This window comes from Streptopelia decaocto (genome assembly GCF_964273445.1).
Source record: "Streptopelia decaocto genome assembly, chromosome: Z".
In the NCBI taxonomy this organism is placed as follows: Eukaryota; Metazoa; Chordata; class Aves; order Columbiformes; family Columbidae; genus Streptopelia; species Streptopelia decaocto.
Window position 1 is genome coordinate 50,485,656 of NC_138657.1, and position 119,038 is coordinate 50,604,693.

Here is a 119,038-nt window from a genome sequence, read left to right on the forward strand (position 1 = left end):
TAATGGCTTGCTGATTTCTAGGAAAACTGATCAGAAATCCAAGCTGTAATCCATTGATTTTTTTTTTTTTTGTTGGTTTGGATCAAACTGAAAGTGCTCCTGTATTAGATAAACATACTTTCAACATACTCAGACTGAGCTTCAAAAGAAAAGCTAAATCTGAACTCAGACACTTTGAAAATGGCTTGGAGGTTTCATAGTATCCACTTAATGGAAATTTGCCTGGTACAGACGTTAATGAAAGAAAGCCAAAATATTCTCAACATCAACGTAAAAAGCTCAGATGTCATTACTTTGGTTCAATTTAACAATTTCCACATTGACATTTTCAAGCTTTTATCCTTGATGTATTTCAGATTTCATGATTTTGTCTAATCAAAGAATGGTTTTCACTTCTGGAGACCAGTAGTGTTTGTTTATATATTGAATGTCTCAATGCTAGAGCTGTAGTTTGATAAAAATGTAAAAAAAAAAAAAAAAAGAAAAAAGAAAAAAAATCATAAAACAGAAAAAAAATCACAAAAAAAATAAAGAAAGAAAAAAAAAAAACACAACCAAAAATAAAATACCACCATAAAGAAGCAAAACCTAAACAGTTCTGAGGTCATGCTATCTCATAAGATAAAACTGTAAGATACTTTTGTGGAGATTATGGGGATTAAAACAGATTCATTCAGTTTTGCACCAAAACTGAAGTGCTGGCTGGCTCATAAGGGCTCAGTTGACTATATTAAATATTTAAAAACATTTATGGGGATGATTTTAAATATGTAGAGAATTAAGTATCCAATTCTGTAAAGGGCTAGACAGAATCAGCTACAAATTTAATAGTAGGTTCAGACCACTTATGAATTGTACAAAGAACTCAAGCAGAAAAAGAGCATAAAGTGAACTTCAGATACATTTAAAAGGAATTTAAAAACTAAGACAACCTTACTTCAGGATGTTCATTTATTATATTGCAGAAACTTTACTGCAGAATTTGGAGTTTCCAAAGCTTCGCAGGGCATTACTTCAGGAGATACTGTATTCATGTTTGGCCATTAAAAATGTAAAACATCATGGAAAAAAAGTATTTTTAATCACTGTTCTAGCAAGCACCAGCCTATCTCATAAAAAGTTTTAAGCCCTGTGAGTTTTTCAGCTCTGTTTCTCAATGCAGAGATATGGGGAGTGAGTAATTCTGTCATCACTTGCCTGATTTTATCCTCCAAACTACGAGAGATTCTTAGCTACTATACAAATGTGTTTATTTGTGTGTTTGTTTTTTAGGTTCAAAGAAGCATGGGAAGCTGGGTAGGAAGAATTGCAACTTAAAGGTGACTATTTGAACGTTGTTTTGTTCCTAGTAGGGTTAATCAAACAGAAACAAACAAGCAAACAAACAAAACATGATCCTAAACCTTTCAGACCCTCATGCCTGGTAGTTAACAGACATAATGTAAAGTAACATCTTGATGGGGCACCAGCTTTTTGTTCTCATTTGAACAGCAACTGTAGATGATTTCTGCAAGCAAATAGATGTTTCTACCCCCTCCCGGCCCCACCCCCCCCAAGAAAAAAAAAAAAAAAAAAGGCAGAAATTTATATATAGAGCAAGTGGGAAAAGCGATATGTTGTGCTCTGAAAAGCAAATAAAAATAAGAGCTATCTGTTAGATCACTGACTTGTGCCGTTGCATTATCTTACAGTGCTCTTCTGTTCAGTGGTAGTCCAGAGCACTCAGCGTCTTGCAGAAAAGGATTTATATTTGAGTCCTATAATGCAAATAGCACCTAAGCATGTGCTTACAGATATTTTGACTTCCCTGCTGAAAACAGATAAGTTTACTCATATGTTTTTAATGAAACATGTCTAAATACTCTCCTGAATGGGCATGAAATAAATATCAATTACTTCAAGATTTTATTGGATTTTTACAAAAATACACCAGAGTTGGATTTCTGCGGAACCTACACCTTTTTTGTTTTTCCAAATAATTATTTCTTGTGTAAATCACTGTGTTGTGTCAGATTCCCAAGCACAATTTCAGTTATAGTATTGCTTTTTATCCAGAGCCTTCACAACAGATTTGGCAGCATACAAAAGCAATTCAGTGAAAACCTGTGATTTCATAGTGTTTTTTTCTCGAGTACAACATTTGGGATTCTGTTACAATATAGCACGTGTAAAACTAACACTGACAAGCTAAAATACATCCTCGGGTTGGATTAAAGAGAATCAAGTTCTTGTCTGCACTTCCTGAATGCTGAGTGAGTTTCTGTTCATGTATCAACAGAACAACCATACATTTGGTTCTATTATGAATACAGGATGTGTTTGCACACAGTAAACTGAAGCAGTAAGTGTAGTAGTATCTTTAAATTTAGTGATCATGTGCCTGCCATTTCAGAATTTCTGAAGCACTTGGCATCTCTTTTTTTGTAGTCTGGTAAATAAACACAAGTTTTTTTTGTTGTTTTTGTTTGTTTGTTTGGTTGGTTGATTGGTTTTTTTGTCCAAACCTGAGCGTGTTGGAAGTCATATTTAAAAATTCTGACTAGTTCTGATTTATTTTCAGTGTGAAATTAAATTTCATATATTCAGAGAATTATTCCTTTCAGAAAGACACTATCTCCTTTACAAACCTGCAGCTGTAGACACCAAATATGATATTTTTAATATAATTTCATTGTCTTCCCATGAAAGAAAGCTGCATTGGGAATAATGTAATAATTACAGAACATTAGATACTAGAAATTTACAAGCAATGATGTGTGTATTTTTTATTTTGGTAGCATCATCTCTCCTTTTAACTACTATTTATTATTTGTATGGTGCCATTACATTATGTGATGCTGTCTTATAGCTGACAAAATGATGTGATTTCAGATGAATAAGTAGATGGAAGTCCAAAAGTAAGTCCTCATTGCTTTTGAGAGTCATCAACTGCTTTTTTTTTTTTTTTTTTTTTTTTTTATACATTACAATTACAGCACTCTCCTGTTCTGTCCAAGTCCTTTCCGTGGATAAGATTCCAGAAAATAAAAGATTCTGGAACTGCATGAAGCCTTTTAAAAATATTTTGGTTTGAAGTTTTGAAGTATATTTAAAGTTTTTATATCATCAAGTCAATCTGAAAAACTGCATAATCCACCCAATAGATGTACAGTATGTTGAAGGGGTCCTCTGTTGTAATAAAAATAATAATGACATTGTAATTAGAAAGGTAACAGCTTGTCTGCATTTTTTAAACTTCATAAAATTGCATCTTTTTTACTGCAAAGGACCAATTAAGTCATGCATGTAGCTGTATTCTTGTGATATCAACTGTAAAGACTACATGGTGTTTAAATGAAAATAACAGGCACACATTTAAAAAGAAGATGAAGAAATGTAAATATATTTGATTAATAAAACATTTCTATTACCATATCCTAAGCCTTTGTTTTGTGTTAAGATTATGTATGGAATTTTGTGCATGCTGTGCAGAAAACCAAATATGCTTAAATGCATGTATGTTGAAGGCAGCCTCAAATAATCACAGTGCCTTGCTGTGGTTTTCCTTATGAGCTTCTAAAAGGGATTTGCAGCTTGGATGTTGCAAACTGACTTTCAGTGAGAAGAGACTGAGATCAAGTTCAGTTTTCCTGGTGATGGAGTTCCAATACTCCCATTAATGTAATGCTGAGGGCATAGCTCAGTCATATGCTCAAGTAACTTGTCAACCATGTTTTGGAATTTGTTTGTATAGGTTTATGATGCAAACTGTGTCATAGTGTAACCAAATTTCTTTATTCTGCCTACTGTTATACTGTGTGGGTTTTTTATGGTTGATGGCCTGAATCTTGTTTAGTTACCTGAATCCTGATTTACAAGGATCACCATCTAGTGGCCTAAGAATTTCAAAACTGCAGTTGATGTGACATCTGGGCTCATTTTAAAAAACTAATTCCAAAACCAAAGCTAAAAACATTAATCATGCTCTGCTGCAAGGGTCTTTCAGTGCCTTTTTTAACATTATTTCACGACCACTGTGTATCTCAAAGAGCATTGATAGGTTCATAAAGTCACTCCTTGTTCCACTTGAAAAAAATACTACTTGAGTATGAGAAAAATATGTCAGTTTCTGTCATTTTTCATGTTATGTGATCTTTTACATAAGCACCAGAACCACCATGGTAGAATAATTGTGCAAAACTACTGTACTTGAGAAAATACTCAGGTAAATTGGCCAGCAGACTGCCTGCTGCTTTGCAAGTATTAATAGCAGGGATAGTCAATCATTCAATGCAAGCTTCTATACATCCCAGGAAAATTCTTTATAACAAGAAATAGTATTGAGTCATGCTGTAAGAGGTTATATCACCAAACCCATATAATCTTTCATGAGCTAATGTGACACAAATGTTTAAAGGGGGTGGCAGGTGGAGAAGTCCTTTGGCTGATGGCCCAAGCTATGATAGAAGAGTACTGGGGTCCACCTTCTTGCAACTCTTTGGGTGCATGATTTAGAAAGGGTGAACTCAGGTCTGCTAATATTTTTCTTTTAATGCATTTACTGCACTTTTATAGCTGGCCTGAGGGCTAGGAGTTTGCTGCCTTGTTACTTTTGTCCCTGTTTGTGTTCACTGAGATCCAGAGAAGAATCAATCCAATATTAAAGTACAAGAGACCAGCAGAGCAAGACAACATCGATTTTACTGTTTGGTTGTTGGGTTTTTTTTATTCAATAAAGTGGACATTTGCTCCCAAACAAATATATAGAGATCGGCAGTGACCAAGTCAATACACACACTACTTAGGTAGTTTCCTTGGCACCACTGAGCATCTGCTAGTTAAAACAAGTCCAGTGACTTCTTAACACGACAAACCCAAGCTATACTTGAACTGATGACACACAGATGTTGAAGCTCCACTCTGACCTCCATGTGTTGAACATTGATTCTCCCAACCTCAGACTCACTTCTTTTCCTACTTGCTAAAGGACAGTCACCAAAACATTTAGACAGCAAATGTGGTCAATCTCATCTTCCACAATTGCAGGAGATTTGATAGCCGTCTGGACTAGACTGGCAGGGTGCTTAATGTACCCTGTTGTCTGATGAAAAGGCTATATACACAAGCCAACGTACAACAATAAGTAGGTGCCTAATAATAAGATCTGTACAAGCCAGTGCATTGGATAGGAGTTTTATCTTTCTCCTTAACACTTCCTGGTAGCCATCCCGAGACAGAACGCTGACCAGCTATTCAAGAAATAGCTACAGGTAGCTTCTTTGCTCTAAATCTGGATATTTTTCATAGGCATGAAACCAACCAAGACCACAGACAGCTGGACACAGCCACAGGTTGTTTCCCATCCACGTAAATAAGGCCATCAATAAACTAATTCTGTAGAAGACCTAGACATCCAAGTATGACTGGAATTAGTCCAAGGACAGGAGGAGGAGAAAGCAACTTATAGTCTCTCATAAAAGGGATCAAAATCTTTGCACTCAATTCAGTAGGTCTCACCCTTGAAGGCTACATCAACAGATCCTTTTTCTTTTTTTTCAATTTTTATGTTTATTACAGATAACATAACTTGAGAGGCACCCACTGTCTTGGAAAGCCATATTAGGAATCCTATGCCTTTGTAGCCATGGCTGGATCACTCTAGCTTTCTTCCAAATGTTTTCTCCTTGACCAATCACAGCAGATGAATCTTAGCAGTAGTTCCACGTGGATTTAAAGTTTTTCCAGTCTTTATTCTTCTCCCCCTCCCATCCTGGCTCCCTTCATTTCCATCTATTATGCTTCTATTTTTCTCTTCCCCTCTGACATTACTGCATCCATCATTCTCTTCATCTCTAGAGTTTCTACAAATAAGCTTGCAAATGACTAAAGAAAAACTTATATTTGTTTATATTGGCAAAATAAGTCACAGAAATACTTTTTTTTCTATAATCTCAGCCTCAATAGAATGAGTCAGAGTATAATAATCATGCAGAGCCTTCAACCTATTTTTTTTTCTTTTTTTTAGGGAGCCAAAAACATTTTAGCCTGCAGTACACACACTACTAGTGATCAAATATTCTTCTGGAAGCTATTTAGCATTTTCTTTTCATTAGTCTTTTATCTGGGGAAAAAGCATAAAAGGTAATTAGATAGCCAGTAAATTAAAATTTTTGTATAAGCAATACTTTCTATCAAGTAAAAAAACAAGAGCACAATTAAATGCATGCACTGATCCATGATTGTAATGTCTGCATGCTTGTCTGAGTCTTTCTTCACTTTCTCTTCAAAGCATAAAAAGCCAATTTCTTCTGCTTACACATAGGATCTTCAAGAATGGGGATAACATGTTGCTGTGATACTGCACCATAGTTCTACACAATGAAATACGACAGTAGCGTCTGATCAGTCAGTGATAAGAACCCTGTGTAACTCCCATCTCAGTTTTTGAAATTGCTTATGTGATGAAGATATATGTTCCATGAATAGGAAGGCAGATACAACTGAAAACAGCATCTGATTCTTTACCATTGGGTTGTTTAACTTGTTTTGATTTAATTAGCTAATGACAGAAAGGAGTCTGCACTGCTCTTTAATGGGAGGTAAGCAGATCTGGGAAGTTTAAGCTCTGAAGGAAATTCAGAAGCATGTTGTATCTGCCTTCTGTCTTACTAGTTTTTCTTTGCTCTATGCTCATGGTAGAGCTCCTAGAAGAAGATCTTCTTCCAAGTACATATTTAAAAAAAAAATTGTTCCGATTATTTTTCATTTTTCCCTCCCAGAATTTACTCTCTAGAAAAGTAGAGAGCTTGCTTCAAAGTGTCTCCACAAAATGGACTGTTTTGTGCATGATTCTTCTTCTTCAAGAGCTCCTTTTCATCCAAAAGTGTTTTGGGAGATGCTTGCTGTCTAAGTCTAATTATTATAGCAAACAATTATGAACATTTATACACTACAAATCATGGTTTTCCATAGTGTCTAACGTTTGTTGTTTGTTTTTTTTTTTCCTGTTTAATCTTCTTAGTAACACTGTTAATTTTTACGTTATAGTTATACATTTTACTGTGGTTGCAAAGATCATCTATCTCTTTTAGGTCTTGCATGCTCACATGGTCTTAATTCATGCCAAGTCAAGACCTAATGAAGGTAATGCATTGTGCAGTTTATCATGTATTAGCAAGTCATACTGTAGATCGTGGAAGAATGTCAAGCCACATGTAGCTTTTCTCTTCCCTTGCTTTGGTTTGCCAGTAGCTGTCTGTTTTAGGATTTTCCTGTGTTGAATAAGGTAGTGGGCTAACTCCCTTTCTGCTGGCAGCCTAAGTACAAGGGCTCTCTGCCCACAAAATCCCATTGCAGACTCACAGCTGCTTGAATATGCTTCTAGATTGCCTTCAAATGTAAAACTTCCCAGATTGGCTTCCATCCCAGTAAAGGTTTACCATTACTGAATCCACAGATTTCAGAAATTGCAGAAGAGAAAAGGGATCTAAATCACTATTTACATATGGTTAATCATCACTTCTTTGTGCTGTAATTTGATTTGTAGCCTTCTCACCTTTGAATGTGTCGTTAGCAGCACAGGTAATACCACAAGAACCAATAAAAATTACCAGGTTGCATTAGGATAAAAGCCGCAATAAAATAACACACCAAATATATGTTAGTGTAGTAAAGCCATTAAAAATTATCATTTATTTGTGTTAGGGCAAAGCAGAGGTGTCATTATAATTGACATTTTTTTAAATCCCTGCAGCTTTTACATACATAGTAAATTAATTGTCTGTCAACATACCTTGGAGTGATGGCTTCATTTATTTTTTTTGGGGGGGGGGGGGGGATGGGCGGACCAAAATACTCAACCTATTCAGCCTACTTAGAAAGGCTGAGACAATGCAATCTATCCCCAAATCTGTCACAACTGTAGCTGTAGTCATTTAAAATAACCAATCCAATCATCCAGCTCTTGATTGTTTGATGTTCTTTCTGGCTTTACACTTTTGATTAAGAGGCTCAGCAAAGAGGTGAAGTTGCAAAATAGCAAGGGGTTCTTTGACCTAAAGAACCTGAAGTCAGCAGGTCACTTATAGTGACTGTGATTTATTGAACAATAAACATAGCCTCACCAAACCCTTTTCTTTCCTCACTGGCCTATTTTTGCAGGCATCATATTCTTGTTCAAAGGATACATGCAGGGAACTTTCAGAAAGATTATTCAATCTCAATATCAAATAAAATTTGTCTGTGATCCTGCCTAACCATAGTAATGCATTTTAATAAAGTGATTCTCAAAATTGGGATAACTAATAATAACAATCCATGCTACTACTGATTTTTAGCATACTCTACTAAAACAAAGAAAAACACTGAATCTCATTTCATTAAAATGCAAAACTTCAGTGATGAATCTTTTCTGGAGAGAACCACATGAAATTTTGATCAGAGAATAAAGAACACTTTCCTTACATAAGATTTCGTTACTGAGGTCTTGTGCACAGTACAAGAACAAGAATTTCTAACGAGGGAAGATAAGCATGCCTCTTCAAGCTAATATATATATATATTTTTTAATGACAGCATAAAAAGGAAAATAAATGAAAGAAAAAAGCAATAGGAAAAAAATACTGATTGCATGGAAAAAAATGGGTTTACTACTTTATTTCTGGGAAATGTATATGATTTACAATGATTTTAGGAGATGGCTTTGAAGCACAAGTAAATTAATCACACTTTACTGAAGATCTAGGCCAGATTTAAGCAATAAAAACCTGTTATGATTTTTATACTATTTTTGTCTAAAACAATTTTCTCAATAAGTACCTCCTGCAGCATACAGTCTTGCTGATCTATGTAACTCATGGATGACAAGTACAAGCTCTCTTCCCTGTATAGGTACAGGTACACACGGAGGCATTCACTCTCATTCTCTCTCTCCCTAATCTTTATAAATTCTTTCTTTTCAAAAGATCCAAACTTTTTCTAAGTGAAAAGAAAATGGAAAAGCAAGGGAAGAAGGGGATAATGTTAAGAGTTCTTTAAAACAAGGAGGAAAATTTCCACCAGGAAATCTTACTGTCTAACTTTAATAAGCTTCACCAGAAGAAAATGTACATAGTTTTTTCATTAAAATTACTTTTCAGATAAGTGCTTCATTTGTCTCTGAGTTCAACATACTGCATTTCGCCTTGCATTAAATCAAGGTAATCTTCCACATGATAGATCACCTGGCTTGTGTTCTAACACACAGTAGTACTTGGGACTTTTTGACAGTCTTTACCCTACGTTTAAAATTAAATGCTCCGTAAAGGAATGAAAAATAGGCTTATTCTAACCAAAACCTTTCTTAGGGAGACAGATGACTGCTATTCTGCTCTGAGAGCTTCCATCCAGCACATGCTGCCTCAGAGAGGGTGATTGCACCCTCGCTTCTCTGCTGCCCTGCTCCAGGGACTCTGCAAGCTCTCAGTAAGCTCTGATTCCTAATGGGGTGCCAAGCTGGCTAGATTATTACCTAAATGTGAAAATAGCTGAGCAATCAAAAGTCAAGGAAGAAAAAGCCCACATATTGCATTCTACCCCAAATTTAGCCATGTTTGAAATGGACTTGTATATATAGTTTAACAAAGAACGTCTTTAAATACCAACTATCTAACTAATACAATTACTTTTTCAGCAAGTAACTACAAGGTTTGGAAGCTCAAGCTTTCTGTTTATTTGTTTGCCTGCAACTGTATTTTAAATTAATGCAAGCTGATGCAGAAAGCTGGTAAGCCAGGGGCTGGCTCAAATATTTGTTCAGAGGCTGTTTGTTTTCTGTGCCCACCCATGTCACTACAGATCTGCAGTGTCTGAGGAAACTTACCCACCCCCAGCTCTAAGACCACTTGTGTGACATAATTTATGTTTGTAATACTCTTCCACGGTACCCTTGTGTTTCCAAATGCTTAGTGCTGCTATGAGTAAATGATTTCTTTCCACTGCACCTCAAAATGCCAGAAGGCAGGAGAAATTTAAACACAACTAAGATCAACATTGTGAGTTTACTTGGCCTCCACATCAAGCAACACAGTCATAAATTTCTTAGGCTTCTTATTTGAGAATTTAAAAGGCCCTGTAGATTTGGCAAGTTTATGTAACAATGCTTCTTCTATATGGCTTATAAATGTTGGAAATCCCAGGAGCTGCACTTTGTATTGTATTTGATCAGAAGGTCACTGTGTGACCAAGCAGTTTCCCATTCATGTGTTGCTTCACTGTTGACTGCTGCAATGGTGGCAACCAAAAGCAGCAAGGAAGCATTTCAGTTACCAATCTGCTTCTTTCAGATATTATTTCTGCTTAGTAGAAATAGTCTCTCTGCTTAGATGTCAGATCTTTTTGTCCTTGGACTTACTTTCATTTTTTGCCCCTACTGGATACACACATGGAGCCTTATGACTGACCTTGCAATACTTAAAAATCCAGTACCCCATTAGAACACGGACACTGCCATTGGCAGGAGGCAACTGGGCATGATTTCTAGTGGGGTCTCCTGGTGTGTTGAGGTTTATGAAAGGCTCATGTCACATTCATGTTGATTTCACAGTCAGCCTTTGCCTGTGTCAGTGCAGCTCTCAGTCATCCAAACACTGATAGTTAACTTCCTAGTCACCAAACTACAAATCAATGCAATCTGTATGGCTGCATATCATATAACACAATGTTGTTCCGTGGTGTCTATGGTAACAGGCAGCCTTCAGATGGCCAAGAAATAACACTGTTTTAATTCTGTCAAAGACACCTTTATTATAGTAAGTCCATGCAAACTCCTTTACATCAATTGGATTATGTTTTCATCCTTAAAAAACATACTGTGGTTGAAGTTAGTGAAGCGTGTTTCCCAAGTTCTGTATTATGCAATACGGAAAGTATTTCTCAAAGGATCCACTATTGTTTGCTGTGAGTGACTTAGCCCCCTAAGGAAAGATAATGCCAGGCATTAAGACAGTATGAAGAGTTCTTCAGCAGTACCATAAATAAATATAAAGAGAGTAATGATTCTGCCCCCCTCCAGAAGACAAAGAGGAAATGTGTTCTAAATATAGGTTGAACATTTTATTTTTACTATTAGAAGCTCATAACTGCCTTAGATAATGCTATCTCAATTTCTGCTGGCCTACTCCTGTAAGGAGTGGGATCCTGCTGTTATTGGGCCAGGATCAGGTTGTTACCTAGCAAACACAGAAGTTTTAAAAAATAACTGAAATCCCTGGTATCTTTCCTTTCCTTAATCCCCTGCACATTTACTGAGATAAAAGAGAACTCTGAGCCATAGAGATACTTCTTGCAATCACATCCCCAAACTTCCCAAGGTCTATGTGCAATGAAAAGGTTCAAACAACAGATACAGAAAAGAACAAAGAATGTCCAACAGCATCCATTCATTTCTTTCACCCCAATGGCGTTGACCTCACTCTCAGCTTCATGAGTCATCATTTAGGATCTCGATAATATACTGCAATAAGCATGAGATATACCACAAAATCAATGAAAACAAAAGCAAATTCAGAGCTAAGATCAGGGCCTTAAAGTCACTAATGTTTGAAAATGATGGAGTGAGAATTATTACATAGATTCCTATCAGCCTCAACTGTTCATGGTATAACTTGCCCAAGTGCAGTATGCACAGATTCTTTATTGTACAGGAATAAAGATACAGTTTCTGCTGAACCACCTGGCCTCCTTAGCACTTAAAGATAAACTGCAAATCAATTATGAAAATAGAATTTAGTCCATATTTATGGGCTGAATGTCCCTACTAGCCAGGCTCTAGGGGACATTCAGAACAGAAATATATTTCAGCTGCTCCTTTAAATAATTCGTTTTACTCTGTGAAATCCACTTGACAATTCTTGGTTCCCTGCAGATATTTCTGAATACATCATCCTGTGGTACTGCAAATACAATGAACTGCAGGGTAATGCTGGTGGCACTTAGATGTCTCATACTCATGAAAAGTATGTTCAAGAAATGCAGTTTCATTATGGAAAAGGAGGCGCACACCCTCTGTATTGGATGCTCCTACTTGTCATTCTGTGAGGGCAGTCTGGAAAGACATTTGGACCTTATTGCCTCTTTATATTTATATTTCAGATAACCTTAACAACATTAAGAAGCTACTTGCCATGAAAATCACACTTAAGGAGTGTTTGCCTTTCTCTCTATTAGAGCAAACTGGTGATCAAAATAGGCAAGTCTTGGATGTGTTATTAGAAATGGAAAATCACCAGCTGTGAGGCCAAGGAATGGTATAACTGTGTTATTTGTCCCAACAGTGTTATTTGTCCTTGCCAGGAAAGCTGTTCTCAAATAACCCCACTCCCTAATAAGGTCATTAAGGCTTATATTCACTAAGGAAGACAGAAGCAAAGGAATTAATTGAGAAGACAGTCTCCCTATTTTTGTAGCATTTTACTATTTCTTCTGCTTACTCTCATTTCCTGCCCAAACTGCATAAAGCACATTCAAACACCATCAGCAGTGTGAAAGACTGTCAGTCACTCTCCCCTTCTCCTGTTCCCAGGGTCCAGCTGGTGATCTGCTCACGGAAAAAAAAACATGGCAGCAAGGAGGGGAAGGAGAGCTGGTGACGGTGTGAATGCGAGTGTTTGTTTCAGAAGTAATAAGAAACAGATATAGAGGTGGAAAAAGTTTGGAGAACACCACTGAAAAGTGTAGGCAATGGGCTGGAATAAAGCTCTTCTGTATGCAAAAAGAATGAGAAAGGTGTACCATTAGGGAAATTATTTTAAAGATAACGCGACAGAAGAAAATAATTTAACACCCAATTCAAATCTTCCATTAACTTTCTAGAGTTTAAAATAGTCCTTCAGGCTGTGTCAGGGAGACGTGCCCTGTACAGCACATGCCACAATTTTAGCCCCTTTCCTCATCTGGACCAGGGATGTGCCTGGACTACATTACACTTCAGGGTTAGGTGAATTGCCGCTGCAGACACCTGGTGTGGGAGCTGGCTAGTGCCACGGGTCCCTCAGGTTGGGCTGATGCTTATCATTGCAACCATCTTGGTTTTTTTTCCCCTATAATGCCAGATGACGAAATATATTAAGAACAACTAATTCCAAATGGAAAGTAATATAAAACCAGTACTCCAATAAGCAAACTCCTTTTCCTTTCTTTTTAATCATCTGGATGCCAGCTTTGTTACAGAAACTAACTGGATCCTTAAAGCTGTTGTTCTTCAAGTAATAAAGGAGAAAACAGGGAAAAACAGAAAAGTAAGCTGAATTGAACGGTTATTGAGGGTCATAGGGCAACAAGAACTTTTGCCACCCATTGTTTTTTCCCTTGCGGGCCCTCTTATAGGAATAAAGTAATTCCCATTGACTTTGTATAGTTTTTATACCTTCTCAGAGTTATACAGCTGTGCTTGTCTGTTGATAACAAAACTACATTTCCTGATTTGGGGCCTTTAGACTATCTTATTGAAAGCTACGCACAAGCTTCACAAAATTGCCTGATAAGCCCAACAGCAACATTAGGTTGGTTCACAATGCTGCAGGACTCTGGGGTATGCTTGGATTTACATCCTACTTTAAGATCTCTATCCAATTTTTTGAGATTATTAGGGGATTTTCATAAGGGAAAACATGCTTTTTGGCAAAACTACAACACAACTTATCCTTTTGCCTTCATTAAAGTTAGTTTTCATATAAACTTGTTTGTTACAGAAACTAAGGAAATAAACTAGAGAAAAATACCTTTTGAATATTTTCTTCCAAGTTTTGAGGAAAAAAAAAGAAAAGATAAAAGGGAGTGGAAACAAATTATAATCAATATGTTTCATTTTGTACTGCAGAAAGGAAAAATGACTTAGACTCTGCTAAGAGACTATGCATAACCTTAAGCAATACCAGATGTGGTACAGAGAGAAGTATTAACTACTACTCACAGTTTGGAGTTTCTTTCAAGGCAGCTAAGAACAGGTAAATTTGATGGGTGAAAGTGTTATGCCAGAAGAAGCCAGTTAATGAAGCAGAGTCAGACCTGTTAAAAAACAGCTATGAAACAGGGCTCACACAATTTGTAAAACATCACATTGTTCTTCAGAATGATGATTCTGAACAAGAGAAATATAGATGCTTTTTTTCACAGCTTTTCTAATTTTTGACCTAGAGGGACCTTTCTGAGGACGTGACAGCGGTCGCACAAACCACGCAGAATGAGGGTGAGCTGTTTTGTAACCCACCCATTTGTCAGGCAGTATCCAGAAGGCAGAGCCTGCAAACTCCACAAGGGACAGGAAAGCAGGGAGAAAGCACCCACCACAACCAGAGTCCCTGGGGGACTGCTTACAACCCCTCTTTCTGAGCAGGTACTGTAGGAGCCCACCTGAAGTGCTGCTGCATGCCTGTGGTGCCTGAGCGATCTAGAGGCAACCAAGCTAGAAGCATCTGCAAGCTCTTTGAATGTTGTGTTAAGTGTGGGTTGGTTTTTGTTTTGTTTTGTTTGTTTTTTACATTTTGTTATCTGACTATGTTGCCATACTATTGCTACAGTTTTGTTTTGGAGACTATTCATGTATGCCTACATATTTTGATGAACTGGGAAGTGCTACTGGAGTGCAAATGCCAAATACACCCTCTATTGTGTTGCGCTATTCACATGTCATGCAGTAGTCTTTAATTCTCACCTCAGATGAAAATCAGCTGAGATGGTGGTTAGCAGCTGCTTTCGCACCATCACCAGCTCTCCTTCCCCTCCTTGCTGCCATGTTTTTTCTGTCTGAAGCACAGGCTATCGTAAAAATAAATAGCCACCGAAATCTTCTCTTGTGCCTAGTTTGTACAGAGAGGTGCTGGAGAGCTGTCTAAATTCTAGTGAGTTTTATCCAGGCAAAATAAAACATCAACAACAACCAAAAAACCCCCAATCAACCCCTTACTTAAATGACAGACTTCTCTGGACAAGCTTTCCCATTTTCACTAGTTCTAGATTGTGTTATGAATACTACAAAAAAAAACAGACTCCAGGGAACTATACTTCACAGACAGGCAGACAGGCTAAATGAGGTAAGGTTTTTGCCAGCTGTAATTTTTCTGATCTGTGATCTGTGCAGTATATTCTAAAAAGCCAAAAATATCCACATACTCTCACAGGATAGGTCAGAACTAGATGGAAGGCCAAGAAAACTCCACAAGTTTCAACTTCAGAGCTGGTCGCTGAGATAAGGGAGCTCAAGTTTATTAGAGCTCCAGCTTGACATGCGGTTTCTTCGAAGCCCCTGTCTGCAGCTCTCTCATCTTTTCTCCCGTCTCGTCTACCATGAGCCACTAAAGACTCCCTCTGTTTTTAACAAATGATGACCAAGCTCAATAAAGCCCCTAACAGCTGGTGGGCATGGGAAGCTGTGTGAAACTACATGATAATTAAAAACTAGAGTAAGTCAAACATGGCTGGAGAACAGCTTTTAAAATATGCTGTATGACTTTCATAGTCATTGAACACAACTGCTCCAATCCTAGGGCTTGACTCAACCTTAATGGAAGTGTGGATTCAGAGAGTTACACCAAGGATGGACTTGGCTGTACATGCAAAGTCTTTTAAAAGCTCCCCTAATATTTCCTCTGTAATTTAAAATATGCACCCTAGTGCATTTTAATACTGTTGTAGTAGGTCAGCAGCCCAGCAAAACACATGGAATTCCACTAAATGTAATGAATTGGAGTCATCATTCCCTATATATATATATTTGTGACAGGTCTGTATTTGTGTGGTCCTGTTCATAGTCGGGGGAAAGTACTAAATAATTCCTGTGTATTCACATAACTTCACTGTCACCAGAATTTGTTTATCTGTTGACCACTCCCAGCCAGCTTAGACTGTATTTCTTTCAAAAGGTTCATTTGCTATCTTCCATCTCACACATATATTTGAGAAGTGGTTGTTTTGAATCATGACACTAAAACTGTTATCATCCCCCTACTTCTTTATGGTTTTATTTAAAGAAAAATAGGAATCTCTATACGGAAAATCATATCTAAATGGTATTCAAGATATTCAGCCTGAATCCTGTGGTCCTCATTCAATCTTTATCCTGGCACAGCTCTTACTGAGGTCAATGGGCATATAGCCTGAATAAAGACTAAAAGGTGTGAGATGGGGCCCACTGGGCAAAATTAATAGAGATGGACAATTTAGTTTGGATAGACTAGCAATGAAATAAAATCTGTGCTCAGAATGTAGACCAAGATGAAGCTGGTCCTTCACATTCAGCTGTGGGTGTACCTTTTGTGAATATTCGTATTCACAGTTTGGGACCCTCCTTCCTGGCCTCAAGCATGTGTGAATTCCTATAGCCATCCTTTCTTCCTGCCAAGGTGGCCCCATTGCAGGAGAAGGCTTCCTCCCCACAGTAGCTCAGTTCAGCAGACAGGCAATTCTGACATGAACAAGGCAGCTCTCACTGCAGAACCTGGGGCTGGTCTTCTGCCTGAGAAAATGTTGGAGTTTTAAAAAAAAATTTTGTAAAGACCCCCTAAAAAAACAACCATCTAGACTTCTGGTAAAGAGTTATTGAATGACACATCTCTTCTCATTGCTGCTTCTGCTTTTCTTCCTTCCATCTGCTCACACAGCTCTGCTGTGGCCCAAGAGATGTCACCTCCAAGGCCCTGTCCAAAGGTCTGTCCATGACACTGAAGTCTGCTACCTAGAGCAGAAAATTAACTTTCTTCTAGGCTGCAGAGAGGGAGAGAGCCTTTCCCTCCACAGCCATGGCAGAGGACAGTTGCCGTGAAGCATGGCGAGCCCATGACAATGTGAGCTTTCAGGAGTGTTTTTCTGGCTAAAGCAGCATATATACGCTGCTTTGCCCTTCATGCTTGTTTTTAGTGTATTCAAGAGGACATGTATCTGCCCACACATGCTTATCTTAGCTTTGAAATGAACGGCTGAACCCTGAAACCTTTGTTTGCATGTGCACTCACCTTTGCACCCAGGAGCGGAGGTGAGACTGCAATGTGCTTCTGCTGACAGCAGGACCGCCCACAACAGCAAGATTTCTTCACAAAAACTAGGAAGTTTGGACGAAATTTTGTTGCTGTGAGAAGTCCATCTGTATTTTGGGAGCAAAAATGTTTATACAGGCCATAGAAAAAGCATCAGACCCACAAGTATTTAGAAAAATGGAATCTACTACGGGCTGACTTTTGCATTTTTGCTAAATGTTAGAGTACTCTTTGTCTGTGTGCTCTGTAGTAACAAAGAAAACTGCCTCTGCTAATTTTCATCTTCTCCCAGTGGAGCAAAAGGACAGCAGATCATTTATATAATTTCCAGTTGGAAAACTTCATTTAAAAGTCTGGTTTTGTGGTTGAGTGACTGGAAAACATTCATTAATATTTTTGAGGGTATTGGAGACAAGTACCATAAATTTGATTTTCAGATATTATAGATCTTTGGTGATAAAATTTAAAAATAAATAATCAAGCATCTCCTCCAGATTATTTAAACTGTGAAGGCAAATGTACCTGCCATATATTAACACTGTCAGCCACCTAGGCATTACAGTGGATTTTTAATGTGTTTCATCAAAACAGTTAAAGGCACTTTTTAAAATATATGGGCCACTAAATAAAAAAACATAGGACGTAATCTTCAAGGCACACTGATTAATGCAAAATTGACTTGAACAAATGCAGCTTATGGCCATAGTCCAGGAAGCTCTCTTGGTGTTAAAGAGTTTCATATAATAGTTTTCCATTTTCAAAATCACATCAATTTTTACTTACAATGTTTTGAAAACAGGTACCACGACTTTCAATCAACTGCCTAGCAATAATTTTATATCTCTTTCTATTAAATTGTAAAAGTTTGAGTCATGGGAAGAGGACAATGCTGTAGAGAGCTGATTTCCTGACTGCTATCACCCCCAGAGCTATCAGTCACTGTCCAGTATTGCCTGTGCAGAGATAGAGATCAACTGGACCAAATTATTAATTAAGAACAAGTTATGTGATGAGTTTCTCTCTTTTTTTAATTTTTATTTTTATTGTTTTTTGTTCATGGACCAATACTGGTGTATGCAGAAAACTTCTTGACAGATAGGCCTAAAATATTTACATAAGCAAAACTCAGAGTAGCATTTTTGCAGGAAATACCCATGATGTCAACTGGTGTTAACAGTATTTAACAGTAATCAAATCATGTGAGATGCTCTCTGCCTTACCTATGCAGCACTAGTTTGAGGAAAACATCTGTATTTGTCTTCTATAATTATTTCCCATATTAATCTTTGAACATCTGTAATTAGTAGCAGACACCTCACCACCAGGCATAACACAAGCAGATATAAACACTGGTTTTCTACCCACAATAAAGATTTTAATTGCAAAGAGCTTAGCCAGCATACCAATGTAGGGAAAACATAGCGAAGTATTTCCTGAATAATACTTTCATGTAATAAGACAGTCACAATGTACGCATCCTGTGGTCAGTGCTGGGTGGCAAGCCTGAGCAATGAAATCACCAGCACTTCTGCAGGCTGCAACGTGAGGCAAGGTGGGCTCAGCCAGGAGTGGCAATCAGCTTCTGTTTTCCACCTGGAAATAAAAATTAATTGAAATGGGAAATTATGGCACCTGCTCTGTGTTGGCTGGAGCCTGGCAGAAGCACCTTGTGATATTGGCTCACATGCTTCACAGAAAGGATGTTTTTCTTCTTGCAAAGCCAGCAAGAAGATCATTCACTATATGCATTACTCAAGATGCTCTTTCCAGAGGCCTTGAAAATGCTGGAGGAGATTGAAGTGCAATTTTTCTCCCCACCCAATCTCTCATGTTATTCCTCTCCTTTGGAGGAAACAGAGTCCTGATGAAGACATCCCTCTCACAGCTTCTAGGAGGTCACAGCTGCCTGGTGACCTGCTGGTAGAAATTCGAGATAGGCAACATGGAAGTGTTATTTGAGGCACCTCACCCATAAGTGGATCAAAAAGCATTAAAGCTCTCATGAAAGCATTCACCACATACAAAGAAAAGAAAAACAGGAAATGAAAAGAGAAGCAGAGAGAATAAAAGTTCAGACAAAGTTTTCTGAGTTCCAGCATCAATATTCTTTTTATAAGACAAAAAGGTTTGAGTCATTTTTTTTTATGAAAAGAAAAGCCTTTTTTATTGACTGATGAAAGCTTTATGTTAGCTGTATGATCTGGTCTATAATTTCTAAATTGTTCCTGAACTTCTCCCACTGAAGAGTCTCTGTTGGTAGCCTGGGGAACTCACAGAGTCTCACAATGTCACAGCTGCTGCCACCCCTCTGAAAGAGTGATAAGGGGCACAAGCATGGCTGTGTCTTGCTCATTCAACCTGTCCCAAACACACCGTGTAGGAGAAGACATGGACAGCATGATGTCCATCAGGGCCTTTGACAAGCGAGAATGATCTTCCATTTGTGGTAAATTCAATCACTGCAAGGCTGTTGTAGAGTTTGGTCCTCCAGTAGTCTGTTTTCCATGCAAGGAAACAGGCTCCTGTTTTCCTCATGTTTCCCACATGAGGAAAGTTGGACATGCTAGAGACAGGGCAGGTGGACTCTTCTAAAATGAGGTTTGCAATGGGGATTAGAATAGGCCAACACTTTCCACGATGAAAGCAACATATATGCAGTTGGGGCTAATCAGAGCCATTCTCTTGTGAAATACAGGCTGTGGCTATTTAAGCATTTTTAATAATGAAACTGGGTACTTTAAAACTTATGGAAAGTCATCATATGCCAGCAGCATGCATGCTGGGAGTATAGCAGCCTGCAGGGTTCCCATGTCTGAGGGCCAGGAAAGCTTTAAAACCTAAACTTTAAGTCTATCGTTAAAGATTTGCCCTCACTGGGTCAGGCCTTTCAAAAAACATTCAGTAAGGAGACTTTCTAGTCACAGTGATTCACAGCTGCCTCTGAAGGCCACTGCAATAAACTGGAAGAACAATCTCGCACACCACAGCCAAAGTAGTGGGTGGGAACTTAGGGTCACCCCATCAAAAGCCGCTTCTCAGCTGTGCTGGATCATAAAAGCTGGATGCTGAAGTTGGTGCAAAAGCTACAAAGTTCCTCCTTGCACAAAATAAGTGTTTTAGATCCTTCCACCATTGTGATATATGAATGGTTCCAAAGAAATGACATAGAGGCTTCTGCATGGCTTTGGCAAAGCGTGAAGGGGGGAAGAGAAGATAGAGAGGATATATTTTCCTACGTTGTCCATGAATAAGTCTCCAGTCTGTAGGTAACCATTAGGATGTTTTTGTGCACATGTGGTGTGAGAACGAAGGTGTCTTTCCTCACAATGAAAAGTTATTGCTTTTTAGTGTTGGCACAGTGATAGAAGTGTCTTCCAATTTACGCTGGTGTTGTAAACTCTTTTTTTCTGTTGATTTCTGAGTTCTTCCAGGCTTGGCACTTGTGAAAATCTGGTAATGTTACACATACTCTGTCCATTACTTTATAAGAGGATGTTAATGAGTGAATGCAACATGATAACTATGACAGAGGACCTCTGTGGGCTGTTGCCAGCTCAAACACCAGTCGGTCCAGATCAAATAAGTTGTTCTGTAGCATCTTGAACTATATGATGCACTTAGGAAAAAAAAAAAAAAAAAAAAGAAAAAGACACATTTCTTTACAGAAAGGAGTTTACAAAGGGTGTGAGATTTCTGGGAGCCCTCAGGGCCCCCTGTGGCAGGGCTGGTGCCAGGGCACTGAAGTGCAATCCAGCACAGATGTGAACAGAAACTTCACGGTGATGGTCTGTTTGGCCCCTGAGGCTGTAACACTGAGGGATGCTGCTTGCCTTGTCCATCTCCACCAAGCAGCACAGCAGCTGGCTAGTGCTGCAGAAAAACGTCAGGGCTGCCTTGCTGCCTTGCTGCCTTCCTGCTGTGTATGCACAGCACCAGCCTCTTAGAGTTGCTTTTGACTCCTCCCAGCTCAGTGAAGTTAGCAGTTGTCAACTAGTCGAGAGATTAGTTTTTTCCCAAGGTTTTTATTACCTTTCACCCTATAAACCAGTTTTCATTTCAATGTAAGGCTAGAAGCATGGATTAAAGACTCTTTTGGTGCAGCTTGATAAATGCCTGGGATGGTTCTTACATTCAAGACAGCAGTCTTGAAGCTTTCTCCAAACTTGGCTTGGCCTGCCACTGAGATACCCTTATGTTCATTATTTCAATGGGGAAAAATGAGCTGGAAGTAGACGAACTTATATAATGTGGTTTTTTTTCCCCTCCCCTGCCCCCATTCTGCTCAAACCTTACATTCTTTTGTGTTGTTCAAGTTCCCCAGTGCTTTATATGAGGATTCAGAAGACTGGTTCTCTGGAAACAATTGTTATGTCAGCCGACATTAACACAGCAAGCACTTTAACTATTTTTCCAACATATCCATCAAGTGTAATGGCCAAAACATTAATTCTCATTATGCTTCAACAAAGTTTCTCATTTTCCTCTAATTCTGTCACCAGACTGCCTCCATGCAAGACTGTTTCACAAATATATCAAGTCATTTAACTGAAAGGACTTTAGGAAGCTTTATTTTTGGTGACTTTGTGCCTATATGTTTGTGAATTTTCTAGGATATGTATGACACAAATTTGAGCCCCTCCTATCCTAAGTGAACGAAAACCATGTATGCTTTAAATCAGACAAAAAAATGTAAAATTATATATTGCCGTTACTATCTTTGAAACTAGGCATAACTGCCTAGGATCATCAGCAAATACACAAAAGAAAATAGAGATGAACTCAGCTGCTGGAATCTGGATCAAGACTTTGTTGCTGCCTATAAGCATAGAGTTGTGTGGGCTATCCCTGAAGATTCATCAGCCAGTTTCAGAAATCTCAGTTCTGAATATTTCCCTTTGGACGAAGGATGACACTGTTCAAGGACATTGAACAAGAACATTGCTCAAGAAAGTGCATAGGAAAAATAGATGGAGAATTTATATATATATAATTACTATATATATAATTACTATATATATATAGTACTATATACATATAGTACTATATATATATAAAAATATATAGTAATTATTAAACAGTTATAGATATGTATCATTTCATACTCATAATGGGCAAGTCTAATGTTTTAAAGTTCCAATATTCAGAGCACTGACAGTGTTGTAACTGGGCTGGTCTAAGACCATAGTGCATAAGAAAACCTATCCAGTATATAAATAATGATTGTCCACTATAAGATATCACAGTTTCAGATTAGTTAGAAGCTAAAAAATACCAATAATATCTCAGATATTATTATAACAATTGATAAATGTCCCCATTTTAGAATTACAACACAGTAAATTTATTAAGTAGAGTCTGTGCTTAGTTTTGAAGTGAACTATGAAGCCCCATTCAACTCACCAAATTACATTTTAGTCTTCAAATATCACCCCAAAAATGTGTGTAGCTACAGCTGAAGGAAGTAAGATGTTGGTTGTGCCTCTTGAGAGAAGAATCACACCAGATTAACTCCCATGTCCTTTCTGGGTGTGCTGAAGATTTATAAAATAAATTCCCACCAGCATTAATAGAGGTTAGTGTAGGTAATTGACCTTGTAAATCAAGAATAGACCCTATAATGTATAATATTTTGAGGTATTTATCACTTTGCTGAGGCAGACAGTGTTTGAGCATGTAAATCGTTATAATGGTAACAGTAATTCTACATCCCTGTGCCTGCACAGCAGTGAGAGTCCCCCATGGAGGCAGGGAGGGTTTTGTCCCCGCACCGCCCCAGGTGGCCCCAGTACTGTGCAGGTTGAGGGCTGGGAAGCACCTACTTGTGGTCCACAGAGACCAGCACAAATAGGACAAAGCAGTATGCCAAACTGCATCACCTTTTTCGTTACTTCTTCAAGTGCACACATGATTTACTAATGCTTTTTGATCTGCTTGTTATTTTCTCTAGATTTCTTCCCAGCTCCACTGGATTTTTTTCCCTAAAGAGAAGGTATATTTAGGTTATTCTCAGTTCAATCCCATATCATGATAGAAAAACAACATAAGACATGGCTGAATATATATTCAGAAAATTTCAAAACATTTGAAGTGGGATAAAGTAAATAATCCTGAGGCAAACGGCATGTTAAAGTCTCCAATGCTGCTAATATATTCCAGAAATGTACAATGACTTAAAGAATACATTGCAACCTTCAGATAATTGTTAATGCATGTAAGTGTTTTTCAGGAAAACAGACATGTTGTGTTATCTGCAAAAAGCCCTCTTGAGTATAAGTCCGTATCTCCAGGTATTTCTTTTAAAGGAGAGTAGTTTAGTAAAAATAACAAAGCTAGAAATGAAGAACATTAACTTTCACTTTGCCCAGCTACATGCTAGTACTCTTGCTGTAATTATAACACAGAGGTCATTCCAAAGGAATTACCAGCCTTCAAATGATATGAGACAATTTTTCTCCAGGGAGTCAGACAAATTTGTAAGACAAATACAGTTGAAATTTCAGACATCAATCTCTTTTTTACCATAGCATGGGAACAAGGGAGCTGTGAAATGTAATTTTACCCTAAGGCCCAACAAATGATCGCATTAAAATGATTAAAAAAAAAAAAAAAGAATTTACATCTATTATATCTTAGAAGCAAATGTAGTGTTAGATTTTTCTAAGGCTTCCTGTGAATAATAGTATTTAACAGAATCTGTAAAAAACACTTTACAGATGCTCATGCTGTTCACGAGCCCACAGGCATTCCAGCTGGGCAGTCACCAAGAGCAGCCCCAGTGCGATGGCGTGGGCTTTGGGTGCCATGCCAGAAGCAGTGTGGTACTGGGGGGCAGATCGGCGCTGGGGATCAGCTTGGTGCCGGGGATCATATCAGTGCCAGGGATCATATCAGTGTCAGGGATCAGCTGGTGTTGGGGATCAGCTCAGTGCCAGGAACTGGCTCCCACTCCCCCTGCATCCTGCGGAGCCGGAGTCGGACCCTGCTGCACCACCTCCCAGCTGCACCTCATCTCTTCTTGCAGCAGCTCTGTACAGGAGGCAATTCCCAAAGTGGCTGTGTTTAATGTACCCCAGTAGTCCCCAAACTGGAGGAAGCTGAGCCCGTTTCATGCGTCCCTGTCTCAGGATGCTGTGATGGATGGGAGCCTTGCTTCCTTCCCAGGTCCTGACGGCTGTAAGTGAAAAGTTTAAAGGAAAAATCTTCCACATATCTCAAAAGTACCCTGAAAGGCTTTCAGTGATCTCTCCTCGGTGACTGTGAACCACGAGGGCATCTGTTAATCGTATGTGTCATCTGAGGGTGTAGGAGAAATGATAAAACCTGAAAAGGTAGTAGCTGTGAACCCAATGCTTTCTACGCTTCTATTCATCAGCTTTACATCATCTCCCATTGAGTCAGTTTGACCATAAACCTGCACAGCTCAAGGCTATCCAGCAGAGAAACTTGTGATTGGTAGGACCCATCCTCAAAACTGGTTGTCCCCTTACATGGGACTAGTGTGCCCAGTCACAACAGTACAAATATTCATGCGCAGAAAGCAGCAAACCCTCCTGCTCCTACACACATGGAGTCAACCTATCTTCCACATTTACACAGCGCCAGGTGTGCTAGCATTGATTTGAGTGGACTGCTAATGAGACCTGAGCAGGCTTTAGCCCAGTGTGTGTGCTGTAGTCAAAGTGGTAGAGTGGAAAATGTATATTAAGTAACTGCTCTTTGGCTAGGGCTTGATTTACAGAAACAGTCTCATTCTTCAGATAAGTGCATTTCTCCAACTGCTGTTACTCAAGCAAACAGGCTCCTTAGAAATCTTTATAGCCTATACATTGCAATGTGACCTTGCACAACTTGGCAAGGCGAACCTGCATGTTTTTATTGTATTTAAATAGTACCATTAGTTTTATTCATATGTGGAAGTTATACTTGAGCTTCAGCATCATTCTTGTGTTGCACATGCGTTGTGTCCATGTATGCCCATATAGGCACAGGGCTTCTGTGGAGCAGAAGAAGGAAGGGCTGTGTGAATGTGTGAGGAGAGTACATACGTTGCACCCATTTTTTCCAAGGATGGACCCCTGTCCCTGTGACACCTACTGTCAACAGCTACCTGAATGCTCTCATTAGGTAGAGTCTCTGCAAATACTTATGTTTACCTACTGACTTCCACTGATTGTACAAGAATGCTTCCCAAATGGAAGCTGACAAATTAATGAGAAATGCAAACACACCCTAATTTAAATTAGTGTGAAGCAGAACAGTACCTGTCCAATTAATGAGGATGATTGACTGTGGAGAGCTGTGCTGAGCTTCTGTGGTATTTCAGGTGGGGAAAGTAGTCAAAATGTCATGTTTCTATTTACCAGACCAAATAATCTAATTCTACATTGCAACAGTTTTCTAAGGTAAAGTAGCTTCCCAAAAGATATAATGAATTGTTAGGAAAAAATAGAAAAGTGGCATGATGAGTGATAGGCATCTCAAACTTGCCACGTGATGTCTCACCAACAAACACTTTGTCCACCTTATTGTGGGAACACTTTGAGTGCCACAGCAAGTTCCCAGAGTAAAAAAAGTTATGAGTCCCCTATGCTACATAGTTTCCTAAGTTAGCTTTAAACTAACACACTGTTGTATTATTAGACAGGCAAAAATTGAGTAACACAGGCCAGTAAAATAAAACAGAAATGCATAGACGTATTTTGTACATATATATATATATATATATCTCTTTTGTTTTACTTACATTACTCTTACCCCATGTGACACAGGTGGGAAATCTCTCGTCATTTGCCTCCTGTCTGCATTTTATTTTAAGGGCACAGGAAGTCCCTTTTGCTGAATTTGGTGCCAGCACACTCAGCAGCCTCAGGACTGAGAGCAAAGTGGTGGCCTCTTGGCTGAAGAAATGACAAAATGAAAAGATAATGTTGCTGTATGGCAGGGACAGAACACATGGAGGCACCTGAGGGAGGTGTCACTTGAGGTCCAGAGATTATAAACCAAAATTGTGTCAAGATTCCTGTGTATTAAAATCAAAGCTAAACTAACTAAACCCCCATCTCACCAGGTTTTATTGTCCATGACAAATAAATTGCAGATTTTAAATAAAAAACTGTGTCATGTCTCTTCACTGCCCTGATTGGGAAGGACACCTTCCTACAAATATGGAGGAAGTCTTTTCTGTTTACTTTTTCCACCGCTATCCAATTTAAGAGAATCTTAAATTATATATCTATCATTTCAGTTGCATTTAACCAATTTTTTTTTATTAACATTGCACATTCTCAGTTTTTTCCACCACCTTTTACTCTATTCATATGAAATACTCATTTGCCATGAGACTGACTTGGCAGGGGGTGGAGGGGAATTACCTAAAAGCTCTGGAAATGTCAGTCTTACAATAGTCAGAGCCATGTATGTCCATAAAGACTCCAGGATTCAATAGAAAGCAAAAAGTTTAAAGGAACTGATTTTATTTTTTTCTGATAGAAAAAGAGGAAAAACTGCAAAGAGCCATTGAAAGGCTGTTTTCACTGTAAATCAGTAAAAACAGATTTAATAACTGCTGTACTTGGATCAAGAGCATATCTAACCCATAGTCAACCCAACAGTTTAATTTTCAAAACTTGGCTTCCAGTGTTGAAAGCAGGAGGTGAAGCCAAGATACATCACCAGTAAAATGCTGGAGCTCAAACCCAGTGTAGAATTACAGAGCCCAGAAGGTTTACGGAAGTGTTCAGTGAAAATTGTTTGCAAATGAGTTTAGAAAATGTTTCTGCCTCTTGCTGGCTTCTTGAGGATCTGGCCCTGTCAGAATAGCTGAAGAACTCTCCTTCTGTCATCCTGAGATGGAGGATCTGGATGTGAGTTAGGCAGGATGCTTAGTGCTCAAACTGACATGCTCAAATTAAGTTTGAGAATCTTTCTGGAAGAAGTGATTTAGCCAAGGCAAGTGTTCTCCAGCCAAAGAGGCTACTAGGCCCCATTTAGGCATAGCTGGATGAAATGTGAAGCGCTCCAATACACAAAAATGAGATTGCATGATCTAATGGTCCCTTCTAGACTCAAATATTCCACCAAAACTGGTGTATTTATTGCTCTTGTTTGTTTGTTTATCAGACCCACTGTTAAGTGGAATGGTTCTATAAGGAATAGGAGTAAACTATGAACACAGGATTTTTCTCTGAGGAAGCAGATTTATATTTGATTTCTCAGCTTTGTTCTTGTGTCTGCTATCTATTCAAAAGAATTTCATGGGGCCTGCAGGAACTGTGCTAATCAATGGGCAAAAATCTATGCTTTAGAACAGCTTTGTTGTCCCTGCACCCAGTGCAGACATCACTTACATCAGGCCTTGCACAGGGGTGGTTTCGGCACTACCCCTGTTTCAGGAAAGCCCTGGAAGAAGGTTGCTATTGTTAAATGTATAGTCCCTGTTCGTTTCAGAGCAGAACAGAAATACATATACGTGGCAGGATAAGCAGCTCCTGGAGGTTACAGGGAAACTCCCATCTTTCTCACGGGTAGGCCTTAATATCTTCAAGGCTAATTTCTGTTCCCATGCCCTCCGTCAGGGAGTCCACGCACCCACTGTAGTGCCCCACAGTATGGTCCATGGACGACACGTCAGGCGTCCTGGGAGGAGTACAGAGGTGCTGCTCACCTCTGCAGGGAGGAAATTCGTGCAGCCACAGCTCAATTGGAATTGCAGCTGGCCAGTAGTGTCCGGGACAAGAACAAAGGCTTTTGAAAATATGTTAACGGCAAAAGGCAAACTAGAAATAACCTTTGCCCGTTACTCAGTTAGCATGGTCACCTTATTAACAGGGACACAGACAAAGCCAAAAATGTTTAATGCTTTCTTTGCCTCGGCCTTCAACACCAAAGATGGACTTGGGGACCCCATAGCCCTGAGTTAGAGAACCATGGCTGTGAGAACGATTGACTCGCAATCAATCCGGAACTTGCACAGGATTCACTACTCCAGCTAGAGGTCTGCAAGTTGATGGGGCCTGATGGGGTTCTTCCAAGGGCGCACCAACGCACACAGTGCGGGGAATAACAGGAGGAGTTAGAAACCTGTGCTCGGGCAGGAGATTATGATCCGGTGGCATTTACAGATCCAGGGTGGGACAGCTCACATGACTGCAGTGTGGTCATGGATGGCTATGCCCTTGTCAGGAAAGGCACGCCAGCAAAGCGAGGTGGTGGAGTTGCTCTTTAAGTGAGAGAGCAACTACAATGTATTGAGCAGTGTCCAGGGGCAGATGAGGAGCGAGCTGAGAGTCTGTGGGTGAGAATCAAGGGGCAGGCTGGCGGGGGTGATACTGTTGTGGGTGTGGGTCTACAGGCCACCAGATCAGGATGAGGAAGTTGACGAGGCATCCTATAGGCAGACGAGAGCAGCCTCTGAATTACAGGCCCTGGTCGTCGTGGGGGATTTTAACTACCCTGATGTTTGCTGGAAGCCAGTCAGCCACAGTCCAGGAGTGCCTTGAGAATAACTTTCTGATGCCAATGGTGGAGGAGCCGACTAGGAGAGGAGTGCTGCTGGATCTCATCCTCACTAACAAGGAGGGTCTGGTTGAAGCGGTAAAGGTTGAGGGCTGCCTTGGCTGCAGCAACCGTGAGATGGTGGAGTTCTGGATCTCATGTGGCAGGAGCAGAATAGCAAGCAGAATCGCAATTCTGGACTTCAGTAGGGCCAACTTTGGCCTTTTCAGGCAATTGCTAGGGGAAATCCCCTGGGCAAGGGTACTTAAAGGTAAAGGGGCCCAAGATAGTTCGTTAGTATACAGGGACTGCTTCTTCCAAGCTCAAGATCAGAGCATCCTGACACGTAGGAAGTCAAGGAAGGGAGCCGGGAGACCGGCTTGGTTAAACTGGGAACTGCTGGGCAAACTCAAGTGGAAGAGGAGGTTTTAGAGATCATGGAAAGAGGGGCTGGCCACTTGGGAAAAATAAAAGGCTGTTGTCAGAGGATGTAGGGAGGCAGCTAGGAAAGCTAAGGCGTCCTTAGAATTATAAACCTCAGGAGAGGGATCAAGGGCAACAGAAAGAGCTTCTTCAAGCACATGGCAGATAAAACTGACACTAGAGGCAATGTAGGCCCACTGATGACTGAGGTGGGTGCCCTGGTGACAGAAGATACAGAGAAGTCAGAGCTACTGAATGCCTTCTTTGTCTCTGCTTACACTGCCGGAGGCTGTCGTGAGAAGCCCCGTACCCCTGAGGCCCCAGAGGAAGTCAGGACAACGGAGGAGTTTGCCTCAGTTGATGAGGACTGGGTTAGGGAGCAATTAACCAATCTGGACACCCATAAATCCTTAGGTCCTGATGGGATGCACCTGCGGGTGCTGAGGGAGCTGGCTGAAGTCGTTGCTAGGCCATTCTCCATCATCTTTGCTGCATCGTGGGAAACGGGAGAGGTGCCTGAGGACTGGAGGAAAGCGAATGTCACTCCAGTCTTCAAAAAGAGCAAGAAGGAGGACCTGGGTAACTATAGACCGGTCAGCCTCACCTCCATCCCTGGAAAGGTGATAGGACAACTTATCCATCTCAAGGAATATCAAGGAGAAGAGGGTCATCGGGGGCAGTCAACATGGCTTCACCAAGGGGAAGTCATGCTTAACTCGCCTCATCGCCTCTTATGAGGGCATAACCAGGTGAATACATGGTGGTAAAGCAGTGGATGTGGTCTATCTTGATTTCAGTAAAGCATCTGACACAGTCTCCCACAGCACCCTCGCAGCTAAACTGAGGAACTGCAGTCTGGATGATCGGGTAGTGAGGTGGACTGTGAACTGGCTGAAGGAAAGAAGCCAGAGAGTTGTGGTCAATGGGGCAGAATCTAGTTGGAGGCCTGTATGTAGTGGAGTGCCTCAAGCGCCAGTACTGGGACCAGTACAGTTCAATATATTAATCAATGACTTGGATGAGGGAAGAGAGTGCACTGCCAGCAAGTTTGCTGATGACACCAAGGTGGGAGGAGTAGCTGACATGCCAGAAGGCTGTGCTGCCATCCAGCAAGACCTGGACAGGCTGGAGAGTTGGGTGGAGAAAAATACGAAATGTAACAAGGGCAAGTGTGGAGTCTTGAATCTGGGCAAGAACAACCCCAGGTTCCAGTAGAAGTTGGGGAACAACCTGTTAGAGAGCAGAGTAGGGGAAAGGGACTTGGGAATCCTGGTGGACAGCAGGATGACCATGAGCCAGCACTGTGCCCCTGTGGCCAGGAAGGCCAATGACATCCTGGGGTGTATTAGAAGCGGGGTGGTTAGTAGATCGAGAGAGGTTCTCCTCCCCCTCTACTCTGCCCTGGTGAGGCCGCATCTGGAATATTGTGTCCGGTTCTGGGCCCCTCAGTTCCAGAAGGACAGGAAACTGCTGGAGAGAGTCCAGCACAGAACCACGAAGATGATGAAGGGAGTGGAGCATCTCCCTTATGAGGAACGGCTGAGGCAGCTGGGTCTCTTTAGCTTGGAGAAGAGGAGACTGAGGGGTGACCTCATTAATGTTTATAAATATATAAAGGGTGAGTGTCACGAGGATGGAGCCAGGCTCTTCTCAGTGACAGCCAATGATAAGACAAGGGGCAATGGGTACAAACTGGAACACAAGAGGTTCCACTTAAATGTGAGAAGAAACTCCTTCATGGTGAGGCTCACAGAACAGAGGCTGCCCAAGGAGATTGTGGCTCCTCCTTCTCTGCAGACATTCAAAGCCCACCTGGACACATTCCTGTGTAACCTCATCTGGGTGTTCCTGCTCTGGCAGGGGGATTGGACTAGATGATCTTTTGAGGTCCCTTCCAATCCCCAACATTCTGTGATTCTGTGATTCTGTGCTTTTGTGCACAGCATTACCCCTTCAACGAAATAAACGTTAAGTAAATGCTCAATATTTCCATGACCAAGGCCTGTATTTCTTGCAGTGCCATATGTCTGATGGTTGAATTAAGGCAATCTGTTAACCTCTCTTTCTTGTGTCTCTGTTTCCTTAGCTGTGCTAGCAGCTGAGCAGGTGAGGCAGGCAGGCGGAGACCTGGCTTGCAGCAGGCAGGGTGGCCGTGCCCAGTGCCCAGCAGATGAGACTGGGCCTGGCCGCGGGGGGCTGCAGGGACCAGCACGCAGGGCAACACCCTCTCCCTACACCCCAACGAACCTGCCCGAGCACATGGAGGTGTAGATTGAAAAGGCTTTATTGGGGGGAGCGGTCAAAAGGGCAGCGGCCCCTCGCTGACCACAGTGAGGATCCTTCCCACTGCATACGCCACGTTGTAGTAGGTCTCCTCACGCAGCATGTGCAACAGGAGGCGGTAGAGCAGCTCGGTGTCGCAGCAGGAGGCGTAGAGCACTGCAGCCGCCAGAAAGAAGAGGACAACCAGCTCCGGGATGACGAAGAGCACGCAGAGCATCCTGTGGGGCAGAAGAGACATGGGAGACCGGGCAGGGTGGACGCCTCGCAAGCCCTTCTAGATATGGGATAGAGGGAACCCTTCTAGGAGCTCCACAGGCCACCTCCCCGGCCATTTCTCCTTGCTCCCCTGGGCAGGCTGGGACACGAGACTCCGCAAGTCTGGGAAAACATCCCGGCCCAGGGAAAAGTGACGCTGAGCACTTCTCAGCTGCAAAGGCAACAGCCGGCCAGCAGCTTGCCAGCAGCCTGGTTTGTGAGCCCCACCGGTTGGAGCAGGCGTACAGCCCATCATGCCAGCCTCTGCCCAGGAGCGGGCCCCAGGACACAGGGGACCCAGTGGGGACACTCACTGCAGCCAGTAAAGGAAACCGCGTCTCCTCGCCAGCAAGTCCCTCTCCTGCAGGCAACACAGAGCAAGGACACTTGTCAAGCACTGCCGCACGGTCGGGACAGACGGAGTTACACGGTGCCCCCGACCTCCGCCTTGGGCAGGAGCGTAGCCCGTGGTGGCTGTGACCTCCATGGACCCCTCTCCCCAGGGAGACCCACGCTGGCTGGGGGGCAGGGGCTGGCACACGCTCTCCTGCTTACCATCTGTTCTTCCACCACCTCTGGCAGCGCAGTCTCTGGTGTCTCGGCCTCCTTCGTCTTCTGCAGATAGCTGGGGGCAACAGGGCTTGGTTGGACGACTCACAGACCTCCACTGCCACGCAGGGGTTCCCGTTCCAAACATACGCCACCCCAGGCAGGGATTGGGCTCCCCTGTCACACCCCCACTCCATTGCCTGGCACCATCCCTGCAGGTGCTGCAGAGACACCCTGGAGACCCGTATGGGGTGAGGGGCCCAACTCACCAGGCCTCTTCCTCCTCCACCTCCTCTTCAAAATTACGTATTTCCCGACGCAGCACCTGGGAGTCAGAAGAGTTGCGAGTGCCTGAGCCCGCTGTGGCCCCCCGCCAGATCCCCCACCCCAGGGCCTGTGGGCACCCACCCGTTTTCCCCCAGCCCTTTTGGCTTTACCTCGGTCTCCTTAATAGCCTGGTGCAGCAAGTCCACAGTTTTTGCATAGTGCCTTTCCCCCTGCTAAACAACGGGTACTTCATGCGGGCGGCTGGGCTGGGACATGGACACCCCTGGGCCTCTCCTGCCCACGGCCGTGCCCACTCGGGCCTCCTTCTCCCCTCTACCTGCTGCGTCTCTTCTCCTCTCGCGCCTCCGTCCAGACACGCTGCCTCACACTGCTCCTGCGGGAGAGGAGGGCATGAGGAGCAGCCATCAATCGGGGCACGGGGACACCCCCACGAGTGCACTCCCCTCGCCATTATCCCCCCTCCCAGCTCCCTTCGGGCACCACCTTTGCCCCCCTCGTGTCCCCTCTCCTTCCCAGCCCTGCAGCCACTGTGGGTAGACAGAGGGACCCCCATGCCCAATTCAGGACGCAGTCCACGTCTGGACATGGTCCTGAGCAACTGGCTCTAGGTGAGCCCGCTTGAGCAGGGGCACGAGATGAGACACCACCACCTCCAGAGCTCCCTTCCAAGCTCAACCAGCCTGTGATTCTGCGAACTCACCTCACACTGGGCCAGCAGAACCTCCAGCTGCTGGAGCACCTGCTGGCAGTTCTCGTAAGATGCCGCCACAGCAGAGTTCTGCAAAGAGGAGCCGCATGGAGTCATTGAGCCCCTGACACAGCCTGCGCTGCTGCAGCTGGGGGAACATGGGCAGAGGAGGGGACACTGACCTCCTTGCTCAGCAGCCCTTCGCTTTTCTTCAGCTCCTCCTGCTTTGCCTGCATGGGGAAGGGAGGGGTCGGGGCTGAAATCTCACAGCCCCAGCCCGCGGCGACAAGAGGACAACTCCACACCTACCAGTGTCCCCCTTTGCCTTTGAGTCATGGGAGAATCCTGAAACAGGCACTCCTGGAACATGTAAAGGTCTTCCTCCAACATGTTCATCTCCAATTCCTCACTTGTGTGTCCTGACACTGCAAGGTCTGAGGGACACGGCTGTGGGCACTGTTGGGCACAGACGCAGTCGGGGACGCTTCCCAAGAGCACCCGCAGCCGCGCTCTCTCGCTCACAGGACACGGCCACACACGTGCACAGTCAGGGAAGCCCAGGGCCTTCCACTGCACAGCAACACAGGACAGGTCGTTGGCGACTACTCTCCAATCTCCTGCCCCGCAGCACCGAAGTTCTCCTCCGGATGATTCCCCACCTCGGGGAGCAGCCCCTTTTATTGCCGCCAGGGTGCCCATGTCACAAACCCACAGTGTCATCGCGGTGACAGGGCCAGCGCTGCCCATTGTGACATGGCCCTCCCCTCCGCGGGGCTGGTGCCAGGAGCAGATTTGGGCTCCAGCTGCGGCCGCAGGAGGAGCAGGGCTTCCCTCGCAGCACCCACTCTCAGCACACTGGCGGGAGCGAGTGCGGGCGCCATGTGTCGGCGTCTCCTTGTGGGCTTTGCCTGTTCCTTGACCAGCCGGCCGCCTCGGCTCCCCAGCCGGGGCTCAAGCAGGAGCCAGGCTGCGCATGTGCTCCCAGCCGGCACCTGCAGACGCTCACACACACGTGCGTGCACATGTGCCCCACACCGTGTGGGCTCCAGCGCAGGGCTCAAGCATCCAGCCCCAGGAGGGAACTACAGCTCAGGAAGGGGAAACATCAAGAGTGGGGGCCTCTTCTCCCGCGTGCACGGAGCCTGTGCTCTGGGGGTTTCTCTCTTGCTCGGAGAGCCGCAGCCGCTGCCTGCGGGGGGACGGCAGGAGGAAGGTGGGGCAGCCGGCAGGCAGGCAGGGAATCCCATGCTTCAGCTGCGGCCCTGCCAGCGGCTGCGTGCAGCGGCGCTGCATTCGGCAGGTACAGGCCGCGTCGCTCCGGCCTCCAGCCAACAGGGTCTTCCTCCTTGGCAGCCAGTGCTAAGGGGAGGAAAAGAGGCACCAAGACCTCAACTCTGCATAAGAACAGAGCAGACTTCACGTTGCTCAGAGAACTACTTAGTAAGATTCCCTGGGAAGAAGCTTTTGAAGACATTGGGATGCTTTTTAATTGCCACCTACTGAAAGCACGGGACTGGGCAATTCCAAAATGCTAAAATTCTAGCAGGGGTGGCAAAAAGCCAGCTTGGTCAAGCGGGGATCTCCTTCTTGAAATGCGGCAAAAAAAATAAACGGTATGGTGTCATGGCTGAGACGGACAAACAACATAGACCAGGTTCTTCCAGGATGAAAGTAGTAGGTGCCATTTATTGCCACAAGTGCGTTTTTATACAGTTTGACCAATTCGTGTGTCTCTTCACTATTGGTGACGAGTTACAGCAGTAACATCTCACTGGCTGATTTTGCTATCCTCAGTGTTACTCTTCTACTCCCTTCTCTCTCACGGATACACCTTAATATCTCCGGACACTCCTTTACTCCCATCTTTCTCACGGGTAGGCCTTAATATCTTCAAGGCTAATTTCTGTTCCCATGCCCTCCGTCAGGGAGTCCACGCACCCACTGTAGTGCCCCACAGTATGGTCCGTGGACGACAGGTCAGGCGTCGTGGGAGGAGTACAGAGGTGCTGCTCACCTCTGCAGGGAGGAAATTCGTGCAGCCACAGCTCAATTGGAATTGCAGCTGGCCAGTAGTGTCCGGGACAAGAACAAAGGCTTTTGAAAATATGTTAACGGCAAAAGGCAAACTAGAAATAACCTTTGCCCGTTACTCAGTTAGCATGGTCACCTTATTAACAGGGACACAGACAAAGCCAAAAATGTTTAATGCTTTCTTTGCCTCGGCCTTCAACACCAAAGATGGACTTGGGGACCCCATAGCCCTGAGTTAGAGAACCATGGCTGTGAGAACGATTGACTCGCAATCAATCCGGAACTTGCACAGGATTCACTACTCCAGCTAGAGGTCTGCAAGTTGATGGGGCCTGATGGGGTTCTTCCAAGGGCGCACCAACGCACACAGTGCGGGGAATAACAGGAGGAGTTAGAAACCTGTGCTCGGGCAGGAGATTATGATCCGGTGGCATTTACAGATCCAGGGTGGGACAGCTCACATGACTGCAGTGTGGTCATGGATGGCTATGCCCTTGTCAGGAAAGGCACGCCAGCAAAGCGAGGTGGTGGAGTTGCTCTTTAAGTGAGAGAGCAACTACAATGTATTGAGCAGTGTCCAGGGGCAGATGAGGAGCGAGCTGAGAGTCTGTGGGTGAGAATCAAGGGGCAGGCTGGCGGGGGTGATACTGTTGTGGGTGTGGGTCTACAGGCCACCAGATCAGGATGAGGAAGTTGACGAGGCATCCTATAGGCAGACGAGAGCAGCCTCTGAATTACAGGCCCTGGTCGTCGTGGGGGATTTTAACTACCCTGATGTTTGCTGGAAGCCAGTCAGCCACAGTCCAGGAGTGCCTTGAGAATAACTTTCTGATGCCAATGGTGGAGGAGCCGACTAGGAGAGGAGTGCTGCTGGATCTCATCCTCACTAACAAGGAGGGTCTGGTTGAAGCGGTAAAGGTTGAGGGCTGCCTTGGCTGCAGCAACCGTGAGATGGTGGAGTTCTGGATCTCATGTGGCAGGAGCAGAATAGCAAGCAGAATCGCAATTCTGGACTTCAGTAGGGCCAACTTTGGCCTTTTCAGGCAATTGCTAGGGGAAATCCCCTGGGCAAGGGTACTTAAAGGTAAAGGGGCCCAAGATAGTTCGTTAGTATACAGGGACTGCTTCTTCCAAGCTCAAGATCAGAGCATCCTGACACGTAGGAAGTCAAGGAAGGGAGCCGGGAGACCGGCTTGGTTAAACTGGGAACTGCTGGGCAAACTCAAGTGGAAGAGGAGGTTTTAGAGATCATGGAAAGAGGGGCTGGCCACTTGGGAAAAATAAAAGGCTGTTGTCAGAGGATGTAGGGAGGCAGCTAGGAAAGCTAAGGCGTCCTTAGAATTATAAACCTCAGGAGAGGGATCAAGGGCAACAGAAAGAGCTTCTTCAAGCACATGGCAGATAAAACTGACACTAGAGGCAATGTAGGCCCACTGATGACTGAGGTGGGTGCCCTGGTGACAGAAGATACAGAGAAGTCAGAGCTACTGAATGCCTTCTTTGTCTCTGCTTACACTGCCGGAGGCTGTCGTGAGGAGCCCCGTACCCCTGAGGCCCCAGAGGAAGTCAGGACAACGGAGGAGTTTGCCTCAGTTGATGAGGACTGGGTTAGGGAGCAATTAACCAATCTGGACACCCATAAATCCTTAGGTCCTGATGGGATGCACCTGCGGGTGCTGAGGGAGCTGGCTGAAGTCGTTGCTAGGTCACTCTCCATCATCTTTGCTGCATCGTGGGAAACGGGAGAGGTGCCTGAGGACTGGAGGAAAGCGAATGTCACCCCAGTCTTCAAAAAGAGCAAGAAGGAGGACCTGGGTAACTATAGACCGGTCAGCCTCACCTCCATCCCTGGAAAGGTGATAGGACAACTTATCCATCTCAAGGAATATCAAGGAGAAGAGGGTCATCGGGGGCAGTCAACATGGCTTCACCAAGGGGAAGTCATGCTTAACTCGCCTCATCGCCTCTTATGAGGGCATAACCAGGTGAATACATGGTGGTAAAGCAGTGGATGTGGTCTATCTTGATTTCAGTAAAGCATCTGACACAGTCTCCCACAGCACCCTCGCAGCTAAACTGAGGAACTGCAGTCTGGATGATCGGGTAGTGAGGTGGACTGTGAACTGGCTGAAGGAAAGAAGCCAGAGAGTTGTGGTCAATGGGGCAGAGTCTAGTTGGAGGCCTGTATGTAGTGGAGTGCCTCAAGCGCCAGTACTGGGACCAGTACAGTTCAATATATTAATCAATGACTTGGATGAGGGAAGAGAGTGCACTGCCAGCAGGTTTGCTGATGACACCAAGGTGGGAGGAGTAGCTGACATGCCAGAAGGCTGTGCTGCCATCCAGCAAGACCTGGACAGGCTGGAGAGTTGGGTGGAGAAAAACACGAAATGTAACAAGGGCAAGTGTGGAGTCTTGAATCTGGGCAAGAACAACCCCAGGTTCCAGTAGAAGTTGGGGAACAACCTGTTAGAGAGCAGAGCAGGGGAAAGGGACTTGGGAATCCTGGTGGACAGCAGGATGACCATGAGCCAGCACTGTGCCCCTGTGGCCAGGAAGGCCAATGGCATCCTGGGTGTATTAGAAGGGGGGTGGTTAGTAGGTCGAGGGAGGTTCTCCTCCCCCTCTACTCTGCCCTGGTGAGGCCGCATCTGGAATATTGTGTCCGGTTCTGGGCCCCTCAGTTCCAGAAGGACAGGAAACTGCTGGAGAGAGTCCAGCGCAGAGACACGAAGATGATGGAGTGAAGCATCTCCCTTATGAGGAAAGACTAGGGGAGTTGGGTCTCTTTATCATTGTGGCAGAATGCAAACCCCCCTCTCTCCCCCTCTCTCCTTCAGTATGGAAGGAGTAGGCACATCTCCCTCTCTCTCTGCTACTTGTTGGGCCCCAGAGCACCCTGGACAGGGCCCTTAGGAGAAGGGAGTGCCAAGGCGCCAGTGAGCCGCTGGGCGCCTGCGGCCAGTGTGGGGGATGTTTGGAGGCTTCAGGGCCACCCACAGCCAGTGTGGGTGTGCAGAGAAGCTTTTAGAATGCCTACAGTCAGATCTGATCAGATAAAAACGGGATTCTCATCGAGACTCAGCCCATTGTCGCGGGTCTCTCGAAGAACGAGCAAGATGCTGCTGCCGAGAGCCCCCCTCCCCGGGATGGAGACTGCGCTTGCCTTGCCGCCACGGCTGTGAGTAAAACTTCTCGCAGGATTGCAAGTATATTTATACTTTTTGTTGCACATATGCACGTGTAACTTTCCGTGCTCAATACGAGCACGTGTAAAATTAATCCTCGCAGAATCGCGGTTGTATTTTCCTTCCGTGCACATATGCACGCGTAACTTTCCGTGCACATTTGCACGCGTACTTTCCGTGGTCAATACGAGCACGTGTATAAATTATTTCCTTGCACAATTGCGAGTGGCCACCGAGAGCCCCTCGCACAATCAGGAGTGTATTTTCCTTCTGTGCTTCCACATAAGCACGTGTAATATTCCATGCACGTTTGCACATGTAAGTAAATTAACCCTCGCAGGATTGCGAGTGTATTATAAATTTACCCTCGCAGAATCGCGAGTGTACACTTCCCGTACTCACTACGAGTACGTGTATCTCTTTAAAAATAATCCCACACTGTGTTCAGGCAAGTGTGTACTTCTCCGGGACTCAGGGCCGGCTCCGGCATTGTTTTGGGTGAAGCCACATGCATGCACACTGTGGACTGCCTGTTGTATTAGTTGCTGCCCCTTAATAATTTTCCTCAACTGATATCCGAACCTTTATTTAAGTCACTTTGGAGTGCTAAAACCCTGTTTCTCACCGGTTTAATAAAAGTTGTTTTGGACCCTGTTGTCCCTTAAACTAACCTCGGGGTGCCTCCGTGACAATCATGGAGGAGACTGAGGGGTGACCTCATTAATGTTTATAAATATGTAAAGGGTGAGTGTCACGAGGATGGAGCCAGGCTCTTCTCGGTGACAGCCAATGATAAGACAAGGGGCAATGGGTACAAACTGGAACACAGGAGGTTCCACCTAAATATGACAAGAAACCTTTTTACAGTCAGGGTGACAGAGCACTGGAACAGGCTGCCCAGGGAGGTTGTGGAGTCTCCTTCTCTGCAGACATTCAAACCCGCCTGGACACATTCATGTGTAACCTCTTCTAGGCATTCCTGCTCCGGCAGGGGGATTGGACTAGATGATCTTTTGAGGTCCCTTCCAATCCCTAACATTCTGTGATTCTGTGAAACATTTTTGCCTGTCATTGGGATGCACTTACCTCTATTCCCTTGCTCAGAAATACAGGCAAGTGGTTTTTAGTGAAACTAATTATATTTGTCTTGTAACAGCATCTGCTGATTTGTGAATGCCTTTTTTTTCCCCCTCACTTGGAATCTTTTTGAGCCTTCCCACTTCTCTTTATACTCACTGAGCTCATTCATTTCATTTAAGTGGAGGGAAACATACTTTTCAAAACTAATCCTCCCACCACATGGAAGCCCTGAGGTTGGTGCTGTATCTAACACTTCTAAGTCAGTATTCACCGTGCCGTGAAGATGGAAAACGTATTAACTGTGGATGAGGTACCTTCTGCCAAAAGCCCCTAGATATTCTCTCAGAAGTGCTGACATAGTTCAGACCAAGGGTTTTCAACTAGAAATTCTTAAAATAACTCTGGGAACTCTGAAATAATTCAGGTGGGTACCTCTGGCTGTGAGAGCTATCCTATAGCTTATTTATCTCCTCTGCATTTGTTCTGCTAGGCCTGCTTAGCATGCATTTGCTTACCAACGTGATGTCCCTAGGACTCAAATTAATAGAGGAGGACCTTGATGCACTGACAACCATGCAATAGGCTTTCTAGTTGGTTTTTTTCCTATTGAAAGACTGAACTTTGTACCAATGAAAGGCAGCTGCTAGTCCCAGCCATGCAAAATTAAGTCCTGTTTGAATCTTTGGGCATGTATAAAGAGATGTCTTGCAAGCACCCTGGCAGTATGAGTTACTGGGGTCTTATCCCATTCTTTCCTCATTTTTTTCCTGAAATTCTCCATATTGCATCAAACCAGTAAGGAGAATCTAAGGTGCAGACATTTTTTCTTCCTAAACCAGACAAAGTGCTACCTAGGCTGGTAGGGCTGAGCAAAAAACCTGGGATGTGTCATCAGGCTCTGAGGGATGTAAACCACTGAACTTTTTGTTTCATGTTGGGCTTGCTGTACGAAACAAGGTTCTATAAATTATATGGTTTTCACCTAGGGTGTCACCAAGGTATCTTGGGCTTTGCCTCAGATCACAGTCTTAAGGGGACTCCTAGGAACTCAAATAAGCATCTGGGGGGATGACACATTGGCACCAGATCTATAGACTTCTGCTGCCATCTGAGAAAAATTCATTTAACCACTTGACCTCCATTTCTTTGTCATAAAAACCTTACCCTCCTCTGACCCAGGGCAGGATGTAAAAATACAGCAGAGAGGAACTGTGCACAAGCAAATGTTTTGAAAACCAAATGTCAGCTGGAGCCACACTGCTAAATGCAACTTGGTGATCACCAGTCTTGCCGCATCCCTCACCTTGCCCATGCAATGATCAGCATCACTTCGGCAGCAGGATCAGCCTCTGCTCTGAGTTTTTAGGGAGAAGATGCAGAGAGGTCAGAACTAATAATTTCTCTCCCCAGCAAATTGTTCCTCACTCAAGAGGAAAAACACGAGGCAAGAGTACCCTTCCACATGAGTAATCAATGCTGAGCCATGCTGGGCAATCTCTTAAAGCCAAAATCTTTTAGCCTAATAAAAAATAAAAGAGACTGTCCCAGCAACACTCCATGTGTTTTAAGCACAAAAGTGCTTTCCTAAATATTGGGTCTTAAGGAGGCTGACAGTGGTTGAAAGATCCACTTGCTGATCACAAATGTGTTCTGCTAATGTAGTATTCCTTCGCTTCTGGAAAAAAGGCAGACCTGATATTACATAAAAGTTAGTTTTAAACTTCAGTGATGGGCTGATCAGCTGCCCACTGTTTCATACTGAAAAACACATTGCATGCTTACCTGCAGTACTGTTCTTTCTAATTGATTCTTTCCTGAAGGTATTTCCCACTCCTCCACCTCTTTCTTCTGATCTGATTAACAATTGTAGCATGATCTCATCAGGCCTCGACAAGTATTGATGGGCTGCAGTATCATGAGGCTAATAAAGTATGTTACCCAGTACTTTCTGGTGACACATAAAAACTCCCTTATGAAAGATGCAGGAGACAGAATATCATATAAATGCCTTTCTAGTAACAGCAGAGAACCGTGGGCCCCACGACGCCAGGCATGAGCACATTATTTAATGGAGCTCTGTGGGGAAGCAGCACCCGAACATGTAGTGGAGGGAGGTCGGGGAGGTGGTGAGGGAGTCCCTGGAGCTGGGGACCTGGCCATGTCGCAGCTGTGGCAGAGGGGATGGGATTGGGCGGGAGTCGGAGCACTTTGCAGGAAAGCAAAATCCCCAGGCACCCTCCCCCGGCTGCTGTCCCAGCACTTGAGCAAAGTTCTCCGAGATCTGCAGGCCTCTGTGATTCTGTGTGTGCTGCCTTCACTTGCTCTTGCTGTTTTCTTTTTCTATCACCTCACACTGCTGTGTTAATATGAGAACACTGCTAGAGTACAATATCAAACATTCGCCGGGTAAGTCCATTCCTTTAAAAAGGACAGGTGGAAACATACACCAAGTATTTTGTTTATTAACCTTCTTCCTATTTATAATCATTCTACCTGGGGCTGGGGGATGCTGGTCTCTGCCCTGGCACAGGGTGATGGTGCAGCCCCTCAAAGACTGGGCAAGCACCCAGCACCTCCGCAGGTGCCCTGTTTGCACCAGCCTCCCTGAGGTGATGTTCTTTGGGTGATGTGCTCATGGAGCCCTGGGGGAAGCTGGGATGAGCCACCTTCTCTGGACCCCCCCTTCAGGAGGAGCCTTGCAGCTTCCTCTCCCCTCCCCTGTCTTCATTTGCCAGTGAACTGACTGCTCCCTCTTTTAAAAAAGAGCAGAACCTGAAACACCCATTGAAGGCAGAGGAGACTCGCAAGGTTAACAACTCAGGGGTTTGCTGGGGCCACTTTTGTAACAGAAGAAAAGAGAAAAAATAATGCAACAAGATGTGCAGCAACAAAGAAAATCCTTTGTCTATCTATCAAGCCCCCTTTCCCCAGTCTGGGAATGCCTCACCTCCTGCGCAGTCTCTGAATATAAACTTTGCTCAGCACACTCAGGGTAATCTTTTCACATCATAAAACTTATAATCCTCCTAAAGTGGTTTCCTAGGGTTTGAGGTATGATGCACTTATCAAATAACTGAAACAAATAAATCAGCTTATTTAGGCTGTGGTCAGTGTGTGTAGCTCTGTGTACGAAGGGAGGAAGCCAGAGCCATACCAGCATTTGTATACATTAGCAACAAAGCTGTCTGTGACGAGCTGTCCTCAGCACAACTAAATATTTAGTTGCATATCATAAGTAACTTCTTAAGCAATTAAAGTGAGAGGGTGCTCTCTGTCCACCCTGGCGCAGGGAGCCAGGGTGTTGGGGCGAGCAGTGTGGCAGGCTGGGGAGAAGAGCCGTCGGCATCGCAGTGCGGATGTGGGGAGGAAGAATGCCCCTGGCAGCCTTGGATTTGGGGGAGTGAGGATTCCAATGGCAGCCTCCCTGCACCCAGTCTGCAGGGCCCTGGCACCCGGCAGTGGAGCCGCACAGCTCAGGGACAACCCCAGCTCCGGCCAGGGGTGTGTGGCCTCGGGCACACTCTGCTGTCACCCATCTCTGCCTAGAAACTGGCTCCGACCAGGGTCCACGTGGCTTTCTTGCATATTTGTACTGAGTTCAAGTTTTCAAATATTTGTTGCTAGCTTTTATTGGTGTTACAGCAAGGTTTATTTTTAATCGGGTCTGTATTTATGGGTTCCAGTGGTTGCATATTTTTAGCATGTGCAAAATTAAACTAATAAAGCAATGTCTTAGTTAAGAAATATAGAATACATGATTCCCATTCAATGTAAATTCATTGTTAATAAACTTGAAAACCTATTAGCTTGTAAAAATTAACTTTAAACAACAACAAGCTAGAAACGCTATCCTAAACTTGCTCCCTGTATGTGTTTCTGCATGCACAATAGATGCTTCTTCAGGGTTTGAGCACCATCGCAACAGATCTCGCTTAAAATTTTGGGGTTGTTGGGATATAGACACATGAGTAACAGAAAATCTTGAATTTGACAGTTTACCTGGGGGAAAAAGAGAAAGAAACCAGCCTGCCTTAGGGGCATGGGTCCAGTTTTTGGATAGGGGTTCCTTCTTCCTCCTCCTGCCTCCTGCCCCTTCCTTCACACTCTGACTGCCTTGCTTTTGCCCTCTGGGAGATATTTCAGCTCTTCCTTACTCTGAGTGGGAAACCATGGATGCAATTTTCACTTTTTTCCAAGAATACTGATGGCATTTCTGTTTCAGAATGTGCCACATGCAGGCAAAGGATAGAGCAGGATCAGGCCATCACCCCGCATGATGAACGATGAGTGGGAACAAGGTTGGAGAGGTCTGATGGTGTCGTTGTCTGAGGAGCAGGGATGGGGCCTCCCTGCACCCCCTGGCATCTGGCACGTCGTTCTATCTCCCATTCGCTATGGAGGGGAGCCCCTTCTCACCCCAGCCCTCCCTTGGGTGCCTCGGCCACCACGGACGCTCCAGCTATGCCAGGGCTTTCCTGGATGCCAGAGGTGCACTTTGCAAGGGCTGGTCCAGGGTTTAGGCAGCAGCTCCCATGAAGAAGGCAGAAGCACAGTGCTCTGTATTCCTTGTGGAGGTGTTTACTTCAAAATGACAAAATGGTTTCAGCTACCAAAGAAAATGCCAAGAGTTTGCTCTGGTGTTGATGGTGTAGAGAAATGTTTAAGACCTTGCTTCCATGAAACAGTTCTCAAAAATTTTGTTGCTTGCAGAGCAGCATGAGGAAGATAGTAGCACTGCGGCCTTCTTTTCTAGAACATACTGGGTTAATAAGAAAATTAAAACTCAAATAAATATTCACCAGAAAGTAATTTCAGTCTGTCATGGAAATAATCTACATTTATAAGCTATCTAAAGTAAAGTGATCTGTACTAGCCTCCAGCAGCTCTGAAACCATTATGAATTATTGAATAAGTGATATTTTTTATTGTTATTGACATAATAAATATATTTGCTTGAAAACATCTGGAGCTGCATAGGCATAGAAGTATTTATGAGCTTGTGCTCTTTATGGCACTGTTTTACAGGGCTCTGTCAACTGTGGAGGGGAAACAGAAAGAGAAGAAGGTTTCACCTCTGATATTATTGTCAGCAGATACAGTGCTTCAGTCAGCCCCATCTCTACAGGCCCTTGTCTTCATGGACCACAAAATAAAATAAAAAATCAAGGTGCAAATGGTGCAGTTGGATTTACTACTTTTTAGAAGGTTAATTATTGCATGACTAGTGAATCTGCTGTCCTGCAAGCAGAAATAAAATTGCTTTAAGCAACACAGAACAGTTTAGGCTTTAAGTTGCCACCAGATCAGCTCTGGAAGTCATAGAATCATTCTGGTTGGAAGAGACCCTCAAGATCACTGAGTCAGTTAAAGTTACACTGGCACTAAACCGTGCCACTAAGACATGGATGAATGAAGATCTGCCCTAAGGACATTGAAATACTAGGTAAAAAATACTGCAGCGGAAATTGCTGTGGGCAAGAGTGTGCCCACACACAACGAAAGTTGAATCAGCCCTGGCTGGGCACATTTGAAACTGGGATGTCATGGCTGAACCCCATTTGGTACATGATGGGTGCTTGGGCACCCCCGGGGCCAAATGTCTTCTGGAAGACTCGAGGCTGCCCTCTGGGTACTCCTGCATGCAAATTGCTTGGAGGACAATCTGCTGTAAAAGCCACAATCAATTTTTTGTCTGTCTCCTTAGGCAGCAAATATATCATCAGTGGCTCTTCAATGTCCTGTAAGTAGAAAAATCAGCAATTACTATCTATGAATTCACAGGAGCGTTTGCTATAAGCAAGAAAAAACCAGCAGCATATTTTAAAGACTGTTTCTCCCTGGAATGCAAGTCCAGGCAAAGATGTGGCCTGTTGGTTTTTTTTTTTTTTTTTGTTATTGTTTTATTTTGGTTTTTGTTTTAATTTAAGTCTTGTGGAGCAACACGTCATACCTCAGACATTGACAACAAATCAGCCTTTATTCAAGTGTGAAAATTAAGGCATAAATTGCTGGCTGCTTAGCTCTCAAAACAATGTCACGTTACAAGAAATGTGATATTTTGAAGAGAAACAGGAAAAAATTTATCAAAGTTTTTGTTATTATTGCATTATCCTCCCGCTTGATCTACTAGCTATAGATACTTGGTGTCTGCTTAAGTGCTTTCCATTCTTCCCATAAGCAAATTCTGGTTGAAGACTATATATCATTTTACTCTTGATCACTGCTAGTCTCAGTACCTCATTACAGCAGAGCACTTTTTGAAACTGAGCTATAGCCCAGATAAATGATTGTATAAAGTTTTAAATAAACATACAACATTTATGTTATGTTGTTTCACAGGGATGATTTATAGTCATTTTCTTCTTCCAGTCCTGAGCTCTGGACATAAAAGACACTGAGCTCTCTGCTGTTTATCCAAGCTAAATCCTCTGTTTGTTCTGCATAAGCGTTCTTGATTCTTTAATATATTGCAGGCTTTAGCTTCAGGTTTATTCCCTCTGGGCTGGTGGAATTAGATACATTAACTGACAAAGATAAGGTATGTTACATTGTAGCTTAATAGCCATTAAAATAGATACTGTGATAACAAAAATGGATCTAGAAAAGGGAGTTGAGCTTGTGATATTTTAAAAATATGTATTTATGAGACTTAGATGAATAAATGCAAGATTTCAGAAAACTCCACAAGGAAACCTGCAAATGATGGTGGGATTTTGTTTGGTTGATTTTTGCTTCATGTGGATAAGAGAATCAGAAATGCAAGATGTGTGTAACCAGGTTATACATTGCCTTTCATGTCCCCAAAGACAATTTTGTTTCTTCTTATTAAAATAACATTACGTAATCCGGATGCCGAGCCACTGAAATACTGCTCTGTGCTACAGAAAAAAATTAAGAAAGATAAAGCAAGTCTCTCTGCCTTAAGGAAACCTGGATGGATTATCTTAAGCACGTTCCTTCTTTCATTAGATTATTTAAATATACACATATATACGTTCAAACCACATGGGATAGTCTGTTTACTTCATACTGTTATTCATCATAGTCCTTGTTCCTCTGTTAAAACAGTAGACAACACTGTTTTTTTTTCTTCTTTTGTGAGCTTAAATAGAAAAAAATTTTGATCTAAGCTCACTAAAAGTTGCTTTGTAGTTCAATCCTGTATGCATTGCTATTTCTTTGTGTAAAAACACAGTGTTAACATTTAAAGACCTAATGCTTGACACAGAAGAAAGATTTTAAGAATTATAGTCTTTAATGTGACGTACCCTAAATCATCTCTTAGCACAGTATAAAAGTTAAGCTAAGATTGTAGAGGCCCTAAGTGGACTTTCATTTTTTTCTAAGTCAGGATTAACTAGTGTATAAGTAACAGGCTGGGCACTTTTACTGCCAGAAGTTATCTAACTTAAAGTTTGAATCTGGCAGTATAAACAGCAGCCCTGCCGGGACTCATACAAGCTTGTTATTTTGTGGTACACAAGTTGGTATGTTGTCCATGCTCTCTAACAGATTGCATTCCACAAAGCATGAAATGCACTTTTATCTGAATCTTGAGTGGTAAAATAAGCAGCAAGTAAAATGAAGACATGAGGAGTCTTTTATTTGTTTGCTTATTTTATAAAAATTTCTTCTACAAGCATTTATTTCAGCTGAGAGACTCTCCTTTTAAGGTGGTGGGATATTTCCGGGAGTAATGGTGCAGATGTGAATGACTTATTCAATGAGCATTAAGGGAAAATAAAACTCAAAAAATAAAACTCAAAAAACGTCTCAGCTCTGTGAAATACTGCTTGAGCACGCATAAAAACTCTTTAAAAACCAAAACTCAAAACAAAACCATAAGAAAACCGAAATTTACTTTCTGTAGATGCTGCTTTTTTGAAATAATTACCTCATCAAGATTGCTTTCAATATAAAGTATATAAAGGAACACACAAATTCTCTGCATATCTAATTATAATTTTTTAATTATTATTAATTTTAAACAAACCACCCAGATTTATTTGTTTGCTGGTGAAATCCACTGTTCTCTTCATCATAGCTACATGTGATAAGCAAGAAAAAAAAAGGGGCAGGATCAGGTAAGAGGGCAAGAGTCCACTCTGACCAAAAAAACCTGGGAATTTGGTGCTGTACAAGGTGAGGTTTAGGCTTTGTGAGCAGCAGAAATAGCATCTTTTTGCAGTGATGGCAAGTGCAGTGGAGTAAAGCTGCTGCCCCTGAGTTTTTGTGCTGAGCTCCAGACCCAGGTGGAGAATTCGTGACCGTCTCGTGGGGACAGACACGTTTGGCATGGGGGTGCAGGCATCCTGCTCAGCCATAACTAATTGGTTTCACAGCATTTGAGAGTTCCTTTGCTGAGTGTTGGCCTCCCTCCACCTTCAAGACTCATTTCCAACAGTATCAGTCACATTTGTTAGGGATTTGCTTTTATTAGTATTTCAATACTAATAAGTCACAAAATGATTTTCCTATAAAACTTTTCATTAAAACCCTCGCAATTACTTATTTGCTCAATAGAGGGGATATGGCAAACAATGTTTGACCTTTTATTTTCCGAACGGCTGTAAACCCAAGCATTAACTAGCTATTCATCAAAGCATTACTGTAATGAAGAATCACTTCCACCTTATCGAGAGAGAAAGAAGTAAACAGTACTGCCCCCTATGACACACAGCCTTGTTTGGGGCAGGCCCAAAACTTCAGATATTTTGAATTTTTCTGTCCTAATCAAGTGATTTTATTTAATGCATCTCCTAATAAGAAGATTAACCTAGCTTTTCTTGGAAGTCTGCAGCCTTGGACTTCCTTACTTTCCCTAGAAATCAAGAGTTATAAAAAAAAAATTGAAATATTTTTGCTTTTTTTCCAAAGGTTTTGGATGAATTAGTTATTAGCCAGAAGAATGGACAAAGATGTTGATTATATACTAAAAAAGAGCAAAGTAAAAAGCTTGTACTCATTTTCTGAAGAAGCACCCCAGAAGAAGCTAGTAACTACCGCTTTTAGGGCATTAAGATGACTGTATCCAGCACAGACAGTCTGAGTTTAAAGCAGTTGTGAACCACTTACACAGAAAAGCTTTTCCCACATTATTCTCATTTTGCTGATAGGAAGTGGAGGCCCAGAGCCCTGTTCAAGATCACTCAACACCCCTATAACCAAGATGGGCAGAGAAACCACAGACATTGTGCCCAACCCTCAGCCTATCAGTGGGAGCCCCTTCATGAGTGCATCAGGAGAGATTTTGCCATGTTGCCCCAAATACTGCAACACAAGTTTTTGGTCAGGATAGAAAAGCGTTGCTTTTCCCCTGCACAGTATTAAAGAGAAAATGCTTTCTGGGATGTCCTCTTGCTAAGCCTACCTAGTTCTACGTAGTCTATTAGAAGCCACCTGCATTGACAATGATATATGTAAATGAAATAGGAATCACTAGCATAAAAATATTTATTCTCAGGCAAAACTTCGAGAACATTTTAATGATTTCTTGTATACATGCAATAAGCAGATAGAAGAAAAAAAAATCCATCTGTTCTGCTAGCTGTAGTAGGATTGGACAGGTAGGACTCACTATAGAGGCACAGAAGGATGCTATTGAGGTATGCAAGGTTTTCCACAAATAGCAGTGGCTTCTCATGGAGATATACCTATGGAGATATACTGGCCAATTCCTTGTAGTAGTGGTGTGGTCTTGCTTAATTTTTTCATTTATTTTGGGTTATTGGCCCAAATTTTCAGTGCAATAGTCTGATTATTATCTGAATAGTCAGGATAAATCAATAAGCTAGAGTATTTAAAACACAATATACACCCACAGTCAGGAAAATTGCTGTAAAAAACATCATTGCTATACAAGAGTAGAAAACACTATAGTTCAAACAACATATCCTCTACACTGCCTGAACAGTTCCTGGAGAAACAGGTAGGCTCTGTGGTTTACATCAGGTATGCACTGATATCCATGGAAACATACCTGCAGTATTTGCCTAGACTGCTAGCTGTAAGACCAAACTATTAAGCTGTCTTATTTATTTGGATGAGAAGCATCATGCCTGGTATGAATGGGACTGAAACTTCACACATGAATGTCTGATTATAAAGTAATAGCTTATTATCCCTTTCAGCCCTGATCTGGATGACCTATTGTATGACAGTATTTGTCTTGTTGCCAAAAATAGCCTTCTCACATGAATATACTGATGGCCCAGTGTCCTGTACAACCAATGTTTCTTAACAAGAGATCAATACAATTATTTTCCGTACCTCCAGAGGTGAAAAAAAACCCAGCCAACCAACCAATTCCGCCTCACTTATGCTAAGCTATAAGCAAATACAAACATGTACGATGACTTACCATTACCACTTAAACCTAAATTCTACAAAACATTTATTGGCTTGATTGCCTGCTCAACTGAAAACCCAATGATTTCATTTTGCTGTCCTATTTACATTTGTATTTGTGAAACAACACTCATATCATAGTAAATCATAGTCCTCTGACAACAGTTTGTACAGTTATTTTTCATAGTACAGTTAAAGCTATGAGCACCATACAATAATTGCTACGACAGTAGTAGGCTGTAGACTGTTCTACCAGACTCCATCTGCCTCAGTAAACCCCCTCTAAATTTTGATGCTGTATTATTTTGTCAGTGCCATCTCAGTAACTTCATCAAAAGCCTTTGGTCAAACATTCAGTAACACTACACTTCCATAATCATCTGCTCTCTATGTATATTGTTAGAACAAAAGTTTTTGTAGTAATACATAAATTGTTTAAAATGCTGACAAATTACTACAAGTATTTCACTTGGAGGGAAGAAAAAAAAAAAGAAAAGAGTACTGGACTACAAAGCAGGGGGTGTCACTTTTCCAGAAGCATTATTAATGGAGACTATTTTAGTCTTCAGTGATGGGGAACGACAGGCTGGAGCATTTTTTCAAGTTAAGAATAGAAAATAACTGTACTTGCAAGAACTCGATTACTCTACATTGAAGCCGCCATGGGGTTACTGTACATTTATACATCAGAAAGTCAGTAAATTATTTTTCTATAAATTAGTGTCTCAAAGTTGACTTTTTTTCCTTTCTGTTTTGAATGCCAAACTCCTGACTGCCTCTCCACCACAGACACTTATATCTGGATAGCCAACATCTGTAAAAACATTTCTAATAAAAACACTACTAATACGACCCCCTGAAGAAACAAATGAGATCTAAGTATGCAGCCGCCTTTCTACAGTTTTGTCTTTAACAATAGCAGCGCTAGTGCTTCCTATCCAAGCCTTGACACAGGTCACGATGATTTAGGCACAGTAGTAGCAAAATAAATAATTGCATAAATACATAATAACTGGAACTGGTATAAATACTTCAGTAGCACTTAGAAGATATGATAAAGGACTTCCGTCTTTAGTTGTGCATTAAGGTTTATCTCAGTGGCTGGAAGGGAGAAGCATTTATACTGCAGTGAATGAGAACTATGGATTGAATACTTGAATCCTCAGTGCCAGACATAACATTGCTTCTTTTCCGCAATAGCATTTTTGAAAGTCTATTGGTGTTAGAAGTGTTGGATAACTTCTAAAATATTACAGAAACAGTGGTTATAGCTTCATCCCCCAAAACAATATACTGGAAAGATCAATAATGTAACTATGTATTTAAATAATTCAAAGCAAAAGAGTGCTTATTTTAAGAATAATTTGTCATATTTTTTCATAATGCATTCCACTATTTAAGTAAATAAGAATTTAGAGACTATTTTTCTGACTGTTAAACAATTATCAGGGGAAAAGGTTCGTTTCTTTGCAACAGTTCTCTAAATCTTAGCTAATGTTCCGTATCAAGTTGTATAAACATATTACATACAGATTTGCTGCCTTACATTTAAACCTGTATTAATTAATTTGAGGCAACTCATTGGTAGTAAAGATTGGTAACAGCAGGTCTGCACTCCTGCTAGAACAATTAGCACATACAGAGACAGGAGGGGATCCTCTGCCTGAACATTAACAGAAAGAAAAGAACAGTGTTTCTGAACGCTCTCATTTGCAGACAGGCTAGCGCTTTTCCTTCAAAAGGCTGGATTGAACAAATACAGGATAAAATCAAAGTTTCCTTACCCAAATCCAACTGCAACTTCTGGGACTGAATTGTATGGCAGATGAAAGCTGGAACTGATTTGGAACAGGACTGACATAGAACAGCCTCCACCCCCCATTTAGTAATTTTTACGGGCATTTGGGTTCACAGAAACATATTGCTAAGCGTACTTGTTTGAAACAATTCCATCAACTTCCCTAGTGAAAATCTGGGTGCACTAAAATCAATAGCAGGAGTTTGCCAAAATGAGGGGAGGGCCTTGCTGCTGCTCCTCTTCCCACCCCTTTTTAAGGCACATGGAACCATGACTGAACCTGTAAACATGGGTTTCATTTCCAGCAGTCTTTTTATGATGGGTAAATTAAAATAAGCTCGTTATCTCATGCATCTGTTTCAAATAGCATTTCTTTTGCCATGAAAAGAGATTAAGATAAAAATGGTAAGATATTTTTGATTTTAAAACAGTATTTGGTCTTTCCACTGAATAACTATAACCTCTAAAATGGTTTTGAGGCATGAAAAAGGTAAATGAAAACATAACTTTTTAAAAAGTAATATTGAGGTCATTTCTGCTAGAGATACCTACTACAAATACAGACTTTGTTTCTATTGTACTTCAGACTGAAGCATATAGAAAAATTGTGCTAAAAAATGAAATTAACACATTAAACTTAAAGTATCATTAATTCTCATTCTAATACAAACAATGAACACTGAAGAGTAGTGACTATAACAAAAAATGCTAAATATGCTTTTTAATAATCACAAAATCCAGGCTTCTCACCCTGTAAGTAGTGATCTTTCAAATAACAAAATATACCCAAATTGCTTAAATTATCAGGCTTATAAATGTTTTTTAAAAAATAAGTGTTCTGCCTTTTATTCTACTGCATAATTTGATTTACTAGAAAGAAAACTCACCTGAGTAGTTCCTTTTTAAACCCCACAGCAATGTGACTTCCATTTCCTTTACAAGCCATGGACAAGTCAATTAGAAATTAAAAAGTGAAATTAACTTTGAAAGTGAACTTGTCAATTTTATGGGTTCAAGCGCTGCCATATTACTGCCGTATTCAAACGTAGTAAAAACACCCACAAAATTCTTACTACTTAAAATTTGAATTTTTATTAAATAAAGTAACACACCTGAAACATCATAGAATACCAGTTCAAAAAGAGTGACCAGTTACAAAAATTTAGTCAACACAGTCTTTGTGATCTTTAAGTCTAAGGCACCCTCCAGCGTTTGAAGAAGAAACTGCACTTTAACAACTGAGCAAGCAGTTGAAAAACACCGTGAGCAAGTCCTCCTGTCAAAACAGAATATCCTCGATTCACTTACAATAATTACATATGATCATGTATCAGCGATATGACAAAACCATGATGGGAAAAAAAAAAATCTGTAGAAGGACTTTTAATGGATTTGTGTTGGATTTATGAAGGTGTTTGCTTTTGTCTTTAAGCACACCAAGTTGAAAAATACAGTAGAGTGTGCAAGGTACTATAAAAGTGTTTCTTATGAAGTCTGGTATTGATAATTCTGCACAAAATATGATCTGTATCTATACAAGAAGCCTAAACAAATATATGCCCATGGTAGGGAGAAAAAAAACCCAAAACAATGCCTCTAGAGGCAAAGTCAGTTTTGTAATTAATATACAAAACAGGAAGGCTATGTCCATGGCAGTTCACTGAACTTATGTTAAAAAAAGAAATTTTTGCATTTGTATCTTTGTTCATTCTAAAACTAACCAATCATAAGATGTTTTCTGTACCTGACATTCAAACAGAGTTTGACTTTTCAAATTTGTCCAGTTTCTGCCTACAGAACAGATAATTATGCCTATTGAAAGGACAGTGTTTTAAGTTAATATTAGGTAGATCTGCATAAATGATTGTAAACCAAAAATGATTTGAAATAAAATGAAGGCTGGAAACCAAAACTGCTTCAACTGTGATTACATACAAACTAAAATTTCTTGTGGATTTCTCTTCTTTTATTCAATGTCTTGAGCTCACTTCTGTTCATACAGTCAAAACCTACACGTACAATTTAAGTGGTAATGAGGTAACATGCTTTGAAATATTTATAAAGTAACTGTAAAGTAGTTAGGTCTCAATTAAGGGGAACTTATTTCTTTTTAAAAGCTCTTGTTTTATGTATGTGTTCAGAATTTTAAAGTGTATGAATTCACTGAATTAGTGATTCAAGTATCTTTCCTGATTAGCGATGGAAGTAAGAATGTACATATAGTTCTGAACTAGGCCTGTACCCTCCTGGGTTCACCCTTACAGGCCTATCTGCAAAACTGCTAGGGCAACAAAGGGATTTTCATGCTGTACCAGCAGTCTAGTTACTTAATTGATTCAGTTTCCTTTTCATAAGGTTTGAAAGTTCCCCTCCTCCTCCCCAAACCATTGTCTCTTATTTACTACACAGCTTAGTTATAATAGCTACAGCTGAGGAAGAAAAATTGATTACCGTGTGATTTAGTAAAAAAAAGTGACATTTGGCCAGTGCTGCACTTTGGTTCAGAATTAAGAGTTCTGTCTGGGAACACAGCTTACGTAACTTTTCCGAAGTATAGCTGAAGAGATCTTTTCATAAACTGAAAGAAATTATCATAGTATTGCTCAAAAATGTTAGAATATTAAAAAGATTACAAATAAACCTAGCCAGGGTGATGCAAAAGGAAGTATAAAATATTTTCAAAGAAAATACACAAGATAAATATATTTACACGTATACACATGACTTAAAAAAACACCATTAAAAACCAGTCATTGTCCCTGTAAAACTTACAACTGTGCTTAACTTCACATGCTGTCAATATTTACAATGACTGTACATATTTAGCAAAGTAGTACACGTTTCTAAAAAACACTCACTGTTCAAACTTTGGCCCTTTTTAACAATTTTTTGTATGTTCTTATCTACTGGTGTTCCTTTTTGCGATGGCTTCTCTGATTTGACGATCGAGTTCACTTACAATATGGTCTTCATGATTATATACTCCTGTTTTCAACAGTGTATCCCTCTCTTCTATCAGACGAGATAGATAATCATCCACGTTATCATTTACTTTTCTAGAATGAAGACTATCCACTCGAGCAGCAGAATTATCTCTAATATCCTGCAATTGCTTTCTCTCTTCTTCTTGTTGCTTTAGCCTGATGTTGACAAAAATATGAATCAGAGGATGTGCCATATTAAAAACAACTGGTTTTCATATTAAGTCTTTAGGTTATTTATATACTGAAGTACTTAGTAAAATAAATCTATAAAAGGCAACAAACTATCCTCTCTCTAGGGAACAAGTAAAACAAATGTTAATGTAATACTTAAACTCTAACAATACCTTTTCTATATACACATACAACTATAATACTTGCTAGCGAGGCTCCTATTTTGATTATGCAAACAGCACTTAAGAGTTCAACATACAGAACCCCTACAGACAATTTCTGGAGGACCACATTAGGTAGATATAAACTTTTAATGTATTAAAAATATAAATAAAACTTGCCTCTTTCTTTTATTAATTCAGTAGTTAGAACTGAAAGTTTTAAGTAAAAAAAGAGCATGGTGCCATACAACTGTGATGATAATATAACAGTGGCCTTAAAAATATATTTTTTTATACTGCAGTACTGTTGCATTTTATAAACATGCAGTCTTTACCTAAAGGACACTCAACTGTGCTCTTGCACTGGACTGACAGCCAATTACAATCTTGATTTAACTGAACCTTCTCTTGTGTTAAAGCAGATGGCAGGAAAGTATGGGGGAGGAGGGACGGGAAAGGAATCTTACCAATGCTTTCATACCTGTTGAGTTCATTTCTGATATCGTCCAGCTCTTGTCGGTCTGTTTTCCCCAGCTCTTTTTCTTCCGCTGCCAAATAGCGTAACCTCATGTGCTCCAGCTCTTGTTGCTGCTTTTTAAGGTGAGCCATCGCATTTTCTTGTTCACGCTAATGTGGGAAGGAGTAAAAACATAACTCAATAGACTACCTGACTAGATGTAAAAGTGCTAATTATAGTGATGTGAGAAAAACTTCAGGAATGAAGTAATGACAATTAAGTCTCCAGCAGTAGTAGAAATGCAGGAGACCAGTGACTACCACAACTGCAGTAAACCCATCCAGGCTGGATCAGCTGAAACCCAGTTGCATTAACAAAACAACAAAAATGTTACAAACCCTTTTAGAAACTCTGGTTTAAGCTAGTAAACATAAAACTTAGACTTGTGGAACTGCTCAAGACACTGACATTTATTCCTCTGCTACACAGTATTCTAAATTATAAGTTTAAAACCAAACCACACCCCTATCCCCTAACAAATAACCCACAAAAAAATCCCAGAAAAATGCTAAATAGCTGCAGGAAGGTTCCATCATCAGCTCCATACCTAAAAAATAAGCTTTGAAATAAAAACTCTGGTGACATTTCCTTTTACATTTGCCTAGGTCTATGTAAAGCCTGTGGTAACCTATTTGTTGGATTTAATGAAAACTATCCATTCTACAAGTTTAGTGTGGGGTTTTTTTGTCTGTTTGGTGGGTTTTTTTCGGTGGGTTTTTTTTGGTGGTTTATTTGAATTTTAAGCTCTCTACAGACACTATAACAAAACTAGGGTTTGAGTCCACTACCAATTTGTGACCTTAAAATGTCTTAATGAGAAGTGTGGTCCTCTCTCCACCCATTCTCCTCCCAGTAATTTTCCATATGACCTTGTGCACTAACTCAATGCAGTCAGCCTTACACTCTGAATGAGACAGAAGACTTTGAGTTAAAATGGCATTTCTTCCAATAGTTAAAAATTAAGGCAGAAGGTTACACAAACATCCTGGATCTAGACATATTGTGAACTGCAATGTTACCTTTGTAATTTTGACATTGCTTTCATCTGAAATATTTGATTGTTAATACAATCAGTCTTATATTTATTATGGGCTTAAAAAATAAAAGAGATAGTTTTGTTTGATACATGTGAGTGTATTAATTACACAATCAACCTAATAATATTTGGAAGAGTTTACTCTGGCAGTTTCCTGAACCTCAGTTCCCAGCATCTGAAGAGCTTCCTGTTGATGATCAGTAAGTGATAGGAAAATCTAAATTTCACAAGGAATTTGTATAAGCAAAGACTAATTATTAATATGATCAGGCAATGCAATAAATTAAGTACTTCACAAGAAATCACAGCATATATGTAATGCCCCAAATACATTTTTTTAAAATACTAAATTCAATACACTAACCAGGCAAATCGAATGTTAGACCCACAGTAGGACAGGTCAGAAAGCCTGAAGAACAACGTGTTAAAGAGACACATACTAATAATGAAACCAGAACCATGAATCCTGCCAAAGAGTCCACAGCTGATAGATGACTGAAGCATAAAAAGCCCCCACGCTCAGGGAAGATAAGCCCGTAGTCCTCAGTTCCCCACCAAGATTTCACTGCAGAAGAACATTCCCATGTGCGAGGCTCCATTTCTTATGTGGGACAGGTTTGAAGACTCTCAGACTGAAGCAGAATAGGTTTTAGAACAGGAATATACAAATATATACAGCAAACAGTAACAAGTCACTACAGTCGGCTGATATTTATCCAAGAGTTTAAGAGTTCTAGGGAAATTAAAACACAATGCTGCAAGACTAACTGGAGGTATAACATACCACTAAATCAGTGTTGACACCACAGGTATAACTCTTTCTCCACTTTTCCGCCCCCCGCCAAAGCCTTAGGAATATCCAGGAACTACCAGCAGCACTTACTTCCACCATGGCCAAATTGGTTGAAACCACAACTAAAACCAAAACTAACAGGATATATGGGTACACCTATTAAAATGAATCCAGTTTTTGTAAAAAGTCACACTATTCTTAAAAACAAAAACAAACCAACCACATGACTCAAAAACACTAAAGAAATCACCTACAATTAAACACAAAACTAAGCTGTCACAGAAGTCCTCTCAGATGACACAGGGTTTACAAGACCAGACAAAGGCTATCAATTGATCATTTCCACAAGAGCAAGAAGTTAACAGTGGACTCCAAAAGAATCCACTCTTTGATACATTAATCAATGAGGAAGTCCTTCTGGAATAAACAGTCTGCTGCCAGTACAGAATTATTCAGTGGGGAAAAAGTGAATGTGAAGGAGTGGGATATTATGGGGACAAAAATATGAATTCATTTGAAAAGGAAACAGATAAACGAAGAATACATTCACTGGTGTCTGTTAAACACAACACCCTGACTGCAACTGCTGGTTCATGAGGTACTTAATCAATTGACTGAGAGCAGCTGGAGGACACTCAAAGATATATATCCAAGCAGGGTTTCAAGATCTTATGCATCTACTGCTGACCTATGTATAGGCTAGATTGATATTTCACATCAGTTGACTAGTTTTTTGTTTGTTTTTCCTACTCAATCAAAAGCAGGGGCTCAAAGCTAAAACTAGGTAAATTCCAACTAGAGACATGATTCAAGTTATTAAAAGAATGAAAATTAAACACTTAAGCAATATACCAAATATATTAAGAACTTCTTAATCATCAAATGTTTTTAATTAAGATAGATATTTGCATTTTTAAAACTGCTACAAATCAGGCATTATTGTTGAAGTATTTAACAAAGAAAAGACAGAGGGCGCTTTTTTTTTTTTTAGAGTCCCAGCAAATATCACTATTATATTATCTGGTTTCCAAATAGCTGGATAGGCAACAGCATCCAGACAGCAGAGCCAAATTCCAAGCATACAGTGGGTTATGAGGAGGAATATAATTATCTTAACTATTTTGATAGTTGTATTCAAGTTGTTTGCTTTGCTAAATGAAACAAGTTAAAATACTGCTGTTTTTCAGAAAAAAAAAAAGAAGAAAAAAGTTGAGATTAATAGCTTAAGGGAAACATGTAACCTAAAATTTCCAGTATGTTAAATCTCATTTGAAAAAGTTCTATTTTAGCCTTGGGAGAGCAGTTGTTGCCCTGTACATGTAAAACAAGTCTAGAAATTTCCATCTGTTTGTCCCTACAGGTAAAGAATCCAGTAATTCAGTCTTGTAATTAGCTACTGTTCTGATTACACTACAAGTCTAAAGAAACTTGCTATACATATCCCCGTAGTAGATACAGCACATCCTGCATATTCAAGTTCCGGTTTTGGAATTAATTTGTCTAGTACAATCTGGTTTTGTATTATCTAAAAGTGGTAAGAGTCTTGGAGACCACACAATAAATTATATAAGAATGCAATTTACAAGCAAACTGTGTCACCTGTAGGAAAAAAACTCACCACTGTGGAGGATGAGGCTGACATCTTCCTCTTAGGTGATGTCAAAAATCCAGATCTTTAACAGAAGTGAGGACTTCTAGCAGCCATTATCTCATTTTTTCCTCCTTTTTAGACTTTCTACCTACACTGACTTGCAGATACAATTAGCATCAGCCCAGTGCATTTTTGTAGATGGTAAGAACAGCATTCACTTTGGAAAAAAAGTCTCCTTGCTCTTGCAGTTCAGTTTATTCATGCTCTAATTGTCCCATTTTAGACTAGGACTACTGGCATGGAAAGCTGGGGCATTAATGTAAGTTTGTCAAATTTTTTGTATCTCAGTAATTCTACAAAATAATTTTTTTTGAAGGTACATTGAGCAAACATCACCTAAAAACAAAATACTGGTAAATTAATGCAGAGCAACGTGTCTCTTATTACTAGCACGGCAAGATTTTATGTCAGCAGAAAATTACATCCCCACCTACTAATGAAACAGATTATAAGAAGACAATACACACAAATCATCAAATAGCTGTGACTACATTGAACAGAAGTCTTTCATGCAGTCTTTCAGTCTGGGGAGTATATTACTCAGATCTACATGGAAAGATTCTGCAAGTGTTCTTACAGTTGCAGTTTCAGAGGAAAGATAACTGTGAGGGGGCCACAAGAAGCATGTGGGACTACAAGTTTCATGACAAGTTGACACATTACTAATTGAGACAGGAAAGTTCATTGATCTGGAGGTTTCTGCTGTTCAGCAGCGTGCTCACAGTGGCAATATGATAGCAAAAAATGCATTTTAAACTCAAAGCAGTATACATTAGAAGTACATATACTGAAGGTTAATAGAACAAAGCCCAAAGCTCAATCAGACCTGGAAGAAGACAATATTCCTAGTGCTTTTCTACTGATCAGAAGGCTTCTCATTTAATACCTTGGTCCTTTATGCCCCCACTGAATGAGTTAATTACAGAAACATCTTTAGTGATGTTTATTAAAACCAAGGCAAGGACAAAAGAGAAAATGATGCAAAAGCCAAGGAGAGGTATAGGAAAAGCAAGGCTTTCCTGACGAATCCCTTGCTCAGTTCCTGCTCCTTTTGATGTTTTCCACTGGGAAAATTGTATTTAAAAAAATAAAAATCAGTGCCACTAGTGAACATGCTTGTTGCTTAGGATAATAGCCCTAGATTTGCACGGCAGTAAGTCTGCATAAAGGAAGTGCTAAATTCTCCTTTTCACCACAGAGAAGAAAAGCTTATCAGTACATCAGTCCCCAGTTCAATGTAGGACTTGCTTTCAAATAAATGTGAATAGAAATTTATCTTTATTACTAATATAACAGTGATGTAAACATGACAAATATTTGGCATTTCCTTGTTTGGGAGGGGTGAGGGAAATGACAAGATTAATTTTAGTTCTATAACAGTGAAAGTCAAGAATTTCTTTAGTGTGCCATGTCATTACCCTGAATAATGACATTTAAGCACAATTATATTAAGTTAAAATTAAAACAAAACAAAAACCCACACCTTCTGAGGCAAGACTTCCCCAGCATTCAGTTTAAGACAGTCCAACTTGGAAAAAAAGACACACAAGGAAGTGAGAATGGATTTTGCAGAGTCATTTATGATGGATCCTGTGTGCTACTTAAGTTATACACTTTTTAGTCAGTAATTTTCAAATGTCTTTCCCAACATCAGTCTTTTACTCCTTTAAAGGTCTGTCATAACAATTTGTAGGGTGCATAACAGCGAACTTGCTCTATATATGCAGCATTCATAGCAGAGCACCAGGAATTCATTTCCTAAAAATCCATTGAGACAAGAAGATGGCAAAGAATTTAAAACAGTTGTTTGGTAAGAAGTGAGGGATGCTGATTTTGAATTAATTTATATACAATTTTGTTATGATAGGTTAAGGGACCACAAAAAGACTGTCTTTTGTTACAATGAGATAGAAGGAAGGATTTCTTATTCACAGTCATGAATGATAAACTGGTGCCACTGTATCAGACATTCAGGTATTAAACCCACTTTTCCCATCAGAGTTAAATAATTCATTGGGCAAACACTTTTGTTTTTTAAGCCAGAGAAGGAATGAAACTCTACTGTATAGTAGTACCTGAAATTTAGCAGAATTTACTGTGAGTTCTTCCAAAATGAAAAAACAATATTAATAAAGCACTTCCGAACATTTGTGGTACTAATCAATAAGCCCAACATTTCTAAAGCTACTTGTAAGATCTTCATTTTATGCTCAAACTTGAAAACTAAGTTATATTTGAATACAAAGTTTGAACATAAATACTCACATGCTTAAAATTCTTAACCAAGGCTTTACTTCACATTTCCAGAGATAATATGCTCCTATAATATATCCTGAAATAAGCAACATTCCAGATTCATTTCCAACTGCCTATTGTAGCCACTTAAGCTGTTTTGAGAATTGTTAGAATTTTAAATTTTTAGAAATCTGCATTTTTAAGTTTCAGATAAGAGAACACTCCAGAATCATCAGCTGGTGGACTAAAGGCAACTTTAGGGATAGAAGGTAAGACCCACTATAAGCACAGAACTCTTGGAAACTTTATTCTTGCATCGCCACTATCAGCAATTATCCTACAGTAAGCAGCCACAGATGAACCAAGAATATCATGTGCAAACTACTTGGAAAACTACTGTTTCAAATATACTTGTAGTTGGCCCAGGTACCTTCTTCTCCACTACTTACTTAGCCCTGCTTGTCACACCATTACTTTCACTCACTTTCTTTCCTCTTCCCCCCTTGGTAAAGCTTATCACCAATATTCCTGTCTCTAATTAATTTGATATTTTGCCATCCTTCTGTTACATCCCCTTAAACAAAACAAAGCCAATCCAAACAAAGCTACACACCAGCTATAAGATCATTTACTTCAATGTTTTACTACTTTTCTTCATCAGCTTGCATCTCTAATGTAGTGCTTGAGACATGGAATACTGTTCCAGGAGTCTGCATGGTAGGAACTTCGGTCATGTTTTGACACCTACAGTACTACAGGACTATCATCATTAAATAAAAATTAACCAATAATAAAAAAAAACTTCAAAATTTCAATTATAATCAGATCATAAAAGAATCCCTGTATGCCACCAGGTGCTTTAGTTAAGAGGCTCTTCAATCAAGGAAGCACAATCTTTATTTTGCCGTGGCTGCCTATAAATCCAAAAGGGAGATGTAAACATACATACACTAGACTAAACAATGGCTAAATAGCAGCCACTATTCACTCTCCCACTCACACATACCATGCAAGTCTGTGGGAAAAACTTATGATTGAAGCTAAGGAACTCAAGTAAAGTTTTCTGAAAATAACCCAGAGCTGACAAGTCAGTAGGAGGGCCTGGATGGTTTCAAGACACAGTTTTTAACCAAGACTTGGACCTACAACTGTGGGGTTTTTTCTTTTTGTTCTTTTTTTTTTTTTAAACAAAGATTTACATCCCATCCTTGTCTAAATTACTTACAAATTAATCAAATTAATTACTGAGTGGATAAGCAAGACACTGGACAAGACAGAGTGAACGTCAGCCAGCCAATACAGTCTCTGTTGTTTTAAACCAATGCAACAGTGCTGGTTTAATAGATCCGTAGGGCACAAACACATTAAAAGACTTAGAAATTTATTTCTCCCAGAACACTAAATAATATACGCAGGTAAATTTAGAAAGTTTAAATTTATAGATTATAACACAGACAATCAATTGCTGAAAATGACACTTCTGCCAGCTTTGATTTTTGTTCTGATATGTTGTTTCTTGCACTCGGGAACTCAATTTAGGATCCAAGATCTCTGTAAGCATGTATGCAATTTTGTGTAAATTGATTGTTCTCAGAAATAATGCTCACATACATCAAAACTATGGAAGTCTCATTTGTGTAGTATTGAGATCTCCCAATCAGAAAACTTTGAAAGGCAGTTCACTTGTTAACACTTTTGTCTTCCTAAAGCTGAATAATAAAGTATTAATAGAGACTTGCACTGAGTAACAAAGAGGGAAGAAAAGGTAGATAGTGAAAGTCTATTTTCACTCAGCTTTGCAAACTGTGTTTGAATTCAATTAACTTCTGTTAAACAAAGGTAAGAATGTGCCCTCATTTTTTTGGTTACCACTGGCACTGTGATTAGCATTCAAAATCCTAGACATGGAGAAGTTTAGAGCATTTTCTATGAACAGTCCCATACTCCTCTATGTTATGTACTCCCTATCTCATACTCTACAAAATATAAACCCATCACAGATGTGTGCTAAGAACTAGCTCCAAACTAAAAGGAGATTTTAATTAAGGAAACATTGACTTTTATGGCTGCAAATCAGAAGAGCATTTTAGTAAATGCTTAGCCTGTAGATTATGCTTCTTTAATTCACAAATTGACTGTACTAGGTCACCTTTGAGTAATGGAAATCTCTGTTTAAACATTTTTTTGGCAATGGGCACAAAGCATTAGATCTCATTTCCAAGACTTACCAGCTGGGTTTTGTCATTAACATTTATTAACAATCTAAGATATGGCTTTCAGCGTCTAATCCTCACTACACAAATGTTTTGTATAGTTCTCTAGAGAGCTTTGGTGTGACAAATTACTGGCACAGATTACAGCCCTGTGGCTATTCACCAGAGGCAATGCAAAATTAACATGGTACTAATCCAACTTAAACAAGAAATTGGTCAAACTATGCACAATTGCACAAATGATCTGAACTAAAGCAAATCTAGAATTCCTGAAGCAACAGTTTCCAAATTTATATTTAAAACACAGTAAATGGTTTTTGATCAGCTCTGCTTCAACTTTTATTTGGCTCTTTAAAGTCACTTAAATCCTTTATCAATTGGCTAAGTACAAGATGAAGCACAGGAGTACAAAAAACAGAAGAAACTACTTTGAAAGGGTTTGTTCTGTAGTAAAGTTTTACGTAGGATAATTCACTGTAGAGGCCAATTTATTTTATGGCTCAGACTTTCAACAAGAGGGTCAGTTGAAACCATCTATATATGTTAATAAATTCAGATTGTCAGGTCTACGGTGATGAAATTTATAATATAAATCTGATATTGATATCCACTAGTGTTAATCTGGCAGGTAACATTCTCTTATTCTAGAGGAATTTTTAAATATGGCAGTAAGGAAAATTATCCTGAACATTTCATGGCTGCTAAAGAAATCTTAATCAGAGGTAAGATTTATATTTTTCCTCCTATCATCTTGTCAAGCACAGATGTTTTAGAAATTCAAGATGAGAATTCATTACTACTTTTATTACTAGGCAAAAAAGGACAGATTTGAAGACAGCAAATAAAGACAAGTTTTTGATTATTAATAGTAATTACACAGCACATTCACTCTCTTCAAAGAGAAATATAGATCAAAAAAAGGTAATTATCAATTAGAAGACGGTCAACTTAGCCTTCTACTCTCCAAAGACTCAGTTCACTACTAACAGGAAGGAAGTAGAAACCATAATCCTTAAAAGACTTTTCCTCAAGCAGGAAGTAGGTATGACTACAGGTAATAAAAACCTTTTACTAAACTTGAATTCTGAAGTTTTATGTCTGTGTCAAGGTTTGTTCAGCAACACGGGATTAACAGTTTACTAATTTGTTTGTCAAGGCCAATGGAAATGCTTTCATTCTCAACTATAGTTTAGCTAATGTTTGCCATAATTCAGGAAAGATAGGCAATGACAAAACACCCAGAGGCATATGGATTCAGAGGGAATAAAGCTGCTGCGCCTGCAAGCTTCAAGAGAGTATTTTCAAGTCATATGTGTATGACTATCTACACATATACACACACATGCACGAGCTCTGATAAAACACAGCAGGAGAAAAGCATGTCATGTTAGCATGAGGTTAGGATTTCCAAAAGCAGAATAAAGTTTCAGTTTAAATTTAAATTTTCAGTTTAAATTTTCGGGAAGTTTACTTTGTTCACAGCATTCAAACCTTAACCTCTTGTTTCTAAAAGCTAAGATCTGTTTCTCATCTCTATTCTTCATTCATTTTATAATTAAAATACAGAACAGTTAGGACTGTAACTGACCAAGACGGTTGGGACAGATGCAAAATATCTTCTGCGGAAGTGCCAACCGAGCATTATTGGTAATGAGATTAATAAACTTTTTATTTTTTTGAATCACACCTGCTTTTAGCTATGCCAGCCTTTGCAAACCTGAGCCTTGGTCTTTCCCGAGTTCAATGTCAAACTCAAACCAGTTTTGCTATTCTCATTTTTGTAGTAAGTGTAGCTCAAAGCTTTACTTTTGCAAAGACAAACACTAATAAAATGAAAACTGCCACTAATTAACAGCAATTACAAGTAGCTTCCAACACTACATTAACTTGGTTGTCTCATACGACTAAAGAAAACATGCATACCTGTTTTAACCTTGCAAGTTCTTTCAAAGCCCTCGTCCATTGTTGTTTGTAGTGGAGCTTTGACTTGGTAGCTGACTCTAACTTTCTTTCAAGTTCAACCTAAAAGCAATTAAAATCATATCAGCTGAAGCAATAACAGCAGTAATAATAACTGAAAGATATATATATACAAAGGGTCTGGTTTAAGAAACGTGTTTATGTAGCACAGCATACAACATCATCCAAAGCTGTCATATAAGATAACATAAATATTATGGCACATGAACATTTTCTTGTTTAAAATATAGCCTTATTTTTATTGGATAGCCGTCTATACAAAAAGAAAAAGATAAGTTTTTAGCACTAAATCTGCTGACATAACCTTTAAATTTAAGATTCTCAAATTAGCAGCTCCTTCCCCCCTCCCCCCCCCCCCTTTTTTTTTTTTTCAAAGCAAGATTATAAACACTAATTTAACAGAAACACTGATGGATAAATCTTGCCTTTAAAAGGTGTGTAGATTTTTTCTTTCCTGCAGCTGATGGAAGATATGTGCTACACTATTTCTCTGAAATAGACATTTGTTCAAATCATTCTTTTAAAACTGTGTATCTGGTCTGAATCTTTGATCTTACTATCGACATAAATATTTTTTAAAATGTTACACACTAAAAATACATTGCATTCTGTGCATAAAAAAAAAATCAGTATTAAAAGGCAAATGAAAGCAGTTATGAAGCACACAGAACGCAGTAACCCAAGAAATGAAGCATTCTTAATAACTCAGAGGCAGTGATGTTTTCTTTTAATCAGATAAAAAAAATATTTACTATTACATTTGTGGAGATCTTAAAGCACTGACTTTTTAAAATGTAACAAAAATAAAAAAATATTTAGGCTAAGAGTTTTAAAAGTCTGTAGAAACAGAAGCATATTTTGAATTATTTGCTTGCATTATTAGAAGCTATTCAAGCATACAGTAACATGCAGACTTGTGATATAACACAGTATTTCATGCCAAGATGACTGGTTCATGTTTTTCCACCTTATTCAGTCAATAATTTGCCTCAAATCTCACAATAATTCTGAACATTAAATGTCCATATCTGTGGTTTTAATTAAGCAAAATATCCTCCACAGAAGGCACATAAAATTTCTAAGAAATGAATTTATGACAGTGATTTCATCCCAATGATAAGAACACAATCTCTTTTCAGAAATATTTCATATATGCATATATGCAGATAATGGAATACCAGTCTAAATCAATCCTCACAAGAAAATCCTCATCTTTATTTAGCTCTATAAACAGAATGCTCATAGTTCTCAGGATAAATCAAGGTGGAAGCAATTTAAAGATATAGGTTAGGTTTCTCCTTGCGTAAGCCTCTAACATTTCTGCTTACTCTATAGAAATATGCCTACTGTTGGCCTTATTTGTGTCTGAATATTTAAAGTCTGAAGAAATTGTTGAAAAAAGTAAAACAAAGTGGAGAAATTAACCAGTTTATCATGCAATATTGTTCTACAACTTCTGTATCAGTGAACAGACAATTGTAACAGTTTTCAAAGACTAGAAAAATCCAAGATACCTTTTCTAAAGTGAGAAGATTTATTTCCGACTGTAGCTGGATTTCTGGTTTACTACTTTGCTGTTCTTTGTATTGTTGGAACTCCTTCTCCAAAGTTTTATGTTTAGTTTCTGCTTCATAAACCTACATTAAAGATAGAGGTATAATGCAAGTTAGCAGAAAAACCCATTCACAGACAAGGAATTAGGTTATGGAACTTCAGTTACTCTTTAGTCCCTGGAACAAACATCTTACTGTCAATTATCTGATATAGAACAGACACTGAAAGCTACACATTTGGAATTAATGATTTCTTGATGATGGCATACAGCTATGTTTTAATAGGAGAAATTTTAAAGAGAATCATTGCTCAGTACTGGAAAGAAAAAACAAGTTTGCCCTCATATACAGAAGATCAGGATTTATAAACATTACTGTTCACATTTCTAAAATGACTTGCAGAAGAAACCCAGAAAACAAAACTATTTAAATTTACACACATCTTTTAAACAAAGCCAACAGTTTTATATACTACATGATTTTTTTTTACTTACTCAGTTTCACCAGCATAACTTATTTAGGAATGTCTGGAAGAGGAAACTACTAATACTTTGTACAGCCAAATAATGATTTAGAAGAAAGGCTGAAGTAGAAAGACTTCAGTGACTAATGACTTAATGCTATGTACCTCTGCCCTCACTGTGTACTTCTACCGTTTCATGAAGATTTTATAATGAAAGCTTTGCTTTTCCTCTTAAAACGGGTAATTTGAAAACCAATGCCAATACATAGTTTCTTTGTAGCAAAGTATTTAAGTAAATCAAATGTTTAACAGGATCTTTTCGTCATACCATATGAAAATACTACAAATTTCTAATAAGATATTTTCTAAGAGTAGCATATATTCTGCTTCTATTAAATATTATTCAACTATAAATACCATAAATACACCTATGGAACTCATGCATTCCATCACAGAATATGATCCCAAATGTTTCACTTGTATTTATATCCAACTAGTTAATGCAAGTATTTCCATGTATTGTATCCAACAGTTTATAACACTGGATGAAAATGCTTCAGATAATTAACCTATGTTTCAAAGCCCACAACTTCTTCTATCAGTACATAAATATTTTAATTATTTGGATCTCCTAATTGGGTCACCTCTATTTTTGTTCCAAAATTTTGCTTTTTACAAATATTGTTTTTAAAGAACTGATGTAAGAAAGCAAACACCATACTAAGGAGCCATACAAAAACACAACTCACTTTTCAAATATAACCGCAATAGCCAACTTAGACAAAAGACATGACACTATTATCCATCACCTTTCAATTTCTACCAATTTCTTTTTAAAGCAGACATACAGACACGATGCCAAAGACAGTAACTAACTACTTTAGCTATGAAAAATGCCAGGCCTCTCCAGAACTTCTACAATCATGTTTAATTTCTTGTTTGGTTCTGAAAACACTTTCAAAAATTGAATTTCTCATGAGACCTCAGGTTGTGGACTGTTAGGGAACCACATATATAATACAAATAAAGCACAGCTTCCTTATTCAGGAAGTAAGAGTGATATTCTTCAAGGTTGATGCTTCAAGGGTCTTGTCTTGCACATAGTGTGGCCTACCTCCAGACAGGTTAGACATTTAGAGAATTCTACAATTCAAGAGTGAAAGTCGTGTATGGACACATCATCTTAAAAGGTAAAGAATAAATTAAAATATATTGTTTAGAACTATTGTAATTTACTCTAGAACATTCCCTGTTAAAGAACAAAAACAACAAAACACATACACAAACCAAAGCCAAACAAACACCCACACCCAAAAAGGTAAAAAAAAAAAAAGTCCATCAGAACTAGTAGAAACAGAAATTTTCTGCTTGTGGACATTACCAAGGGAACCGTCCTATGGCAAGACTCCACAGCAAACAAACAAAACCCTGCCCAGCAACGCAAGAGAAAAAAAGCTTGTCTTGTGCAGAATATGGAGTAGTGATCACCTCATATTGAAGCATGAGATTCACAATAGCAGGAACAACAGAGAGAAAGACAGCTAGGATAATCAGCTGGAATAATGGCCTTCATACAAAGCAAAACAAAATATAGCAGGGCTTGTGTTTCGAGGAGGGACTATGACAGACACCTGAGCAATCAGGAATGGCATGTAGCACAGGTACTAAAGGATTCTTCACAATTACTAAGCAACAAGCTTAAAATGAACACAAGTTTTTAAACATACAACAAAACTGAATCTCAGAACTCACTGACACAGAATGTTGCAATGTTAGAAATAGAAATGCTTTTCAAAAGGGATCAGATGAGTTCATGAAGAATGCTTTCACTAATGCCTAGTAAATATGAAATGCTTCCTCTGGCTAAGCGTATATGTAACTCTTAATGATATTAGTGGATACACCAAAACTGTTTTCCTCATTGTTTAACTTTATCTTCTTGCCCCCTAAATGCAACCATTGCTGCAACAGAACGTGGAGCTAACCAGATCGTTGGTCTGATACAATATGTCTGCTCTGAATACAAAAAAATCTAGCTAACAAGAGTGAGTCAAAAGAATGAATTTGAAAGATGACTCCTATGTGGTGGCATTGGGTTGTCTGAGCCTGAAGAACTATTGGTTATTTTGTCTGGACCAGTACAAAACTGGTAGCTTCCCCACATGTACAACACAGAAGTGATCCACTTACTACTTTGAAGTGGATTGCATTCTGCAGTTTGAAACTGCTAATCTCAATGATTGTTCAGTAGAATATCCAAGATTAGCAGCACTTTTTGTATTAGCTATATTTTAAAAGTACTGTACTGTAATCAACATATGCTGACATGAAAAGTAGGTTAATACCAGTATTTAATATTGAACTAGTAAGCCATGAAACCCCAGCACGACTCTTCCTAATACAAAAATATGCATTTGGCTGATACAGTTCTTCAACAGTCAGAGCTGTTTTGGGATTATGACTACCAGATATCAGAAATGAAACACACCGAAGTAATTCATCTACATAAACCAAGTACTTTGAAAAACATTCACATGTTAAGATGTAATTTACTTAACAACAAATGAAATCTCTAATACTGTAACTGCTCAAAATAGCTACTACTAACTTTTAAAATTTTACAGTATGTTTTAACAGTCAAGAAAAATAGCTAGACTAACCTTGTCATTAGTGCAAAAGCTAGCTTACAAAAGAATGCAGTCAAAATTTTCTTAGTTTATCGAAACTACTACTTTCAGAATAGAATATCACAATAACAAGATAATTCCTCCCCCACCCCAATAAGGATAACAGAAATACCCTTTTGCAATTGAAAGAATAAAACAAACTGCATAGTCAAGCTACCTAAATATTTTGCTACATGTTAATTGCTAAGTTATTTAGTTACTGAAATACATACTGCTGTTCAGGTTCTATATGTAGTGTATACTTGTAATTGCAGATTGATTTTCAGTATTAAAAAAATAATATATTACCACTGCATTGAAAATTGGCCCTACTACTGAGCAAGACTGACAGAGATGGATCCCAGCAGGTAGCCCACTGAACCACAGAGATAAAAAGTTTATTACAAAGTTGCCGGAATAGACTTGCCTCAAACTCATTGCTCAATTTAGTATACTAATTTAAAAAAAATGCTTACTTCAATAAGTAAATAATTGAGGCAGAACATTTAAGTGTACTTACCTGCTGCTGTAAGTGAAGTTTGTCTTCTTCCAGCTGTTTGATTTTTGACCTTTCTAGCTCAACCTGGTGTGCACATTCTTCTCTGGCTCGCCGCACAGAATCCTGTAGCTCCTGCAGATTTCGTTCATGCTCTGCTTGCAACTCCTTCTTTACTCTTTGAAGCTTAAAAATGAGACATTTGTATTAAACCATAGGTGCAAAAGCTTTATTCTAAGAGCCTTTCTTACAGCTGTTACTACTGTTCATGACAGAAAAAAAATTGTTATATATATGTTTGCCATGTACTCTTTTATTGCCTTTCAGTTTAACTAATGACCTGCAAACCACTGTATTTGGGCTACAAATATACCCTTCCTTGACTGTTTTAAAAACATCAATCTGTATCTCAACTGTACTTTCTTATATGGGAGTGATAAAGGCAATATATCCACCTTTCTACCACAAACGAAAATCTAAATATACCCCTTTACTGCAGAAACAGTGAAGTCACAGCTACAGCCAAGATGTCTTAAGATCTGCAAGACTGCATTCTTCAAACTGAGCATACTGAAAGAATTTCTGATTGAACTAAACAGGAACATAAGTCCTTGACATACTCAAACTTTCTAAAGAAAGACTTCACTGGCCCAGATAACTGCTAGCTGAACAGAAACCTCCCCCAACAGCCCATTTCTCAAACTGTGTAATTGCAAAATGAATCCTACATCATTTTGTCTAGACACTTTTGGAATCCACTGATTTTTGTTATCTCTAAACCCTGAAGTCAGTATGTCGCTAAATTTACAGAAAGTTTTGAGACAAACGTGTATGAGATTCAAAATAAATACTTATACTCAGACTGAAATGCATTTGGCCAAACTTAATCACCAGATTTTTTGCATAGATGTTAAAGTCAGACACTATTTGCAGCACAAACTGCATCTTGAGTGGTACAGACAGCCTGAGTACAGACCAAGACACAGGCTCAACCAGTCCCTGTGTTGGGAACTTTCTTAACTTTGTTCACAACCACAGGAGGGACCAATGTGATAAAAAGATTAATCTGAGCTGTGCACTGCTAAATCACTGTGAGATTTAATGCTCACTCCAATGTATTGAGTTCATTCCAAAGTACAAAAATAGGCAGTTTATGTTCTCTTTTCATACAACTAGCTTCCCTGAGGAGCCACACCCCACTTCCTCATCTTGAGGGTGTTCAGCGAGTCCTAGAAACAGTGGTACCTACTAGTTTCTCCTACATCTTCTTTGGCCCTGTCACCTTAAAAAAAAAAAAAAAACACCAAAAAAACAGAAAAAAAAAGGACTCTACCAAATTGCTGGATAACAAAACCTGTACAACTGCAGTTTCCCTCCTGCAGTCCTTGTCACCTCCTATTTCAATGGTTAATCTAGTAATTACTGTTTGAAGTAAGGCATTCTTGCAAACAAGTACAGTGTTCACCTGACAGCACTAAACGTAAAACGGAGATATGCTAGTGTTACATAAATGTCTACACCAATACTAGTTCTGTTAAGAATAGAACATGTACAGTTCTGTAATTCTAGTAACCTATTTAAAAGTTAACTGAATTTGTATTTCAGCAAAAAAGTATAGCTGTAACGAAACTTAGCTTGAATTCTTAGTGCTCCTCTATGTACCACTATGGATTAAGTTATTTCAGTTCTTACACACAGGTCAAAACTGTCTCTATGAAATCTCAAACCTTAGAAACAGCAAGAGTTATTTCTGTGTTTAAAATGACCATTTTTTTACCTCTGATTCAGCACTAAAAAGCTGTCTTTCTCGCTTATCCAGATCTCTCAGAGTTTTCTGAAGTTGTTCTTCCAAAACAGTATATTCTGTTACCTAAAAGAACAAAGGCTTGGTTTTCTCTTGAAACAGAAATAATGTTTTAGGCAGGCAGAGAATTTACTCTTGCAATTGTATAAAATACTGACAATTTTTGTTTGGAACTTTACATGTAACACACAATTCCAGCTCTTAATGAAGAATTAATGATAGAGAGCCTTTCTTTCTAACATAATGAAGGCTAACAGGTTACCATGCACAGCTGGGCTGTAGAAGTGCTTTTTGACCAAGCAAGTGAAAGACAAAGTTAAAAAACCACCAAAGACAGCAAACTAATTTAAAGGATTTCTAACAAGTACGCCATGATTAAGGGCTACTTTTATTTTTTTTTGTACTGCTTTAGACTACATACATGCATACCAGCAGGTGTGAAGACTAACCACAGGCCCCTTGTTCTATTTGATAGTTATGAAGTATTGTTCAAATTTTATAGTGATATAAGATTTATAATGAGATTTTCAGCAAGTGTAAGAATGAGTCTTACCTTTTTCTGCACTAATGCTTCTCTCTCTCTATCTCTTTTCTTCCATTCTTCTGCAAGTGCTTGCATATGAGCCATTTCCTTCTTTTTAAGCTTAAAAAAAAACAACAAACCCAAACCAAAATAAACAAACAAAAAACCCAAACCAGAAAAACAAACCAATATTGTTGGAAGTGCAACTTTAAAGGAGAGAGCACTGGCAGAACTAAGTCTTGAAGCAAAATAATTAAAAACTAAGTTTTGTACACTGATTCATATAACTCAAGCTATGATTCTGACAGTGAAAGAAATGTCTTACCCTTGAGCACAAAATGAAAAGGTAGCCCAAGTTTGAGAAAAATATTGTAACAAGTAAATACTAGATTCTCAGTATCTCTTGAAAAGAAGCATGCAACTCTACAAACACTTAACATGACTTCAACAGTAGAACGACTTCAAGAGTAGAAACAGTAACGGATTTTGACTGAAAATAAATGCAGTGTTAATATTTAACATAAATAATCTGAACCTCAAGTATCTACTGTTCTTCATAAAAAGTAAGGAGAAATTGTGGAGTATTCTGTATTTCACTACTTCAGTCACTGTACAGAAAAGAATTAAACTTATTAAACTTATTTCATGAGAGTATGGAGGATATTTGTGACATCTGAAGTTTCAATATTCTATATGAGTAAAATTTAGTTTGAAACACTGGCAAAGTTTAAGAAAGATGCAGTTAATATTTCTCTGATCAATTCTGCTGGTAGTCATGCAGTTTAGAAAACAGACAGAAAGACTAAAAACCTGATTTTCAAAAATGTCCTCCTGCATTTCCTTCCACATTTCTAACTCCAATGCTGCTTTGTATTCAAGAGTTTCTCGAGGTTCTGGATGGTTTTCTGGGGCACAACGAGGCTGAATGGGAGGGACATGCCGTTGTTGACCAGCACCTACACACTGATACAATAACAGTAGATTTTTAATGGGAAATGTAACTTTTCACAGTGTTCAAAGGAAAAAGGGTAAGATTTATGTAACATTTACTTGAGAAGAATCTGACACCAGAACTTCTTGCATTTTCACAAGCCCATAGTCTTCCAAAGTGATAGCATATGAAAGCTCTGCTACTCTGTTGCCTGACCTATAAACAGCAATAGAATATTATTTTAATGAAAAAAAGTCTTAAAACCAAAGAAAGTAAAATGTAAGACACACATGAAACAGCAAAGTTGAAGTGCAAAAAGGTTCCATGTAAGTTCAGAGACTAACAGCTGACTACACAAGAGCCCAAACATGTTCTCCCATGTATAATGTTTTAACTTAAGGATTGATTTACAGATCTACAATAATTTTTCTGACTTTAGCAGATAACTTGTCATTGGGAAGCTATTTAACTAACAGCTTGCTATAAATCAACATGTATCTGTAACAAGAGAATGTTAAAGTTGTACCTGCAGTTTTAAATCTTTTTAACAAATATCTGTTGAATACAGGTATTGCTGCTGACTTTGTTCTAAGATACTCCATGAACTTCATTAGTCTTGCTTTTCTAAATGTTAAGAGTAACTTTCCAGCTATCCACAGTATAAGAAGTCACTTAAAATATCATGTGTGGTAGGCCATCCTTAGATTACAAAAAAACCCCACAGCTCAGAAAACTGACAGCTTTGATTCCATTAGAAGTTAAATATCTACCTGCTCTTGTACAGTGAAAAAATGGCTAGATAACAGATACTTTAATAAATTCATTTGAAATTAGTTGCAGTTTCTGCTTAAGTAGAAGAGTTTGTCTCTGCCTGTCTCATCTGTAGTAAACAAAGGTAGTTTTCTGCACAAAAAGATATCAAGAGAAAGAATCCACGTAAGTCATGTAACTGAAAGTTATCACCAGTTGAACATGAAAGTACACTGCAGTGTACACCCATACTTGGCCAGAAACAAAACTATCATTTCAGTTATGGAAGCCTGGAAGCTGCAGAATTAATAATCAAGCAATTTGCAAGCAAAAGCTGCAGGAATTAACCATGTCTGTGGTTTCCACAGAAATTCTGTAAAGTATTTTTACAATGCTGAAATCTTCTAGAGTTATTTGCAATGGAAAAAAAAAACCAAACTACAAACATTCGTACTTCACATAAGTTAACATAAATTACTGTATTAAATTCTGATAACTTTCTACCAGTCATTGATTAAAAAACAAAACAAAATTCAAGGTAGTTGACCTCAGAAATCTGTGTAATTAAGTCAGTTCAACATATCAGTGTAAAAAGAATGTTTCAGCAACAACACCAAAGCCAGCAAGGTATTAGCACAGTAATATCCAGATACCTGATTACATTTTTAGAATGCCATCTGGTGGTTATTCTGTGCAAAACTAGGTTTCATTTTAACAAACATTATTGGTGAAAGTGTGAACCTTAATGTACAGTAGGATCACAAAGTAGCTCTCCACAAATCAGGCTGTGCTGGCTTTCACACCAAAAAATTTAAACCAAGTCAATTTTCTTTCAATTTGGGAGGAAGTGGGGATATCAGTCTTTGTGTCAGTAACCTGAAGCTTCCTGTGTGTCAAATATAGCACTTTTTAATTATCTGTGGGACTAGAGGTTTAAAATTTACCTCGGTCTTAACCGAGATTACATTTATTTCCAAAGGCATAATCGAGTTCCATTATGACACAGAAAAAGATGAGGGTCTAGACACTGATTGCTAGCACAGTTTACATCTTCAACAAGGACACAGGACAGAAGTAACTATAAGTTAAGTTTCTTCATCTACATAAAAAAAGAACATCAGCCCTCTATGTAAATGAACATCTATCTTCAGACAGAATATTAACTAATAACACTGCTTCTTCTCCTGATGTACACAAGCTCAAACCCCTGCTATTATCACAGGGAATAATCCTGAAACAGGAAACCTCTTCACTTTATGGATATATCTGTCCTCTTAACTTTCACTAAGTCACTTGCATCAAAAAGAATATTGTGGACAAATTCTTAACTGTTTTTTGAAATATGAGTTTTTTGTAATTGTTAAGTAACTTGAAGAAGTGTCTCAGTAACATTTTTTCCAATTATTTATTTCTTTAATCTGTCTGTGAAGCTTACCCAAGATTGTGATTATATGAAGGTTAATTATGATGACCTTGGTAATGGTGCGGGATTGCACAATATGCCTGTGGAAATTTAACTTTTAATCTCTTGGATGCCTACTTCCACCCCCATACTGCAGTACTCTGCACCTGGTTTACCTACTCAAAGAGGTAAACAGGAAGAGTTTGCCCCTTCTCAGGGAAATACTAAGCAAACAGTTCTTCAAAATTTGCTACAGAAGAAGTCATTTTTTTAATAGTTTTACCCTTCTGCTGCTGTGACACTGACTGTTTCATTACAAGTCTGACGCCAGCATTGTTCACCATTACCACCCAAGAACCGGGTTTTTTCTGAAGCCAAAACATTTGAAAGCTGAAGTCTCGCCACCCCTAGAAGTAAGTCTTTAGCTGTTTTATCCTTGTGCCACAATTCAACCAGCAGAGGTAATCTGAAATAAAGAAGTGATTTTACTGTCAGGCATCAATACAAAAGACAAAGCATTCCTATTCTTCTGTAGAACATGCAGTCATTTTCTCAAGTAACTTCCCACATCAGTGATGGTCACATTTGTCACACAGTTGGATGCCCCTCACTCACAGAGCAATGAGACTGACTTTGTATCTTCTCTATCACTTACTCACTTTCGTCAGATTATCATCCATGTCTCAAATTATTAGAAAGAACAACGCTGCAGTGAAAGTAATGGACTGAATAATCTTAAGAGACCTAGGTCATCTTCATTTATAAATAAATTTTAGTCACTGCCACTCACAGAATACAGCTCCTCCACCTATTCTTTAAAAAAAATGCCACTGTTTTGATGGTTCTTTATTTCACATCTTAACCAGTTATTGTAAACTAGTGGAACTACTGGGAAAATTGTGTCATAGCCCTCAACACTGTACTTCCTACATACTTGTTGTATGTTGAAAGATATCCAATAGTCATTGTGCATTAAAAAGAAAAACTTACCTACTTCACTTGAAGTAATGCTCTGTTAAAACAATGCTATCAACCTTTAACAACTTACAACAGCACTTGTTTCTGTATGCAATGATCCATGCATACGTACTCAAGAGAAAAACAAGAATTTTATAGTCCTTGACTTTAAATGTAAGTAATAGAGAAACTGGAAAGGCAGTGTATTAAATACATGTTGGCATTAACACATGGAATCTTTGCAAAATTCTCAAACTAATGATCTTAAGTAAAACATTTGAACTTGTGACTGCATTTACAACAAAAAAATAGAGAAAGTGTAATTAAGGTAAAAAGAATGCAAGTTATCACCTGAAGAATGTATCTTGAAGCTGATGAGGTATGGTTGCAAAGTCAAATGCACAGTAGGACTGTGGAAGAAAGACTTCCATGTTCTTTCTGACTTCTACAGGCGGGCTTGTCATAATAGGCGCTGCGCTGCCAAAAAATGGATACGAGTACCTAACAGAAACAATAACAAAGTCAAGCAAATAATAATTTAATAAATCAATATTTTTTTCATATACCTTCTACAAGAAAACCCATTTAGACAACTTTTACTTAAGCACTGATCCAGCTTCATTTATATTTCCTGTTATTTTGACAAAAGAGCTTTAATAACCTATATGTTCACAACACTATCAATTCAAATTTCATTAAAATTACGCAATTTTTATATAAAGAAAGCAGAGAAATAAGAGAAAGAAATATTATATTCAGATGCAGATGGCTACTTGAGAACACATAACTGTATTTACAGCTAAGCCTGGTCTAACATGTAATAATTCATAACTAAGTATACATATATATATATATATACAATGTCAGAACCATTTGAAAATTTCTGTCACTTTTGAAGTATTTAATTTTTAATTCCAACGGTTCGATTCATGAAAAGATGAACCATTTTACCAACATGATTTACAAAGAGACCTGTACTACTCTACTGACACAATTCAGTGTATGATAAACTACAAAGGGGAGGCTAAGAATCTCTTGAGCTTTGCTCGAATTGATGATGCCAGCTGCCAGCTAAGTTACTAATAAAATAAATGCTACATCAAATGCTGCCACTCATAAAATTCCATACTTTAAATAGTTCTGCACAAACAGTTGAAGAGTTTGTTTAAACTTGAATGAAATAATGCTCCAGGTGTATACAGTGAAAATGCAATTTTTTTACCCTGTAACTTTTCTTAGCATTCTGTGTTTGGATGTTTCTCCTCTTCAGTTTCTTGCCATATTCATAACTAACTGTAAAAACTGAAGTGCATGAAACAGCAAAACGTGTTCTCACTGAAGCATTCGTTTTTGGAACGTTATGTGAAAAAGCTTTTATGTGACAAAATTCCATTTATTGTGTGTTGTTTTCCACATACTATTTAATCATATAGACTATACAGAAAACCATTAATTATGCAATCTGTATCAGTTGTGTTCTAAAATACTCCACTCCAACCCTGCCTTTTCATCCTAGTTCAATCAAAGATTAAACTCCAACAATCATTAACACAAATAGACTTCCCAGTGACCAGTTAAAACTGTATTGAACCAAACTATCACAACAAATGTAAAGCAAATGCACATGCACTTCCACAGCCAAAAATACTCAACTCTCAAACCAAATCACCATTTAAGGATGGCTTCATCATGTGCAATGGCCCTAATGAAAACTAGACAGCAAACTGTAAAAACTGCTATGAACCACTGAATATACATATGTCATTAATAACTAAAATTCCACAAAGCAGGATTTTTATTTTCTTAAAAAAAAAAAATCTCACTGTATCTATTAAATCTTTACCTTAAAACACTAGGGAAAAACTAAAACAAAACAAGTTGACAGAAAAAAAAAAAAGCTTCTCTCCTCACTGGCAATGTTAAGAAAAACCCTAACACCCAACATGCAGACAGATACCAGTTTCAATATCCTCACATTTAATTGGTCCTTCATCTTTTTAGTTGTTATTCTTCTAACGTAGCATTCACCTCTTAGCTAACATCTGCTTTCCTCCAAAAGTGCTCTCATATTTTCTTTCACATTGACATCAGCAACAAACTAATCTCTAAGGAATTGTTCCAAACCAGCACTGCTAGTTTTCTACTTCCACTCCAAGCACAAAACTCATGTATCCAAAAATCTTGTCTTTTAATGTAACAAAATATGCTACTTCTCCCTACTAAGCTTTACTTCTTCTATGCAATGACTACAAAAAAAACCCTGATATTACCTCTCAGAATGATAATGGATTTACTACAACATTTCTTCACTTTAAGATTGGAATGTGCTTACTTTAGATTCACTATCACACACAAACCAGGTCATCTGTCTCCTAGTAAAATGCTAGAAGGAGTTCTTGATGGAGACATGGAAAGCTACAGAAATCACTTATTTGATCAGCTGGGAAAGTAGCCAGAAAGTAAAGAGACAAACAATCCTCCTTTTCTCTAAGGACTGAATTATGATCTGCATTGTCTGAGCTCAGATATTGAGATGAGATTTTATACAAATTACAGTGCAGGTGAAGTGTTAAATATCTGTAATGCTGTAATGGTCAGAATTTTAGTGATGAACCAGATGAACATTTCAAAGTATTCTGCTACTGAAAATCAGCTACGTAAAGGTAAAAGGCATCAGACAGCACACTGCTACCAATCATTCAGCTTATGAAGGCTTTGCATTAAAAAGAAAGGTACCATTATCACCAAGAATAAGATGAACAAAACTAAGTTGTACCTTAAGATGCAATGTATTGGAAAACCAACTTCCAGACCACGGATACTTCGCAAGTCTATTGAAAAGCAAAAATGGTGAGAGGCTGCTGGAATGACAATTTTCTGTGCTGACACAGGCTCAGAAGAGCTGGATGCACCCACAGGGTTGGGCTGAGATGCAGCTACTGGACCCTTATGAGCTGAAAACACAGAAGTATTTTTAGTAATTTCTTCTGCCACAAATAACAAAATATATTAAAGACAAGTCTCACATTTTAAATGCAAGTACAGATAGGTTGCTAGCCAAAGAGATTTAAATTCCTTGTAATATAAGCCAATGTTATGAAAATTAGCTATTCTGTTTGTAAGTTACTGCTTCCAAAGAAAAAACACCAAACCCAACATGCTTTAAGTCTTAACGGATACTGTAATATTTTTTCCTTTTAATTAATCTTCAGAGCTATGTAAGTTTCTCAGGGAAGAGAAGTTTACACAAAGACCCAAGATATCAAATGCCTCCAAAGGCTGCTATAATACTTCAGTTTCAAAAGTACACAGAATTGTTCCTAGCCAACTTGAGAGCATGCAGAAGAGGGGGGCTAACAACAACAAACACAAAAAAAAAACAAAAACAAAAAAAAAAAACCCAAACAAACAAAAAAAAAAACCCAAACCAAAAAAAAAAAACCCCAAACCAAAACCAAACAAAACACAAAAACAAAAAACCACACATTTGCAGTAACTTGGTTTGCTTTGAATTACATAACCTCTTTACTTTGGGGCTGAAAGAGACAGAGCATCAAGTCAGTTACAGTGGTCCTGTAAGACAGCATCAACTACTGGTTCGAAGCTGACGTTTAACAATTGAAATAAACCAAAATGCTCTAGCTAGTTCTGTAAAGCACATTTGTTTATGCCTTTTGATCAGAACCCAACTACCATGACATATATTTAACAATTTAGGAAGCAGAAGCTACAGTGAGTGCCTGTCCAATTGCATCAAGGCTTCTCAAGTCCTTACACTGGAACCCAATACTGCTCTCTAAGTGTAAAAGGTCAAACTACAAGTTTTACAAACAAGGTGTCCAGATAGTAAAACAGAAAAAAGGCAAAGAAACTGTCAGAGATCAACACAACTACCTTCTTCAAGTGCTAGTTGTTCTGATTCTCTTTCTTCATAGTTACCTGAAGTGTTTCCATCTTTGATACTTTTAAAAATACATCATTGCTAGCATTGACTATTTTTCCTGCTTGTTTTTGAGTGTTTTATTTGCATTAACAGTCACAATATAAAGAAGAAAAAATAATAATACTTCAATATCAGCTAGTTAGCACAACATAGTAATGAAATAATTTTCAGTGATTCAGATAAAGGGTAACTAGATTGCTTGATGCAATGAAAGATTGATTAGGAGTTTAAGGCTGTGACAGACAAGAGTACAAAAAAAATCAGCCTACTGTTAAAATTAATTTAAGTTGCTAACATACTCAAGTTTCATTCAATGTACTAAATTAGATAAACTGTACATTACTGGAATTTTGCAGATCTGACAGAGGTGTCTTTGCTGTGCTCTGTGATTTAAAAACTGGAAGCTCTTCAGTATACTTGTTAACCTCTTGGCAAGACTCAGTCACCAGCCCTGAAAGAGAAACGTGAAATGATATATTTTTACACCTTACCAAAATGGAGAATTGTAAACTTATTATTACTATGAATAAAAAAAGCACAATCCTAGATTTCTTAACTGCTGATTTAAACCAGCTGCTGGGTTCACAATGCTTATTCTTGATACATTCCACATAAAGGACTTAATCCTTGCTCAGTTAAGATCAGTTAGGATTAGCAGACAAATCCTGAGAGCAAATCCTAAGACACAGATTTTCCTCTACAGAACTGGCTGTCTTTAGGACCAATCTCAAAAAAAACAGTAATACAAATCAGAAAAATAATCATTCAGCTTATTCATAATCATCTCTTAAGAAGATGTATATTTAGTAATGTTTGGCAAACTAATATGCTTTATTCTGAGCTTTACTCTATCATTATAGTATTTCTTCCTCTCTCATTTCTTGTTCTTTAGCTTTTCACCAACCCAGTCCCCAAAACAAAAACAAATCAAGGGAAGTAATAGAAGGCTATGCAGGCTACCATGTCCCTACAAAAGGATAGTGTAAAAATAAACAAACAAGAAAACCAGATACTTGGTGTTGCCCAGAAATCTGTATAGTATGAAAGTTTCTTTTCACAATTTATTATCTACATAGTCAATTCCTTATAAACAGCAAAAATCCCACATTCCTTCTGCAAGTCAGCTTCTTCAAGGCTCTTGTAATGAACCTTCCCAATCCCAAATTCAGGGAATTCTAAACATGTCTGGTATTATTTCTCAAGCTGATGACCATCAGTATCACTTGTAAACTACACAATATGAAATCCCCAATCTGGCTCTTGCAAGGTTTGTCAACAACCACCATGTTCAAATCACATTTTTTTCTCCTTTTATTATTTGTTCTATGGAAATAATTATTACTTGCCTGAAATATATCACCATAAGTGGGTAGTACGTGACAGAAGACCATACTTGACAACTGAGGAAAAAAACTGTATACCACATACCATTTTGCTTTGGCTTCATGCTTTTTTCAAACTTAAGACTTTCCACTTCACTTTCTGTTGCTTCATCTTCTGTTGAAGAAGAGCAGTCATCTTGGGATGGGACGTTCTGGGATCTTTGCTGCAGGCCCTCTTTTTTTCCACTAATAGGTGAAAGAACTTTCTCCTGTGGTTGTTTGGGTTCCACTTGAGCATTTAAGGGAATCAAAGGCTGAGTAAAGTGAAACAGTTGTCTTGTTGATGATGGCTTATACTGAAATTCTGTCTACAACACTTTTATAGTTTGAGATTATTTTTCTGACATAGAAAAGTAAAGCAATAAAAGGATTACACACATAAAGCAAATTTTTCTTTCCAGTTTTCTTTTACATCTTCAAATATGACCTAGAAATACTGTATTTTAACATTAAACTGTGCAACAGTGTCTAAACCAACAATAAATAAGTAAGCTATACCTGGGCAATCGTGCTCTCCCTTTGCAGAATTACAGATACCCCAACAGTAGGAGCCATATCCAGAGGCAACTGTGGCAGTTTCTGTTTAGCTTTATTGGGTGGAACGAGGACAAATGCTCCTTCTATTGCCACAGGGTGCTGATCAATCTCCACATTTCCTTTCTTCAGTAGTCCAGAAAGTGGTATTTCAGTGCTTCCAAGAGACTGGTCCCCACAGCAAAGGTGGATCTGTGTACATACAAGAGTGCTAGAAAGTAACTGCCATGTACGTTTCCACTCAAGCTGTCTGTTCACCCTCTAATTTGTTATATCTATGCTATCTTTAGTAAACTGATCATCCCTAGTCTAGTCCCTCTATGCTGAGAACAAGTGTTTTGAGCAATATGAAAACAGCTATGAAATTTCAGTATTGAGCAGGTAGGAATTGCCCAGTGCTAGCACAGCAGCAGATCCCTGCACTGCCCTTCTGAGGATGTGTCATATTATCCCTTCTGAAAGATTCAATAGCCTGTGACTTCTAAACATAGCACAGATTCTTACCCTTATTGAATAGGCATATAAAATACGTGACTGCAACGTAAAGAAAAAAAGTTACTTGAAAGCTCAGCCTTTGTGTATACATTTAGACACCACTTAAATAGCAAGGATTTTTGAAATTAAATAACTGTTCTTAATTCCTGCCAAGAATCATTTTCCCTTTTTCAAAACTTGACTCAAATCCTTCTTCCTTCCACAGCTTAGTATAATAATACTTTCTAATACTACTTTCTATACTAATTTATGATAATACTTAATATCTTCCACCCAAGTAAGAAATGGTTCTTAAAAAAACCCAACACACTCTAGTGTAATTTATTTTCCTCAGTAAGCATTACTTTTTGAAACTTACATACCAACTTGCTCTTTCCCAAGTAAGAGTCACTTCAATTCTGTTTTAGACAGTCGGAACACTGTATATTGATCCTTAATATTTATTACACTTAATGAAGACTTCAATGCTAAAAGGTGTCAACTGCCAAAATATAGGCCTAGGTGTGTATATATATGCACATACACATATATACCAATACTATCATACAAAATACACATATATATACACATACACACCCACCCTTGTCTGGCAGCTGGCACCTTTTACAACAAAAACCTTCATTTTTGTAGAAAAAAAAAATTATATATATATACACTAAGGATCAGAATACAGTGCTCTGATCCTATATCCTAAATGTTAAGAAGCTGAGTGAGAAGTCGGAAAGAAAACCATAAACCAGATGTGGATCTGACTTCAAGACAACTCTTGTTCAAAAAGTCATTCTTTAACATGATGAAAACATGCATAAGTCCCTGCATGTGCACATATACATAATATATGCTACATTAAATACTTAGTTTCAGGACCATAGACAGATTAAATTCCAAACACATCAGTGCATACGTTTGTCCAAAAGCTGTCACAGGAAAAATATTTAAAGTTGAGACAAAAAAATCTGAACAATTTAAGATTTAACCAGAAATATTTTTAAACTAACCTGGGTAACAAAACTAGAATGGTCTGTACAAATGTAGAGAAACAAGTTCAAAAGAGTCCAGATCAAACACTTACTTTGCATAACTACCACTGTCTTATTTACCTGCCATGTTACTAGAAACCCTATACTACCCTCAACCAAATTATCTTGTTTTACAATGATTTAAGTGTCAGCCAGACACAGATCACCATAAACCATTTCAGTGCTACCCAATATTCAGAATCATAGACTCATTTAGGTTGGAAAAGACCCTTAAGGTCATTGAGTCCAACTGTAAACCTAACACTGGCAACTCAACCACTAAACCATGGCCCACTTTAAAGGCATAGCTAAAGATAAGCAATACCCCATAACAGCCCAAATAGCATTGTAGTATATTTAAGAATAGCCTTTGGTTACAGAGCAGGAAAAAAGCCAGACCCCCTTTATTATTCAAAAAGAGTGCTGAGGACAGTGATTTTAGGCAAGTGTGACCAGCTGGTGTGGGTGAGGTTATCACAAGCAGCACAAGCAGGATTGTGGGTTACAGATGGTCTGATTGCAGAGTAAGTCCCAGAGTTCAAAGCTCTTGAGAATGCCACATTAACTCTTTGTAATATCATGTTTCCATAATACCTTTTATCATAATGTGTAACACAGCTTTCTGTGGTAACCATACTAAAGAGACTGCACTCCATCTGAACTGGGAAACTTGCTTCTAAGGTTTCCCTCCTATCAACATGAGAATCAACTTATATTTGAGATAAAATACTGTAATACAATCTAGTTTTGTGAAGAAAAATGCTTTCCAGTTCCAGCCTGAGCCATATTCTATTTATCTATTTTCATTATTTATTTTCATTCACACTTGAGAAGAATCAGCTTACCTGCAACTTTGACTGTGCACAAAGATAAACTTGAAGGACATCAGCTGTACTACGTATTCGAACTGAAGCTCTTTCTGGCTCAAAGTTTGGATTAATTAAATCAGTGAAAGGTTCATTTGTGACATCATTTCCCAGTAATGAATAGTAGAAAAAAAACTCGGGCTGCCGTTCAGGAAGTTTCATAGTACTAGGAACTAACTAAAAAAGATGCAGAGAAGAACGTATCTCTTTCATTAATGTACAGTTACAGTAATCCTTAAGCATTAGCTCAGAAATCAAACAGCTTAAAGTGATCTCAAACTACTGAGCAGCTGACCTAAATCCTAGCTTCCGCTACACTTATAAAATAAAAACTTTGATACTTAAACTGAATTAAAAACAAACAAACAAACCCTTCTTTAGAAGTATACCAATAACTTCCAAAGTGACCCATTTTGATCTAACTTTACGATTTATCAGCACCAAGGACTGTAACTGACATGATATATTCAATAATGTCAGGCATTGCTTAAATATTCAGAAATGAGCAGTGCTTCCACAAAATATTTACAGTGTAAACAAACAATGCAGATTAGGTACTGAGTTATATAATAACATAGGCAATTGAATAAAACACTGGAACAGCGAGAAACAGGTACCTCAGCCTGTAGTCACTGCAACTGTGAGTTCAATGCCTAAAAAGCCACATGCTACCCCAGAGCGATCACAGTAAATTTACTTTACAAAGCCCTATAATTCTGACATGGAAAATTATTTTCTCAGAAGAAAAGGTGAAAAGACTGAACAGAGTTCATCATACACCATGAGCTATAGATCAATTAAAATCATGTCAGCCTGGAGTCATTACTTTCACAGTAACTCAGGCATAACTCTATTTTTAAATCAGACAATGTGTACCAGTGTGGTATAGCACAGTGTAAACACAGTACCCAAGGTCTAAAGCTGAAATAATCACATAAGCATGGCACTTCACCCTAGCTACTAAGTCCTTCCCTTAGGCAACACAAACTCTACTGTTTCATATATCTTATGGATTTGAAAGGTATTTCATGTTGTTTGAACTTCAGTAAGACTGATATTATCCATACACCTACTTCTAATACTACATTGTAATATAAAGGTATACATTTCATAAAAGTGCTTCATTTAAAGTAAACACAATTTTAGTGCTCCAAAAGAATGCTGATCTTTCACCTGTAATTTGACATGCAAATATTACATAAAGTTTCAAAATTAAAATTAATGTATATTGTATTATTTCATTACAGAACAAGCCTATTTATTGCAATAAACTTACAAGACAATAAAAAAATCCTAACTAGAAATAAATGAGAGGGTGAAAATACAAACATAGGATAGTAATGCTTAAGAATTACACATAGCAAGGAAACAAACCTGTTCCAACTGTGTGGCAAATGCAATAGTTACAGACAAGACAAAGTAGTCTCTGCAATACTCTGCTGGTCCAATTTGATGATAGCCCTCTTCTTCATTCAAGACTGGTACAATACTTTTAGAGTCTAGTGCAGAAAGAAGGGCAGGTGCTAAGAGAGAAGAAAAAAAAAATTGTAAGTAACTTGTGAGCTTATTAATCACTGCAGGAATCTTACAATAAGCAAAGATACTGATGCCTAGTTCCAAAGCATTTCAAAATAAAATAGTCCCTAAGTATACTTAGCTATAGCTACCAAAAAAAACCTGGAAATTAATTTCTATTCAGGGGCCATAGATGTTATTTTGAACATTATGCTAGACAGAATGCTAGTGCCTATTTTTATTTAATATTACAGTGAGTAACATTACAGTGACCCAAACTTTATTTCATTATGTTGGATTCTATCATGTCTTTATTTTACTCTTTAAAGAATTGAAAGACTAACTGCATATGACAATCTGTTCAACTGTTGAAAGAAGTATGATGTCTCATTCCACAGACCTGTGGAATGTTTCATTTATATATTTTTCACCTAAAGTCTTAAGTGCATAAAACAGTGTATTCTGGTTTACTAGTTTCTACTGTACAGTGCCAGTAATTCAATACATTTCAAAGCACCTCAAGTTACACCAAATAGTAACAATCACACAGCTCCATTTCAAACACTGGAAACATTAGACCACTTCGGTCAATGAAGGGAAAAAAACCAAAATACCCCACCAGAGAAACCCCAAAATCACAGTGCATGAATCCTAAAATGAAAACATCTCCTTAACTATCTGAGTACTGGGTAGTCTAGTTTTGCCATACCCAGTGCTTGGAACATTAACTTTAAATCTGCAAAAATCTATACTTTTGTTTTCCTCCATTGCCTAAATATGGTATTGACTAATCTTGAGATGACAGAAGAATGGGAAAAGCAACCAAACATGATTGAATCAATTAGAAGTGGAAGACAGTGCTGGGTGAAGGCAGAAGGGATTTATTGTATTTTCTGCCAGTGTCAGCAGGAGTGGGAGTACTTTTGGGCAGAAAGATCAAAAGGGAAGTGCATCTTAATAAATTATTTACACTAGTTCCTTGCCTCCTTTACAAGCTTTACAGAATGCAAAATTCCTGTGCTTTGTTGTGAGCCTGAAAGAACGGTGTAAGCTAAATTATTACACTGGAACTTCAATGCTGCCTTAATCACTTTTGTAATGTAGTCAAGTCAAAGTTTGGGACAGAAACCTTAAAAAACACTTACTGCCACTGACCACTTCGTTTTTACAAAACTACAGCCACAGATCATGACAAGCAGATGACAAATTTAGAATTAGGGAAAAGCTACCCTTGGGGCAAGAAAACAGAGTATCATAAGATAACTAGGAGAAAATCCGCGAGTTGTAACAGTGTCTGTTTTTAGAAATGAAGTAGATAGGCTTTTGGATGGGGAATGAGGGGAGGGGTAAATCTGGTTTTGATTTAGAAGTCTTTTGATCAAATTTCTAAAGGTTGGTTTTGTTTTCTAAACTACTAACTTGCATTAAAAAAAATTCCAGATACAAAAACTAATTGAAAAGCACTGCACATAAAGTCACCTACTATCATTAATATTTGAGTTCTGGTAAATTTCACTAATCACTTTTGTATGTACAAGGGAATCCAGAAATTGAATGAGTCCCAACAGTTAAAGTAGATGTTACTAAAAAAAAAACTTATCAGTAGAAAATTATTTAAGTAGTGAATGATACAGATTAGGTGAAAAACCTATCAGAAAAGAGAAGCAGCCTACCCAACAAATGAAATATGGTACTACTTTGCAATTCCAACATCAAACTACTGAAAATGCATTCTGTAAAGAAGCTCCTTTCTTATTTCTTCTATTACAGATTTTTTAAAGCCCTGAAATATGGGTAAAATGGCCAGAGGAGTAAAAAATGAGTCCTCGATTCTTCTTTTAAAGGCCAGTTGGTTCATGACACTGTCCACCTGAAAGTCATACTGTTACCACAATAAAGAATCCTTGTAAAGTTATTACTACAAGGTACATTAATCAGCTGTAAAGGATTTGCATTGGAAATACTATGAAATTAAAATTCTCTTGATATGCAAAACAACTCATTTGCAACAGTGGTATGTTCATCTAGCACAGAAACATTTTTAATTCCAAGTGAGAGACATTATGTTACTTACCCTTCCCTTCTCTAGGGGGTGCCTCCTTTGCTTTAAAACCATCAACCATTGCTTTTGAATCAGTCTCCAACACAACACCTACTTGTATTTCAGATTTAAATTTAGTGTACTTGTTACTAAGCAGAGGATACCATTTTGGTGTCTATATAATTAAAAACAAAAATTTGAAAAAAGCATTAAAAAAAATCAGGAAAAGAATATAATATTGTTAAGAAAAAAATATATGTGCTCTAGCATTTCTACTTTATCACCTACAAAAATATACCTTGGTTTTTATTTCCAAAAGTCTATTCTGATTTGAGTGCACTATTATATTAAATGTTTTTATAGAATGATTCCTGGAAGACCAGATGAACACTTTCCCCTGATTTGTACAGTAAACAAGTTAGCAGGAAAAATATGCTATACATCTTTGATTAGAAGATAAAATCTTCTAGTTCCAAACTGAAAGTGCATGGTAAGTTACATGGTTCACAAATTCTTAAAAAGTTTGATGTCAAAATAAGACAAAGTCCTGTTATGACCCATATCAGAGTTATGTTTTGATCAAGCACAACACAACTGATTAATTAAATTTATATAAAACAATTGCATTTTGTTTACTCTATGCTGTGTTATGTGGCTTTAACTTGTAACTGCCTAACATCTTCCACAGAGTCCTATTAAAACAACATCTTGAGACTCATGATGGAGGCTCAAATTGCTCAATACCAATTGCGTGGACAATCCCATCGATTCATAAAATTGCTTAAAAGTATTGCCCTACAAATATTCTAGTTCTCAAATTCAGAAGTGCAAGATTAGTACAAAAGCATTTTAATTTGTCCATGTTCTTTTAGGAGTCAAGATGTTTCTCCTCTAAAAAAAAGTTTTGGCTGTGCTTTAATACAAATTCTATCTGTAACAGTACTGTTGTCAAAATGCAAATTTTTTAAAGCTTTATACCCAATAACATACCTGTTTATTTTCCTGCACAGCCCTTAAATCAAGTACAATATAGCCTATATTCTCTTTAGCTGAAGTTACAGTATCCAATGCAAAACACTGAAGTTTGATAGGCGTACGCTGCAGCCTGAAAGAATAACTCAGTTGAAATCCAAAGTGTAAAAGTTATCCCTGCAGTCAGTTCACAAAAATAATTCATAAGTTTCAAGCAGACCAATGATACAAGATTTGTTATGTAACTAATTTTAGCCGTTGAGAAACTGAGTTTATATTGAAAGTACCAAAATTTCATCACTAAGTGAGAGAACTAACAAGTGGATTAATTTTGTAAGAAGAGTACATTGGAGTCTCACAGAGTCCCAAGTGCAATTAAAAAGACATTAGTGACTAATAAATTCAATCTCATCCATGTACAAGCAATAAGCACTGCACCTTACATGAAACTGGAATTTCATTTATGAGGGTAGCTAAAAAGAATGACTTATGCAATAAATTTTTTTGCAAAGCACCTAACTATACTTAGATGCATAGATAAGGTGTCTATCATAATGTATTTTTCTCTCATTAAAAATCAAAAATAATATGGCCTTTTTAATATATTTGAAAATACAGAGGTAATGCTGTAATCTGTCAGTCAAAACCAAATGACAGTTATGGAAATCTTATTAACTTTCTCAGCTCTTCTGACACTGGGCTTTTCAGGCTTGAAATGAATTGTGTGTCACAGGATACATAAGAAATCTTAAATCCAATACATGGCCTATATCATTATTAACTTGCTGTAAACTCTTGGGGTTTTTTCAGTAGTATAAAAACATAACCTTTTTAAGTTTTAAACATCACTTATCTTGCCACATACTACTTTTGCTCATTGTGGCAACATTATGGTAGATCAGTGTACAGCTAGAAGAAAGTTTCTAAAAAAAAAAATAAAAAAAAAATCAGATGACAGTAACACAAAAATTGTACTTCAGTAGCTGTAAAAAAAAACAAGAAAATTAAAATTGATTTACAAATTAGACTTCACTTTTTAACGTTACCTGTGCTGATGAAGTGCTTTCCTATCAAGTTCCCAAGCCAATTCCGTAGCAAATTCTGGCTGATCGGTATGCTCTACAGGATCGGTAGCCAGCTGTTCACCATCAAACTTTGCTTCAACTATAAGCATATGCTTGGGTCGTTTTGGAAAATAGCGCCCTGTAAAAGAGTGTAATTGCCACACACCATCACAAAAAAAGAGTGAGAGCTCAGCTTTATGCCATAAACCAATTATATAAAAATACATTTCCCATATCATTTTCCCTGTGCCTACTCTAAACCTATGTTCTTCATATTAAAAAAGTCTTTCCACATGCAGAAAAACAAAAATAACATGAAATAAACTACTTGTGAAGCATCCAGAAAGACATTAACTAACAAAGAAAGAAAGGAGATTACTAGGATGATTTAATTTTGAGAAATCTATGATTTGGAATAGAATAAGTGAACAGGTGAGACAGAGATTGAATGTTTTGCCTCTACTGCAGATTTTATCACTGTCCCATATCAAAGCAGCAAAACACAATCCAATGAAAGCAGTGAAAAGTGTTTTTCCAACTGCCTGTTGCTGGGAAAAAAAAAAAAAAAAATTACTAGATTAGAAAAGTGCCCAGTGTTGTACAGGATTTGTCCTGGGTTCAGCATCACCTCATATTCCGATTAATAATTTAAATGACAAAATGAACACTTTTAAAATGCACATGTACCAGAGTGTGGGGAGGGGCTACATGCATGTTGGAGGAGAGTATCTTATCTTAAAACTACCTTGGTAAACTACAATAACGGGCAGAGAGATAAGAGGATTTACTTGACTAAGAGAAAGCATTCACACACACTAATTACACCTCAGTAATCTGAAAAACTACTTGATTAAGGATGATTAGCCAGGTATTCGCGTCAACACTAAAAAAAGGTTGCAGTAGATTGCTAAGAAAGGATCCTGATCATCATAAGACATCGGCCGGACTCCACTGTTTTGGGCCAAAGCTCTCTTGAAGAGTGGCCCGGCTGAAAAGACCCCACACGCAGGCAGCCAGCGACGTCGTCGCCGGCAGCCGGAGAGGGCAGAGGCGACGCGGGGCTGCCTGTGCCCGCACACGGGCTGGATGCCGAAGAGGCGGCAGCAAATGATCCCGCATCCGCGGGGAACAGCAGTGAGCCAGGGCCTGAAAGACACCGCCGGCCAGGCGAGATTTCCCAGGCTAAAAGACGGAATTCTTTTTCGGGAAATGAAGGGCCCTTTCATCATTCCTTTTCAATAACTGCTTGGGCAAATATCTCCAGAAACAAACTGGGGATAGGCTACCTGGCTTTAACATATGTATGTCTATAGCTTTCCTAATATAACCAGCTTATTACGTACAGCTTGGCTTATCCCGCTCACTCCATCAGATAAAACACATCCAGAGGCAGCGACCACCACTCATTGTCCGTCCAGGACAGAGGCGACGACCCCTAGCAGCAGGAGGCCGGACCCCCATCCCCCCGTTTACCTTCCAGAACGGAGACGACTATCAGCAGCCGATCGGCGGCTCTGGAGACCATCTCCTCGCTCCGCCGGGCGGCTGCTGCGGGGTCAGGAAGCGCAGCCGCTCCCGAAGCGGAGCGAAGGACGCACCTGAAGCCCAAGCAACCCCACTGCCGTTCTGCCGCCACCGACCGCCGCTTTACCGCCTCGGAGCCTTTAAACCCCAACTGCCGCCCGCCGCCGCACTTCCGCCTAGCAACGGCAGCCCCGCCCGCCTCACAGGGCACCGCTTCCGCCGCGGCACGGCCACCGCCCCGCCCCAGCGCGCTGGCCCCGCCCCAGCGCGCTGGTACCGTGCAGGTGTGTGAGGTGGGCGGGCCGCCCCACAGGGCTGCTTTTGGCTCCTCTTCACCGTCTGTCTGTTTTCTGGGTCGGAACTGGGGCGTTTCAGGCAAGGCTGGAGGTGCGGCTGAGCAGCTGCGGTGTTTGCTGTGACTCAGGCTGGAAGCTGGGCGCAGGGTGCCCTCGTGGGTCACCGACAGTGCCGTGGCACCCGGGAGGTAAAACGCACGTTGGGCGCGTTATGAACTTGAGGAAAAGTAATCGAAAACTTAATATAAGTAAATAAAAATATAAACGTGGCATTGTAGTTTCACAAGCACTTCTCATTGCCAGTCAACAAATACCAGCTACTTTAGAGACATTCTCTATTGAAACAGAGAGGTTTAATTTTGGGGTTTTTTAGCACTGCGATGAGTGGCAGGGCAGGACAACCTGAATCTGGTTCTGGCAATATGCAGCTTTGTTGTGCTTGGGTCATTTTTAAAGTATGCTGTCTTCCATATGAAGATACGAAGTAACAATCAATTAAGCCCAAATACCAGGAACTGGTGTCCCCAGTGTCCCAAATTACGTGTGTGCCTTGACTGTGAGGGAAAATAAAGCATTTTTATGTTTACAATATTGTGTTAGCCTAGTAAAAACTTTGCACTGACATAAAATTCTTGTGATTTAGTAACATACATATTCCAGAAAGATACTGAGTCACAATTCACAAACAACAGGGGAGTGAGAACCCTTTTTCTTTTGCAGGAGTTTATTCTGGTTCTGAAACACTGCTTAACACACTTTCTTATTTCTGAGTTGAATCTGAGTTCAGTTCTGGCTGGTGCTTTTTGTTGTGGCATCTCTTATTGTATAACACTGCATTTGGCATGACGAGTCTCTACTTCTAAGTTCTTAAATATCTACCACTGCCAGCTTCTGAAAAACAGGTTGTAGGTACTTTTTAAAGAAGACGTGGAGGCAGACCTGAAAAATGCGTAATTTTGGCTAGGGAGGAAACACTGTCACAAAAGATGACAAAAAATGTACAATTTACCTGGCAGCGTTGGTTTTTTTTTTTTGGTTGGTTGGTTGGTTGGATTTGTTGTTGTTGTTGTTGATTTATTTTGGTGTGATTCCTGGAAATCATGTCTTCTGGTGACCTACATGAGTTTATTCCATGTCAGAGTGCTGCGGTTTGTACTCTGGAGAAACTGGCTGCTTATGTGTATGCTTTGCTGGATAAAGAACTGGCTGGCTGGCTGGGCGCAAAGGACTGTGAATGGAGTAAAATCCAGTTGGCAGCCGGCCACGAGTGGTGTTCCCCAGGGTTCAGTATTGGGGCCAGTTCTGTTTAATATCTTTGTCAATAATCTGGATGAGGGGACTAAGTTTGCAGATGACACCAAGTTGGGTGGGAGTATTGATCTGCTGGAGGGTAGTAAGGCTCTACAGGTAGATCTGGACTGGCTGGATCATTGGGCTGAGGCCAGTTGTGTGAGGTTTAACAAGGCCAAGTGCTGGGTCCTGCAGTTGGGTTACAACAACCCTGTGCAATGCTGTAAGCTTGGGGAAGAGCGGCTGGAAAAATGCCTGGTGGGAGAGCATCCTGTGGTGTTGATTGAACATTAGCCAGCAGTGTGTGAGGTGGCCAAGAAGGCCAACAGCATCCTAGCTTATATCAGAAACAGTGTGGCCAGCAGGACCACGAAAGTGATCGTAATCCCCTGTACCTGGCACTGGTGAGGCCCTGCCTTGAATCCTGTGTTTGGTTTTGGGCCACTCACTACAAGAAAGACATTGAGGTACTAGAGAGAGTTCAGAGAAGGGCAGCGAAGCTGGTGAGGGGTCTGGAGAACAAGTCCTGTGAGGAGCGGCTGAGGGAACTGGGGCTGTTTAGCCTGGAGAAAAGGAGGCTGAGGGGAGATCTTATCACTCTCTACAACTACCTGAAAGGAGGTTGTACCATGGAGGGTGAAGGAATGATGATGAGAAGAAATGTCCTGAAGTTGTGCAAGGAGAGGTTTAGATTGGATAGTAGGAAAAAATTCTTTATGGCAAGGGGTGTGAAGCAGTGGAACAGGCTGCCCAGTAGAGTGGTGGAGTCACCATCCCTGGAGGTGTTTAAAAGATGTATAGACGACGCACTTTGGGACACGGTTTAGTGCTAGAGTTAGGCTGTGGTTGGAGCTGATGATCATAAGTGTCTATGATTCTAGGATTTGCAGATTTGTTCATGCAGCAGTTGTTGTAAATAGCTGTATCCCTTTGTAGCATAGGGGAAAAAAATTGCACATAAGTGTAATGTGTGTTCTAAAAGGGTAACTTGAATTACTCTTCTTGTGGTTATTTGGTTACACTTTGGAATACTTTGAAAGCATTCTTAAATGTTTTTCTTTTACCATAACAAGAACTTCAGTAAGAGCGTATTTTATATGGAGGTTGAATATGAGAAAATGATATAAAGTATTCTCTTTCAGGCAAAATTTAGAATTGGAATCACTGATCCTTAATGCAGGACTTGGTATGTTCAGGAAGAGCAAAATGTAATTTAAACAGAGAAAATTTAAATTTAAGAAGGACAGCCGGAAGCTCTTTTTAAAGATTAGATTAGGAGAGCAATAACCTTTATTCTTCTGGAAAAGGGAGAACCAAATATCCAAACATATTTCTTAAGAGTAAGTAGGAAAAGATTACTTTTTTCTCCACTGACAGCTGTAGTACATGTAACCAAACAGTGTAGATTGTGGATATTAGTGGAAAGTTTATTGTACTGCCTAATTCACATAAACTGTCATGAATAGTGTTATCAATGAAAACTAGAAAACTGTTGTATTGGGTTTGAGTGGCAAAGTTTTGGTAGCGGTTGGGCTACCAGAGGTGGCTTCTGTGAGGAGCTGCTAGAAGCTGCTTCTATATCTGATACAGCCAATGACAGCAAGCTCCAAGATAGTCCAGCTGCTGGCCCAGGGAGAGCCCACCAGTGCCAGTGGCAGCTCGTCTGGGATAACTTATTTAAGAGGGAGAAAAAAAGCTGCACAACAGCAACTTCAGCTGGAGAGAGGAGTGAGAATGTGTGAGAGAAACAGCCCTGCAGACACCCAGGTGAGAGAAGGAGGCAGAGGAGGTGCTCCAGGTGCCAGAGCAGAGATTCCCCTGCAGCCCGTGCTGCAGCCCATGTGAGGCCAGCTGTCCCCTGCAGCCCATGGAGGACCCCATGCCGGAGCAGGTGGATGACCAAAGGAGGCTGTGAGCCTGTGGAGACCCCATGCTGGAGCAGGCTCCTGGCAGGACCTGTGACCCCATGGGGTGCCCACACTGGAGCAGTCTGTTCCTGAAGGCCTTTGCTCCATGGAAGGGACCCACACTGTGGCAGTTCAGGAAGAACTGCAGCCCACAGGATTGCCTCAAGCTGGAGAAGTTTGTGGAGAACTGTCTCCTGTGGGAGGGACCCCACATTGTAGCTGGGGAGGCGTGTGAGTCCTCCCCTGAGGAAGAAAAAGTGGCAGAGACAACATGTGATGAACTGACCACAACCCCCATTCCCCATCCCCCTGTGCTGCTTGTAGGGTAGAAGGTAGAAAAAATTGGGAGGAAAGTTGAGCCCAGGAAGAAGGGAGAGGAGGGAGCAAGGTGTTTTAAGATTTGGGTTTATTTCTCATTATTCTACTCCGATTTGATTGGTAATAAATGACATTAATTTCCCCAAGTTGAGTCTGTTTTGCCATTGCTGGTAATTGGTGAGTGATCCCTCCCTGTCCTTATCTTGACCCACAAGCCTTTCATTATATTTTCTCTTCACTGTCCACCTGAGGAGTGGATAGAGCAGCTTTGTGGACACCTGACCTCCAGCCAGGGTCAACCCACCACAACTGTTGGATCTGAAAAGGATCTGAAAGGATCTGAAAAGGAAAAAGACAGTTACATATGTGAATAATGAATGCAAAGTATCCAGTGTATATTCCCAAATTAGGTACAAAAGCAATGGCTTTGTACCTCTTTCAAATCTGGGATTATTTAGAACTCTATGATAAAAAAATTATAGCATCCTGAAGAATATTGGAATATGTTCTGGATCTCCCTTAAGCGCTGCTGTGACACTTGCAGGACTGTTCATGTAAATTACCAGATTATTTCTGTTTCTTTCTAGACCTTTTTGGTAAAAGTATCAGGTGAGATTCTGTGTGAAAATTTCTGTGATAGGAATTCCTTAAGACTGAGGATGGCTAATGAATTTTAAAATCTAAAAATGCCATCAATGGATACATTCCTGATGGTCTTCTTTCAATCTCTTGTTATTTGCCTGCTCACTTTTCACTTAATATGTATTGCTAAAACTGAAGAATCAAGAATTGCCAAACCCTAATTATTTGGAAGGAGGAAAATTTCCAATCAACTTTTTTTTTTGAGGAAAAAACAAAACAAAACAAAACAGACAACAACAATGAAAAGAAAAAACAAAACAAACAATAACAACAATAACAAACAAAACAAAACAAAAAACCCCTACAAACCACCTCAGTAAAAGTGAGCATGTTTCATGGACTCTATTTTTCAATGCTTTCATATTTTTAGAGACATTTACATTTTTCAAAGTTTAACGTACTTTAACGTGTCTAGAGGTAAGACATCCTAAAGGTTACACTGTGACTGAAATTTAAGCTGAAATAATTTCAGGAAATGGCATTTCCTTATGATTAATGATGAAGGAAACCTTTTATATGATCAGTTTCCCCTCATCACTCTTTCACTCCCTGGAAACTCCTTGCATCCTTGCATCTTGAGAGAATTAAGAGGCCAAACTTAAACATGAAGTGAAACTAAGGGCCTAATTCAGAATTCATGAGAGTCAGTGAGAAGGTTTCTTTGAATGGTTAACTTCAGTGGATTTAGGATCTTGTCTCAAGTAATCAGGCTCAGACTCCTACATCTCTGCAACCAAAAAGGTCTTCTGCACAGTTCAGGTCATATTTGAACAGCAAACATGGTGGATTTTTTGTCATTTAGCCAAAGAGAATGGTTTAATTTTGGCTTGCATAACCTGATAGGCCAGTAAAAATCTGAGGAAAAAAACCCCTTGATCTCCCAAATCTTAGTTCTTTCATTTATACACTAGGCTTTGCTGGTCTTAATAAAAATCAAGATATCATCTTTCTTTTTCAAAGACACCATTTGCGAAGCTGAAACATGTTGTGTGGTAAAAGAGAGGAGAAATTAAGGGCAAAACCATCAAAATAATTCTTCAGTCTGTGGCCAGTGACAGCAAAGATGCTAAAATGAGATACTTTTACAACATTTTAAGAAACAGTCACTTGGGTCTGGTATTCCAGTTTGGGTTGCTGCCAGAACCACTGTTGGTAATAGCACATACTCATCTGGTTAATTTTAGACTTGATAGGTTAAGAGTAGGCAGAAGCACATCCAGCAAAAAACAAAAGAGAACAAGGACTCAAAGATGACCTGGATGCTGCACAGGAGTTTGGATCAGCTTGTCTGTGCTAAGGTTATACAGTAAGTATTCTTTAGGTGTTAGTGAAGCAAACAGAAAGGAAAATAAGTATGTTCAGTGCAACAACTCTTTTTCCTAATTTCTCTATCACAAGTAGCAATGTAAATTTAATTACAAAGAGGCAAGTGGAAGATTCAGAGTAGGAATTAACAAATGGGTGGGGAAATGTAGTTATGTACTCTTAATAAAAACTACTTATGACAAGGAGCAGTACTGTTGTTCTGCCCTGAGGGAATGACATTAATCAAATACTGCTGACACTCAGTTACCTTTCCAACTCAGGGATTATATTCCTTCCCATAAATAAGTGATTTTTAAGATTCTGTCTGTGCAGATGCACAACATAATATTATTGACAAATTCACTAATATTCTGGGGCACTCAGGTACGTGGAAAAAATGCAAATGAATGTCAAATACATGTTGTTGATGGTGACACTAAAATCACGTGATGCAAGTCACATTCTAGGATCTGCTTTCAAATTTCTGTGTATATATATAATAAGTCCTTACAGAGGATTAATTTAGAAACTAGTCTTTGCTATATGGCCTGAAGAGCAGAATACAGACAATATGTATATAACATCTATTTAGCAAAAAAATAACAGGTGTGAATATTCTAGCTCTGAAGACCAGAATACTGAAGTGTGCTAAAGCTGATCCTTAAGGCAGGGATGATTTAACTGTAGTTATCTGTATAAATCATAGAAAGTGATACACAGAAAAAGACAGACTAAGTCCCAGAGAGTCTACAGTCTAGCAAGCAGCAATCCATACTTGCATTTGTATGCATTTGCTCACATAAACTATCTTTGTAACTGGTAACTCTGCCAGGGTGTGTTAGCATCTGGTCTTAAATGGACCAGATGAACAGAGAGTTAGAGACAGGATTTTTAATCCCATTATGGAGATGGATGACTGTGTAGTAGGAGGATTGAATGAATTGCCCAGGGATGCATATGAATGATAAAGCCATGAATCTAATCCTCTTTTCCACATTTCAAATGGTGTCCTATCCAGAACATGGTATTGTATCTGGAAAGTTACTTTTGATCTAATTATACAGGGTGTTTCAAAAAGATGTACCCAATATGTTACAATTACATAAAAATTTACAAATGGTTTAATGAGTGATCAAGTTTTAGTAGCTTTCGGCCTGGAGGAACCCAGCAGAGCCCTTCCCTGCCAGGACCCAGGGAGACCCCCTTCAGCACAGGGCTGGGCACTCCTGCAGGCCATGTTCCCTCCCAGGCTCCTGTCCACAGACAATGTCATCCAAAGTCTTGCTGTGACGTGAAGTCTTTGCAGTCATCTCACGCTCTGCTCATCCTGTTCAAAGGGCAGAGTGGCTGGCTCAGGGAACATGGGGAACACCCTGTCCTGCCCCACCAGGGCCTGTCTGCCCCAGGGGAAAAATTTCTTCCTGACCCCAGAACCAGGGCACCAGTGGGGTCTTGGTGTTGCATGAGCAGCGAGGAGATGCTTAGTGGCCCAGAAGTCTGTTCCTGTTTCTAGATAATTATTATATAATCTATGGATTTAATAGCCAACTTAGTGTTCACTGTGTTAATTGATTTCTCTCTACCATGTTGAATAGTCTCGAAGTTAGACCTATAATGAAGCATTTCACATGTAGATCATCTAACAAGTAAATATTTATAGTTTGATTCTTAGGTTTATGATATACAATGACAAGCACTGAGGAAAGGACAAACTCAATAAAGATTCTTTTTCAACACTGGCATTTTAAAATGAAATATAAAGTTTATTGTATAAAAAGTAGACAGCTAAGAGAAATTTGTCAGTATAAATATCTTTAATTTACCACTTCAGGTATTTACCACTTTAGGTATTAAAGAAATATAAGAATAGTGTGAAATTTGGACTCTATTTGGCATCCTTAGCCAAAAGCTGTGTGACGATTATTAAGATTATTAACATGAGATTTCACTGTATATAGCAGTAACATCTTAGACTACGATTTTGAAGAGCAGGATGAAGGTAATGAATGCATAGTTCACTAATGATTTAACAAACCATAAGACAGTACTGCAGCCCCATTGATTCTGACAAGGTTGTGCTGAATTTGGTGTCAGGAGTTTAAGATGAGTTCATGATAAATGCTAAAGTAGCGAAAGATATTAAAGCTGAATTATTGTGAAGATAATTTAAAAAGTTTTCTCTATGCCTTAACACATGCATATGTATTAGTTCCTAGGTTTTTTGTATGAAATAACAAGATGCATATTTTGCTCTGAAGTGACCCAACTAGTTTAGTAGTACTATTTTTTTCATGCTTGAAACATTCTTTTTTTTTTTTTTTTTTTCTGTTAAGATCTTACACAGTTATTAAACTCTTTCAAAGTCTCCTGTCATCACAGGAGCAGAATAGAGAGGGAGAATCCCCTCCCTTGACCTGCTGGTCACGCCTCTCTTGATGCAGCCCGAGATGTGGCTGGCTTTCTGGGCTGCAGACACATGCTGCCGGCTCATGTCCAGCTTTTCATTCACCATTAGCCCCAAGTCCTTCTCTGCAGGGCTGCTCTCTCAATCCCTGCATCCCCCAGCCTGTGCTGATGCTAGGGGTTATTCTGACCCTGATGCAGGACCTTATGGTCCCACACCTCAAGCCTGCTGAGGTCCTCTGGATGTCATTTCTTCCCTCAGGGAAATCAACTGCACCACTCTGCTTAGTGTCATCCACAAATTTGCTGAGGGTGCACTCAGTCCCCCTGTCTATGTCATTAATGAAGATATGGAACAGTACTCATCCTAATATGGACCCTGAGGGACATCACTAGTTAGTGACCCCCATTTGGAGATGCCGCCATTGACTGCAACCCTTTGGATGCGTCTGTCCAGACAATTCGTTATCTGTTGAATAGTCCCTCCATCAAACACCTGTCTCTCCAAATTAGTGACAATGATGTTTTGTGGGCCTTGTCAAAGGCCTTACAGAAGTCAAGGCAGATGACATCAGTTGCTCTTCCCTTATCTACCAGTGCAGACACTCCATTGTAGGAGGCCACTAGTTAGGTATGATTTGCACTTGGTGAAGCTATGTTGGGTGTCTCTGATCACCTCCTTGTCATCCATATGCCTTGACATAGTTTCCAGGAAGATCTGTTCCATCTTTCCCAAGTCAAGTCTGTTTTGCCCATGATGGCAATTCGTAAGTGTTCTCCCTGTCTTTACCTCAACTCATGAGCTTTTCTATCCTTTTACCCCTGTCCTGGTGAGAAGGGGGAGTGAGAGAGCAGTTGGGTGGACATCTGGCAGCCAACGAAGTTTAACCCACCACAGCACCATCTTACAGAAGAACAAGGATTTTATTCATCATCTGAGAATTAAGTAATGGAGAAATGGCTGTTTATTTTTTGCAAATTTTTAGCATTATGAGAGTATGGAAAATTAGTATACAATAAATGTATTTTGTGCCATAGCTTCACTTTGGTATTTTAGTGTCTGTGAGATGAAACCACAGGAACTCAGTACTTATTTCTGTTAATGTCATCAGTACAGACTGTTGTGGTTTAAGCTGGAACTGTTTCCATGTTAGGTCCACCTTTAAGGCTAAATCCTTTGGAGCACAGCTTGCATTATATATGAACACATTTTCAGAAATGGCATATTTAGTTCATCTTGCTTTCTGGATATCTAATTTAAAACACATTATTAATGATTTTTCAGTAGTATGGCAAACTCACAACTTGCATAGATTTCAGTTGGAATTGTTCAACTATTCACACACTGGAAATGTTTGGAAATACATGCCTGAATTGAGGCACCTTTAAAAAGGAAACAAAATTAGGTAATTACCCACATTGTATTAATACATGATATTGTGCATAAATTGACTATATGATATTATAAGTATTATTTTTCACTCATTTGATATTGCAGTTTTTCCTAATACCCTCTTGGATTTCTCATTTTCATATTAGGTACCAAGCAGTCTTACACTACATCTGTGATATTGGTGGAAGGATCTCTTCCCAGTAAATCTTAAAAAGTTTCCGAAATTCTGGTCCAAATTTAGTTAAATTTGCAGGATTCGTTCCAGGTTAACTGTATTATATGCAGAACAAGACTGTCCTGTAATTATTCTAGATATTTAAAAGCCATTTTGCAGCTTTAAAATATTCATGAGGTATGAATGCATTAAGTTTTTTTAATATCTGTTATTAACTTTTCCTGGATGTTGAATGGTAAAAGAACAGGTCAGGCTAATGGAATCAATAATTTTGGAAATGCAGTTTTGTTTTCAGGGGAAAATTGTTAAAACATTGTCAATCGGTTGTCAATAGGTCACATCTGGCAGCACACTACAGTGTAACACAATTTGCATTCGGGAACCTCCACCAAGTGCTGACATACTACTGGATGCATTGTGAAAATCAGAAGCAATTCAACAACATGCATGAACATTACAAAACAATTTGGGATGTGAAATGAACACTTTCTTAATTAGCACTGTAGAGGGAATTTTAATTAGCCATAAAGTTTGCAATGCAAATGACATAAGTAGTACATTGTACTATATTTTTATATTTCATATTTTTATACATTTTTCATAGGTGCTTCAAAAATAACTTTTGATTTTCAGCAAAATAGCATTTTGCTAGAAACTGCCTATTAGCTCTGTAGATTTTATGAAAGTTTACCAAATACTATTAGTGACTATTAATGGGCTTCGTTTGATTTTATATGTTATTCTAAGAACATAACACAACCTAGTAACAAAAAACTTTTATACTATCACCCATGTTACGTGTTGCATTACAGCATTAGTTGTAACTGATTCCAAGGGGAAAGAATACCACACAATGAATAACCATTAAGATATCATCTTATATTTGCATTTTTCTGACATGTTTTAAAAAGTTTGGCAATATGATTCCGCCTGTGGCTGCAAACAGTTCTGTGTGGGCCACTGGAGGCTGCGTGTTAAATGGGTTCTCAGCGTTACAACTCAAACTTGGTGAGAAAAAGGTATTTTTTTCTGGCTTGACTCATCCATTGAGCTTTCTTATATTTCTACATGGAGTGTTCCAAAGACATAAATCCTTACATCCATATTAATTTCACCACCATCTCCAGAAATTTTCACATCCTCCCTCATCAGTAAGGCAGAATCAAAGGCTTTCACTCCATTGAGGGACATGGAGGGAAATCCCCTATGATATACCCAAGGATGAAAACGTATTTTGTTCCTGACCTTGTATTTGGAGCTCAACACATTTGTGTTCAATGAAGCCAGACTATAAGGACAGAGAAATCAGATTGACTCATTGCCCACTTTGACAACTCTCAAAGATTCCTTACTGTATTGGTACAGATTAGAAGAAGAGTTAAGTGCAACAGAACTTACAGCATGAAACAATTACCTTCTTTTTAAGAAGCTAAATCACTTTTGAAATTGTATGCAGTGTCTAAAAATGAAATGCAGAAAAGGCCAAACTGTTTGCTGCATAGCATTATCAGCTTTTTATCAAGTATCACCACAGTGGTCTGAAACTGGCTGCAAATTAGCTCGTACACTGGTTGCAAGCATACATTTCTTTTATGTGACTGCAAAGTTCACCAGCCTGACAGTGGCAGACGTGCTACCCATATTTACAGTGGTTATCAAAAAGAACTGCAGACAAGACACAATGTAGACATTTTTCCCCCCTATTCTTGTTAAAAAAGATCCCCTTTGATTTTTCATGAGGGTGGAGTATTTTGGAAAAAAAATAGCTGTCCCTCATGAGCTAGCAGCTACAAATTCTGCTTAGGTAAATGTGCCATGCATAGCCGTCTGCTTTGATTCTTTCCGCAGTTATGCTCAGTAGTGTTCTCTGTGAAAAGCTTTTCAGCTGTCCCTAGGTTTTCTAACAAGGGTTTACAATACTTCTCAGAGGGAAACACAGGAGCTTATCTTTACTTTTTTACATTGTTCTTAATATGATTTCTGGTATTAGTTACTAGAATTTTATCATCCACTCAGTCTTCAAGAAATCTTACAGAAAACTGAAACAAAAGAATATAAACACATAGCTGTTTATTCTCTGTGATCGTCATGCAATTATACAATGTGCATCCACAGTATCATGTCTATTAAAGTCTGTCAAATATGTTATTTCCCATATAATTAGTATAAAACTTAAAAATATTTTTAGTGAAAGATTAGTTTTTACAAATACAATATTATCAACTTCTGGACCTGTCAACCACATCTGTAGTGTGTATACACACAAGAGATGGTGAATGTGTATGTTCAGCTTATGTAATCCTATTGGCAGTTTAAAACCTCACAAGGGATCTGGATCTGTTTTTACATTCAGGCTGAAGAGTGAGAGAATGAATATAAACAAATATTTCAGCATAGTTTTAAAAATAGGAATAGTAAGAATTGCCCCTCCTAAGTACCAGAAAAAAACAACCAACTTTCATAACACACGTTGTGGCCTGCACTTAGTTTGAACAATATTGTTACAATTGTTATGGGGTGAGTGCTTTTCCTCCACTCACTAGAATGCCAATTTTCTTCTCTAAATACACATTTACAGGAATTGCAATACCATCAGCAGTTGCTGAATCCAATGGCAAATCTTCACCTGATCTTACATTTCAGTAAACTAGAATTATTGTTCTCTGGACTACTAGTAGCACTCAGTGGGGTGAAAAGAAAGATGTATTTTAGGTATAATAGGTTTAAATTAACTCATTTAATCTTACTTCATAATACTGGACCCATTTAAGGTTATATAATTTTAAAAAATACCCTAATAAATAAATTCACACTACATATGAGCCATTCTGAGATTCTTCTGGAACATATTCTCTAATGCAGTCAGTACTGTTGAATAGTACTGCTAATGGCTTCTGCTAAATAGCTTCTTAATGAGAAAGGTAAAATCCAAGTAAACTGCTTAGATGAAATTCTGAAGCCAGAAACAGGAATGTTTCTGTAGCTATAATATAATTTATCCAAAATTTGCATTCTCTATGTACTTCTACAAACCACAGAGTTATTGGTTTGATTACCTTTTTGTCAGAGGCCTCTTTCTTTCACTGTTAGAAATCGTATATCATTATTTGAACTACATGAGATGGAAGTGTAAAATGTGGCCATTGTAATTATTATCCATTACAAAATGGTCATCAATATTAACTATTTAAATATTAATAGTGTTGAACAGCATCTAATGTAGCATGAGAATGCACAGACTCAGAGCTACAGCAGAACTGTCATAAATCAACCATAGTTAATTTTTACAGGTACTAATTCCTAGATACTGCAAAGAGGGATCAAGGTTCCTTTGTACAAACAGTAGACAGATATTAAAGGAAAAAACTGTCTATTGCTCTCTTCTTCACCAGCAAGGTAAATCAATTATCAACTGTCTGTCTAGTATAGCACTCTTCTGTCAAGACTCCTCACCTAGGAGCCTAGCTTAAGTGTTGGAGAATACTTCATGCAATGACAGTGTTTAATTTTATGTTAGTATAGAATATTACATTACTGAATATGCTGCATGTCTCATAGTTTTCCCACTCCAAAGAATTTATTGTTGAAAACCCAAGAACTTTGTCTTGCTAGTGCATTTGAATACTTTTAAAGTGATCTAGCTTGGATTCTTCCCTTCTACTCTTGCTTTCACAGTAGTATCAGAGAAACATTTTGAAGTCTTAAATCCTTTGCTTAAATTGGGCAGTGTCCAAAGACAAGATATAATTTATTTTGGAATCTTTTACTTTTTTCCTACTTCTTTAGTACTCACATAAGGGATTTTAGTTTTGCCACTGCCTTCAGTCTGAATACTATTAGATTTTTAAAGTGAAGTGTAAAAATCAATAGTATTCACTTACAGTTCCAGATAAGTAAAATTTAGCAGTGCTTGTATTTTTATTTTTGCATCCTTTAAATAACCTTGAAAAAATGAGAATGAATCAATTGGGATTATACTGGAATGCAACCAGAATAACTAGATTGCAAAGGACACTACTCCCAAGACATACATTTTTAGTAATACACAGAGTGGTAAGATGACGCCCATATCATTCCACCTCCAGGATGAATAAATATACTGTACAAATTTGCAAGTTAATACCTTCTGCTGTAGGTTAATACAAAATCTCTCTGCAGAAGATCAGTAAGCCTCCGTGTCTGAAAAAAAGTCTTTAGTAATTTAATATATTTATTTTGAATTCTAGAAGCATCTATTAATTAGTTGCTAATTCAGAAAGCATTTGTAGGATGTTCTGGTGCTTGTCCTTTTCTTAGATAAGATTTTAAGGGTAAAGTGTTAAGTAAATGATATAGCAGTGTAAATTAAAATAAAATCTAAAAGCATGTTCTAAAGTGCTTGAAAACTGTACTTGGATTGCTGAAATGAATATTAAATCATAGAGGCAGATCTCTTTCCAGGATTTTTTTTAATCTGAAGTTTTTGATTTATATCAATCCTCTGAAATTACTGAAAGCGTACTAGAAGTATTTTTTTTTTAAAGCAGGAATTTTGTAGATTAATTTGTTTTTTTTTTTTTTTTCCTAGTTTATTCACCCAAATAATGTGATGAAAACTATCTTATTTCTTATTGGTGCTGTGTATTATCAAGAAAAGCATGCAGCATTATGGTGTGTCAGCACCATGTACTTTTGATTTAACTGTTTTAAAACATGAATCATGCTCACATTAAGGATGGATCTCTTTAACAAAATAATTTGCCTTTTACTTGCATGCAATAAGGACTCCCAAATAGGAATTTCTGGGACTGAAGTCAAGGGCACAATTCTCACTGTCACTGATGGGGTGGTGGACTCCACCTAAGGTGTTAAGCAAGATCACAAGAATACCTCAGAATCAAAGGCTGAAGCCTGTGTCAGTAAGAAGCACGCTTTGACAACAAAAGGTACATTGGGGAATGTTGGTTTAGGAGATGATAATAAGCGTGGAGAAGCAGTAATTCTAAAATGATTCTTTTTACTGGATACCTGCATATTTAAATCTGGTTTATTTGCAGTGGGTTTTCACTGTATTGTATTCTGGGAAAAAGTTGACAAGTTTTTGTGATTTCTTAATTCTAACAAATTTCTGCCTTGGTTTTTTCTTATTATTTTTTTAACATGATAAAAATTATAATCCTCATCCTGCCAAGCCTGAAAAATGTAAACAGTCCTGGTGAAGTCAACAGGCTAATTCATGTGGAAGAAAAGCTATTCATATGCTTGAGAGTGTTCAGGTCTTAAACTTTTTGCATGACTTCTTCTCAAGAGCGAGAATGCATATAACTTTACAACTGGCTCACAGTCATTCTACATTGTGGAGAAATATATGTCCTCCAGATCTCAAAAATTGATATACTGAGCAAGGAAATTATACCTGATGAGTATTTCACATTTTCATTCCATGACAAAACAAAATAATCACATTCATACTTAAAGAAAAATAATTTAACATGAATAGAAATGAATAGAAATGAATAGAAATTACTAATTTTCAAATGAAAGGTAAATTATTAGATAAGTGAATTAATGTAATTATTTTTTCATAATTTCCCTGGAGGTTAACGCTACTTACACACAATTTTTCTGTTGTTGTTTCAATGTAACACTGTGCAGAGGGAAAAAGTTTGACAGGCAGCACTTTGCCTTGTATTTTCCTTTCGTTCCTAGATGATTGCTTAGTTTACACTTAGCTGTGTGCTCCTAGTACTCACTGTTTTGCAACATTTTGATTGTATATGCATTTGTAATTAGGTCTTTAAAACCATAATTTTGAGTGCTTACATATAAATTCAGAATTACTCTAATAAATCAATTAAATTTCCACACACTCCAATGCTTGGCAGCATTCAACTTTCAGCAGTGTTTCCATTGACTTTTAAAAGGTTTTAGATTAGGACATCAACTAATTTATTTCAGATCAAGTTACTTCAGTACTGACTTACTCCCTTCATGTCCCTGTTTTTTACTATAGAAGTTCAGCTGTAACTACTGATTATATACCTTTTCTAAACTTAAATTATAAGTCATTTGTTTTCCTTTCTCTGAGAAGAAACATAATAATATAAGTATCATCCACATAAATAAAATGAAGCCTTTTTTGTGATGGTCCCAAATTTTTTAGTAGTATAAAATTTATGATTGGTATAGTACTAAAGGCAAGAGTGACTTTTGGCCTATATTCTCAATTACATGGCCATTGGAAATTTTTTAAGATTAGACAAGCTTCTGTTTGAATTAATGTAGGCGTAGTCTTGAAACACAGAGTTGGAAATGATCTTTAAGGGCCTCTTAGAGCCCTTAAATTTAAATTTGTGTCTAATTGTCAGATGCCTACAATACATGTATTGCCAATTTAAAATTTATTATTTCAAGCTTTAATTAGCTAATTATTTCAAGAAATTACATGACTATAGGTCACAAAAATAAGGAACAAATTTATCAGAAGTCAAAAAGCAGTGTTAGACAAAGTTGGATAAAATGCTGGTATATTTTTCTAAAAAAGCTAGAAAGTTGAGGAAGGGAAATGGTTCCTTTGAATAGTAGTACTGTTCAGATGGAGAATCAAAGAATGTTCAGTTCCTTTATCCTCTGGCTGAATGTTCAAAATATAATGGGTAAGCAACATATTTAATTTTGGCAATATTGTGTGTTGACACATAAAATATTTCCCCGTGCTGTAATTGCTTAGGAGGCTGGTAGTTTGTTTGTTTGTTGCAATTATCTAAATGGCTGAGAAACTATGAAGAGTTGCTATAAAAATTTTTACAGTGGGTTATATAAGAATGGATAGCACATTAACTGAATAGGAAGAATTAGAAAAGACTTTGTAATTTCTACATATTCTTATGGTTTCACTTACGCTAGCTTTGCCAGAGGAAAAATGAGAGGCCTATAACTAGTGAGATAATTGAGAATTCATTCTATGGAAACAGAATTTGTGTAAAGTATATGGAAGTTTGCACAATTTGAATAATAATAGCAGAAATAAAGATATCAGGATAAATGTAAAATAGACATTTATCAATATACTCTGTAACATACACCACAAGCACAGCTACAGCCTGTGGCTTGATAGAAATATGTAATAAATTTTATATAGATTCCAAATTATATCTCTACAAGGTTCTACCCTATGAAATTACTGTAATAGAAATAGCAGTAGAGAAATTACAGTGGAAAGATAACTCAATACCTTTAGATTGATATTGCTGGAAAATACAGCATTATTAAGAGATAATTATAAATGTTACTAAAACTAAAACTGGAAGGAAAATCGTGAAAGTATTTCTGTGGGATTTATATTAGGAATATGCAGCTGTAAATTGGATCAGATCATAAAGGTTGGAGGATGTCACACCCCAGGAGAAAATCACACAAATGCATACTGGCAAGATTCGGAAAATATTAAAATAGAAGGATGTTATCTCTGACACCTTTTCAAGCCTTGGGGTAAGTAATTCCTCTCTTCTTCCTTTGACATCTATTTCCAGCTGCAGATATGTCCTGACAGAATCCCAGCATTTTTGTTCATTACCTTTCTTCTGGAGTCTGGAGGCATTGTTTGGGCATAAGGATAGTTCATTATGTTTAATTCAGGAGTGTACAGTATTCAGTTTAAGTTTTGTGGTTATTCACGTAGTTCCTTGTTTAGATTTTGTGGACTTCAGCGATACCTTGGTAAGATCAATCCCCCGCCCCTTTTTTTTTTTGTTTTTGTTTTTGTGGGGTTTTTTAGTTAGTTTGTTTGTTTTGTTTTGTTTTTTTCCTTCTGGCATTTCTGATTCTGGGGAAATAATACTGCCAGAGCTTTTATTAACTACACTAAGAACAGATGAGCCACGCTTTTCTTACAACAAAAGTAAGTTGATCCAGACCCCCTAAAGCATTTCCTTCCTCCCCTCTCTCCTCCCAGCAGAAAGTATTTCCTATGCTTGCTTTGTCCTAACACTTACTTCCATTATTCCTCAAGTTCAACAACTTCAAAAATCTTAGAGAGCCACATCCTGCTAGAAAGTTCACTATAGTCTTCTGTCCAGGAAGTGGACATTCATACTGTTGTTTACAACTTATGGTATGTAGTGGAACTGGGACGAAATGCCTTTACACAGTGTGGATTTTAACTAAAACTACACTGTGAGGTATTTTTTTGCCACATGGAAAAACGAAGATATGGATTTATGGCCAATTTGAATGAAAAAAAACAAAACTTCAGTGCAGTGTTTTGAAAATAATGAAGTGGTTACTCTTTTCAAAGAGTAAGTTTTATTTGAGTTGGATGCACTGAGAATAATAATATCTTCAGTAGTATGTCAGCTTCTTGTACCAAACTTACTGTGATGAAATTTCCAGTTTTCTTAAGATAAATGCCTTGTCATTCACTATTTCATCTTACAATGCCGCTTCACTTTTTAAAAACAAAGGATAACTACAATCTCAAGATTGAAGTATATTTCAATTGTATCACAGAAATGTGTACCTATTTGATTTTTTAGATCACCTCATGATAAAACTTCCTGGACGACACTGTACCTTATAAGACCAAATCACATAGGAGTTGAAATGCCAGATGAACTTCAAGATGGACAAACGTAAAGTGATGGACATGGCGAAAAACAATCTTAGCTTTATGTATAAAATGATCGGCTGACCATAACTATGCAGGAGCTGGACCTTAGTTTAGGAAACATCTGTGCAAAACTTCAGCTTAATGCTCTACAGAGGCCAAGGAAGAAAATTGGATGTTAGGAATTATTTGAAAAACAATATGAAATAAGACATGAGGATCATTCTGATCCTCTTATCTCAGAAAAAGACATATTGGAACTAGAAAAGATTCAGAGAAGGGTAACAAGGATCATCAAAACATGGAACAGTTTCTTCATAAAGAACAACTGGGTCAGGTAGGATTTTTCAGTCTGGAAAAAAGGCAATTTAGTAAGGGTCACGGTAGAGGTTGCAAAATCACTGGTGGTATAAATTCAACAGGGCTTCTAACAAAAGAGCCAAGGCCAGGACTAGCCAAGCTCAAAATGAGCAAAATTCTTCAGACAGCAGCTAAGTTTCTGTGAATCTCCTCACTATTGGATGTGGTCAATGCAAAAACTTGATATTATTTCAAGTGGAGACAGGACTAATATTGTAAAGGAAATCTCTTGAATGTTACTAAACAGAAAAAGGAAAGCAATTCTCTGATCTGAAAGTCATCAGTGACTAGGGAAGTATGTGGGGCAGACTCATAAGTGATTGCTATGTTCCTATTAATCCCTGTGCATTGATTGTTCAGGTTCTTTGAACAAATAACGAGGTAGCTGTGGAACACTGCCTGTGTTTGTTCTCACGTAGAGGCCTAGGGCCTGTTTCCAAAGATGCTGCAGGCTTCCAGTCTTGCTGGTTCCAGTGGAAATCCCTCAGTATGACTTTAAGTCAGTCTGGTGTTATCTTCTTGCTAGTGTTTCTTCAGATGGTATTGCTCTGAATACAAAGCAGTTGCAATGTGTCGTAGCAAAGTAATTTTTCTAGCAAAATAGGGAAATTTTGTGAACTTTTTTTTTCAGATGAAAATGAGAAGCATGTGATGATACCTCTTCAGAAAGCGAAGGAGGGAAAATGAGGAGATAAATAAGCTAGTCAGTTCAGGGATCCACTATCTGCTTCAAGCCAGTCACATTCCAATGCTTCATTTGCTCATATATGAATATAAATAATTTTACCTTTGCAACCTTTGGAAATAAATATAAGTAAGGATAAAATGTGATCCCCCCAAACTAGAAATTTGCCTATGTGATTTTGGATTGACAAAAATTTCTCTCTTCAATGTAATTGATTAAAGTAATATCTAAATTTCTGGGACACACCTGCACGAAACAAAACAGCCCAATCACTTATGTATAGCAACCTGTTTGTAAAAAAAAGCTCACATTTATTTCTTTACCCTTCCCACACAATCAAATTTTTATATAGCAGCTGCCAGAATTTGTAGATTACAAATGCAAGGATTTTCACAGAAAAGCAGTTCATAGAAATGTCCTTTATCTTGTCATAGTAAACATAGTATTTTACTGACTATACTATTACTTTTCATTAATAAAGAAGACAAGTTCTGTGGAAAAAGCCATGTTTTCAGCACATCATTAGTGAGTTTCAGGAGAATGTTATATAGTAGCAGTAACACAGAGCACATCAGGAGTCCTTAAAAACATACTCTTATTGAATTAATGAAAAGGCAATGATGTTAAGGAAGCCAAGCTATTGGTACCTCATTTCTCATGCTCCAGCTGACAGTATAAATGGTTTCTATTTCTGTATGGAGCAGGAAATCTTATTTTGCCCTCCAAATCCATGTGAATCAAATTTCCAGAAATTTAATACTCATATCTTAAAATGGTACACAGGCTTTCTTTAGGGATAATGCTCAAATAAAGGTTCAAAGCTTTCTAATTCATAAGTAGTGGAAGAAACTCTTAAGAAATCAATAGCAGAGACAGAAACATAAATAAAGCCAAAAGAATCTCCTTTTGAATGCAATTTGGCAGCAAAATTATTTTTTTAAGGCCAGGTTCTGCCTTGATTTCCTTTCTTTGAAATACAGTTCACTGATTTCAACTTTCAGAGAAAACATAAAATACAGTAATCAATCCAGTGCAATATTTATATCTAGGAAACCAAACAAAAGCAATGCAAATCTGAATATGAATTTTACTACTGTAAAACTAGTTATTTCCAACAGGAAAGCATGACCTGGGTGATGATGGATATGATTTGCATATTTTTAACATTTTAATGAGAAATATGCACTGCCATCCATTTTTGTAAGAGCTAGTATAATGGGATACAAATCTTCAGTGAATTCTCTAGCTTCTACTGTACAAAACCCACTTGGTGTAGGCAGCATAGCCATAATTCTGCCAAGTAGCTCTGTATTTGATCAATTCCTCAATTTCAGGGATATTTTTAGTGTCAATGAGCAGAATGCTATTGATTGGGAGGATAATTAGGAAGCCAAAAAGGGCAAAACTGAAAAACTGTAGAATCTGTTTTGCTTGTTTAGTAGAGTGACAGACTTGAGCACCTTCATCGCTTTCCATTAATCAAACAACCAGTTTTATAGAAAAGGCGAAATGGAAATTTTACACTCTGTAGAACAAGGCTGGAAAATGACTCCTAGAATGTAAGAATACAAACAGCATAGATTTTGGTATGTAAGGGTAAAGGATAAAAGGAACCCTTGTGATTTTGGAAAGTCAAAATTAGGGTATACACAGAACTAATGGCAGGTACAGACTCCAAAAGATTCTTAAGGAAAGGTGACCCAAAGGCGGCTTTTGTATTGAAATGGACGAAGCCATTGATGTGTGCAGGAAATCTGACTTACAGAGATTATGGAATATGTGATCTCCTAATTAGTAACAGGATATTCTTGATAACGTTATATGACACTGAAAGAAAAATAATTGGCTTTGGGAAAGAGTGGCAGTGATTCAGCAAGCTAATTAATGGGTCCCCTCATCTGAATACAGTTCTGCTCCCCCACATACTTTCAATTTATATGATATCCTACTATATTGCATGACCCTTCACCATACTCAATACAATAGCACACAAATTAACTCAGTGCTATTATGAAACATTTTGCCTCATCTCTCAAACTGAGAGACTTTCATGGGATGCAGAGGCAATAGAGACAGTGGTGGGATTTCCTTTGGAAAACACTGAAGGACATAATTGGATACGTGGCGAAGAGCAACAGCTCTAACAGATGATGAGAGGGAGGCCGAAGTGTCTACAGAAAAAAGGAACGTTTATTCTGCATTCTTACCAGCTGATTCTAATAAACCTTCCTTTTTTTTTTTTTTTTCCTTTTTTTTTTTTGTTCACAGAACCTATTCTGGAAATAATTAAGGGGCAGCATGAGTCAGTTACTGAGAAACAGCAGCTAGAACAAGGGTTGGAAAATGTAACTTTTGCATTGCAGAACAGTTGCCTTGTTGGTACTCTTTGTGCACTGAGAATTAGTGCTTTGTGAATAATTCACTATTGATTTTCTAAGGTAGAATTCAAACAATTAATAAACTAGAGAACAGGATTTGAGGGTGGGGCATTGGGGGTAAAAAGGCTAAAATTCTAGATTCAGGCAAAAGACTATTCATTGCTTTTCTTCAAGGGAGAGGGTTGGGAAGAACTACAAATACTGTTGAAGCCAGATTGTGAATAATTTAGCAGCTGGCACAAAAAACCAAGTGCAATTTATAGTGTAATTTGTAATATATTAGCAAATGCAACACTTTCAAACTCCTAGAACTTGACTAATCACTGTTATGAAAGGAAGTGGAAATATTGTGGAATAGCTTGAAACACATAAATAGTTCATTTTTATTTCCTGATTGTTACATTAAGAGAGGGGAAAATAAACACAAAAATGCAGTGCTTGAAAAGTATTGAAAATGTTTACATCATACCAGTATTTCCTCTTCTTTTTATCTTCTTAATTTTTTTTTTTTTTTAATTCAACTTGCAGAGTTATGGAGACATTTCTAAAACGTATTGAAAACAGAAAATGAGATAAAGAGAATATAAGGAAGCATATACTACTGAAAAAAGTTTCTCTAAACCACACCTCATTATATTAACAAAAGACATCTAAATTTTAGAAGTTAGTATCAGCTTTCAATTAAATTAATTACACTTGGAATCACAGAATGAAAATGAAGAAGTAGCTTAATAATAAAATCAATACATTTATTTCTAAATATTCTAACACAAGGACATAGCTTTATTTTCAACAGTTACTGGAAAGCTTAGCTTTCAATGTACTTATGAGACAGAAAACCTTTTCAAATACTTCTTACAAATTTTGAAGAAATCTATCAATTTTTCTTTTCCCTAAACTTCAAGCCTTGACTATGACTTTTATCTAAAGAAAAATATACACAACTTCTGTTCAAACTCTTGGATAAATGACAAAGGGATTATCATTGGTTGAAGGTCTGTGATTACAGGCTTAAAACAAAATCCTCTCTGTATATGAAGCAGCCTTAGATCAACAATCAGATCACTTGTCACCATCTCAAACTTGAGAATTTCAGCATTTTGCCAAAGTGCCTGTGTTTCTTTACCTCATAATGTGGTTCTCATGTGTGTGGCCTTTTCAGCCCTTTCACACACAGTATCACAGTATCACAGTATGTTTGGGATTGGAAGGGACCTCAAAAGATCATCTAGTCCAATCCCCCTGCTGGAGCAGGAACACCTAGGTGAGGTCGCACAGGAACATGTCCAGGCGGGTTTTGAATGTCTCGAGAGAAGGAGACTCCACCACTTCCCTGGGCAGCCTGTTCCAGTGCTCTGTCACCCTCACTGAGAAGAAGTTTCTTCTCAAATTTAAGTGGAACCTCTTGTGTTCCAGCTTGATCCCATTACCCCTTGTCCTATCATTGTTTGCCACCGAGAAGAGCCTGGCTCCATCCCTATGGCACTCACCCTTTATATATTTATAAACATTAATAAGGTCCCCCCTTAGTCTCCTCTTCTCCAAACTAAAGAGACCCAGCTCCCTCAGCCTTTCTTCATAAGGGAGGTGCTCCACTCCCTTAATCATCTTGGTTGCCCTACGCTGGACCCTCTCCAGCAGTTCCCTGTCCTTCTTGAACTGAGGGGCCCAGAACTGGACACAATATTCCAGATGTGGTCTCACCAGGGCGGAGTAGAGGGGAAGGAGGACCTCTCTCGATCTACTAACCACCCCCCTTCTAATACACCCCAGGATGCCATTGGCCTTCCTGGCCACAAGGGCACAGTGCTGGCTCATGGTCATCCTGTTGTCCACCAGGACCCCCAGGTCCCTTTCCCCTACACTGCTCTCCAATATGTAATCTCCCAACCTATACTGGAACCTGGGGTTGTTCCTGCCCAGGTGCAGGACTCTACACTTGCCCTTGTTAAATTTCATTAGGTTATTCCCCGCCCAACTCTCCAGCCTGTCCAGGTCCTGCTGGATGGCAGCACAGCCCTCTGGCGTGTCAGCCACTCCTCCCAGCTTGGTGTCATCAGCAAACTTGCTGATAGTACACTCTATGCCCTCGTCCAAATCGTTAATGAATATATTGAATAATATTGGCCCCAGCACTGACCCCTGAGGCACTCCACTAGATACTGGCCTCCAACTAGACTCCGCACCATTGACTACCACTCTCTGGCTTCTCTCCCTAAGCCAGTTTGCAACCCACCTCACTACTCTATTGTCTAGACCACACCTCCTCAACTTAGCTGTGAGGATGCTGTGGGAGACTGTATCAAAGGCTTTACTGAAGTCAAGGTAGACCACATCCACCGCTCTGCCATCATCCATCCACCTTGTTACATTCTCATAAAAGGCTATGAGGTTGGTCAAGCATGACCTACCCTTGGTAAAGCCATGCTGACTGCCCCTAATAACCCTCTTATCCTTGATATGCCTTGAGATGGCACCAAGGACAAGCTGTTCCATTACTTTCCCAGGGACAGAGGTGAGGCTGACCGGTCTATAATTACCCGGGTCCTCCTTCTTGCCCTTTCTGAAGACTGGAGTGACATTTGCTTTCCTCCAATCCTCGGGCACCTCTCCCGTTTCCCAAGACTTAGCAAAGATGATGGAGAGCGGTCCAGCAATGACTTCAGCCAGCTCCCTCAGCACCCGCGGATGCATCCCATCTGGACCCATGGATTTATGAATGTCCAGACTATTTAATTGCTCCCTAACCCAGTCCTCATCAACTAAAGCAAACTCCTCCATTGACCTGGCTTCATCCGGGGTCTCAGGGGTACGGGGCTCCCCAGGACAGCCTCCGGCAGAGTAGACAGAGACAAAGAAGGCATTCAGTAATTCTGCCTTCTCTGTATCTTCTGCCACCAGGGCACCCACCCCATTCATCAGTGGGCCTACATTGCCTCTGGTATTAGTTTAATCTGCTATGTATTTGAAAAAGTTCTTTTTGCTGTCCTTGACCCCTCTCGCCAGCTGTAATTCTAAGGAGGCCTTGGCTATCCTAGCTGCCTTCCTACATCCTCTAACAGCAGCCTTATATTCCTCCCAAGTGGCCAGCCCCTGCTTCCATGACCTGTAAACTCTCCTCTTCTGCTTGAGCATACCCAACAGATCCCTATTCAACCACGCAGGCCTCCTGGCTCCCTTCCTTGACTTCCTACGTGTGGGGATGCTCTGATCCTGAGCATGGAAGAAGCAATCTCTGAATGCCACCCAGCTATCTTGGGCCCCTTTTCCTTCAAGCAGTCTTGCCCATGGGATTTCCCCCAGCAATTGCTTGAAAAGGCCAAAGTTAGCCCTGCTGAAGTCCAGGGTTGCAATTCTACTTGCTATTCTGTTCCTGCCACACGAGATGCTGAACTCCACCATCTCGTGGTCACTGCAACCCAGGCAGCCCTCAACCTTTACTGCTTCGACCAGACCCTCCTTGTTAGTGAGGATGAGATCCAGCAGAGCACCTCTCCTAGTTGGCTCCTCCACCATCTGCATGAGGAAGTTATCATCAATGCACTGGAGGAACCTCCTGGACTGTGGCTGGCTGGCTGAATGGTCCTTCCAGCAAACATCAGGGAAGTTAAAATCACCCACAACAACCAGGGCCTGTGACTGTGAGGCCACTCTCAGCTGCCCATAGAAGGCCTCAACAACTTCCTCAGCCTGATCTGGTGGCCTGTAACAGACACCCACAACAGTGTCAGCCCTGCCAGCCTGCCCCTTGATCCTGACCCATACACTCTCAACTCGCTCGTCATCCGCTCCTGGGCAGAATTTAGTACATTGTAGTTGCTCTCTCACATAGAGAGCAACTCCACCACCACGCCTGGCTGGCCTGTCTTTCCTGAAAAGGGCATAGCCATCCATGACCACATTCCAGTCATGTGAACTGTCCCACCATGTTTCTGTAATTGCCACCAGATCATAATCTCCCGACCGAACATAGGATTCTAGCTCCTCCTGCTTATTCCCCATGCTGCGCGCATTGGTATACAGGCATTTCAGGGAGCGAGCAGAGCACACCAGTTTCTCCCTAGGGGCATAGGAGGCCACCCGGTCCTCATCAGTTTTAGAATGCAGCCCCACTGGGACAAGCCCAGCTACAACCCCATCCCCCTTCAAGCCTAGTTTAAAGCTCTCCAAATGAGCCCAGCTAATTCCTGCCCCAGCATCCTTTTGCCCCTGCGAGATAAACCTTTCCCACGTGACAGTGTCCGGACTGGTGTCTTATAAAACCAACCATTATCAAAAAATCCAAAGCCCTGCCTGTAGCACCAGTCTTGGAGCCAACCATTTAGAGAGTGAATTTTCCTATTCCATCCCACATCATCACTTGAAGATGGAAGGAGTGAAGAGAAGATCACTTGAGCCCCTGAGTCTTTCACCATCCTTCCCAAGACCTTGAAATCATTCTTCATCCCCCTCAGACTACGGGAAGCAGCTTCCTCCCCATCTGTCTGGAAGACCAGCAGCGGGTAGTAGTCCGTCGGGTGCACCAGTTTGGGGAGCTCTCTAGCGATAACTTATAATGTTTTCATTACAGTTTAATAGGCTAATTCCCCAGTTGTACTGAAATAGATTTTGATGCAGTTGAGGCATGGCAGCTGTGAAGATGTGTATGTCCTCTTTCTGCAACTCTAATTTTTACCAGCTTTTAAAAGTTCATTGCTGTCCATTAGTATGGAAGGGATCAGCCTAAGCACAGCACTTTTTCACATCTCTCCCTCATGTTCCCTCCAGGTTATAGGGAGCTCTTCTGAAGAAAAATTGAGAACAGCAAACTGCTGAGAAGTCAGCTCAACTGAAAACTTCAGGATTATGGAGAGAAAGTAATACCACGTTTGTGTGGGGGTCAGATGACATAAACAGTCAAAGCCTACTTTTGCTTTTTTATTTAAAGTAATGTCACTCTGTCAGATGCTTAATATTGTATGATGTATGAGGATGATGTATTACAGTGATTCTCAAACTGGGCATGCTTTTTGCCACCATCATTAGCAATGACAGGACTACATCAGCAATCGCATGAGTTCCTGCTTAATTTCTGGGCTCTACAGTCATGCACAGCAGAAAGCAAGCTCCACCCTCCTGTCACATGGTGTTAGCAAATCTAGGTTCCTTGCTGTGCTCTCTACACTCAGAGGAGGACTATAAAAGGTTCCTTGTGGTCCTGAAATTTTGTAACCTAAAAGTGTACCTCAACCCCAATCTGCTAAGTCCAGCCAG

The 119,038-nt window shown here is 39.2% G+C and overlaps 1 protein-coding gene across 1 annotated transcript; it reads right to left on the reverse strand.

Annotated features, from left to right (window-relative positions):
- Positions 1-52,403: 52,403 nt before the first annotated feature.
- CEP120 (centrosomal protein 120) lies at positions 52,404-92,199 on the reverse strand. Its single transcript, XM_082075183.1, has 21 exons — positions 91,999-92,199; positions 90,508-90,664; positions 89,480-89,594; positions 88,523-88,664; positions 86,308-86,456; positions 84,913-85,110; positions 82,518-82,745; positions 82,066-82,273; positions 80,981-81,088; positions 79,471-79,648; positions 77,046-77,195; positions 76,021-76,203; positions 73,705-73,801; positions 73,465-73,617; positions 72,685-72,774; positions 72,105-72,197; positions 70,352-70,513; positions 66,664-66,786; positions 65,093-65,191; positions 55,206-55,351; positions 52,404-54,548 (listed from the first exon to the last, which is right to left on the reverse strand). The coding sequence occupies exons 1-21, from the start codon at positions 92,048-92,050 to the stop codon at positions 54,308-54,310; spliced, it is 3,072 nt and encodes a 1,023-aa protein (XP_081931309.1). The 5' UTR covers positions 92,051-92,199; the 3' UTR covers positions 52,404-54,307.
- Between the last annotated feature and the right edge of the window lie 26,839 nt (positions 92,200-119,038).

Bases quoted from the DNA above. Each gene is read 5' to 3' on its own strand.
- CEP120 (XM_082075183.1), bottom strand. From the start codon at position 92,050: ATGGTCTCCAGAGCCGCCGATCGGCTGCTGATAGTCGTCTCCGTTCTG. The intron at 88,665-89,479 runs GTATGTTATTGG...TTAATTATATAG, and splicing joins CTGTGCAGGAAAATAAACAG to ACACCAAAATGGTATCCTCT. The intron at 66,787-70,351 runs GTAAGTACACTT...TCTTTAATGTAG, and splicing joins AACTTCACTTACAGCAGCAG to GTTTATGAAGCAGAAACTAA.